The sequence below is a fragment of the Zophobas morio genome, unplaced genomic scaffold, assembly GCF_036711695.1.
Source record: "Zophobas morio isolate AGI-343-1 ecotype UQ-CSIRO unplaced genomic scaffold, CSIRO_AGI_Zmor_V1 ptg000058l, whole genome shotgun sequence".
Classification (NCBI taxonomy): domain Eukaryota; kingdom Metazoa; phylum Arthropoda; class Insecta; order Coleoptera; family Tenebrionidae; genus Zophobas; species Zophobas morio.
In genome coordinates, this window is record NW_026972163.1 from 5,504,846 (window position 1) to 5,649,024 (window position 144,179).

General features: G+C 33.2%; 7 protein-coding genes and 4 long non-coding RNA genes across 16 annotated transcripts; 6 read left to right on the plus strand and 5 right to left on the minus strand.

The window, feature by feature from the left end:
* Positions 1–403: 403 nt before the first annotated feature.
* Positions 404–42,923, minus strand: Sxc (super sex combs). 2 transcript variants are annotated; one of them, XM_064075181.1, is made up of 8 exons: positions 42,537–42,923; positions 41,600–41,679; positions 41,337–41,547; positions 35,026–35,209; positions 33,268–33,336; positions 28,083–28,279; positions 2,061–4,274; positions 404–829 (listed from the first exon to the last, which is right to left on the minus strand). In XM_064075181.1, the coding sequence occupies exons 2-8, from the start codon at positions 41,628–41,630 to the stop codon at positions 664–666; spliced, it is 3,072 nt and encodes a 1,023-aa protein (XP_063931251.1). In that variant the 5' UTR covers positions 41,631–41,679; positions 42,537–42,923; the 3' UTR covers positions 404–663. The 2 variants fall into 2 exon arrangements, with proteins under 2 accessions (XP_063931251.1, XP_063931252.1); XM_064075182.1 differs by lacking the exons at positions 28,083–28,279; positions 33,268–33,336; positions 35,026–35,209; ... (1 more) ...; positions 41,600–41,679; positions 42,537–42,923 and adding an exon at positions 10,955–11,512.
* A 2,820-nt stretch (positions 42,924–45,743) lies between these two features.
* LOC135143159 (uncharacterized) lies at positions 45,744–46,729 on the minus strand. The gene is made up of 2 exons (XR_010282700.1): positions 46,327–46,729; positions 45,744–45,989 (listed from the first exon to the last, which is right to left on the minus strand). It is a non-coding gene; the product is annotated as an uncharacterized LOC135143159 (long non-coding RNA).
* Positions 46,730–48,326: 1,597 nt separating this feature from the next.
* On the plus strand, positions 48,327–49,053 carry LOC135143244 (uncharacterized). Its single transcript, XM_064075123.1, has 2 exons — positions 48,327–48,443; positions 48,493–49,053. Exons 1-2 carry the CDS (start codon positions 48,327–48,329, stop codon positions 49,051–49,053), a joined length of 678 nt encoding a protein of 225 aa, XP_063931193.1.
* A 6,015-nt stretch (positions 49,054–55,068) lies between these two features.
* On the plus strand, positions 55,069–56,795 carry LOC135143091 (YTH domain-containing protein 1). The gene has a single exon (XM_064074940.1). The coding sequence runs from the start codon at positions 55,270–55,272 to the stop codon at positions 56,581–56,583; it is 1,314 nt and encodes a 437-aa protein (XP_063931010.1). The 5' UTR covers positions 55,069–55,269; the 3' UTR covers positions 56,584–56,795.
* A 2,457-nt stretch (positions 56,796–59,252) lies between these two features.
* LOC135143083 (SUMO-activating enzyme subunit 2) lies at positions 59,253–72,132 on the minus strand. 3 transcript variants are annotated; one of them, XR_010282671.1, is made up of 12 exons: positions 71,933–72,131; positions 71,832–71,880; positions 71,395–71,767; positions 70,802–70,958; positions 70,599–70,753; positions 70,259–70,546; positions 61,009–61,217; positions 60,660–60,959; positions 60,245–60,609; positions 60,006–60,189; positions 59,330–59,953; positions 59,253–59,278 (listed from the first exon to the last, which is right to left on the minus strand). XR_010282671.1 is itself a non-coding variant. In XM_064074928.1 (12 exons), exons 5-12 carry the CDS (start codon positions 70,952–70,954, stop codon positions 59,769–59,771), a joined length of 1,839 nt encoding a protein of 612 aa, XP_063930998.1. In that variant the 5' UTR covers positions 70,955–70,958; positions 71,395–71,429; positions 71,484–71,767; positions 71,832–71,880; positions 71,933–72,132; the 3' UTR covers positions 59,253–59,768. The 3 variants fall into 3 exon arrangements, 2 of the variants coding, with proteins under 2 accessions (XP_063930998.1, XP_063930999.1); XM_064074928.1 differs by having other exon boundaries at positions 59,253–59,953; positions 71,395–71,429; positions 71,484–71,767; positions 71,933–72,132; XM_064074929.1 differs by having other exon boundaries at positions 59,253–59,953; positions 71,449–71,767; positions 71,933–72,132.
* A 437-nt stretch (positions 72,133–72,569) lies between these two features.
* LOC135143084 (uncharacterized) lies at positions 72,570–74,009 on the plus strand. The gene is made up of 4 exons (XR_010282672.1): positions 72,570–72,674; positions 72,727–72,883; positions 73,024–73,392; positions 73,451–74,009. It is a non-coding gene; the product is annotated as an uncharacterized LOC135143084 (long non-coding RNA).
* Positions 74,010–74,648: 639 nt separating this feature from the next.
* Positions 74,649–75,011, plus strand: LOC135143085 (uncharacterized). 2 transcript variants are annotated; one of them, XR_010282673.1, is made up of 2 exons: positions 74,649–74,807; positions 74,870–75,011. It is a non-coding gene; the product is annotated as an uncharacterized LOC135143085 (long non-coding RNA). The 2 variants fall into 2 exon arrangements; XR_010282674.1 differs by having other exon boundaries at positions 74,649–74,803.
* Positions 75,012–75,770: 759 nt separating this feature from the next.
* LOC135143441 (probable prefoldin subunit 4) lies at positions 75,771–80,525 on the plus strand. The gene is made up of 4 exons (XM_064075308.1): positions 75,771–76,115; positions 76,203–76,307; positions 76,385–76,501; positions 80,304–80,525. The coding sequence occupies exons 1-4, from the start codon at positions 76,086–76,088 to the stop codon at positions 80,454–80,456; spliced, it is 405 nt and encodes a 134-aa protein (XP_063931378.1). The 5' UTR covers positions 75,771–76,085; the 3' UTR covers positions 80,457–80,525.
* A 1,535-nt stretch (positions 80,526–82,060) lies between these two features.
* On the minus strand, positions 82,061–84,599 carry LOC135143440 (sodium/hydrogen exchanger 8). The gene is made up of 3 exons (XM_064075307.1): positions 84,328–84,599; positions 82,346–84,276; positions 82,061–82,259 (listed from the first exon to the last, which is right to left on the minus strand). The coding sequence occupies exons 2-3, from the start codon at positions 84,188–84,190 to the stop codon at positions 82,122–82,124; spliced, it is 1,983 nt and encodes a 660-aa protein (XP_063931377.1). The 5' UTR covers positions 84,191–84,276; positions 84,328–84,599; the 3' UTR covers positions 82,061–82,121.
* A 22-nt stretch (positions 84,600–84,621) lies between these two features.
* LOC135143442 (uncharacterized) lies at positions 84,622–85,678 on the plus strand. Of its 2 annotated transcripts, XR_010282781.1 has the most exons (3): positions 84,626–85,029; positions 85,242–85,461; positions 85,524–85,678. It is a non-coding gene; the product is annotated as an uncharacterized LOC135143442 (long non-coding RNA). The 2 variants fall into 2 exon arrangements; XR_010282780.1 differs by having other exon boundaries at positions 84,622–85,029; positions 85,242–85,678.
* Positions 85,679–93,190: 7,512 nt separating this feature from the next.
* On the minus strand, positions 93,191–130,987 carry LOC135143115 (knirps-related protein-like). The gene is made up of 3 exons (XM_064074979.1): positions 130,621–130,987; positions 104,111–104,188; positions 93,191–95,380 (listed from the first exon to the last, which is right to left on the minus strand). Exons 2-3 carry the CDS (start codon positions 104,186–104,188, stop codon positions 94,469–94,471), a joined length of 990 nt encoding a protein of 329 aa, XP_063931049.1. The 5' UTR covers positions 130,621–130,987; the 3' UTR covers positions 93,191–94,468.
* Between the last annotated feature and the right edge of the window lie 13,192 nt (positions 130,988–144,179).

The following is a 144,179-nucleotide window of genomic DNA, read 5'->3' on the forward strand; positions in this document are numbered from 1 at the left end:
ATTTTTTTTGTTTGTAAAACTGAATTTGCAATGCAATGATCGTTGCATTTTAAGTTTACCTAATCTACAGTATGGACGGTGGTACATACACGTTAATTTGAAGAAAAACGTGACCCTTTCCTATACCGTGTAGTGAGTCACCGTGAAAGCTGATCACTCCGACGAATAATTCATCAAATGCATCACTACAGTGATGGTTTAGCTGTGTACTCGCATCGATCCGGTCCTTGGTCATCACTTAACACATTTAAAATTCACAAAAATTTTGACCACATTTTCCTTATGAACACTAATTTGTTCAATCGTCTATAGTGGAACAGACATTAGCACTTCTCGGTGCTGCAGGATTTTATTTATATTTCTATACTTATTTCAATATTAATATAGGGTACAAAAATTAAAATTTTAAGAAAAAATACAGAAAAGTATATTCTCTTCTTCTTATTAGATAGTAAAACATCTAGCAACAGAACTTGCTCCAATATAGTACAATTAAGAAATGTCATTTCATAGTCTGCGTCGCATACAAAATCATGGTACATCTAAGTCTCCTAAACTTTCGTCCAACTTCTACTAAAATAAAACTCTACAAATAAGCTAACCGTCAATTTAAAAACCACATGAGCAACGTGTAATAAATCGGTCACAAAAAAATACGAAAGTCTATTTTTTTGCAGTCGTATCAGTGATGTGATCTGGTTTAAGACCTGCTGCAAAACGTTCCCACATTTTTGAATAAAGTAATTCCAAACCCTGTGCATACTGTTTGCAGTCAAATAGTGGAGATGTAGTTCTAGCTGCCCAGACCTTATGTCGCATTCCTTTTAAACTGAAACAAACAATTTTTAATTACTATTTTTCATTTGTTACAAGCATGTCTTTCAAAGACAAAGTAACAAATTATCTCACAATCAAAATAATTTTGGACAATTTTGGTAGCATTAGACTTCATCATATTAATTAATTAATTAGATTGGGAAGATCGTACACGGGCCTGTTGCACAATACTCACAAGTCTAATAATATTAGTCTTGTTAATTGTAATTTGTGTATTTTTATTGCACAAACTACAATTCACAAGACTAATATTATTAGACTTGTAAGTATTGTGCAACAGGTGCTCATTGTACAGTTTGCACTGGCTCATGGAAATCTTCAGCTACTGTATGACATTGCTTCCTGTTGTACCATCAAATATTATAAAAATTGTTTTGTTTTATTTTTTGGTTACTTACGATACGTCACATTAAAATTTCATTATCATTACGCTAGTAGCGTTTGCTACAATTATACAGTTTTAGGTTGACTAAATGTCGGTCACACCAAATGATATTAGCTGAAAGAAAATTTAGAAAAACCAAGACAAGCAATGTGACCCTTAGTTTTTGTTTTTTCTTTAGGATTATTATTATTTTGCATTCACAGTTTAAACTGATTGAATTGAACCGTAAACTAACTTAATTCCAAAAGTTTGTGCAACATGCGTTCTTGTTTCCTCGTAACGAAACATGTTTTTCTAGTTGTTCTCGAGCTTAATTTTTTTTTATTAGAATTTTATTGAACCTAATTGTGTCACTCTCTATACTGTACTGCAACTTAAACTGCAGCTAAAAATAACGAAGTATTCTTATTCTTAAAAACCTCGTAATGTGAATAGAATAAAAGCAAAATACACAAAAAAACCGAAAACGCGTTTTATTTTTATTTTTTGTTTTGTTTTTGCATGGAACACATATATTTTTATATGCTCTGCTTCATTTACTTTATAACCTTAATTTATTTTTGAAGTTGCAATAGAACACTGCCAAGTTATTTAAATTTTCTAGACTTTTTATTAGCAATGCAACTGTTCAAGTGTTCCATTTAGACAACTACGTTGTACGCCATGCCTCAAAAACCGAAGACTCTATAATTGAAAATAATTTTAGTCTATGCTACTCAAAGAACTGTACAACTTGAAGTTTTTATTTTATTTCTAATAATTAATGAGTATTAAGAAGCGGGCGTTTAATGACTCAGCCTATTTATGAATCGGAAATCAATTAAACTAAAATACTTACTATTCCTTGTCTGTTCCTAATTTAATAGCTATTTCTTGATATTCCTGCCTAGTACGAGCTATAAGTTCTGGACACCCCAGTGTAGCTAACTGACTTGCGGCAACACGTGAAGCCAAGGTTTCTCCTGGTAACGTTACAACAGGAGTGCCTGTCCACAGAACATCCATGCTGGTTGTGTGACCATTACACAGAGGAGTATCAAGACATACATCAGCCAACTGTCCTCGTCTGACGTGTTCTTCTTTCGCAGCAACGTTGCTAAATAATATTTTACCTGGAGGAAGCCCTAGTTGTTGAGCTGTAGCCTGTAGATTAGGTTCTCCCACTGCCGGAAATCGTAATAACCAGAGAACAGAATTCGGTACAGCTTTTAATATGTTCACCCACATATGTAATGTCATTGGATCAATTTTATATAACTGATTAAAATTGCAATACACAACAGCATCATCGGGAAGGCCATACTGTTGTCTCGTTGTAATCACGATATTTTGAGGTACTTCTTCGCCTGTCGCTGCTTTATTGTTAGTTTGTGTAGTGGCAAGGCCGTTCTGAACCACCACACCATTCAACGAAGTTTGTACTTGTCCTGAGGCTATCATATTTTCTATTGGGGTTGTAGTTGGGAGTTCAGCCACTTTTAAACTTATTTCAACTAGTTTAGCTGCTTTTACTACTTCTTTAATTTCCTTGACATCTGTACTTTCTACTAACGGAGATAAATCGGTTGCATTAATAATTGCAACATTATCAGGCAAATTTGAATTTATACTACTATTTTTGTCGCTAACAATTAGTCTTTCTTTAAGGTGGGGAAACATCTGTTTATGATCACCAACAAAATATGTATAAGGCATATATGCTAACTTTTCACTATATTGACTAGCCAATTCAACAGGAGATGTAACTACATCTGTTACTAAATAATCCATAAAACTTGCACCGCTGGTTCCTGGATAACCTAGCCACATTACTTGAATTGGCGCTGGTTTTAATGCGAAAATTTCATTTCTCGCCCCTTTGGTATATCCATTCATATTGACTAAGATATGTATTCCGTCAGAATATATTCTATCAGCCGCTTTTCCATTGCAGGGAATTTGTGAAAGATCAATAAAATGCTCTGCTTCACGTGAAATTTTTCCTCTAAAAGTTGTACCATCGTCTTGACTTAATGCATAACAAAATACTTCAACACGATTTCGTTCGTGAAGGCCTGGCACTGACTGCATTAAGTGTGAGGTGGGATGATTTCCAAAGTCGCTACTAACATAACCAATTTTTAAACGCCCTTTCAATTCCATATTAAATTTATAAGGATGTTTATGTAAAACATGAATTTTCTCCAAGCACAAATTAGCATGTCGAGCCGCTATTGCTTTCCGAAATTCATGAGACAGTGGGTAAAGCATAGAATGATGTGGATGAACCGATGGAAGTCGGTTCTTCTCTAATTGATCAGCAACAATATTAACCAATTTCTTCATTCGTGTATCGTAATCAGTCCAATCGCAAACAATTTGTAAACAGTGAGCTAAATTACAATAAGCATCTGGAAAATCGGGTTTCAGTTTTAGAGCTGTTCTATAAGATTGTATAGCTTCAGGAATATTTCCAGAATCTTTATGAATGCTAGCTAAATTGCTATGAGCATCAGCAAATGCTGGATTAATCTGAATAGCCCTCGTATAGCACTGTAAAGCTCCTGATACATCTTGCATTTCCTTTAACGTATTGCCCATGTTGGAGTAAGCATCAGCAAAGGTTGGCTGTATGCGAATTGCTTCCTTATAATGCATAAGTGCTTCATTTAATTTACCCTGTTGTTGCAATACTGAAGCAAGATTACTATGTGCCGCGGCAAATTCTGGAAATACTTCTAAAGCTTTAAGATAAAGACGAGTAGCCTCTTCAATGTAGCCCTGTTCCCTTTTGATATTCGCCAAATTATTAAGGGAGTCAGCATGCGATGGACACAAACGTAAAGCGGTATTGTAACACTCTTCGGCTTCGGCCACTTGTCCCTTTTCTTTAAGAGCATTTGCCAAATTGCAATATGCATCTGGAAAATTTGGTTGTAATTCAATGGCTCTTCTGTATGTATCAATTGCAAGATCAATAAGACCCTGTTCGTAGTAGACGCAAGCCAAATTTCCATGGACAACTGCATTGTTGGGTGATAAATTTAATGCTCGTAGATACGCCGCTACCGCTCTGCAATAAAAAAAAAATCATCAACGACATGCACTAAATATAGCGACAACAGTACTCCACACATTTTATCATCATTTTAACAAAACTAATTTGTGATTAAACGCTAGAATCATAATTTATAGTTTTTAGCTAAACATTTTACCTCACGTATTCTTAACACAAACTGCCGTTTTCCAGTAAACCTTTGGCAAATCAATAGAAGAGAAGCAAAATTCGTCATTATTGTTATCTGATAAGACAAACTATGCAAACAATAATAACGAATAATATATAGTTTATTAACAATTATGTATAAATTTGAAAGCATCTACAATTTATTTTTAATGGAAATAAAAAAAATACTTGGAATACGATACCCCTATTGTACGATATATTATATCAATTATGTAATAACAAAAATACGAGAGGTAAATATTCAGAATACTTTTGGGGTTCTTTCTGTCCAGAGAGCACGCTGCAGTTTTAGCACGAATTACAGTTTAGTACCTTCGTGTTCTGGTACTGGAAACACTAACCGAAACCATAAACTACAGTGAAAGTGCTTTATAAGTTGGAATTTACAAGCAATAAATTATAAAAATAAGAAAACTTTTAGAAACTTGAAAGTTTGAAACCACTTTTTATTCGAATTCACTATAATTTTTAAAAGAAAATCGCATTTTTACTATGAAAACAACTTAAAAGTCTTCAAATAAGATGTATAAAAAGGGGAAAATATTTTTTTTCTTTTTCAAATTTGGAATATGAAATCGTTTATAGACCTTAGGATTTTTATATGTACAAGCGGTGCTTGAATTTTATAGTCTACCCCGCATAAAACGTGAACAGTATTCACGAGGGGAATTTATTCTTCAAAATATACACATTGTCAGCTCTTTATTTTCTTCTTAAAAAACATTTTACCCATGTCTATAAAAACCTCATTAGTTACCTGCAAATTTACTTCTATTTTTATAAATATATATACGTGAAGAGAAGTGCTTTATTGTAGTTTTAAATACACTATCGACCTTTCCTTGTTCTAGTCTCGATCTACCTTTTACGTTTTGTCGAATATCCATCCTTAACAAAGATTGTGTATGAGAAAAAGAAAAAATTAGTCAAAGGTTATTTATTATTATTTTTTCCCCCTCGCCTCTGAAGTACAGACTTCAGAGGCGAGGGAAATTCTGAAGCATACAACTTTTTCGAAAAATTATAAAATTTGATTTTGGGAATTTTATTTTATTTTTTTGAAGATCACTAAAATAAAAATATGTGTGGAATATTAAAGTAAATGTTAACAAACATGTTATGTGTATGTTTTAATTGAGTTTTTCCATTACAAAATTTTGTGAAAACGTGATCAATTTGGATAGGCGCAGTGTAATACTGATTATAACAGTATTGTACTCCCAAATTTTCGAGAAAATGGGGCGATAAATTTCAAATAAATTTTGTCCTTCTGTAATTTAAGTTACCCAGTATAAGCAATTCTAAAAAATTGGTCGAAGTTTATTTCGACTTCCCTCGCCCCTGAAGTTCAGTTCAACAAATCCCGCTTCTTTGAAAAATTATAAAATTTGGTTTTGCAATAACCTCTAGAACGTAAAAACTAGTGGCGTAAGTAACACCACCTCTCGCAGCCCTGCGCCGTCGGTGCGGAAATTGCAAGGATCCGCACGATACACAAAACATATTTAAACCAAACAACCATCGACAAAAATGTACTCATAGTAGTGTTTTTCTGTAAAAGGTATACACCTGCAGTAGCGTTAGAGAACTCAGTGGTGAGCACCTATAATTTTCTTAGTTAGTTGTCGTGTATAATATTATTTTTTTAAGTTTCGGACGCTTTTTTAATGATAAGTGTGTTAAGTACCCACATTTTTCAATAAATAACTTGAAGTTCTCACTGTAAGCCAGCTTTATTGAAAAATAGCACATTTTTGACATTACGCTGGAAAGTTTGTCATTTACCGTCAACAACACGGGTTCTTCAGACGAAGATTGCAACACCAGTGATAATGAAAGTAAAAAAGAAAGTATACGTGCACAAATCTGTATATATCTTTTTCGCATATACTTAGATGATAATTACATTTTTTTATTTCCTTTTTTTAAAATTATTAAAATTATGAATGAAATTAAATTTGACGTTTTCGATTTTTTTTTTGGTTTGTATCCCACAGCTTTCCGTTTCAAAAATGTCTTAAATTTTTGGTACTTTTCAATATTAATACCCGCACGAACATTTAGTTCGTACTTGAGTATTCAATATACAGACTATAGTATTGATGATTTTAACGATTCTGCCTAAAAAGAGTACATATTGTACTTATAATCCACAAAATTTAAACAATGTGGTATCTTCTCCTAAAAACATAACTAATGTAGATATTAAAAAATTAACACTAAACATTAATTTATCAAATCAGATAGTATAATTAAAAGAATTTTATTTGACCAGTGATCCTAGATTGAATATCCAAAAAATACGCCACTGTCTATAATCTATTCCCGCAAAATTCCACACGGAGACCTCGTGACCACGCCCGTGTACCTTTTAGAGAAAAACACTCTAATTAGATGCTTAACTTCGAGTGTTTATGTTCATAGTTCGAAAGAATTCGATTATAATTACATTACATTTGTGTTAAAAGAAAATTACAATTGATTGACTTTGTCTCGTTACAGAGGAAAAGACTGATTAATTAATTAAGCAAAACGGTCCGAATACTATTTTGGGTGTATGATAATTATTATTTTATTATTATTAAATATAGGCGGTTCGACATTGCTTTAATTTTCGAGAAGATGGAGTGAACCGTTCTTGATATGATTTTAAAAAAATATCAACGTGGATGGCAATCGAACTTACTCGTGCAAACCTTGTTCGAACGTCGGGAATCTTAAATTACTTAGTAACACACGCGGCCACAAAGCGTTTGGTTTGCACATGCGCGAGATATCGGTTATATACAACAAGCACGGAATATTGCAGAAACATTTTGGTGAATAAAACTCAATGCGGATTCATTCGTAAACTACACGTAGGACGTTATTTCACAAAATTTTAAAAATGTTTACTAAAAATTTTGAGGGTATGGTATCACGTTGTTGGTGGGAATGATTAGACAAATTTGGGTAACATTTTACCATCTACATTCCTAATATGTACGACCATCGGTGCAAAAAAAAACTGGGACATAATTAACTCGATAATCTTGAAAATGTGTAAGTGGATGCTTATCAACAAAATATTATTTTATGACACGTGGTTGCGAGCTAACACTTTCATTTTGACTGAGTTTTTGAAGAACAATTTACGATACTAAAATTTTCAGTGTTCCAGTTTTTTATTTCCACCGATGGTACATACATAATAAACTATCCAGTAGTTTCGGAGATTATCTGTCTAATAAAAATCCGGACTGACGGCAGAGACAGACGAAAACGGGAGTTCTATTTTTTCGTACTCTAGAGGTCATAAAACGTCAAGAAAATATGAAAGTAGCCAGTCGCCCGATGGACTCGATTACAATACTTCCTTAGCTTACGCAAGGGAAGTAAAAATATGAATGCATTGGTAAACCACAAGTATAAACTCATAACATTTTGCACATTTATTCAGCAAAATTTTGTGACGTCATCAATTTTTTGTGAAGGGATAAACGGATAAATTTTTATTAAATAATAAATTTATTTGCCAAGCTTACGACATATTATTATTTACCTTAAAACATTTCTCAAGACAATATCTATTCAGACTTCACAAAATTCCTTAGTATATATTTATTTTAATTTTCAATTGAACTGACAAGCATGGAGAACAAATCCTTAATAAAATATCCAAAGGTATAATATTTTTTCAAGATTTATGTCGAACGGTATATTTTTCCCTAATACATTCTCATCTTCAGTGTGGTATCTTAGTTTGCGGCATTCGCCCTCGTTTAAAAGAGTATTTAACTACAACGAAGAGCTGTGAGAGGAATAGTCAATACTGGATATACAGATGACTGCCGGCAGTACTTCAGGGAACTACAAATTTTATTACCCTCATTATTCATTTATAAATGTTTGGAGTATATTGCTACTAATGTTACATCCTTCTCATTGCTAAATAAATCAAAGTTTTCAAGTAATACCAAAATGAAGATGGTTACAAACAATAAATTAAGGTTGACTAAAACCAGGAATGGAACACATTATTTAGCTAAAAGCATTATAATACATATTATTCACAGCTTAATTAGAAAACTTCCAATAAAAACTTTTTGTGAAAAATAGAGAATTAGTTAGTTAGTAAATTATTTATGTAATTTATCTATCATATTCCTAGCATATATGAAGGGTACACGGGAATAACGATCAAAGTCCATTTTTTTATCAAATTGAGATAAGACTACCATCTTGTAGGAAATGCTAAATACTACAATAGTATAAATTAAAATTATTCAAAAAACGATCGCAGTCAGCAGAAAGAAGGGCTTAACATATGGTATCCTTAGGAAGATAATACACATAATACACCTTTTCCAGAATTATATATTTATTTTTGTTTAAGTCAATTACTAAGTTTGTTTGTCCACTCTTTGTGTGTTATTATTAATTAATAAGTTTCACATTAAACAATAATACTAAATTGTTGTGTTGTTTTGAATCTATTGGGTTTCAAATTTTAAAATTCATTTTTCTCGATATTTATAAATTGTGACTTTGATCGTTAATCCCGTGTACCCTTCATATATATATAAAATGTGGCAACAATCGATCCCATGGTTTCGGAGATTATTTGTCTAACAAAAAACGATACAAACAGACGAACGACAGACAGACAGACGGAAACGGAAGACATATTTACAAACTGTCAAAGGAATCTTTTTTTATCTTTTTGATCACTCGGTGTTTTCTTTGCTAATTAAACGTAACCTGCCCATACAACGATAGTAATGTTAATAGGACATGACTAGTAGAAAGAAAATCCAAACGTTATCTGAAATAATGTGGCAAACTAACTTGTACATTAACACAGATTAATTTTACACTATAATATAAACGACACAAAATCGGTCAACAAAATTTGCGAAACGAATGAATTGTAGAACCATACGATAATACAAACAACGAAAAGCAATTGCACTTCAGTGTTGAATATCAAAGTGCAGGTTATGGAATAATTCCAAAAAAACAAAGCAATAAAATATGAGACAACCATCTTGTCTTGAGAATAACGGCAACGGTAAACAGAAAAATAAGGATGAAAACAATAAAAAGGAAAGCAATACTGAATTAGTTACTGACATTAAGGGAACATTTTTATTGGACCAGATTTGAATTCGTTATATGGAAAGCTTAGTTTTTACTGCTCTGCATCTGCTGCGATGGGTATATATATGCAAGCAAACCTGGCAAACTCAGAATATTATATCATTCGAAAGAAAAATATTAGGTGTTTTCAAATTGGGACAAGCCGAATTAAAGAGAAGGTGTACATGAGAGGTTTGTGATGCCTATGAGAAATAATTAATGAAGTATTGTCAGACAGTTCTAGATCAAAAAATGTTCAATATACATTTTGGAGTAACAGCGAGAAGATTGTAAAGCGGTTCGGATCATTCATCACGTCTTGACCTTTAAGAAAAAAATACAAACCATGAGCTGTAAAAAGTTTGGAATTCTAGCACTGTAAACTGATGCTAAAACCCTGTCAGTCCTAATGTAATTATTGACAAAGATTGACATTTTTAAGATCAAATATTCCAGACATTTCCACCTCCAAAACCAACAAAATAAATACAGAAGCAGATTATTTTGTACGTTTTAAATACAGTTTACTTAGCAAAATTTTGAGAAAACAATCAAATTTTTTATCTAGATGATCAGACAAATTTTGGTTAGCATTTTACCATCTACACAACATTTTTACCATAATACTCTTACAACGAATTTCAAACTCTTTCCAAAAAAATCGCTACCAGATTAGTCAGATAGAAAGAAGGGACATACTTTTTGATATCCTAGGAGATATGAAACGTCGAGAAAACATGAAATTAACCATTCACTAAATAGACCCTACTACAGCTAGTTTACTCTCGGGAAATAAAAACCAAAGTTATTCACTTATGGTAAAATCATTAAATAATCTCTACTTTCGTTAACCAAACACGAGTCATAGAATCTTCCACGTAAATTAATTAATACAGCTTCTAAAATATTTACTGCAAGGTAGCTTCTCAAAAAAGGTTAAAATACTAACGCATTGATCTTTCAGCTGCAAATGATAAGGAATGGTGTATATATATCGTTAAAATCATATTCTAAACATATCTAAAAATTTAACAGTAACGACTGCTGTTATGATTTACATTTTTTTTTTATAAATATTTTAAGAAATCCTTGGAAATTCTAGTGACCTTCGCTTTTTGGAATCGATCCAAATCTAATCATTAACTGTAAGGTCTTAATTAAGATTCGATGAGAATACATGCTCGGAAAATGTTAAAGACTGGCATAAAAAATATTCATGTCTAATTTCAGTAGCTTATTATAAACAAAATGTGAAACATGGCATACATCAGTGTTCTATTTTACTTTAAGATGAATTTTAACAAGTAAAGTATCAGAACAGCAACAGGTATTATTTTGTTATATAAATTTTGAAATTTTTATAAACATTTATTCAACATATATAACACCTTTTGATTTGTCCTGTAATCCATGCAAGACAACCACCATTTGATGATTCTGAACAAGTCTCCTGTGACGACTTAAATTCCGGAATATCGATGACGGTATACACGACCACGCACTGAAGCTCCATAGCACACACATTGCCGCGAATTCTACAACTATTTCATTCGCGACACGACCACAGTAAACACGTCGCATTTACCAGATTTTACCGCTTTGTAGTTTATTTCCAGTTAGGTTCCCGGCTGGTAGCAGACGGTCGAAACGATGTGCCTGCGATCTGTTTAATATAAAGAATCTTGGAAATCCTAATGACGAAAATACGTAAAACATCATTAACAGAAAGATCAACCAATTTCAAGTACGGGTGACATATGTACACACATTGTGAAATAGGTACCTTCCTTTATAAAAGAAAAACGGAGTATCAATGAGAAGCATTAGCTCAGATCGGAAAAACTACTTTGTTTTAGAAAATCACCGAATATTTATCCTACAAATTGTTTAAAAAAATATAAAAATAGGCATTTATATAGGCACTAAAACAGGAAAATGTAAGCAACAAACTGATACTACCGATTTTCAGTCCGGAAAACTCAAGGATCGGACCGGATGAGATCATGGTTGCTATGCAACTGCGAGACTGCGCCGTGAACGTGAAGTTCCAACCCTCCATGAATCACGTTAATGAATTATTCTTCCTCCTTAATGGCATGCATTAAGTGTGCTGTATAAATTTAAACCCCATTTCATAATAATAATCTTGTCATAGATGCTCGTGTAAAATTTGATGGCTTGTAGTGAACGTTGAAACGAATTACAACACAAATAAAAAAAATCCAAACAAAACTCCAATTAAATATTTGTGTGTCACGCATCCAGAGCAAATTTAATTACATGATCCAGATGCTGTGAAAACGCTTTGCAAAATTAATCATGACATTTTTTTAATTTTCTCTATAAAAGATCGGCAGTCAAATAAAATCTCGCCCTTTGTTTCTTTCCTTGGCCGAGTTTATAATGACAAATTTATGTACACTTCTGTTAATCATATGGCCATGAAAAACGGTCTGCAACAAACAAAACGTGACGCCGTTTTCTTAGTATGTACTGTATTAGAAATACACGCAAAATTGAAATGAAATCTCATTGATCACCCCAGTGAGCTATTTTTGATGCCAGCTCACAAAACGGTTAATTTAAGATGTGGTCACACATATGTACTGGCTTTGTTCACAATGAATATTCTGTGTAATGCAAAAAATGTTCTTATTAAAGATGTATGTGGATCCAATTACACGACGTGGAGGTTGTAGAAATTTAGGATAGGAATCAAAGTCTATCTCCACGTTACTTAAAATTCAATTTTCTATAATTAGGAGGTACATGTTACGAGAACTTCAGTCCTCATGTTCGGCCGTAATAATGATGTTATCTGCTGCTAACGATGTCGAAAGACCCCTGTACGAAGAAATAGGTCTCCCGTTTCTGTCTTTCTGTCTTTCTGTCTTTCTGTCTTTCTGTCTGTCTGTCTGTCCGTCTGCCGTCCTGGATTGTTATTAGACAGATAATCTTCGAAACTACTGGGGCGATTGTTATCAAATTTTGTATTTACATTAGGAATATCATGTAGAATGTAGATGGTAAAACGCTAACCAAAATTTATATAATCATTCCCACCGACGAGGGTAGAATAAGAACGGAGGGATAGTACGGTGGAAAAATGTGGCACCGACCGCTCGAAATCTAGACACGGTTACGACAGTGTTTGGAATACGCGCTCGGTTAAACCACGCCTGTACGTTCGAAAGTATCGCTAAACAGTGGCGAGGCAAAGTTACTCAAGTTATACATTCATTACTTACTTATGAATACCAAGTCTGTCTTTCACCGATTGTTTATTTCCATTCCACGGCTTACAAGTTTACAGCTCACCATGTTGAATTTATTAAAAAAAAAAAGTGGCATTTCGTCCGATGGACTCGATTACTATACTTCCTTAGCTTACGCTCGGAAAGTAAAAAACGGCACAAAGTACAAAGATACTCAGAACGTGGTGAAACAAAATAACTGAGATGTACGCCTATGGAGTAACGCTAAAACGATAGGGTTTTTTCGAGGTTTGCAGCCACCTCGCACATGCGCACAGTCGACAGACTGTGTGTAAGCCGTGTTTGCGGTGGTTGATTCTGGGCCAAAACCGTACCGTTGAAAGCATACGACATGCTCGTTTGTATTCTACCCTCCTCGATCCCCATTAATAATGTGATGACGTCACTTCAAAATTGTACATAGTAAATAGGTTTTAAATTGTAGTATCATAGTCCTACACGTGTAGTTTATGACTCCGGATTGAGTTTTTACCCGAAACGTCCAGATTTTTGGAAAAAAAATCAAAATTATAAAACAACATTTTGCAATTTAATTTTGAATTGGAAAACTGAATGCTTTGAAATCTTGCAAAGGTTTTAAAGTTATGATAAGCATGATAAATTTTTAATCAAAATATATTTACTTATCCCTTCCAAAAAATTGATGACGTCAGCCCAAAATTTTGCCGAATAAATCCTATCTAAAATGTACCTTAAAGTATGATAAATCTGTACTTGTGATTTATCATTCCAGTCATATTTTTTTTATTTCACATATACAGGCTGACTCAAAAAAATGAATGAGTGCATGAATATATTTTATTGATTTAGTCAGGAACTGCAACACCGAATGCTTTGAAATCTTGGAGATGTTTTAAAGTTATCATAACCATGGTAAATTTTTGATCAAAATGTATTTGCTTATCCCTCCTAAACAATTGATGACGTCACCTCAAAATTTTGCTGAATAAATCCTATCTTAAATGTGCAAAATATGATCAGTCTATACTTGTGATTTGTCACTACATTAATATTTTTTAGATTTGCTTATACAGGGTCACTCAAAAAAATTAATGTATAAGCCAATATACTTTATTACATAAATCAAGAATTGCAAAACTACTACATTACTTTGTAATGTTGCAGACATTATCAACGACCCTCTAATGTCAGCTTATGAGAAAAGTTGCCCGCTAAAGAAGGAAAACCTGGGCAAAAATATACCATGGTGGAACCAACGACTCAGCTTACTTCAATCGGAGCTAAGAAAACTGAAGACTGGGAACAGCACCGGAAAGAGTTTAAGAAAGAATTAAGAAAGAGGAAACGGGAAACGTGGAGATCCTTCTGCAGCGACACAACGTCGACTGCTTTGGCCGCAATGCTGAAGAGAGTTCTCTCGAAGGACTACACATGTCAACCAGGTTTCCTAATGAAAGAAGATGGCACCTTTACAGTCACCTTAGAAGAGTGCGGAGAACTTTTGCTGCAGACCATGTTTCCAAGCAGCACAAGGACTACCTCCCATTCCAAAAGGAATGTAACCGGTACTAAACCTTCCCCGAAAGACTGGGCGCTGGCGGCAAAGGTAGTCAGGGAAGCAAGACGAGTGGGTAGTGGGCAGCTTTTCCCCATATAAATCTCCGGGAGTGGACGGTATCTATCCCGCCCTCCTGCAGACGGGAATGAGCAGACTCCGCCCTATCTTGTTGCCAATGCTTCGGGTGTATCTGGCTTTCAGCTACATTTCGAATGCATGGCGAAAAGTAAAGGCTATCTTTATACCTAAGCCAGGACGACAAGATTACACCTTGGCCAAATCCTATAGACCAATTAGCTTAACATCATTCTTGCTGAAAACGCTAGAAAGACTAAGCGAAAGAGATTCGGGAGACTGCTTTCAGCAAGCACCTTTACATCCAAACCAACATGCCTACATCCAAGGAAGATCCACGGATACGGCCTTACACACAGTTGTAAACCGTATAGAGTGGGCAATGGAGAACAAACTCTCCGCCTTAGGAATGTTCTTGGATATTGAAGGAACGTTCGATAAAACGACCTTCAAAAGCAAAGGACTAGCCCTACAAGAGCACGACGTGAACCCCACCCTGAGTAGATGGGTGACCGGTATGTTGAAGAATAGTACTGATGAATGTAGGTGGCACTGAGATCGAGGCTGTTGTAGACAGGGGATGTCCCCCGGGAAGAGTTGTCTCTCCTGTACTGTGGGATACTGTCGTTCACAGCCTGATACGACGCCTCAATGATCTTGGCTACCACACAATTGGATATGCAGATGATCTAGTCATTTTGCTAACAGGAAAAAACGCAGATATATGTATTATACGAAATAATGCAAGTTGCAGCAACAATAGTCGGGGAATGGTGCAGTAGGCATACCCTTTCCGTTAATGGAGAGAAGAAGAAATTAATGCTGTTCACTAGGAAAAGGAAAATTGGCACACTACAGATGCCAAAAATATTTAACACAACGCTTCAACTTTCGGACGAAGTCAAATACCTGGGTGTTGTATAGGACTGGCGACTGAATTGGAAGATGCATATAGATGATAAAGTGGAAAAAACACGCTTGGCTCTTTGGCAATGAGGCAGGGTGGTGGGAAGGTCTTGGGGTTTAAACCCCAAGATCGCCCTCTGGATCTACACGGCAATAGTCAGACCGATGCTGTGCTACGGAGCTTTAGTATGGTGGCCCAGAGCCAGACAAAAAACAACAGCCCTGCAACTTGAACACGTTCAGAGAATGGCGTGTCTCAGTGTTACAGGAGCAATCAGAACCACTCCCACAGCGGCTCCGGAGACACTTCTTTGCTTAGCACCTTTAACCTTTATATAGAGGAAACGGCAATGAGGACGTCTCTAAGACTTCACTCTCTGGGAGTATGAAACAAGCAAGGCCGCATAACGAAGCACACTTGTATCTTGACGGAGGCGTTCAACAGAATCCCTTGTTAAGGATGGGTTGTGACAAAATTTTGTAAAGTAAAAATTCAACTCTAAAATACTGGACATGTTTCATTGTACTTCAGGAGTAAGGGCAGTTCTGTCGAAACAACTTCCGACTAATTTTTTTAATTACCTAATAAACCACCAGTATAGACTTATAATATTTGGCACCTTTTAGACAGGATTTATTCGACAATTTTAAGATGACGTCATCGATTTTTTGGGTGTGATTAATTTTAGTTAACGGTTGACCATACTTTAAAACGTATGCAACATTTCAGATCATTCGGTTTTCAAATTCACAGATAAATTGTAAAATGTTATATAATTGTGATTTATTTCCAGAAGTCTGGACGTCTATAGTAAAAAATTGATCGAAAGTTGTGTCGACAGAACTTCCCTCGCTTCTGAAGTACAATGAAGCAAATACAGCATTTTCGAGTCGAGTTTTTAGTTTACACAATTTTGTTATGACGTCATCAACTTGGATTGGTGCAGTGTAATACTAAAAATAACAGTGTTGTATTCCCAAAATTTTCCGGGAAAACGGAGTCTATACAATAAATTCACGCATTCGTTAATTTTTTTTATTCACCCTGCAAATCTAAAAAATATGAATGCCATGATAAATTACAAGTATAGTCCGATCATATTTTGCACATTTTCGAAGAGATTTATTCGGCAAAATTTTGAGATGACGTAATCATTTTTTTGCGCTGCCATAGTTGTAATTGACATTTTACGTTGACACGTGGCGTGTCGCAATGGCAATGAAAAAGGATCTAGTGCTGCAAAATACAAACGAGGAATTTAAGCTTTGAAAAAATAAATTGATTATCACAAAGCAATTACTACTAATTGATAATCATGTATCTAAAGTTATTATAACAAAAAGTGGCTCGAAATTTTAAAAAAGCGCAATTTAAGTTGTAATCTTAAATAGGGGAATTTGTTGATCAAAATTTGGATCTGTAGTAATTTGACAGTTGACACTATTCGATGGTTTGGTTTATGTTGTTGACAACTATTAGGTTATTACTATTTGTTAGTAGTTCTTGTTAATTAAAAAAACCGTTTAAACTTGACGTTATTCGCAACCTCACGCTGAATCATAATCACAAGATTCTCTCTGATCTGGAGCCGTAAATAAAAATGTTTCCACTGGTAAGTATTTCAGACTTCTTGGGCTTGTGTCATTCTGCCGCTTTAAAAACGCTGTTAATTTATAAAATTTCGAATGATTTATGTTATGTTTGATGCCAAGAGTACTTTTTAGAACTGAATATATTGTCCACAATGTGGAGACTTTCATAATTTCCGACTTAATTTGGAAATAAACCAAGAGCGTCGTTTCAGAAAATTCGCGTATTTTATTTTCTTCGCACCACTTGATGAATTTTTGATATTCTGCTTCATATGGACCTGCGGATTTTGCAGGCAACAAATTTGCAGTTGCTTTATCTGCAATTTTCTGAATACGTGCACGATTTTCCATTTCAACTTTGAAATTCAAAAGCTAGCCCGGACAAATTGACAGATTGGTATTTGACGTATTTGGTAATAAATTCAATACCAACATAATTTCGGTTCAGTAATATTTATTCTTTTAGCGATTGAAAAATGTTATTTTTTCAAAAAGGCAGCGCAAAAAATATTGTATGATACTCGTGTGAAAACTCCATTGCATTACTCACTTACATACAGCGCTCGACTGCGTCTCGCGCCGTATTCCCGTTCGTAATGCAATGGACCGTTTTCAACACTTGTAACATAAATAACTATTTTGGGGCTGATAAACAAATACATTTTGATTAAAAAGTCACCATGCTTACAATAACTTCAAAATGTCTGCAAGATTTCAAAGTATTCAGTTTTGCAATTCTTGGTTTAATCAATAAAATAAATTGACTCAGTCATTAATTTTTTGTGACACCCCGTATAAGCAAAACTAAAAAATATGAATGCAGTGATAAATAGATTTCTGTCGGGCCTGGCAAGGCCAAACTCGGTACGGCTCGTACGGGATGGAAATTCAGTGCAGTTACGGACCTCACTTCGTTTATTTTAGAATAGAATAACGGTGCTTCGTTGTACTTTGCTGTTAATTCCCGTTCTCATTTACTTAGCTGTTTTACGAATTAAATTTTCGTTCATTGTATTTATAGAATAAGTGAACATTAAATGCACTAATTATCACCCGTTACTGATTCGCAGCGATTTACGCGTCTCCACCTATAATCGTGACGTAGCCCGACAGAAATCCGCTGTCTAGTGATAAATCACAGGTATTGACTCATCATCACTGTCCTGACACTTAGCTACCAAATGCAATCCCCCATGTATTGTGTGGCACTCTCCGCGCGCAGTAGTGTCGACCACTCGATGCGGTCAGCTACATCGAGTGCAGTGGCGGGACCCATGATACAAGTAAATATGGTATGGACATCCCATGAACCAAAACTCGTCTTCTTCTGCGCAACGTTATCTGACGTCATGTGGAATGAATGACCTTCCACTTCTGTGTTGACATCTGATGTCAAATATCAATTTTAAGGGTTATGAGGCAGTTATGAGTTTTTGTGGTTATGAGGGTTATTGTTTATTGTTACCAAACTGATGCGTAAAAACAAATTGGTGGTTTGCTAGCGACCTAGCGTTGTTAAAAAAATAGCGGGGATGATAGCAAATAATAAGAAAATATCTGTGTCCTTGTTATGCTCCGTCTTTTCTACAGCAGGTATTTTTTGCTTCCAGTATGGCGATCCTGTTACTGTCATTTGGCCGTCAATTGCCTTGGTGGTAACACGTCTTCCACGACTGTTTGCTGGTTACCGGTGACACTTTCTCGTTGAATAGGGCTGGAGTTACTTTGGGACTGGAATAGTGTTCTTTCCGGTCCGTTAACTCAATAATTCTAGTACAGTCTGTCGTAACCTCAAATCGTAAACACATCAACCTTTCGTTGACAGATAGCGAAAATTACTAGCCTCGCGCTATCTTTGTTTAACACATAGGTTAGGTTCCTCTCTGTCGAATTCCGACCACAGGCAGTTTGCCGTACCATGGCCGACTAGTATAAAGATTATGGCCTGTCCAAAGGAATGCCAAAGGTACCATACGTGCTGCCATCTATTAATAATTCAAAATCGACAAAAGAATTATTAACACCTTTTGAAAGGCACAAAGGCATTCATACCCAAACAAACCACCATTACACGTTTTGAAGTCCCATAATGTCAAGTCAAATTAAAATTTTGCTAAATTATTAAGTGTAATTATTAATAGATGGCAACACGTATCGTACCTCTTTAAAGTCACTAGATCTACTATTACTTTTAGAAAGTACGGCAAACTGCCTGTGGTCGGAATTCGACAGAGAGGAACCTAACCTATGTGTTAAACAAAGATAGCGCGAGGCTAGTAATTTTCGCTATCTGTCAACGAAAGTTTGATGTGTTTACGATTTGAGGTTACGACAGACTGTACTAGAATTATTGAGTTAACGGACCGGAAAGAACATTATTCCAGTCACAAAGTAACTCCAGCCCTATTCAACGAGAAAGTGTCACCGGTAACCAGCAAACAGTCGTGGAAGACGTGTTACCACCAAGGCAATTGACGGCCAAATGACAGTAACAGGATCGCCATACTGGAAGCAAAAAATACCTGCTGTCGAAAAGACGGAGCATAACAAGGACACAGATATATTTCTATTTCATAAAAGTTACTAATTGCCACACATTTCAAGATCGAGTCACATTATACCTCTTGGACAGGCCATAATCTTTATACTAGTCGGCCATGGCCGTACTTTCTAAAAGTAATAGTAGATCTAGTGACTTTAGTTGGGCTCGGTAAATATTTCAATTTCCCGCCTGAATACAGCCAGGTGACGTCAGCAAACCTGCGTATGTCCATACCATATTTACTTGTATCATGGGCGGGACCTGATACTCGCGTGTTTGCAAACTGATGTAACACATAAATATAAAAATAAATAAATAATAAAAAATAATTGAGTAATTACTTATTAGGGATGTGCCGACTAGTGGCCGACCGGTCGGATAAGCCGACTATTCGGCCGTTTTTCATCGTCGGCTGCAGTCGGCGACTGGTCGGCTAAACAGCCGATCGGTCGGCTTTTTTTATTAAAATTAAAATAGTATATAAAACAATTTACCCCGGTTTACAGAACCTCAATTAAATATTTAATTGCGATTTAATGTTTAACCCCGCGTTAAAGCACCATGTGGCCGACTCTTCGCCAATCAGACGTCGCTAATGGCCTTGCTAAATGCGCGATCAACTTAATCTCAGTTAAAAAATTGTATAAACTGGCCCTAAATTGTGTTATTCTTTATTTTTGTAGTGAGTTACTAAAAAAAAATTAAATGTTAAAATTATCCAAACAAATTTAACAAATTTTTTGGAAAACAAAGGAACTTTAGTTATTACTTTTATTAAAATAAAACAAATTTTTAAGGTAGTCAGAGAAATAGAAAAAAACAAACTGTCTGTCGCATTTATAAACCGGTTTTAGCAAAGCCGAACAGTCGGCCGACTAGTCGGTTTTTACTGGCCGAACAATCGGCTAGTCGGTTAGTCGGCCAGACCTACAGTCGGTACATCTCTAGTAATTATACACAAAATAAGGTTATGCGCCAACTTCTGAAGAATTCTTGTTATTTTGAGAGTTTTTAGCTGTATTAAAATGTTGTATCACCACATACTGTTCTAAATGATCTTCTCTAAAATAATTTCTTTTTGCCGTTAATACAGCTTTAAACATGGAAAACGATCTTTGCAGATCGCAACTTGTTACCGATGCATTAGAGAAAATGTTAATCAAATCCGAGTAAACACTGAGGGCTTCATACAAGTAATAAACAGCGACCATCGGGGTATCGGGTAGCAGCTCTCGACCGTCCGACACGTTTACGCCAAGGCATCCTCTCTCTCGCGCGCGCCACTGTTACGTACTTGGTAGATAGTTGTCAGGACTTTACTCATCATACTTTACCATGCTTATGATAACTTTAAAACATCTCCATGATTTCAAAGCATTCGGTTTTGAAGTTCCTGATTAAATCAGCAACATAAATTCACGCATTCATTAATTTTTTTGAGTCACCTGTATATGCAGATCCAAACAATATGAATGGAATGCTAAATCACAAGTACAGACATATTTTGTACATTTTAGATAGGATTTATCAGGCACGCTTTAGAGCTGACGTCATCAATTTTTCGGAGGGGATAAGTAAATATATGTATTTTGATTAAAAATTTATCATTGTTATAAGAACTGTAAACCATCTGCAAGATCTCAAAGCTTGCGGTTTTGCAGATTCAAAATTAAATTGCAAAATGTTTTATAATTTTGAATTTTTTTCCAAAAATCTGGACGTTTCGGGTAAAAATTCAATACGGAGTCGTAAACTACATGTGTAGGACTATGTTATTTTACACAATTGAAAACCCATTTACTATGTGCAATTTTGAAATGACGTCATCACATCATTGGTGGGGATGATTAAGCAAATTTTGGTTAGCGTTTTACCATCTACATGATATTCCTAATATACTTAAGTACAACATTTGACAACAATCGGCCCAGTACTTTCGGAGATTATCTGTCTAATAACATGTATATAAAATTTGACGAGAATTGTCCCAGTATTTTCGAAGATTATCTGTCTAATAAAAGTCGACACAGACAGAAAAAAATTGGTCGACGGTTATTTCGACAGAACTTCCCCTGCTCCTAGAGCACAGTCAAACAAATACAGCTTCGAAAACGAAATTTAACTTTTATTTTTATGATGATGATCCCTGTGAACTAAATTTAATATATGTGTAGATTGTTAAAGTACAGGTAAAGAAACATTGTATGTAAATATTTCTTGTGAATTTTTCCAATAGTATCAATAACAGTACTGTATCCTCAAATTTTCTAGAAAATGGGATGCTCAACCAAACATGTCGCCTCATTCATTAATTTTTGAGTCGACGCCAAATATGTCAAAAGTTAAAAGTTTGGTTATGAATAAATAAAGCCTGTTTTAGAGACTATATCAGCCGAATGACAGTACTGCCCGAAATTTTTTGGAAACAACTGTATGATCCTTTCCGTACGGCATCGAGAGCGGTCCGTCATAAACAGAGGATCAAAAGCAGCGCCGTTGGTTTTAAAATGGGCTCATAGGGAGGAAAAATGTCTTACTATTTGTTTAATTATGGTATAAAAACAAAAATAAATATTTCTAGCAACATAAAAACTAAAGTAAATTTTACAGTTACGCTTTCCAGCACGCCATTGAAACAATCAGTTTCTTGGAGGGATTGGAAGAGCCATTTATGACTGAGGTTGAAAGCGCGTACCAGTGACTTTATATAAATACATTTTGTGAATTGTGGATTTTTACATCCTGACATAAGCTCAGGAAGTATAGTAATCGAATCCATCAGACGAATGGCCACTTTTATATTTTCTCGACGTTTCATGATCCCTACAGTACGAAGAATAGTCTCCCGTTTCCGTCAGTGTGTCTGGTATCTGTATCGATTTTTATCAGATACATAATCTTCGAAACTGCTGGACCAATTGTTGGCAAATTTGTTATGTATATTAGAAATATCATGTAGATGGTGAAACGCTAACCAAAATTTTACTGATCATCCCAACCGACAATTTGATGACCTTATTTCAAAAAATTCTATGTTTATTTGATTTAACTGTTATACAACAATATATGTACTCCCATACGTGTGGTGTACGAATCCGCTTTTAGCTTTTTCCTAACCGCTCAAATTTTCACATAAAAAAAATTGCACAGTATAAAAACAGTTTACCATTAACGTAATGGATCCCCATCGTGGTCTAGCGGATAACAGCTTGCAACGCAGACCGTGATGCTAAACTTTGCATTTAGGTTTTTTTCTCTCGTTTTCTCTCGCTTTGTGTACTATCTATGTTTATGACGTCATAGATTTTTTTTTATTGATCCAATTAAGAAGAAAAAGTGTGGTTTCTCAAAAAGGTGAGAATATGCCCGTCCTTTATTTAATAAAAATTATAATAATAATATTCAGAACATTCTGTTCGACTGTGGCTGAATCAATAATTTTAGTCCCCTGTTTTGAGGCGACAAATTCATTCAAATCGAAACAAATTTCTGCATGACATTCTTCCGATGTATAAACAAGCAATTTCAAGTGCTTGTTTATACATCGGAAAAAAACCTTGCGCCTCCACGGTGCAGGGGCTATGAGGGTGTTATTTATGGCGCCGGTTTTTACTTTATGGAGGTTATCACAAAAAAAAACATAACAAAATCTAATTTTATAATTTGTCGAAGAAGCAAGGGAGTTCTGTCGAAATAAACTTCGACCAATTGTTTTCATTGTATTCAATTTATGTATTAAAAATAATTATTATTTTTCCTATTATTACTGATGTTCTCTCCCTTTTATTGTACAGTTTATATTTTCTGTAGAACTTATATAATTATATATATTGTAAAATCACGTCATCTTTGAAAATACTAATAAATAATAAACTATGAGTGGGACTACAATAAATGTTAAGTGTTCTTCGTTTACAATTTGGCAGTGTTGTAATCGATCAACAAAAAGTCTCAATGAATTATGTCTGATTTTACAATATTAGGTGTTTTTGTGAATTTTCTTCTATTTTTTGTATCAGTAGAAATAAACATGTTGATAATTTCTAAAAGTAGTTTTTTTATTCTGCTTCAAAAAATGTAAAAAAATCTGAGTGTTCCATTAAAAAAAAAAAAAAATGGCGGCTGTGTCTGTCAAAAAAAAAAGGAAATATGTTTTAATCAAGTCGCCATGTTAATTATATCCAAAGCAAATTTCAGAAAAAAAAAACTTTTCACATAACAAAGTTATTCGACCGTTCCAGGACTTTATACTAACCCTGTATTTCGACAACACACAACGAAGTTAAACAAACTGGACTTTTGGTCAACCTTAAATATCCAGGTTTAGGTACATCTCCTGATGAAATAGTGCATGACAAATTGACTAAAACTTATGGGCTCCTTGAAATAAAGTGTCTCTATGTTGTGAAGAATTTCCATCCTCATGAAGTTGAGTTACTTTCATCACGTCAACAACGTGATTCTTGAGTTTATCTTCTTAAGAATAACCTAAATTTAAAACGATATAAACATACTACTATTACCAGATCCAAATGCAAACGGCCATTTATAACAAAAGTGGTATGATTTTGTGAAATACGCTATATGTACAGTAGTGGAAATCTAAAGTCGACATTTTGACGACTTTTTCACCAATTTTGGAAACCCAGGTTTTTATTACCTAGGTTACCTTTTTACAGTCTCCACAGTGATTCTGAATAACATTCAGCCTTTAGATTATTTTTGTGTTCTGGTTATCTTTAGATTTTTTTGGTAAATCCGAATCAGTCAGTAATTTTGAAACATTTAAGGCTGTTATGGCACTGTTACATCCGTGGTATGTTCAAGGTTTTATCGGTTTCAGTTCAATCTGGCCATTTGCTTTAAAAATGTTGTACTGATCGCGTTTGCATAAGATGTTTCCCATCTTAAATTCATTCATTGTGTGAACAATTTAGAAAAATTGGTCGAAAGTTGCTTCGACAGAACTTTCCTCGCTCCTGAAGTACAATGAAACATATCCAGCATTTTCGCAAAATTATAAAATTTGATTTTGCGGATTTTATATTTTTTGAGAACCCCTATAAGTTGAAATAAACATCTGTAAATATGTAATGCTGAAGCAAAAAGAACAATGCTACGCGTATGTTTCAAAAGAGTTTTTACTTTAGAAAATTTTATGATGACCTCAATCATCATCTTTGTAAGAACACGTATTTCAACCTAGGTTGGTGCAGTAATACTAACAATAACGTATTATATCTCCCCCCACTGCCTCTGCCAATCCATTTATTTGCAAGCGTCGCATCATGACAGCCCCTAACGACTTTGTGACAGTAAGGTGGTCCTCCGCCCTCCACAGTTCTTGTCGCAGGTTGAGAAGAACATTTTCTAATAACCCCAGCAAATCATTTCCCAAAAAATTGTCGATACCTGTGCCTTCAAAAAAACTATGGGCCACTTTCGTAATCTCTAATAATACCAGCCCACACGTTTACGGAATAAACATTTTTTAAATGAGCTGTTCTGATCCAACGTAGGTTATTTTGGGAGTAATAGTGATAGTTGTGCCGATTAACAACCCCGTTATTGCCAAATTGTTGGAAACTAATTAATGAAATAAAATAATTAAATGAATCTTGCTTCATCGCTAGACAAAACCTTGAATAAAAAATTGTTGTTCAACAGTAGCTGATTTTGCAAAATTACAATATTGAATTCTTCTGGGACAATCTTCTTCTTTCAGATCTTAAACTAATGTCACTTGTGCTATAAATCTTTGACTGACATGCGGATCATTGCCTACGGCTTCAATTACGCGAATTTTATTTTCTACACCAGTAGCGGTGCAACCTCTATTTCTTGTTTCTAATTTTGTCTCAAAGTTTTCTTTAAACATCTGAAGATTTGGTCGGGTGGATGTGACCTAGCAGGACATCCTTCTGCTTACGTGGAGATTTGTTGCTGCAACAGCATTTCTTCCGCATTCTCCAAAAATTAGGTCATATCAGCCTTTCATCGTTAGTGCATCTAACCCACTCTTATTGCAAAGACTAGAAACTTCTCCGAACTCAAAATTGGCAATAGAATTATTGCAAAAATCAAAATTAACTACTAGGCAACTATGTTTGTACATTTTATAAAAATAAATTTATAAAAAGAGTTGCATATGAGATATGTAATTTGTGTTATACTGAAAGTTGGTCAGGGTCGGTTATTATAATATTCACCCTGTATATGAATTTGTCTCTGTGTTAAACATTAAAAAGATCAGATATATCAATATGAACATCCTTCATCAAGAGGTTAAACGGCATCGATTTTATATGGATTTTTTTTATCAACAGACCTGAATGGTTCTGATAATAGCCATTAGTATGCAAAAAATTAAAAATGTAAGATTGAAACATGGTGCCTGATTCCCTGATTATTATAAATGTTTAAAAATCATTGGTACTCGTATTGATAGACAAATAATCTTAGGTTTTCAGGGTCAATTTTCTGGAATCCTTTTGAGAAATTGAATGTTTTCTTTATTCGCTTATTCCAACTCAGTTTCACTAAACATCACAAACTCCATTTTATCAACATTTATCTTCATATATCTTTTGTAACAATCACATCGATAGTAAACATTCATTAATCAAAATTAACAAACTTCGATTAAATTACGCTTGGTCGTTAAAACAAATTGTTATGTAGTTAATTAGTTTCTTCTGGTAATACATCAGGTCGTCTTTTATTTTCTATCTTAACCCGTAAGCGCGCGCGTCTCCTTTGGTCGCGTATAAGCACTCGCGATGGGTCAAAGCGCTTTCACGGACGTTTCAGTTGTGTCTATTAAAACTAAACTCAATAAAATACTTTTAATGCCTTTGAATATGAAGTATAAATCTATATATATAAAAATGGATGTTGGTATATATATCTGTGATCGATAGACTCCGAAATCGTTTGGCCGATCACCATGAAATTTGGCACATGTAAGTGGTTTTTCATGGAGAAGGTTTTTGTGGTATCCGCTTTGCTGTAACTAGCCACTAGATGGCGCTACAGCACATCAACTTCTACACCGTTCAACCGATTCTCATAAAAATTGGTACACGTTGGCATTTGACTATGGAGAATATTTTCGCCCTATCCATTTTGCTGTAACTCGCCACTAGATGGCGCTGCAACACATCAACTTCTGTACCAATCAACCGATCCTCATGAAAATTGATATACGTTGGTATTTGACCATGGACAATATTTTCGCGCTATCGATTTTGCTGTAACTTGCCACTAGATGGCACTGCAGCACATCAACCTCTCTGTTAAAGTATTATGAACTTAGAGAATCAGCGGCACCCATATATCTAATACTACTATGTTGCTATCAGGCCTCAAAAGAGTCCGAAAACACAACGGCAGAGCAATATATCGGACCTCTTTGTCTCTCTATAGTACCAAACAGTACTGCTCATATACTCGATAACGTGACTAGATGTGTTTTGACATTTCATACGTTCGCTTCTATTTTGTGTACGTGCGCACAGACCCTCGGTACTTTTCTAGACAGAAAACAATATCTTCCGTCTCCCTTTGTCCGTGAACACCGTTTCTATGTTACTTCTGAAGAGTTAGCAAGTATTAGATATATGGCGGCACCAATGACAGCATTGTTTTCGTTGGTATTACAACAAAAATCGTATTGACCGCAAAAGAAAATCATTAGTGATGTTCACTGTCTACAATCCTCAGTAATAACAAAGAGTGAATTACTAGAGATTATTGAAAATGCCACCCAAAAAATCAAACTGATTCCGCGCATTCCAATGATTCCTACTGATTTGCCCTTTACATTCAAACGACTACAGTTTCCTGTGCGTCTTGCTTTCGCGATGGCAATCAACAAAGCCCAAGGGCAGTCTCTGCGCGTTGCCGGATTAAATTTAGGAAATCCATGTTTTTCGCATGGTCAACTGTATGTTGCTTGCTCCAGAGTAGGAATTCCAAAAACTCTGTACGTCTATACACCAAATCGAAAAACCAAAAATATTGTTTACCCACTAGCGTTACGATAGATGTTAGTATTGATTAAAATGTGTTCAAGTTGTTTCAGTTATATAGCGAATACAATAGTCAAAAATTTTGTTCATTCACGTGAATTACTAATACAAAAATGTGTACATTGTGTATGCTAATGAAAATAAATGGAATAGCATCAATATGAGTTATCTTATTATTCAGTTTTCTACAACGCATTCTGCGCTCCAGACCATACATATATACAAAGTAAATATATACACAAGCAGGACAACGTCTGCCGGGTTCCGCTAGTATCATATAAAGTAAAAATTTTGTTTAAAAAAAATTATTGCAAAAAAAATTACATATTTGTCGGCTGGCATAAAATGCAGGTAATTGGTATGGGTCAACGCAGATAAGAATAATTAAGGAATTCATGAAACCGGAAGCCCATAGGAATTAAGCGAAAAAAGATATTTGACAAAATGTACGGCTTGGGACATTTTTACCCACGCGCTTACGGGTTAATTCAGCTCAAATTAAAAAGTTTTTTTTTTTATTTTAGTGGGAGCACATTAATAGTTTATTACGATCAGCTTAAAATAAAGTGAACTTACCTATCAAATATTCTGGCTTCCTTTAATACATTTCCAAGATTGATGTAAGCATCCAAAAAATTTGGATCCAATCCAACCGCTTTTTCAAAATGATGAATTGCAAGCCATATTTCGCCCTGAGCGTTGAAAACGCATCCAAGATTACTCCAAGCCACCGCAAAATCAGGGCGAGTTTCTATAGCTTTCAAATAACATGCCTACATCAGAAATTCAAAATGAGTTTAATTGATCAAACAGTATAGGTTCGCTAGCATCCAACAGTCGAGGCCTCTCCAAAGTAGGAAAAATTATAATCGCATAAAGCAATCAACGCATAAAAAGATCCAAAATGAAATTTACGCTTCCGCCAAACAGAAAAAAAAAGAAAACCAATTAAAACCACGACACACAAATTACGCACGGCTGCGATGAAAGCGCTTGTAAGGTAATGAACAATTTACGCAAGCAACTGGCGCACAGAGAGGCCTCAGTCCAATACCTAAAAACAAAGATATATGTCTGATTGGCTGCGTATATTACCTGATACTAAGCCCAATGTTTACCAGAGCGAATCCATGATGAAGCTTGGATCAGTTGCCACATACCTGTATATTTGTACAGCAACAGTAATACCATTAGTCAGTATTTTCATTGTCAAAAATGACGGCCACACATAAAAAAATCACCAAAATTATTGGAATAATCTCCAACTACAAAATAAGCTGACAAAAATGTAAGTGATTAATTCGTATATTCATTGTAAATCTACTTATAACATTAAAAATTATTATTCAAATAATGGCATGCTATGGACATAAAGAACGTCGAGCAACTGATAAACCAACAGGTAACTTCTAGTAAACGCAGTCCATAAAGTTGTACAATATTGAAATATATCTGAACTAAACAACAACAAAAGTAATAATTATAACAGGACTAGACTGAAGAAGAATTGCGTTCTTTTAGTCGTAACTTTTCATTCGTTTAAATTGTTAAATCCACACTTTGTATGAGCAGTATATATTATCGGAAATTTGTGTAAAACTATTACATTTAATTAAATAATAACTTATCTCGATCATATTTTGTGTTCGAGTGTGTTTTTCAATACATAATGTATTATGTTCATTAGCAAATCTTTATCCAAAACTCTTCAAAAATAAAATCAAATTTCAATGAAATTAAGAATATCAGCCATCATAAGGATGGCATGTACATCATCGTCCTCATGTCGTCAACTAGATGCAGCAATGAATACCATCAATAATATAATATACAATAAACAAAAATAAACAAAAATAGGCTTCCTTTGTAATAGGTTTGTTCGCTTTTAATATGAGAACACATTTTATTCCAACAAATTTCGCGAATATTTTCATATTTTCTTCGACACTTGGTAAAACAAAACGCAAAACTTACTTATAGCACGCATACGAAATTTTACAAAAAAAAAAAAAAAGAAAACAGATCAAATGTGCACACAAAAACAAAGTATATCCCACCTGTGTATATAGTTTTTTAAATGTCAAAGGAACAAGCAAGTGTTCTTAATTTTTTTAATTGAGAAGTGAAATTTAAGCTAAGTGCCCCCATTCTGTGAATTGCTCTAACTGATGTGATAATAATGTAATTAAACCTTCAAAATTCAACATAATATTCACAGAATACAATTGAATTTTATGGTTATAGCTTTCCATATCTTTTTTTAATGAATGCTACAATACATGAACGAACACGTAAAAAGATATGAGAAAAAATTAATAATCATAAAATACAAACATATAGAAACGAGTTAGCACCATTATGAAATTTTAAGTTAGGACGTAAACAACGATAACGGCAAAAACTGAAAACTACAACAAATGAAAGTTGTATCACTTAAAACTGGCAACACGACGACAGTTGATTTACTTCCTTCACGGTACGTCTTGTCTGGTAAGAACCCACCTTTCCTAAAAACTATTTCATGATGAATTGATTTATTGTGTCGATAGTCACGGTAAATACAAAAGTAATGTAACGTCGGCAACCGTATCTAGCACAGTGGATATCCGTTTTCAAGTGCTGTAATCATGTGAACCATTTTATAATACAATGAATAACGTACATCCAGCTATAAGTACTTGTTGATATTTACGCAAATGCTATCTATGTGTTAATTTTTTACTATTCAGTAAAAATTTAACACACTATAATACGCGCAATATTGAAATATTCTACGCCATGCGCCTTCAATAGAAATATTCATGGATAATACATAACTATGGCAAATATATCATAAGTCAAAAATAATCCCTCTTTGTCGCAAATAAGAAAGACAAATAATTTAGAAAACATAAATAAAACTTGACGCATATAAACTACAACGGTAAAAAAAAAAAACTACAGCCAATTTCACCAGCTACTTGCAATCTGAAATTAATTTGGTACATACTTGTATTGATTATGCATTTTGCATGTAGTTTTCACGCAATTTTCAAACCAATTAATAAATAAATTACATATATACAAAAAGTTATCTTGAAAATAATTTCAATTTGAAGTCAACTTTGTACAAGTATGTAAAAGTCTATTTTGCGAGGTTAAGAACCAAAAAGATAAAAAGATTGATTGGACTAATTTTCTTCAAGCTTGCAGCGTGTGATTTTTTATATTTCTGCTCTAGATGGGCATGACACGTACGTCAACACTGCAATTGGTGTAAGCGTCATGGCCAACTAGAGCAGAAATTTAAAAAATCCACAATGTAACATGTTTGTTTTTAAAGATTCATATCGGCGTTGTTTAAATAAGGTTGTAATGACAAGTTATAATTAATTATCTCTAATTAAAAAAACAAGTTGTAACTTATATGTGCTTAACTGCATATACATTTTCTACCTTAGTTGAAAGTTCACATACGAGGGAAATATTTTTGAGAAGAAAAAAAGTATAATCGAGTTGTCCCAACTATTTTGTACACTTGCGATAATTGTTTTACAAACAAGGTCATTTCAAAAAAACATGTGTTACCAACGCAAAAAAGTCTAATGTTTTAAAAGCTTGTTAATCGCATAATTGTCAAAATATTTGTCATGGTCTATCTTAGAGCGACATATTCGATAAAATGCATTCTAAAGCTGACATATCGTCGATCTGATTTTGGACAAAATAGTAGATAATAAACAACAAATGTACCGCATAATTGGGACTACTCGTAATTATACAGTGTTATGAAACCAAGCTAACATTATACAGGCCACAAAAATGCCTCATTAGAGTTGAAATTTTTTATATCAAGACTTCATGGTAATATTTTATCTATTATGAATGTACTACCTAATTCTAACATGTCTTTTTCTAAAATAACAGTTCAAACATACAACATATCGCATATTACTTTCGTCTTCAACCTAATAGCCGAAAACAGTAAGCAAGTATAATGTACACCAACTTCACAGTACTTGTTTTAAAAAGTATATACCGTCCCAACATCTAATTTTAAGGCTACGACACATTAAGTTTGTAACTAATAAGCAGTGTTCATTAACCATTTTCTCAAACTTAAAATTATTTAGATGATAAGGTAAACATTAACAATAAAATGACTTCTTTTTTCTGAAATTGGAAACTAATTTTTAGTATAATACTTTGGTACGGAAGCATATAACAGAAAATATATAGGTATACTATTTTTAAGTTTTTTCAGTAAGCATCTAATCATCATTAACCTATTAAAAACTGAACATCAAATTTTAATGAAAAACCAAAACAATGAGGCCTGATATATTGTTTTAAAATTCTTATTTCAAACGAATTAATTTTCGAATCTAGTGAGCTTGGTTACATACTTCTAGAGTTTTATGTATTTGTGTTTGAATAGATACATACGTTTATATGTATATATTTTATAATAGAATTGTATTTCCAGTGACGTATATATTGAAAATATACAATAAATATTTCATCTTTTATTAATAACTAAAAAGGGTTCGATGGCGCTCATGTTTTTTTAAGAACTCGCTTATGGTTAAAATATATCAACATCTTGGCTAAATAGTAATTTTTCGATAATTAAACTTTATGATGGCATCAATTGATTTGATCAATAAAATAAACTGATTCATAATTTTTTTCAGTCCCCTTGGACGAAGTAATTTTAACAAATATGAATGTTTTGATAAATCACAAGAAGAGACTTATAATATTTTGCATATTTTAGATAAAATTTATCCGACAAAATTTTGAGATGACGTCATACGTTTTTGGAGAGGATAAACAGATAAATTTTGAGTTGCAAGAATGAAATGGACAGTACGTCAGTCCATTGATCCTGAAATGTTAGGGCGCGTGAAATGTTTTTTTATGAACAGAATTGATTTGCTTGTGAGCAAAAACAGGCTGGTCACATCGAGAATGTTGTTGAGGGCATGTTTTACAGAAAAATAATAACCGTGTATTGTCTTTATAGATGCAACAATGGCATTGATGTTTCAAAAAAGAAAAGCAAACTTGGATTCATGGCACTTTAAAAATTAAATTTTTAATCAAAAAGTAAACGGATAATGTATATTGGAGTGCCCATTATAAAGGGGTAAGTGGTTCATTTAACTTGAATCACCTTGTACACAATTACAGGCTTTTTAACGTCAGTCCCCACTAGCATATACATAGAAGTTAGTGGAATTACAAAAACAATAAACAAATTCAGCGATATTAAATTAAATTTGATTATTGTACAAATGAATATCATAATTATGCTGATCTTTTCCATTATTTTCCTTGTTGTTAATCCGCGCCCTTACGCATCGCGTAAGCATATACATGTTTACATTTTAATTTAAAAAGATCCACATCATTTGAAGATTTAAGAGCATAACAGATATCCTTCTCATTTCTATTCAACATTTCAGTCTTGTTGGTGGTACTCCAGCAGTGAGTATTATATTTCAAACCATAAGCAAGATTTTACCAAGATTAAGTGCTTAATATTTATTTATTACAGACATCTATGACCACTGCGTTAAATACAAAACAAGAATGAAAAATATTCACCTCATATCTATTCAAGTCAGTTTGGTTTCAATAAATACATCACTTTCAAAAATAATATTATTACATAAATACAGATAAAAATATTATCAGACTAAAATACTTTCAAATAAACTCTTTTTATCGTACAAATTAGAATTATATATTTAAAATAAAATAGAAAAAAAAAACATACCTTGGCCTCATCTAAACGACCTAACGCTTTTAGAAGATTACCCAAATCACTACGAACGCAGTAGAGATCCTGCAAAATCAACATACATTAATTATTATAAATTATACCGACTGTCTATTAAAGACAAATTTTTGTGTTCTCAATTCTCAATTATTGGTAACGATGCTAACATGTCAAACGTGATTAGAAGATGGCAGCTACAGACTTGGGTAACATTTAGGATTTGACAATCAGGTAGCACCATAAATTTTAAAGGAGGCCACATGCACAGAGTGAAGAGTGTGCAGTTAAAAGTGTGCACGCTTGTCCTAAGTTAAACCCGTACTCTCTAATTGCACACAGAGAGAGAGGGAAGACTGTGGATTCAAAAGTGTGTCGTAAGTTATTATACCCGTACTATCTAAACGGCGCAACTGAATTTAAACTCAAACGTGCAGCGACTTGTGTCCACACACTGAGTTCAGACTTGACTGCACATGCCACATTCTTTCCCACACACTATCAGTTTTAACTGTACCCCGTGGGATGTACTATCACGACCAAAAAAATTCAAACACCGAACCTGCTCATGTCATCGAGTTTTAATTAATTTTTCAATTGTATTTGTTAAATTTATTTTGTGTCTGCTTTAGAATGAACGCCTCTGATTTCCTGACGTCTTTTAACATCAACGTGACAGAGAAATTGCACTTACAATTGAAAAATTAAATAAAACTCGATGACATGAGCAGGTTAGGTGTTTGAATTTTTTTGGCAGTGATGGTACATTCAAGTCTTGACTCTTCCCTCTCTGTGTGTGGCCGCCTTAATACGTTGCCAACCTGACATAAAAACATTAATTAATATATTAACATGAGGTGCACAAGTCCAGTCCGGATGCAGTTAGGTTGGTAATGCCATTCAATGTCTTGCAACATAAATGGTGTTTGCACGAGGTCACTATTGGCAACAATAATTCATAGATGTTGAATGGATGGTGTTGTGTTCTAGCAAAATTAACAGAAGTAGCATAAACATTCATCAATAATTAGTAAATTCATAAGTGACATTGACGACGGCTGCAATGACACTAGTATTAACTATAAAGTTAATGACCCCACAGGTATCATAGTCTCCGAAATACTACAAAGTTATATGGCTGTTGCAAAACTAGGGTATTGTGGACACGACAATGGAATAGTTAATAAGGCAAACCCACAGTTGTTAATCTTTGCGACTGTTTAAGCGGATTACCCAGCAGTAGACATTCAGGTGGCAAAACAAATGCTTGTTTTATGACACCAGGCTTGAGTCGGTAACCAGCCACACAAAAGGAATTATAACATCCCATTATTAAGTTTAGTTAGGCCATATAACCTTGTAGTATTTAGTAAGCCAGAAAACACATTTACGAAGTACAATGAACAAAGGTGGAAACTGGGTGGTATCTTTTTTTTCTTGCTACACTCGCTACACTCACATTCACACTTGGGGATTCTTAAAAGCAGGTTAGAAGATGGACATAATATGCAACCCGTGTCACTGGCATCATGTTATACCGGGTGTATGGAAAATTGCGGAGTAAGTAAGGTTATTCATTAAGTCCCTATTGTAACTACAACATATTCTAAAGACGAATTTAACATTTTAACATTGAAACACAGCACGTGATTAACTGAGCTTAACACAAAGCTTACTCCAATAATATGAGAATGATTAAAATTCTACATTTTGTGAAAAACAAATGTAGAAGATTCACTTTTTTAAAACTATACTTACTGGGTTGTACTGCAAAGCCGTAATGTATGCCTGAACGGCTTGTTCCATGTCACCTGCCGCAACCAGAGCTGCTGCCAAGTTGATATAACCATCAATAAAATCAGGCTTAAGTCGCACCGCATGCCGATAGTTATCAAGAGCTTCTTGTAATTGTCCTCTTTCTTTATAGACATTTCCCAAATTGCTGAAACGTTAACATTTTAAGAAAAAACAATATATGCAATTTTAAATCTTATGATAATTGTGTATAAAATTTTATCTACAACTGTTGAATTTTTTACAAATGGAATGAACCAATTTTGCTGTTCTCAATCATGGACCATCTACTCTCGGATAAAAATTTCGTGCATATTAATTCGAAGTAGCAGCTGAATCTCATTGTTCAAAACGATAGAAACATACTTAGCAACAATATAAACAGTAAACAAATTTTGTCATAACCAATTTTGCTTTTTGTAAAATTTTGTAACATCTTCAGAATGAGTTCGTCAGACAATTTGTCCTCAGATGTAGACGAAGCTGCTGTGAATGTTATTTCTGGTCTTGTTCCTCAGAAACCACGCGAAAAATATCGGCAAACGTTTGGACGATATGAAAAATGCTGCAACGAACGAAAAGTTAAAGACTTAACAAATGAACAGGCCTTGTACGTATATTTTGATGAATTCAGCAAAAGTAAAAAAACATTCTTCATTATGGTGTTAATATTCTATGTTGAAGATAGAATTATCAATTAAGAAAAATGTTAATATAAAGAATTACGCAAACTTGATTGCACTGTTGAAATGAAGTCAAAGGGACATATACCAACAGGTCTAGAGTGTTAACTAAGGAAAATACACTGTTGTACAAAAAAACGCAGGCACCTTTATATTTGTATCTTTAATGATAATAATAAATGAAACTTTAAAATTAATATTAAGAAAGTCAACACTGACTTCAACTTCCTTTTGATTGATGTTTCCTCCTGGAACTTGCAAAATAATTTTTACGAAATTTTATTCATTCCAGAAATTTGTATTAACTTTTGAACTTATTCAGTTTAGTCTGGCTACTGGTTGTTACTGCCGTTATTGTTTATGTCTTTCGTAAAATAATCTGGTCTTGAAACTTTTGCTTGTATAAAATAAGGCTGAAGAAATGGTAAAAGTAGTACAGCACTCCCAGTTTAAGGTGGTTTTTATGACAAGATAATAAACATTATCACTTCATTATTACCCCACGACAGACAATATGAGTTGAATAACGAAGTACGGCCCTGCAAGAAACCGACCACTTTATTTATGGCTAGGGATTTACTCCACTGTCACCATCATCAACTTCGACACAATGGACCTATCATAAAAACCACTTTAAACTGGGAAGACGATAGCTCTTCATGATGATGGTGCTAGCGTGCGATATGTTGCTAATTCCTTAAATTTAGCAAAAAGTACTGTGCATGATAAGCTAAGACAATTTCAGGAAAGTGGTTCTTACAAAAAGAGACAAGATTCTGACCGAAAGAGGTGTACCGCAGAACGGGAAGAACAATTTACGCTCCTTTTCATTTTGAGATGTCGTCGTACAAGATCCATTATTGGCACAACGATTAAGAAACTTGCTTGTATGGCACTACTGTTTCTGCAAGAATAGCCTGCAGAAGACTACGGGAAAACAATTTATCATCTCTAAAGCCTGTCACCGGCCCAAAACTGTTGGCAGAGCATCGACAGCGAAGATTAGAATTTGCGAGAGAACATCTTGATTGGACAATCGACCAGTGGGAAAAGGTTCACTTCTCAGATGAGTCCAAATTTAATTTAAAATCATCAGATGGGCGATAACGGGTTTGGAGAAAATGTAAAGAACGTTATTATGCACAGTGCGTGCCTCTTTGATCTCAGAACACCGTATGAAGGTCGAGGTGTTATGTAAGATTAAGTAATTATGGAAAGAAGAAAAATAACAACTCTGAGGTACATTACCGACTATTTAGTAGACTGTGTTGTACCACACGCACCCTTCGTTTGTCCGGTTTTGATTTTTATGCACGACAACGCCCTTCCACGTATTGCGATTATTTGGATGAGGTTGCTATCAGTATGAATTGGCTAGTGCGTAGTCCAGATCTAAATCCCACAGTATGTCTGGGACGAAATGGGAAAACGCATTAGGAGGCGTGAAAACGTTCCAGAAACAGTTCATGAACTACAACGTACTCTTTGGAAAGAATGGGAACAACTGGTCAAGACATAATAGTCAACCTCATCCGAAGTATGCCACAATGCTTACGTGCTGTAATTGAAACTCAAGGAGGTAATTCCGGGTTTTTTTGTCTAGCAGTGTTCATCAATATTTCTAGAAGTCCAATGCAAATTTTTATGGATGAAGGTAACATTTAAAAAATAATATATCTTTCTCTACAAATGTATTCTTTAAGGTTGTGTTAATCTTTGACCTGGCTAGAGCCTGTAGCATACAGAAGTTAACGTATTTGCTATTGGAAAATATAAAAGACGAAAGAGCATGTTTCCAAGTTTTGATTCCAAATAAAAAAACAAAAATATCAAAATATTTGTTTATAACTTCTGTATTAGTTCGTCGTCACCGACCTGATAGTTATCAACCGAATGTGATGGCATTAATTTGTTTCACTGTAAAAATTGTATTATCAATGTACATAATAATAAACAGCCCATTTCTTTGATTTTTTTTTTTTTAGTCACTGATGCGAGTGCGACTTCAAAATATGAGCGCACGCGTGCGATAATCTAAAAATTATAGCATGCTTGCAATAATTGCAAACAACACGTTATCCCAGTGAGTGCGATTTATAAGATATATCTTACGGTTATACATAAAATTATAAAAGTCGATAGTAAATTTATTTTCTTTATCTCAAACTTGGTTGCGCTACCATGAGAAATGTCGGAAAGCATCTACAACAGTCTCAAATTTGTATTTATTGACACAGAGCAATTATCCCAAAAAAATGTTTTGCATCACTGTATACCGGCCACAAAGATACAGTGCGTTTATGGCTTTGATGTTTACAATATATAAATGTCAGATACGCGAAAGTTCGTACTATTAACGTTTGAAAAACATTTATGGACCACTGCTATTTTGTTGTGAAAACGTCTATATAGATTCGCAACGAATTTAACCCTTCGTTGTACACTAATTTCTAAGTAAATATGTAATTTCCTAATATGTACTGCAGGTAAATATACTGGAAATTGGTTAATATAGGCGAAATTAAATATTCACACTTACAGTATAATCCAAAACTTTTCAAATAAACGGAGACTGTGATGAGAGCAGTAAGCTCGTCCTAGTTCTTTCCAATAAACTTTCGGTGTCTATCATCGCCAACGTGCGCTCATCACAACCTCCCTTTATCTGGAAAGTTTTGTTATCACATGGTATTTTATAACTTAAACGTTAAAAAGTGGAATACTTAAAAACCCCTGACACAAAAACAACATAAAAAGTCTGAAACTAGTTAAGAAGACTGATTCCTTCACTACTGAGTTGAGGGTTAATAAAATGAACTGTCTTAGTTGAAATACCTCTTGCTTGGGCTAACTCACACACCTTCATTCATCCATCAGCCAAAACTCTATTATGAACTTATCAATGATTTCTGGTATGACGGCAGATTATGCCGTCTAGGATGTGGTACGTCGTCGACGGATGTTTTTCGGTGCATGAATTCATTAACTCAAAGGCGAATGGCTTGATTAGAAGAATATAAATCGCCCAGTATAGGAAACATTCTTTCATAGATTTCTTTAGTAATTTTTCCTTCCAAAAATAAGAACTGAGTCACAGTAGGAATTGCAATTTTCTCCTCTTTTAAATAATAGTTATTTTTGTTACAAGTACCTAAAACATAGTTTTTTGGGACGAATTTTGCTGTTTCCGGAATAGCAAATGTGTCCCAAAAAACGTTTTAGGTACGTGTTACAAACAATATTTTTTTGTTCAAGTTCCCAAAACACCTTAAAAACCATTTATAAAAACCACTAATTTTGACAAACGAAGCAAATATTTATTGAAAAGTGGGCTAGTGGGCTGCCACCATAGTAACTACAGTGTTTTGTAAACACTACAGTGTTTTGACACGTCAAGAAATTGACACATTTTTGACAAATGCAGACGATATGAAATATTTATTAATAAAGGTAAGTTTAAAAAATATTCTATGTATCAGATAGATTTATTTTTCATTTTGTAGGTTGCCCTTCTTTTTGGTGTGTGTGGTGCATGTAGGCGTGAGGAGCTACATTCACTAAAAATTCAAGATATTGTCCAAAAAGACGAAGAATGTCTAATTATAACAATTCCTGATACTAAGAGCAACATTAAGAGTCTTTCCAGTGATAGCTAAAGGCAAAGCTGTCAATGGCCTGGAATGGCTAGGAGGATGGAAGTAATTTTTTTGCAATATAATTATTGTTTTCTTCTAAATAGTAACAAACTTTAGGTCGTCTTCTGTCGCAGAATCATATATAGAAGAATCTGTTGAAAGGAAGAAGATATGCAGACAGTTATTGGGAGAAAAGCAAAACGAACCATCGACTAACACACTATTAGTTACTACTGAAGCTACTTCCACGACATCATGAGACATCAGCCTGATACCTTCAAGCTCCTCAGGTATTTCGTTTGGACACAACAGTTTTAAGGGAGTTCAAAACTGTTCATTCCATTTTCATTTTGAGAAATAAATATTGTATTGTTGTATCTACTCCTTTAGAATAAATGTGGTTATTTAATTATTGTTTTTATAGTTTTTACTATTCAGTCCCAAAAAGTTGCCATGGCAACTTTTTCGTACTTGTACGAAAAAGACTCATTTTACGGACACTTTTGAATCCCTAAAATAACCATTTTTGGGAGCGTGTACAAAAAACATCATTATGTATGTACACTAGTATTCAATCAATTCCTAAATGAAGAATTACTGACAAAATGACTTGACATTATAGAAACGTCATTTATGGGAAGCCTACTTGAAGTCTCCATATGCAATTACTGCTTTTTTTCTTTCACTCTCCAAGATGATGCGAATCGAGTTATTCATCAAACAACCCTCATAAAAACCTTCCTGATTGAACCAGCTTTCAAAGAAAAGACACCACATTAAAATTGGTTCACCCGTTTGGAGCTACAGTGCCACAAACAGACCACACAGACAAAGGGGTCAAAGTTATAACACCCCTCTTTTTCAGTGGGCTATTAATAGAAACAGTATTTTTCTTAGCCCAACCTTTGCGTATCTAGCTGTTCCTGGTAAATGTCGATGTTTGCAATAACACTATGCAACAAATTAAAAAAAAATAAAATTCACAGAATGCACAGTATGTAGTTAAAATTTCTTACCTCAAACTCAATTGAGGATCATGCTTGAAAGAATCGTATCACATCAGGTTTCAAAGTGAAAAGTGTTTATTGAATTTTTTGAAATCATACAAAATTAATAAAACAAAACTTCATTTTTCATTGAAAAAGGTCTTTTTTTTTGAACGATTGGCATTCTTAATGTAGCCAGATCTCGCAGTATCCCTCTGCAGACACCAACAGAAGTCTGCAAGCATGGGTGGATACATAAAAGCGATATTTTTACGATTAAATGCAATCAAGTGTCCCAAAAAGTAAGAAAAACAAAACACCCGTTAGCTATGTTTTGTGATGTGATATGAGTATAAAACATTTTTTTCTTTAGTATATGGAGTATAGGTATCCAACATATCACATCAGGTATCACAATGAAAAATGTTTATTGAATTTTTTGAAATCATACAAAATTAATAAAACAATACTTCATTTTTCATTGAAAAAGGTCTTTTTTTTTCGAACGATTGGCATTCCTATTATAGCCAGATCTCGCAGTATCCCTCTGAAGACACCAACAGAAGTCTGCAAGCATGGGTGGATACATAAAAGCGATATTTTTACGATTAAATGCAATCAAGTGTCTCAAAAAGTAAGAAAAACAAAACACCCGTTATCTATGTTTTGTGATGTGATATGAGTATAAAACATTTTTTTCTTTAGTATATGGAGTATACTCAACCTCAAACACTATCTGAACTTCCTGTGAATTTTTTTGTGTTGCATAGTGTAATTATTGTTGAATGTTATCATTATCAAGAGTCCACTACACAAATAAGTAATTTAAACGTCAAAGCCATAAACGCACTACATCTTTCAAATCAGTATACACAACTGTTGTTTTTGTAAAATCATTTCTCAACCAAATTGAGAAAAGAAATATTAGAATATATTGATACTCAACCATATATAACTAAAAATAAAAGTACCTGTATGCTTCTGCCAACAATGGATTCTGCTTAATTGCTAGTGTACTAAAATGTGCAGATTTGTCAAGGCGTCGACACTGAAAATGTATGCTTGATAATAGTAACAACACCCCAGTATTTGTTTGGTCCTGTCTCCATAGTTGCATGCAGTGCCTTTCTGCATTTTCATAATCACCAGCTTGATATTCTCGATGAGCAAGCTCAAGTAAACCTTAAAATTGAAAACTGCATTTTCAAAAAATACAACTAATAAGATTACTTACCGACTGAAGACAGTTGAGGAATATCGTTCATTTTTGCATACAAATGAATTCGACGAATTTCTATGTCAGACAATGGATCCCTGAAACGTCAAAAATAAAACGTTTAAAATGCTGAAACACCAGAAGATATTAAAAAAACAAAGTACTAATTTTATAATCAATTCCTTGAAACTAATTAATGTAACTTTTTGCAATTAACATAGATCAAACTATGAATTAAACCTAATTTGAAGACCTCCGCATTTATAAGCTGATTAAAACAAAATCAATTTAACTCTAACCAACATTTAATATCATTCAAAATTTATCAGATAACAGATTATTGCTATTGTTTAGTCAATTGCTCCCGCATATATAAATTACCATGCAGCTCACTTTTTGTAATTAAATTTTCATTAAGAACACATTGAATCATTTAGGTGTAACTTTTCCTTTGGACTTTTCAAATCTGTTTCCATGACACAAGTTGCACCTGTCTTAAATTTAGTGTTATGATAACAAACATGTGTTGTTATTATTATTACTGTAATAAAAATTTAGACAACTGTGACGCTTACTTAAACTTCAAAATCCAAGGGACCATATCTAGAAAATCACCAAACTTCGTATTGAATGTGTAGTTTTGGATATTTTGCTATTAAGCTGAGCAGATTGGAATATTGTCGACAGAACGTAGATCAATTATAGGTCGGAATGCGTATTTTTAAATCTCTAAAAGAAGTGCCATTCCCGCGCAATACTGTTTTAAGTTTAATTATCCGTGTTTAGGTCAATTATTAACGTTATTTCATGATCCCAAAATAGAATTCCGACACTCATCATTGGCTGCTGTAATACCATTGAGATCAGTGGAAAAAAACGACTCATGTGTGCACCGTGCATACGACAGATTATACCATATTGGCCAATAGCTATGCCACAGATTGAGAAAACTTACTTTTTTTCGTTTGAGCGAATGTACGACACAAAATTCAACGTTTATATTAACTTCAGATTCGGGTATTCACTACAAGCAGTTGTACACCAAAGACGCTTGCATAAATCACAAGCAAAAGTTCCATCTGTGGTGGTGCGTGCTACTCGTATTTCACTTCGATCACAAACTTCGTTTCAGATAACAATGGCGTACCTTACAGCACAGCCGCACATTAAATGTCAACACTTTCCGTCATTTACTTATGCACTTATAGGCGTTCTGAACAAACTTGGAATACTTTTTAAATATAACTACGTTTTTTTTTTGTTGTGCTTTACGATATACTTCTAAAGTATGCCAAAAACGGATCGAATACTTTCACGCATGTACGTCATTTCGTTGTCCATAAAGTAGAATGTCATAATGTCAAAGACTTGGTAATTTTTATAAAAAAAAAAACTCCCCATGTGAAGACGTGACTAGAAACCATGGAGGAAGGAATATAATTATATTCCTTCCTGCATGCTAGAAACTGCTATAGACTAGAAACTGGCGACCATTTTCCACCCTACATGCGGAGTAAGACCGGGAAGTTTAAAAGCAATTTTATTACATAATAAAGGCTAATTATTCATCAAATGCAGAGCACAAATACCACCTACTTTTCACTTAACGACTTATTACTATAATCTCAATTTTAAAAAATCGGTTTAAAGTTACATATTTAGACAGAACTTCCCTCGTCTCTGAAATACAGGGGAACAAATACAGATTTTTCAAATTATAAAATTGAATTTGGAAATTAATTTTTTGACGATAACCTAATAACTTAAAATAAAGATATGTGTGGACTATTAAAGTATAGCTAAACGAGCATACTATGCGAAGTTTCAAGTGAGTTTTTTTATAACAAAATTTTGTGATGACGTCTTCCAACACTTTATATCAAGGACAACATAGGTACATATCAATTTGAATAAGTACAGTGTATTAATACCAAGAATAACAGTATTGTAACTAAGATTTTCTAGAAAACGGGCTAAGCTGTTCTTGATCAATAAATTTGATTGCCACATACAATACTTTCATTGTGATCCTGTATAAGTAATTCTAAAAAGTATGGATGCATTCATAGACCACAAGTACAGATTTATCATATTTTATGGATTTTAGATAGGACTTATTCGGCAAAAATTTTCAGATGACGTCATCAATTATTTGGGTGGGGATAAACAAAAATCTAGATGTCTATTCTATATAATTTAAATAACATTTACTATTCTAAAATTTGGCGATGATGTTATTCCATATTGTATTCCATTTGGGGATGATTAAACAAATTTTGGTAACGTTTTACCATCGACACTATATTCCTAATATACATATAACATTTGATGACAACCGCTCCGATAGTTTCAGAGATAATCTGTCTGATAAAAAACCAGAGAGGACAGATAGACGGAAACGGCAGACCTATTTTTTTGTATTCTAGGGGTTATGAAACGTGGAGAAACCTGAACGTAACCATTCGTCCGATGGACCATATTATGTACAATACTTCCTTAGCTTACGCTTGGGAAGTAAAATTTAGTTTAAAAGTTACTTACACAGAACTCCCTTCACCCCTGAAGTGCAGGAAACAGGTCGACATATACAGCTTTTTCGAAAAATTATAAAATTGATTTTGCTAATTTAATTTTTTTTTGATAACCCTTATAAGGTAAAATAAAAATTTATGCGTAGTGTTAAAATAAAGGTACAGAAGCATGCTATGCGTGTGTTTCAAGTGAATTTTCCATTACAATATTGTGATGATGTTATCATTGCAGTATTACTATTGATACTAATAATAGCAGTACTATATTCCCAAAGTTTCTATAAAATAGGATGAGCCGTTCTTGAATTGATCAATAAAATAATCTGCCTCATTCATATTTGTTTGTCAGTCACCTGTATAAGTAATTCTAAAAAATATGAATGCAGTGATAAACCCCAAGCATAGACTCATAATATTTTATACGTTTTAGATAGGAGCCGCCCTGTATAGACAATTCTAAATTAAGTACGTCTTCAGAATGTACAAACTTTCTATATTAAAATTAAAATTACATCTTTGATCGCTTATAAAGTACGGAGTTGAAAATTCATAACATACGACATTGAGAATTTACGAAGTAGGGTGTACGTCGTTAATAAAATAGGACTTCACGAGTAAAAAAAGTTAATCGGATTCATAAACCACAAAGATTGGACTGTTATTTTATAAAATTTTAATAATATACCAAGCAAAAATTTTAAGATGACGTCATCAAATTCTTGTGGGGATTATCAGACAAATTTTGGTCAGCGTTTATGGTTTTACCATCTACACATTCCGAAAGCATATACAATTTCGTTACAATCTGTCATTATTATGTGTCTAATAAAATCGATACAGCCACACAGAGAGAAATGAGAAACCTATTTTTTCATATTCCGATGGTCAAGAAACGTCTAGAAACATGAAAGTAGCCGTTCATCGGATGGACCCTAGCGCTCGGGAAGTAAAAAACGATCATCTACACAAATAGCTGCGAGGATTTTTTTTTCTAATAAAATTGTCAACAACAAACATATCCGGTTTTTAATATTCTATAACTCTGCAATAGTAAGAAAATAAAATTATATTTTCGTCACACTCGATTTTATTCTAACACCTAGCTGCGACAACCCTGTTCAATGTAGGAATAAAATGATCATTTACAAGTTAAAATCGATTTTACAGAAACTGTGTTCAAAAATCAAAAAGTAAAAATAGACGAGGTGAAGAACAGATATTTCAGAAAAGTTATCACTTCTGCTGAGTTACATTGCACAATTTGGCTCACTGCAGACACTGTGTACATCCATGGATGTAGATTATATGTAGTGTTATTATTATTATTATTATGATAAATTCAGACCACCATTTTTGCAACACACTTATGTGTTGCAAAGAGGAAATTTCCAAGAAACGAATCACAGACAGACAAAGAGCAATGGGGAAACCCCTGTTTTCATACACTAAAACCTTATTTACATTGCACCTCACATTTTCATTAATAACGTACTACTTACAATACTCCCTGTAGCCATCACATGAAAGGTAAAGGAAATAGGTGCTAATCTACTTAAACCCTTGTTAAATATAAATAACCACATTCTCCTACGAACATAAAATTTTAAAAATGACTTCGTCTCTCCAAACTGTTCAAACTTTAAAGCTACTTATATTTATTTCGATACAGTAGATACATTTTAGAGTCATTGTTATACTTATGGATACAATATATACATGTACTATTTTAGGTGTATTACATTAAATGCGTTCAAAATGTGCTTTTTTTCTAGCATATGCCCCTAAACAGGCCAGGATCCCCATGGCACTTAACACCACTCCCAATAACAAAGCCAATGTATCTCCAGCGTCAAACATTTGCCTCAGTAATAACAAACCTGCAACAAAATGAAAACTGTTCAAATAAAACATTACTGTGTTGACAAATAAAATTTGTTAAGTGAGAACTTTAAGGTTAAGGAAGTACATGGTATAGCACCTACTACCTACTTAATAAGTACCTATAACTTATTAACTTCACCCAACATATATCAAATTCTTCATGAATAATTATGGCAAATGTACCAAAATATTACATCTTACCACAGTGGAGAGAAAAAGTTAAGAGGTTGTAATCGTTGGTTATGGGCGCTTATCAAGTCAAATGAGAGATAAAAGACAACCTCCGAGGTCGCTAGCTTCAACCCTTAGATTAAAGAGTTATTAATTACTTACACCTTACACTACTGCTTACTATCAGTTGGAACGACGAGAACAATAATATTAGATTAGGTAGAGCAAAGAGCACTCTCAAAGTTCGATTTAAGGGTTATCTCTCACGTAAAAGCTGCTGACACAATGGAAGACGCACTTTTCCATAATACACACATCTAATTCATGCGAATGTGGGGATGTCACGTGATAAACGCGATATGTTAGGCAGGGAAGTTAGGTATCTTCGTGATACGATTATCACTATTATTCTCAAAGAGAAAACATCATTATTGTATCCCGGTTTAGTTTAGTGAATGTTCTGTATATATCCCTGGTATAAGTGGTATATACTGTAGTTTTGTAATCCCAGTCCGGCATTAATTACAATACCGCGTACCGGGTTTTTCATGAAAAACTACTCGCCTAAAAAATTCAAAACGCAACCAATAATAACTATATAATCACATAGCAGTTTTTGATATTTACCTACTTTCACTATATTTTGAAGCAAGCATTACCGTTTTTTAAATAAGACATACTGTTTGTTTTGATAATTTAAAAATTATTACTAAAATAGGTATATATTTATGCGTTGTGTTGCCCTTTTAACCTTTTTTAAAAAATTGGTCAAAAGTTATTTCGACAGAACTTCCCTCGCCCCTGAAATTAATTATAATGTAACAAATCCGGGTTTTCCGAAAAATTATAAAATTTAATTTTGCGAATTTTATTTTTTTATGAGAACTTTTGTAAGTTAAAATAAAGATATGTATGTAACGCTAAAGTAAATATAAAGGAGTGTGCTGGGCGTACGTTCCAAATGAGTTTTCCCTTCACAATATTTGTGATGACGTCATCAACATTTTTGTAAAGACACGTATATCACTTTGGATAGGTGTCGTGTAATATTAATGACACAGTTAATGATAACAATATTATATTCCCAAATTTTCGGGAAAACGGAGTAAACCGTTCCGTATCTAATCAATAAAATAAATTGACTCATTCATTAATTTTATGATTCAGCCTGTATAACAAATTTAAAAACTTTTAATGCAGTGATAAATCACTCATCATATTTTGCAGCTTGCACGTTTTAGACAGGATTTATTCGGCAAAATTTTGAGATGACGTCATCAATTTTTTAGGTGGGGATAAACGAATAAATTTTGTTTAACGAGTTACCCATGGTACAAGAACGATTTACCATGATTATGTTAACCTTAAAATATTTAAAAGATTTCAGAGCAATCGGTTTTGAAATTTCAAGCTTAAATTGCAAAATATTGTTATTTAGTTTTGAATGTTTTCCAAAAATTCTGAATGTCTACGGTGAACATTCGACACGGATTCACACACCACAAGTATAGGAATATCTTATTTTATGAAATTTAAATGAACTTTTTATTATAAATTTTGGAGCTGACGTCATCCCATTGGTGGTGGGGATGATTAGCGAAATTTTAGTTAGCATTTAACCATCTATTTCCTAATACACATACAAAATGTGAGAACAATCGGTCCAGTAGTTTCGGAGCTCACTTGTTTAATAAAATGGATACAGACACCAGACAGACAGACAGACAGACAGATAGACGGAATTTTGATTCATAGCATTGATTAAATACATACGAGTACATTGTATGTAGTTGTTTAAAGTAGTGTGGCCGCCTGGAAGTATGCAACCAGTTATACACACATAATGCAGCCACCGGATTGGCAGTTACAACACGCAAGCCCAAAGAGGAAACACCACGGTGGAAACGTAAAACAGACTCCTTCTTCTCCGACCACTCACCGGGTGCAGACGTCCTCTTCTTCTCCGACCACTCACCGTGTGCAGACGTCCTCTCCTCTTCAAGACCTCCACGTGGACATACACATACAACCTTGGGCCGTGTTATCATTTTTTGTAGTTGGTATTGTAAATAAACCTGTACTAAAACCGTTTCCGTTAGTAATTCGACGACAACAATTACAATTGGTGACCCCGACGTGATCGAAGAACTACGGGTACGAACATGCCGACTGCCGAAGAACTGCAACAGCAACTCGAAAAACAGCAAGAAGCCATCCGGAAGCTAGAGCACACTCCAGCCAGTCACAGACATCGTAGCGAACCCACCAGACAAAGAGAGGTACGACACAATTAAGAAGAAACTGATAGCCGCCTACACCGACTCACAGGAGAAGCAGCTACGAAAGCTGATAAACGAGATGGAGCTAGGGGACCGACAACCATCCCAGTTATTCCGCGAAATGAAGGCACTCGCGGGGCAACAGATGAATAGCGAAGTCATAAAAACGCTCTGGCTACAGCGACTTCCACCACATGTCCAACTCGTGCTGTCTGCGAGCGAGGGAGTACCGCTGGAAAAGATGGCAGAAATCGCGGACAAATTGGCGGAAATACACAGAAGCAACGCTATGGCTTCCAGTATCAACGCGATAGGCGCCACCAGCGACACGACGCGGCAGAACACCATCGTACCAACGCAGGAAACCAACCTCATTACGGTAATAGCAGACCTCCAGAAACAGATGGCGGCCTTATCGGTAGCCGTAACTCATCTAACCAACACGAGAGGGCGCAGTCCACAAGCACGGCAAAATGACAGCCGAAATCGGTCAAGGACACACAGCAGGCAACGCACGGATCAAAATGGCGTTTGTTATTACCACGCCAAGTTCGGTGTAAACGCCCGAAAGTGTTTCAAACCCTGCACGTTTGTACAGCCGGAAAACTAGAGGCGCCGTCGGGTATCGAGGCGGTACACGACGACGCGCTCCATCATCGTCTCTTCGTCACGGATCCCAAATCCGGTATCAGGTACCTAGTCGATACCGGAGCAGAGGTCTCAGTCCTGCCGAAAACGTTTTCAGGTAAGGCTCAGTCACTGACACAAGATACACCCGCCCTATTTGCAGCGAACAACACACCCATCCGCACGTTCGGCCAGAAACTCATGGTGGTTGACTTGAAGCTACGCAGAACTTTTAAATGGGTTTTCATCCTCGCGGACGTCGAGAAACCAATAATAGGGGCCGATTTTCTCGAGTACTACCACCTCCTACCGGACCTGAGAAACCGGGAGCTGGTAGACCCCTTGACACATCTCTCTTCCCCTGGTTTCGTATTGGCCTGCTCCGTACCACGTATTACGACGGTGGCAAAAACCTCCAGCTACCACAACCTGCTGGCGGAATACCCGGAATTGACGAAAGCACCACGTCCGGGAAGTCAAATATCCAGCTCCGTAGTGCATCACATATACACAACAGGCCCTCCTGTAGCTGAAACACCACGCAGACTACCACCGGAGAAACTCAAGGCTGCCAAAGCTGAGATCCAGTACATGTTGGAGCAAGGGTGGTGTCGCCCCTCCAGCAGTCCATGGGCCAGCCCACTGCACCTCGTACAGAAGAAGAATCCTGGGGAATGGCGTCCTTGTGGGGATTATCGGAGGCTGAACGGGGTAACAATCCCAGACAGATACCCCATACCACACATCCAGGACTTCTCGGCCAGACTAGAGGGAAAAACGGTGTTCTCCACGATAGATTTGGTACGTGCTTACCACCAAATTCGAGTGGCCGACGAGGACATCCCAAAGACTGCAGTGTGTACGCCATTCGGTTTATTTGAGTTCACAGTGATGACTTTTGGCCTACGCAATGCCGCGCAAACTTTTCAAAGACACCTCAATAATGTGCTCAACGATTTAGACTTTTGTTTCGCATATATAGACGATATTTTAGTTTTTTCCGCGAACCCAGAGGAGCACGCGCGACATTTAAAAACGCTGTTTGAAAGACTGAAGCAACACCAAATCGTGGTTAATGCAGCAAAGTGCGTGTTCGGGGCAAGCGAAGTGGAGTACCTAGGACATAGCATTTCGACTCACGGGACCCGTCCAGCAACCGCGAAAGTGACGGCGATAAGTGACTTTCCTAAGCCGCAAACTGTGAAGGACTTACGAAAGTTTCTCGGCATGATCAACTTTTATCGTCGCTTCGTCAAAAATGCCGCATCTATCCAAGCACCTCTACATGTGTATCTGCGAAATTCGAAAAAAAATGACAAGACGCCAATCAGCTGGACCAACGAGGCGGAAGAAGCGTTCAGCCAGTGCAAGAGCGAGTTGTCCAGTGCTGCGCTGCTAGCACACCCTTCCGAGAACGCCTCATTAAGATTGACCACCGATGCTTCGGATACAGCCATGGGGGCTGTGTTGGAGCAGGAGGTTAAAGGCGACTGGCAACCCCTGGGATTTTTCTCAAAAAAGTTGACCAACACCCAACGAAGGTACAGCACGTACGACCGCGAACTGCTCGCGATATACGAAGCCATCAAATTCTTTCGCTACATGGTAGAAGCGAGAGTCTTCACGGTTAGAACGGACCACAAGCCTTTGATTTACGTGTTCAAACAGAACTCAGAGAAAGCTTCCCCGAGGCAGCTACGCCAACTCGACTTCATCAGTCAGTTCACTACTGACATAGAACACATTCCTGGCGAAAACAACATGGTGGCGGACACATTATCCCGAATCAGCGAAGTTCACACGGCAGCAGTAATCGACCCGGACGAACTCGCCTCCGCCCAAGAACAAGACCTGGAGTTGAGAAACCTGCTGAATTCCAGTACCAGTTTGAAACTCCAGAATCTCACACCCATGAATTCGGATACGGCGATCTGGTGCGACACAGCCACGGGGAGAATTCGCCCCTACATACCCCTCCACTTACGAAAAAGGGTATTTGACATGGTACATTCTAAATCACACCCAGGCGGCAAAGCCACATTCAAGGCGGTACATAAAAGTTTCGTGTGGCCATACATGGAACGCAACATAAAAAAATGGGCGCGCGAATGCCTTCCTTGCCAGCGGTCAAAGGTGAGTAGGCACACTAGAACACCCCTAAAACATTTTGAGCTTACAGAATGCCGATTCGAACATGTACACATGGACATCGTTGGGCCATTACCACCATCACAGGGACACCGGTACTGCCTCACGATGACAGACAGGTTCACCCGATGGCCAGAAGTAATTCCCATGACGGACATGACGGCGGAGACGGTGGCGAAAACCTTTTACGCAACCTGGGTTGCGCGGTTCGGTTGCCCCCACCGTATTACAACTGACCAAGGCCGGCAGTTCGAGGCCACACTGATGTCTGCCCTCACAGACCTTTTGGGCACTAAACGTTGCCGAACCACGCCATACCGACCACAGTGCAACGGGATGATCGAGAGGTGGCACAGAACGATCAAAGCCGCCATCATGTGCCACGAGACCAGTGACTGGTACGACATCCTCCCTACGGTGCTGTTAGGTTTAAGGACAACAATCAAGGACGACCTTCAGTGTTCCCTAGCCGAGCTGACTTACGGCACGCAACTACGAATCCCGGGGGAATTTTTCTTCGCAAACGACGAGCCAGAAGTCGACCCCAGCAATTTCGTCGACAAGCTGAGGCTCCACATGCGCAACGTCCGACCAAGACCAGCAACCCACCATGGCCACCACAAGACTTTTGTCCACCCAGAGCTGTCTGACTGTTCCCACATCTTCCTCAGAGATGACTCAGTCAGGAAGCCACTACAACCACCATACACCGGACCACACCACGTATTACGACGTACAGACAAGGTGATAGTGATAAGCATGAATGGAAGAGTAACCACAGTGAGCCTGGACCGAGTAAAACCGGCTTTCATATCGGCAGAGTCCTGCACTCCGCCTCATGTACAGCCCCCAACGCAACAGGTCCCGACAACACCTGCGTCGACGAGCACCACTACAAGGTCAGGAAGAACAGCCAGGCCACCAGTGAAATTCCGCGACTACGAAACGTAGTCACTGGGAGGGGACTACTGTGGCCGCCTGGAAGTATGCAACCAGTTATACACACATAATGCAGCCACCGGATTGGCAGTTACAACACGCAAGCCCAAAGAGGAAACACCACGGTGGAAACGTAAAACAGACTCCTTCTTCTCCGACCACTCACCGGGTGCAGACGTCCTCTTCTTCTCCGACCACTCACCGTGTGCAGACGTCCTCTCCTCTTCAAGACCTCCACGTGGACATACACATACAACCTTGGGCCGTGTTATCATTTTTTGTAGTTGGTATTGTAAATAAACCTGTACTAAAACCGTTTCCGTTAGTAATTCGACGACAACAATTACAGTAGCAATAAAATTTACTTGAGTTTCTGGATTCTTAATTTATGGGAGCTGACCGTAGCCAGTCTTACTTGAGTTTTTATGTTGCTAGAAATATTTTTGTTTTTATACCATAATTATAATTAAGCAATAGTAATTAAGACATTTTTACTCCCGATGAACCAATTTTAAAACTAACAGCAACGCCTCTGATTCTTTGTTGTAGACCGATGTGGTACGGAGTTCCAGTCGTAAAAAAACTAGAACTTTTTAACTCCCAAGAACAAATGGCATGCCACACTAAGACTTGTTTCCCAATCTTTCCTATTTTTATTAAAATTAGAAAATTGGCGTTACTTTAAGTGTGTCCGTTTAATAAAATGAACACACCTTACCATGGAGGTAGCATGAGAGAAGGAAAAATAGTCTGAAAACGTGACAGATACCGCGTTTTCGAATAGGGTCACAAATGGCTCTTGCGTGGAGCTGTTTTGTCGGCGTTTCTTTAACTTTTGTACTTCAACATTTGTCACTGTCAAATATCTCATGCTCCTTCCTTTCGTTCTATCTCCGTTTAACCGGTTGCGTTAAGTTCAGGCCAGTCGCTACGTTTTCTGAGTGGAATTTTCGGTCTATTTTCAGAAAGTAATATCTCCGTTACTAACAGACCTACGGTTTTGAAATGTTAAGTATATGTTGTTCATAACTTTCTTTATATACCGCAAAGGCAATTTTGTTAAAAACAGTTTGCGATCATATTTTCTTTTAATTTTAGTGAAATTTTTGCGTAACGTATTTTTAAAAATCAATATCAGGAAATTTCAGAACACGGTTTTCAACACTGTTTTCAGCTTACAAACTCCAGAAATCATACCAGACATATCGTCGATTTTTTTTGTTAGAAAGGATACGCAGTAAAAAAAGCTTGGGTTATAGAAGTTGCTAACTTTTATTTTTACTATATCTCAGTCCCAACAAATAAAGTCAGAAATAGACTTTATACGATTTCTAAAGTTTTGCAAGCTGAAAACAGTGGTGACAAACCCGTTCCAAAATTTCCATGAATAACTTAAATATTGATTTTTTAAAATACGTGATGCAAAAATTTCAACAAAATTTAAAAAATATATGATAATAATTTGTTTAAAAAAACTGGCCTAGCAGTTATGTAGTGGAAGTTGTGGCCAAGTTACATTTAAAATTTCATAACCATAGGTGTGTTGATAATGGAGATATTACATTCTGAAAATATGTATATAGTGCCTAGATGCTCCGTTTTCAGATGTGATGCAGTTAACATTTAACATTCACAGTGCCACGTCTTCTTGCATCCTGCCCTGTATCATCGGATCCAAATCCACTCATTTTCGGCGGAGGGATGAGGAGGGTCACTAACCGATCGAAAGAGCCCACCTTACCAGATACCCAGTTGATCGAAAAATAATAAAATTTTATTTTGCGAATTTAATTTTTTTTATGACAACCCATCTAAGTTAAAATAAAAATAAAGTGTGTAGCGTTAAAATAAAGAAGCATACTGTGCCCTGCGCCTATGTTTCAAGTGAATGTTGCCATTACAAAATTGGGTGATTAACATTTTAGAAAGGGCAGGTAAAACATATCAATTTGAGTAGGTGCAATGTAGTACTAATAATAACCATGGAAATAATAATTATTCTGCCTCCATGATAATAACAGTACTGTAGTCCCAAATAGTCGGGCAAATAGGGTGAGCGGTGCTTTTGATTTGTTTAATCAAAAAATTTTGAGATATCAATTTTTGGAAGGGATAAACGGATAAATTTTGATTAATGATTTACCATGCTTATGATAACCTTAAAATGTTTGCAGCATTTCAGACCATTCGGTTTCACATTTGCAAAGGTAAATTATACAATGTTACTATAATTTTGAGTTTGTTCCAAACCTCTGGATGTCTAGGGTAAAAAATCAAGACGGATGCATAAACTACAAGTGTGGAAGTAGATATCGTTCGTTCACTGTAAGATCAACACAGCGTTAAACCTGCGCAGAAGCACAAAATCAGTCGGACCAAGTCCACTTTCAAATTTAAGGGGTGGGCGCACCCTCAGAGGCATCTTTCATCGTTTCTCTGTCAAAGTGAACTTTTCTACCTGCGCAAGGGTAGCTGTTCAGATTATTTATATTAGAGAGCCTGATAGATTAATTCGCATTTGTGCTAGCGTGTTGACCAGTTCACTTAAGTTTATGTTTCCCTACGTTATTGTTTGCAAATTTAAAAATGATACTTTAAAAAACCACCCCCTTCTGAAGTAGTACAATACGTCCTTGGCTTATATTCGGGAAGTAACATAAAAGTCGCGAAATTGAAATTAATAATTTTTCGGAAAATCTATATTTGTTCGCCTGTACTTCAAGGGCTAGGGAAGTTCTGTACAAACTACAAAAATAACTTTAGAGCAATTTTTTTCTCTTTATTAGTGCCAACAGTTGTCCTAGTAAAGTCCCTTTGCCAAACATCGTTGTGGAACCGTCGCAGTGACCCTAGCTGCCATTTGAAATATGTCAATAGTTGCAGTGCCAACAGAATAAACTTAAAAGTACACTGTCGCTGTGACCGTCGTAACATTATCACTAAACAAAACCAAATAACATATTAATGTTGATGGTAGTGTTTTCGTTTTTACTTAAATCTCATAAATTTCATTGGTTAAGCTTGTACGCTTGTGTTCCACCGATTCTTTTACTTCGAGCTTAGGAAGCTTTATAAATGTAAATGTAAAAAACAAACCAAAGTCAGTATTGTTATGATAATGGAATCCAAAAACTCCAGTAAGAATGGTAGTGTAGATGCAGAAAACCTAAATTTGGATTTAGATATGGGCGATGATATGAAATTAGACGAAGTAAATTATGAAAGTGACGTGTCTTCCAGTAGTTCAGACAGTTCTAGCGCTCCAAGTATTAGTTCTGTTAGTAGCAAATCATCTGCACAAAGGCATATATCAAAGCATAAAAGAGGTCGTTCGAGAGACAAGAGTAGTTCTCCAAATGTTAAACGGCCCCGACCCAAGGATGTAAAGGGTAAATCGTATGATTACATGACAAAATTGAATTATTTATTTCGTGATGCTCGCTTCTTTGTTATTAAATCAAACAACGCAGAAAACATCACCTTATCAAAGGCTAAAGGTGTATGGTCAACACTTCCACAAAATGAAGCAAATTTGAATAAAGCATACCGAGAGTCTCGAAATGTTTTGCTAATTTTCTCAGTAAAAGAAAGTGGGAAATTTGCAGGCTTCGCTAGACTACACAGTGAGTCTCGTCACGATGTACCTGCAATATCTTGGGTTTTACCACCAGGGCTGTCAGCAAAGGCTTTAGGTGGAGTTTTTAAAGTAGATTGGATATGTCGCAAAGAGTTGCCTTTTTCAAATACAATGCATTTGTATAATCCATGGAATGATGGGAAACCTGTTAAAATCGGACGTGATGGACAAGAAATTGAACCCAGAGTAGCTCAAGAACTTTGTCGTTTATTTCCAGAGGATGATGGTATTGAAGTAACACCCATTCTACGTTTAGCGAAAGAAGCAGCAAAAAAAAATAGTTTGCGAGGACATCGTCACCCAAAAACAAGAATGCCGATAGCTGCCAGGACTTCATTCAGTTATCGCACTCGTGGATCATCTTATTCTAGAAGAAAATATTTTTTATCTAGTCGTGGTCTAACGTCAAGTTCATATCGACGCTCAATGTCACCAACAAGGAGTAGAGATAGGTTTTCATTGTTTTATGATCGAGAATCGCCAAGACCTTATACAGCAGCCGCAGCCGAAGCGTATGTTGCAGATTATATGCGAACTATGCAGCATCAGCTACCACCATTACCATATGCGCCACCACCAGGACTTTATTCCAATTCTCCATATGACAGCTTACCACCACCAAGATATTATGATGGTCTACCATTACCTGATTATACATCAACAAGGATAAACTCTTATTCAGACAAACGATCATATGATAGATCAGTAGATGAATTTTTATGGAGGACTAGTGATCGCTCTAGAGATCGAGAACGAGAAAGTCGCCACCGTTATAGAGACAGACGGTGAATACTTATTTATTATTAAATACAGAAAAATTCCTAAATATCACTTCAATGTACTAGATACTTATTTAGTTTTTCTTTTTTGTTCCAACAGCGTACTTTTTTAAGTGAACATATGTGAATACATTTGTGAATGATTCTGTTAAAATAAGGTGTAGATTTACTTTTAGAAAGTAATTTGTATATTATTTAATAATGATATGGCCAATGTTTCAATCCTTTTGTTTTTATTATCGTACAATTAAAAAAAAAAAAATCACACTGGTGTCCTCTAAGTTTATTTAATAAATGGTCTCTGACTTTTCCCATTATGTGACCATTAAATTCTGAAAGTGGTGTTCAGGTCTCATTCATGAGAAAAAGGTTTTGTGTACCCAGAGACCTGTTTATCGCGGTTCTTCTAGCGTTTTTACTTGCGCGTTTTCACAAAAAATGCCATCGCTCAGCTTTCTTAGCATCCATTACTTAATTTAAGCATTTTTATAACCTCTGTGGGATCTCCCATGAGACTAATAGCATAAATACGATGAGGTACACAACCATTTTTTTCGGTTCCAATTGATTTATCGTTATTATACAAATTTTGTCGATAAATAACTACATTAGAGTGCATAATATAACGATTAATATAGATTTTTTTCAATATTTACCTTAACAATAGGGCAAATGGAATAGGATGTACTTATTTAGTTAAACTAGTTCGTTTTTATTGTCTGCACTGGGAGCTCTATTCAAATTGTAAATGGTTTTACCATAAATCATCTGAAAATGTCCAGAAAATCGAAATGCAGGACCGAGTTTCCATTCATTGACTGAAAGAAATCGGCCTATTGTGGAGGGACATAACTTCTCCACCACAGGATGCAGTTGTAAAAACGAAGTTACTTTGAGACTACTACATCTAATTCTTGGTTCACGAAAGTAGGCTAAGCAAGTATTGTAGAGCTTCCATCGAACGAAACATGGCATTGACGGGGCCTGAGATGCGTGTTTTTGGATTACCATTGACGTAGTGCAGACTTATAGTAAAAATAATATAGAGACGGGATTCTGAATTCTAAATATGGGAGCTGATCGTAGCCAGCCGGCACTAAAGCCTCACCTTTTGGCCCCGCCTTAATATACGTATTAAAAGTTGACAACAATCGGTCCAGTACTTTCGGAGAATATTACCTAACAAAAATCGACATACGCGATAGACAGACGGACACGTGAGACCATACTCTAGGGGTCATGAAACGTCGAGAAAATTAGTCAATCGCCCGATCGACTCTATTACAATACTTCCTAAAAACAATTTGTAAAGAACATGACAAATAAGTTGCAAAATACATATTAGAACCAGATTTCGCAGTCTAAATTTTCTTAGATGGGGTAATAAATACGCGTCAAAATATTTAAGGTTTCAGACTGGTTGGAAGATGATTACGCCATTGTATAAACGAAACATTTTGACTGCAAGATTATGCCTCTACGAACAATGTTGTGTCCTGTGATGATCGCAAGTTAAATTGCGATTTACAAAGTTTGAAGACGACGTGATCAGCTTTTGCAATCAATAAAAATTTGTAGAGCAACTGGTCTATAATAAATTGTCTTCTTTTTCTTCAGATATCAGTCTTGTAGTTGCTAAGACAAATTAAAACCTTTGTTGCACAATTTTTATAATTTAAATTAAGAGGATGTTTAATAAACCATAGGTATAAATCAGTGGCGGCTGGTGGGTCAAAATTTCGGGTCGGCCAAATATTTTGAGTCTACACCTTGGTGTTATACATTTTCGTAATGTATGGCTGCTACTCATTAACCACTGACATTTTACGTGCCAGGATGTACAAAACATCTCAAATGTTTCGACCTGTTAAAATAATTTTTTATAGGAAATTGACAATGTCAGTTTGATTCCAAATACTATTAATCCTTAATTCTACTTGTTCTGCTTTATCATTAATTGAGAACCACCGAAAACATTATTTTTACTGAGTTCCGCGTCGACCGGCGGCTATACGGCTTGCCGACCCCGGACATCCACAATTAAATAATAATAATTAAATAATGACATGCAGTTAAAAAATATAAAAAAAGTGATAATAAAAGTACCAACTGTTAACTATCTTCATTTACATTTATTTTTTTTTAATGTATATGACAAATTGTCAAATAAATTAATTGAATAATTGAAAAATTAAAATGATTTAAAACTTTAAATTCGTTTCTGAAATATCTGAAAACGCTTAGATGCTAAAAATACAGAAAAAGCGCATTTATGTTGTAGCTAAGTTATGTACGAAAAATAAAATTTTAGATAATTTAATGTAATTTTTTTCGTTTATTATTCATACACAGAAAAATGTATTAAATCGACAATTATTATTAAAAAAAAATAGTATGCACTGAAGAACATCGAAGCCGTTATTGTTTTGTAATTTGGTTAGCTATCTTAAATATTAAGCGTTTTAAAAACTAAATTCGCGTTGCTGGGTACGGCGAAGGAGGATTTCGCCGGACCTGGCACAACATACGTTCCGCCAGGTCTTTGTCTACTACAGTGTACTAGACAAAGAGAACGATGAAACCGTAAGCTGCTACGAAGTCGAAACATCGAGTATAATGCATTCCTAGGTACGGCTTGCCGAAATCTCGCCGGCAAAGCGTGTTTATCAGCATTTAAAATTAGCAACAAATGCTTTATTTTGTACCTACAATATAATAAAATATATTTTTAATATATATGATCTATCCTAACGTACATTCAAACTTTATTTCTTTTTTTATTTTCTAATTTCAACGCTTACTAAGTATTTTAAAATGACTGGTACGGCGTGGCCGACCCTGCCGCCCCTGACCAGCCGCCCCTGGTATAAATTAGTGTATTATTTGGCACATTTTAGATAGTATTTATTTTAAAAAATTCTGAACATCATGTAATTTTTAATATTGAAAAAGACCACAAAAATGTATCAATTACACTCATGTACAGTGGAAATTGAATTTAAAATCAAAGAATTATCCAGTTGTTAGAAATGAATTTCACTTCGTAATTTAATAATTCGTTTCTGGTGTTACTTATCTAGATTACAAACATAAAAATCTGTCTCGTGGAAGTGGAAAAAGTTGAAAAAGAACTGGAATAGTTGCCAAAAACGAATGATTGAAAAATCAAATGCACTGGTTACAAAAATAAAAAAATTAATTAATTACATCTTCAACAATAATAAGATCATCTTCATCTTCTGGTGGGTTCATTTTACGCCTTTTGCTTGAGGAAGCTTCATAATCGTAATCTTCGGTAGTACAAGTTACAACATCATCATCATCACTACTTTGTTGTGTTGTATAAGAATCAGTTGAAACATTCACTCCATTGTTCACACCTAAAAAAAACGTCTTTTTACAACCATGGAGTCCCAGTGATTTAAAACAAACCGTTTTCTTGTTTCGTCTTTAAATCAGATGGATTTGCCACAAATTTAAAAGGTGGATCATCCTTTTCTTTAGCCTCATAATGATTAATATTTACTGTTAGTTCGTAATTTTGCAAAAAATCATCAACCTTCAAAATACTACCATCTATAATGCCAACCTCATTTAGTTTCTTGTTATTGTTAATCTGAAGTCAACTTTTACAGTAATATTTTACAAATTCAGTTATGAAAACTCAAAACCTGTGTTTCTCCTTCTTCGGATGAAATAACCACTACTCCTTTTCCATCTAATATTGCATCTGGAGCTACCATGTTAAGGGTATTCTTCAAAATTTCATTTTCAAATTCATTAAGAGTCATTTTGAAAACATTTACAAAAACATCAACCACTGGTTTTGATGAACAAACGTAACAATTGGGGTTCGGAGATTGTAAACTGTTATCTGCCGCAAGAAGAACTTTTGAGTAAACAGACTTTTGACGTAAGTATATGGTTGGACATTTATTCAATTCATTTTTTAAGACCCGGAATGCATATAGAACAACAAGACCAGCAATTAGAGCATTCGCAGTGGCAATTGCTGGTATGATGTTGCCGGCAATTGCTAAAATTATTTTAATATAGAACTGGGATATAGAGGAGTATTTTACTTACACTTCACAGCAAATCTTGATTTTTGTGGAATGGAAAATATATGGGCTCTAATATTTGCGCAGGCTGCAACAAAATCCATTGCAGGTTTGTCATCTTTATCCCAAACCAAAAATTTACGATTCACAAGTTGTTTTTTTAATGTTGTGACCGTGTCTGAGAAAATCTCTGCACATTTTTGTAAAGACAAGATTCTCATATCTATTGAAGTTGAAATATCCTCTTCTGAAATGTTACTGACACAAAGATGCGATTCCTCCCAACTTAAAGGGGTTGGAGCTTTTCGTGTTTTCCAAAGATTTTCTGAAGAAATGTGTTAGACAATTATGTTTTAACTGTAAAGAGCACTTACCCATTGAAAGTAAATAATTAATGTCGTCTTTAAAAAATTTATTAAACAGTTTTTCAGGCTCATAGTTGATCTCCTCGGCCCACTGGCGGGTAGATTTTCTCTGAACATCGCCAGTATGCGTAGTAGAAAACTCCCCATCTTTCTTTAATTCTGGATCTTCTGTATCTGGTGAAACATCCTGATCAGGATCATCTTCACCAAACAATTGACTAAAAACATAAAACGGTCAAGTAGGTACAATTAAACCGTTCGACAAAGCGTCCAATAGTCGAGAAAATTATAACTTATAAGAAGATACTATTGACTATTCACGCAGAATATGCATTATAAATTATTTTTGTACATTTATCATTAAATCATTATTAAAGTACTTCCAATACTGGGTGACTATTAATGATTGAGGCAAATTTTTGAGTTGGCAATTCTGAATTACTGGCAACATTGTTAGCATGTCCGTTCACAATTGTTAATTTTAACATCAGCGTGCCTTAAAGCCAATTTCAAGTTGGTAGCTACTGAAATGGGAATTTCTGTTACAATGAGATCTTTCGTGGTAATACCTAATTTTTTAAGCAAGATTCGATGTTACGTAAGAATAATTCCTTCCGATTTCCTGCTGGCAAAGTAAAAACAATGTTTGCTACATTGAAGAGCGATTACCAAAAGTAAAGTTACATTTCAAACAATGAAAAAAATTATGACAAAATTGCAAAAATTCTGAATATGCGTAAACTAAATTACTCAAAATTAAATGGGGATATTTCACGGAAATTGATTCAGCATGATTAAATATGTATTTTGGAGTGTTGTATATTTGCGCAGGGGCGGCCACGCCGTACCAGTAACTTGAAAATACTTAGTAAGAGTTGAAATTAGAAAATAAAAAAAGAAATGAAGTTTGAATGTACGTTTAGTACAGAACCTAATATATATTAAAAAATATATTTTATTATATTATAGGTACAAAACAAAGCATTTGTTGCTAATTTTAAATGCTGATAAACACGCTTTGCCGGAGAGATTCGGCACGCCGTATCCAGGAATGCATAATGCTCTATGTTTCGACTTACTAGCAGCTTACGGCTTACGGTTTCATCGTTCGCTTTGTCTACTACACTGTTTACGAGCGATGTTCTTCAGTGTTTACTATTTTTTTTATAATAATTGTTGATTTAATGAATCTTCCTGTGCAAGAGTAATAAACGAAAAAAAAAATCTAAAATTTTATTGTTCGTTCATAACTTTGCTAAAACATAAATGCGTTTTTTCTGGATTTTTAGCATCTAAGCGTTTTCAGTAAATCATTTAAATTTTAATTCGATAATTATTCAATTAATTTATTTGACAATTTGCCATACACATTAAAAAAAATAAATGTAAATAAAAATAGTTAACAGTTGGTACTTTTATTATTACTTTTTTTATATATTTTAACTGCATGTCATTATTTAATTATTATTATTATTTAATTGTGGATGTCCGGGGTCGGCAAGCCGTAGCCGCCGGTCGACGCGGAACCCTGTAAAAATAATTTTTTCGGTGGTTTTCAATTAATGATAAGGCAGAATAAGTAGAATTACGGATTAATAGTATTTGGAATCAAACTGACATTGTCAATTTCTTATTAAAAATTATTTTAACAAGTCGAGGTCGAAACATTCGAGATGTTTTTGTACATCCTGGCACGTAAAATGTCGGTGGTTAACGAGTAGAGGCCATACATTACGAAAATATATAACACAAAGTTGTAGACTCAAAATATTTGGCGAAAATTTGACCCACCAGCCGCCACTGTATTTGGGGTACTTTTTTTAGAACAATTTATTTAAAAAAATGTCAGAGTGGGTTGCTGCCACCAATTACTTCTGAGAGCTGCACTGAAACAATTCAAAAGTTCTTTTTTACATCGTGTTAAATTTGAATCGCTGCAATGAACAATGCAAAGAGTTCATATTTGGAACGAAGAAGCTAATTTAGTAGTCAGAATGTATCAAAGAAGCACACGTTAAGTGGAAATTAAAGAATTGTTTAACACTACACAAAGTGCAATTTCAAAAACCATTACGCTTCAGATAAACTGGAGTAGCTTTCAGAAGATGAGGTAGTGGACGACGACGTGCAACTACACTTAGAGAGGATAGATTTTTGGTAATACAAGCGACGAGACAAACTTTTGCGAAACCTCGTCAGCACCATCGAAGCCTTGTGAATGCCACTGGAACAAGGATTTCGAACCAAACTGTGAGGAATCGTTCGCGTGAGGTTGGACTGACCTCTTACAGACCCCTTCGACGTCCAGCCTTAACTATGGAGCCTAAGCGCCAAAGAAGAATTTGGGCGCAGCAAAAGTTACAGGAAGCTACTCCATGGGAAGACATTTTCTTCACCAACGAATCTCCGTATTGTGTTCATAACGAAAGTCGTCGCAAAACGATGCACAGAAAAAGAGGAAATAGTTTCCTACCCCAATACATCAAACTAGTGTGCCATTTAGAGGAGGTGGTGTGATGGTGTGGGCAGGAATACGTTTGAAGCTGCCGTACTGAGTTCCACACCTTTGGTGGTAACTTAAATGCAAGACGTTGCGAAGAAGAGATCATACTGGAGTACGTTGTGCCCAGGGCTAATGCTGTTGGATCCCAAAATTTAATTTTTATGGATGATAATGTACGACTTCAGCGTGCTCGGAACGTGTTCGAATCCCTGAATAACCACGAAATAAACCATCTACGTCTTCCACCTTTACCTATCTTCCGACCTTAATCCCATTGAGCATGTATGGGACTTCCTACAATGCCGCATGGATGCTCATGATCCTTAACCAACGACTGACAGAGAACTGAGAAACATTCTTCCTATTCTTTGGCAGGAAATTCCTCAATAATACATTGATAACTACACTGAAAGTATGCGTAACAGAAGCCCAGTTGTAATTAGTGCGCAAAGTGGCTCTACTGATTATTAAAGCTGCTTAGATTTTAAAAGTATTACAATTCATTTATTGATATCTGAAGAATGCTAAAAACTTTAAGAATTAAACACTAATGTTTTGACTTCTTTATGTAAATGTGCTGCTATGAACTTACTATGTAATAATAATTAAAAGAATAGTCTTCTTAAAGCAAAATTCTACGGAGACGTAATATCCCTATTTAATTTTCAGTAGTTTAAATGGAACGGATTTCAAAGCGGTTGTAGTAAACATTATTCGGAACCCAAGTGGCAAATCCATCTAACTAAAACGCTACTCACGAAATTTGGATGAAACAAACTCTTTGAAGAGTGTCTGACATTTTTGATACAGCACGAAAAACATGTAATACCAAACATTGAATACTGCAGGTGGTCTAGTAAATTAGGCGTTAAAAAAGTGACAATCGTGCATTTTGGGTGGTTAGTGATTTTTTATGAGTGACATAGGATGATAGGGCGTGAGTATAAAACTGAGTTTTCAGGACTGTGGGTGCTGTCATTTACCATCATCCTGAAAAGAAGAAGAAAGTGCAATTGATTTTTTTTTTGAATTTATCTCCGTAACCGTGAGTCTGAGAAAAAAAATTGAAGGGGATTTTAGTAGACATAATTATCTACAGTTTTATTCATAACTTTTTGGCATAATATTAGTCACAATAAAAAAGTTGTGGACAGAAAAATATGACAAAATTAGGGGATGAAAAATTTTAATGCAGTGATCTCAAATCAATTTTTTGCCACCGTAAATCGAAATGTGACGATGTGCAAGCTGGCCTCTCAAAAAGAAAGAGATACAATTCTACGACTGAATATACAAAAACTTTTCATCCCTTAGTCTTTCATACTTTTTTGTTGGTAACTTTTTTAATATAACGTTACGCCGAAATGTATTAACAAAAGTTGTAGATAATTGTATTATCTAAAAATATTCTCTTTTTTTTTGTCAGAATCACTGTTATAGATATATATATATATGTTACAGCTAATATCCGAAATACGTTATTATGCATAATAACCGGAAACATTAGGAATTATGCGTAATCACTGAATTTTTCAGTTATTATGCATAATAACGGAAACGTTTAGGTAATATTGATAATTACTAACAGAGGAACAGGAATTATGCATAATACCTGAAACATTAGTCATTATGCATATTGTCTAACATGTCCAGCTGATTTCACAAAAAACGGGACAAAATGAGCAATTCAGGTTCTCATAGATCAATGAAAACCAATGGCAATATGACGTTTATGTAACTGTAATTTGTCCCTTTTTTTTTAAATCAACTGTTCATGTGATGTGTAGGGGAAAGCGAGGCAGGGTGGGTAGTTTTTTGGAAAATATTATGCATAATTCCTGTTCCTCTGTTAGTTATTATCAATATTACCTAAACGTTTCCGTTATTCAATAAAATTTCAGAAATTACGCATAATTCCTAATGTTTCCGGTTATTATGCATAATAACTGATAAGTTTAGTTATTACGCGTAATTCCTAAAATGTCTAGTTATTATGCATAATAACGGATTTCGGATATCAGCTGTAACATATATATAAAATAATTACATCCTTCTTTTCAAGATGGCGGCTGAATGACAGCAGTCTCAGTCCCGAAAACTCAAGTTTTATCAGACTCATGGCCCAGTAGAGATAACAATCAGTAGAGACAGCTCGTGTCGGCGCCTTTGTTCTTTCTGACCCGAATTTTAAGCCGTCATGGGTGGTCGTTGCCTAAACTATTCCTAGATGTCGCCACCCAATTTAAAAAGTATCACTTCATTTACAATTTCAAAAATTGATTCGTGTACGCAATTTATTGCAAACTGTGTAGTTTGCTCAAATCGTATAATCGTGAATCGCAATAAGAAAAAAGAAAAGTCGATATTTAATTTATAAACACGCTGATTTGTTACAGTTTTTATTTTATTACTTACACAATTTGACAATTCGCACATTCTTTCCCCGAATACTTGAGGTTTAATTATCATTGTAAAAATAATGTAATAAATTCATCTAAAAAGAAAGAGGTTTATTTAAGAAAAAATAAATAAAATAAAAATTAAATTACAAAAAGGAAAAAAGTTAATGCTGTCAAATTATTTTCTTTCTATTAATTTTTTCACCTTTGGCATTTGTAAATTTAAAGCTAGCATTTACAAATTTTAGTGCATAAAATAATCTCATCCTAGCACACAAAGCAAGCAAATAATCGTATGGAAAGTTTTGGCATGGATGAACAAATGTAGCTTGCGTATATAAATTTAAAAATTTCAACAAAGTAGTTGTTTGTAAAATTATATTTTCAAAATTTTCACTAAAAATTTGCTCTAATTCACAAATGTAAAAAAAAGAAATTATCGTTTGGCATATATAATTTACCAAATAACTCGCAATTCTTCGTTTGGTAGGCTCCGAAATGTGAATATATGCTTCTGTTGTCTAAACTTTTATGTTCATTTGCATATTTTTCACATTCACTACAACTGTGTACTAATAAACATTCCGAATTAGGTAGCCACAGATATATCTAATTGCGTTTTGTTCAGCTGTGTGAAAGTGATAATCACAATCTTTTAAGGTGGTCTTCTGCATCGTGGTGACTGATTCTTCTTCATCAAAACGACGACCTACATTTAACTTTAAAATTTCTTCCATATCAGGCTCGCAGTTTTGATTACCTGTGTTCGTTTCATCAAAATAATCTTGTATGATTAATTTTCTAAAAGCCATTTGAAATTGATTAGATGTGGGGTTAATAGAATTTCCATTTTGTTTCCTAATCCATCCAAAACAGTTTTCTAGTGCGTCTGTCTTGGCAAAGGCGTCTTATTAATATATAGTCAAACCCATTTTACCTAACAACTTAACCCGTAAGCGTAATATCATATAAAGTAAAATTTTTATTAAAAAAAAAATTATTACAAAAAAAATGCATATTTGTCGGCTCACATAAAGTGCAGGTAATTGGTATGGGTCGACGCAGGTAAGAATAATTAAGGAATTCATGAAACCGGAAGTCCATAGGGATTAAGCGAAAAAGGATATTTGACAAAATGTACGGCTTGGGTCATTTTTATCCACGCGCGACTGCTTATGGGTTAAGCAACGTTTCAAAATAAAACTCAAGATTGTGTAGGTCAAAAAATATATATATACATGATGAATAAAAAAATTGTTTATTGAGAGAAGGTCTGCTTATATAATTTTTTGTTACGTGTAGTTTGTTTCTTATTATTTTTATATTTAATTTTACCACAACAACGGAATCACATATAATAAATTTTTATTATTTATTTCATAACCACCGTTCTTGTCCGTTTGCGACGACTTTTTAAACAAAAAGTGTGTTATGTTTACTATCTTTTCCAAGAATTCCAAACACGATGGAGAGAATAAGGCGCACAACAGGGTTCCTGTATGAAAATTCATCGGACAAAGATTTTACCTTTTATTGTGAAAATTAGATTTTTACACTATTTGTACAATTCTACCGGAAAAGCAGTCTTAAACAAGCAAAACCGGCAAAAATATTGTAACAAAACTGCCAAATTTCAAATATTTTAGACGTCAGTTGGGCGCCCTCATTCGGTCATAATGCGAACAACCACCCACGAAAACGGGTCACGAAAAACGGCGAGCTGTCTCTACTGATTGTTATCTCTACTGTGCTCATGGTCTCATGGCCAACCCAAAAAATTCGCTGCCTACCCCAGAAAAAGGGAGGATACATGCAACTGCACTGACATGTGATGATTGATGAAATACGAAAAATAATATAAAAATAATTATTTAACGAAAACATTGCAAAAATAAAGGAATTTACAAACTTTGCGTTTTATACGACGCTCAAAAGTTTAGTGAATTTACGACTTTGATTTCATGAACATTCTACACCGAATCTTCATAAAATTCAATCAATGCAAGCAATGGCACATTACACAGACGAGTAAGTGGGCCAAGTATTGAAATAATTTTGAAAAATAATACGATTCTTTACTGTTAGGAAATATACTGTATCCCACTGACGAGTTTGTAAAAATAATAACAATAAAATTAAGTTGTGTAGCAGTTACGCCATAACCACACTAAAGCTTTAGGCAAATTGTATGTTTCAAATTTCTGAGATACAAACTTTGTAGACAGGGTTCCATGTTATATGTATAACAATGAGAATAATAATGATGAAATCCTAATAAAAATGATATGGGTAGAGATTAAAATACGGCATTTCTTATTACTCTAAAACCACACAAACCCAGAAAAAAAAATTAAAATTCGCTTTAATGGAGGTACTTATAGTGTACTTTTTTACGACTGTGGGATGAACAAACAAATTTTGATTTGAATTGTAACACTTTTATAACAATTTAAATTTCAAAATTCAAAACAGCCTGACTCATAAAAAAGTAGTCGTTAGTGTCAGATTTTGCCATTTAATTCTATGTAAAAAAATTGGTCGAATATCCAGCTTTTTTAAAAAAATTACAAAATTTGACTTTTTTATGCGAACCCCTATAAGTTAAAATAAACAGATATGTATGTAATGTTAAAGAAAATATAAAAAAGGGTGCTACGCGTATGTACCGAATAAGTTTTTCCTTTAAAAAGATTGTGATGACGCCATAACATTGTTGCATGTATATCACTTTAAATAGGTGCAGAGTGGGATGTACAGTTGGGGACAGTGAATTTCGTCCACACAATTCACGCAAATTCACAAAAAATCACTGTATTCGGTGATATTGTAAAATTTAATTTAATTCCGATAAATTTTATTGTAACGATTTACGGTGTTTCCGATAACCTTAAAACGCAAGGTTTGTGCGATTTCAAAGTTAAATTGTAAAATGTTGTTAAACAATTTTGATTTTTTTTTACAAAAATCTGGATGTCTAGGGTAAAAACTCAACACAGATTCACAAACTACAAATGGATGAGTATGTTATTTTATAAAATTTAAACAACATTTGTAAATGTTGGAGATGACGTCATATCGTCATCGTTGGTACAGATGATCAGACAAATTTTGGTTATAGTCCAGTCATTTTAGGATAAAAAAGGGATCACCCTCGGAATGAGAGATAATAAGCTGAATTAAAAAAAAAAAAAAAAAATCAAAATTATACAACGTTTTGCAATATAATTTTGAATTTGCAAAACCGAATGCTGTGAAATCTTCCAGATATTTTTAAATTATCATAAGCATGGTAAATTTTTAATCAAAATATACACTCGACCGCAAAATTAACCGGGCACTCATATTGTTCCTTATTAACGTTTTAAAATGTTCTGCAAAGTAATATACAGTATGTGTACATATGTAAACATGTAAAATAAACGATGTAGTGAAGTTTTTAGGCGGTATCATATCATAAGACCCTTTTTTTTAGCAATTTTTTTAGGCACCTTAATTTAATCTGTTTCATGTGGCTCCTTTATTAGTTGTTATTGATCCTTTTTCTTGGTTTGAAAGTTGGCTCAAGCAGAAAATACGCGGTATTAAACCATGATTCTGCCCAGTAATTTTGCAGTTTTGTAGTGTCAGATAATTTTGAGGTCGCGTGTATTTGCTTATTTCCCCCCCACCCCCCAAAATTGATGACGTCATCTCAATTTTTTTTCCGAATAAATTCTACCTAAAATGTGCAAAATATGATGAGTTTTTACTTGTGATTAATGATTGCATTTATATTTTTTAGATTTACGTATAGAGGTGGCTCAAAAAAATTAATTCAATTTTAATTTTATTGATTAAATCAAATTTCCATTTTCCCAAAAAAATTGGGAATACAATACTGTTATTATTATATATATTACACTGCACCAATTCAAGTTGATAAATGTGTCCTTGCAGAAATGTTGATTTCATCACAAAATTTTATAAAGCAAAAACTCATTTGAAACATACGTGTAGAACGCTTCTTTACATTTACTGTAACATTACATACATATGTTTATTTCAACTTATAGGGGTTCCCTTAAAAAAAAAAAAAATCGCAGCACCAAATTTTAGAGTTTTTTCGAAAATTCTGGATGTTTCATTGTACTTCAGGTGCGAGGAAGGTTCTGCCGAAACAACGTAAAATAGCTGGAAAATGATAGTAGCATTCATCAAAATTAATGTGAATCTTATATTTTTCTTATCAGTTGGTAAGTAAAAAAAAGCCAGTTAATAATAACAAACTAATTAAAATGAAATAAAGCACAAAAGGCGTTATGACGAAAATTTAGAAAAAAAAAAAATTAAATCAAAATAAAAGATATCAGATGCTTACTTAAACAGATGCTTTGCCCAAACAATACAATGGACTGGTTCTGATGGTGTATTTCGTATAGTACATCCTGGAAAACTTCGCTGTTGAGGTTTTGGTTGACATTCATAACACTGTGTCAGTCCTTTTTTTATTAATTCTACCTGTCCAGAGTAACCCGCTGTTCCTGATTCAACAAGAGGAACATCAGCTGCTAAACACATACGATTCACATGATTGCGAGCTGATCGATTGTCTAAAGCATTTAATACTAACTTGAACCTTTTAAAAAAATTAATTCCATATTCTTGACTACAAAATGGTGTATAAAACATAGGATTGAATTTGTGATGTTATTACTTACTTAAAAATGCTGTCATGATATGCTTTAATTTTCATGTTGGAAGTAAATGTCATTACACTTTCTCTTGCAACAACAGCTTTGGGTTTTCCAACATGCTCTTTTCTAAATAAGAACTGACGATTCAAATTACTTACGTCAATAGTGTCCAAGTCAATCTAAAACAGCAAGATAGCAAAATTTGAGTTCACTGTAAAGGTACTTACAATCTCCACATCCTGAAAACCAGAAAGACACAAATTTTTTAATATTTCACATCCAATTCCTCCAGCTCCTACTACCAAAATTTTTGACTTGGGAATTAATTGTGCTAATGATGTATTGTTCAGTTCAGCAGCAACTACTTCTTGACAATTCATTTTTCTGAAAATATAGGGTAAAAGTTTAATTCCTTTAAAATCACAATGTTAAATTTCCATTGAATCAAATACGGTTACTCGCTGGGGTTAGTAGGTATCAAAATTGGTTATTTTGATTCAGTTTTCAATTTTGTTAGTATTAAAAGCAAAAACATGTTGAACGACATGTAAACATTAGACACATAAGTATATTCAACAACAAATATTATGCAGTTGGTTTATATTACCTCTTAATATGCATACGAATTTTTACTTTTAAAACTGAATGAATACTACGAAGTATTGATCGTATAAAATACAAAAGATCAAATAGAAACCAGCTCAAATCGGTCAATTAAGTAAATATTTTATTAGTTCAACAAATTTAAAATCAGTTAACTGTTATTTAAACTGCATATTTCCAAGCAAGAGACTACTACACTGATCAACTGTAAACTAACCTTAATAAACAACGCCGCCAGACACACAATCAATTCTGTAAACACAACAATTACCGATGTTTGAGAAGCAACTGAAAGTTTTTGCCCACTTTCAACTTGTGCCAGTTGAAATAACAACCCTAGGTTTTGTCAAACCACACAACATTCAATGTTCTTCTTTTACGGCAGCGAACACTTCCTTGTTCGACAATCACTTTAATTAATTTTTCTTTTTTTATATGAATTTCAATTCAGACGGTGAAAACACAGTATATAGGTGTATACAAAGTGTACCTATTATTTGCAATTTGCCGATCACCGGTCTAGCGATCACCTGCTCAGTTGATAATTAAAATCCCTAAATTGTCAGTACGAGAGTACGACTTGAGCGACACTGCAACATTTGCCATAAAAGCAAACTAATCTAAGCGCGTATTTTAAAATCATAAATCACTTACATTATAAGAATTTATCAGAATCGTTGTGGACGACTTTTCACTTAGATAACTTTAAAAAGTACATCTTAATAAACATATTTCGTTAAAGTCTCTACATTTACCTTTAACTTCTACAGTTTTTTGTTTAACGCCTGTCCAATTACCAATTCACAAACCAGATAACTCCTGCATAAAAATTTACCTAAATCATGGAGGTGCAATAATTCTACCTGTATCAGTAATGTTTGATGACCTGCATGATCCACACGGAAATGCACACCACCCGCACCACTAATGTGATGACATCATTTGTAACGTTTACAATAATTTAATTGTCAAAATTTATTTCAGAATGATTGTTGACACAGGTCACTGAGAATTCTAAATAAAGTTGGCAGTACATAATTACATCAAGTTCAAGTATAGCATATAAAGTATTGTAATTTTTAAATTACGAAATTCTTTGTTTACATTTCAAAAAACAGAAACACGTGTGTCAGTCCATGGTATAAACTTCGTCTTTTTTTTTTAATTTGCTTATTTTACAAATTTGTAACTATAATAAAAAAAGCAATAATAATGTCGCTTTAGTTTGCTGTTGTTATTGTTATTTGTATCATGCTGCCACCATTACGGAATTCTAAAGCACTCTGGCATGACCAAAGACTTCAAATATACAGGGACATTTTTTTAACTCTGAACATACACCAGAAAGTCCCTATGTTCAATCTTAAAAAAAAAACACATCAATGTCAGAGATAACAGAGATATGACAGCTTTTGAATGCTCCATAAGAAATGCATGGGAGCGAAGTGAACACAGAATTTGACGTAAAGGACGGTTGGGGGCACAACATTTGTGGTGGTTAACCTGATATCTTAATATCTATGTTAAATGTTACTAAATATATTACTAGTAAAAGTGACATAACGAACGAAAAACACGAACTCTGAGATAACCTCAATTAAATATGATGCGATGGTTTCAAATTATAAAAGAAAAGTCATGTTAACTGCATATGTATGTATGTATTTATTACAGTTACATACATTTTAACAAACAATATACTATTGGTAAGTACAGGAATAGTTCTATAAAAATAACATCGATAAGTAAACCGATGATTTTCTGCAGCTATAATTAATTATTAATCGATGAAACTGGCAAATGCTCTATAAATGGGACAAAATGATTAATTTACTCTGTTTTTTAGGTTGCTTCTGTAGTTCCCTATTATGGAATTTCAATGTATAAAATATACGTAATCGCACAAATAATGACAAAAGGTAATCAAGGGGGAGATTACTACATGGATGCTATTAAGGCCAGCTGGTTTTTAAGTTGTCTGGGAACTTGAAGCGAAAGTGTATTATCTACTGAAGGCATTTTCTAATTGTTCAATGTAATATGCAAACTGTTCATACGAAACATTAAGATTGCCATAAGATAAAGTTTCAGAATTGTGGGCTTGGAAACGACAATAATGTAGTTCTAGAATTTCTGCCACATGCATTTGTATATTCACAGCATATCTGAGAAGGGTGTTTTAAGCATGCATCCACTGAGTATCCACATATTTATCGTAAGATATTTTGTTCAGCTAAATCAAACTCTTTGTACTCTATCCTATCTATTTTTAGGGCATTATGAGATGGTTGGGAATTATTAATTATGGTGGGGATGTTGTACCTCTCACTTAAATTGGAGATATCTTCATTAGCAGATAAGAATTGTGGTGTGATCAGATGATTAAAAGAGGACTTGCGTTTGTGGTGTATTTATTTTTAATGTTGTCGGTTCAGTAGATAAGGGAAAAGTGAAGAGTGTTGTCTGTGATTTTGAAAATGAAAAGACAGGTCGGTAGAGAGCGGTGAAACGGTTGTGTCGAAAGGGTTCTTAGAAGGTACTCGAAATCTTCGAAGGATAAGAATTATTGGGAAGGGCGAACAAAAGATAGGTTTTACGACATGCAGGTGTACGAAGAGAAAGTTTCAGGATGATAGTGGTTGGAAGTCAATAAATACAGACTATACAAATATTACATGTTGCACAATTTTGTGGGATTTGTTAGCCCCCACAAAATGTTGCTAAATCAAAAGCACAATTACCAGTTGGGTTGTGCTGCATATATTTTATACAGAACAATAGCTTGTATTTGGTTATATTCTAATAAAGTGTGATGTAAATAACTATTAATAATATGAGGATAAAAATAATTTTATTAACACCCGCACAGAACTAAAAGTGACTAAAGTCATCTTCGCAATGAAAAGGTAACATTCAATATTATAACTGTATTTGTACCCCTTAAAGTGTCGTCCTTGAATTTCAACGTTAGGTTGTAATAACAATCTTTGAATGAGCTAGAGGGTACTTTTATTATTATCCTCGCTATAAAATTGTACAGTTTGTGTTGTGTATGCACATTTTAGAGTTTTAAAGGATAAGAAAAGTTAATACAAGCATTTTGAGTAATTTAATGTTTTTTTTTATCCATTTACTATTAATCAGGATGTAAACATTACAAAAGCACCAACAAATGTTAGATATAATACAATCATTTTTCGAATAAACTTAATGATTGTAATTTTTTTAATCTTGTCTTTTTCCATTTATGAGCAACCTAGTATTTTTGGAAGAAAGATTAACCACTTTTGGTATATTCTTACGATTGGAAATATCCCTGGTAATCAAATAGCCGCGCTACGAAAGTTTCACTCAAATTTAAATAGCGCGCCCGAAAGTGACGGTTTGGGGCGCAGTACATAAGGACTATTGTCGCTTAATTTTGCGAGCTGTCATATCTCTATTATCTCTGTCAATGTAATGAAAGTATACAACCAAGATTACATCAAACCTACGTGATTAATAGAAAAAAATTAAACTTGTCAACTTGTCAAAATATAATTTGGAAATTTAAGAAATGAATACAACAGAAGAAAACGTAAAAATATTAAATTGGTACTATCGCCATGTAATCAGTCGAATTGTGGGTAGGTACGTGTTATTTTTTTGGTCAATTGCTCTAAAGATTTCGTGTAAATAATGTGTTATTGCAGTTGGATGTGGGGGAGTTCCATCCATTTGAAACGAAACCAATCATCAAAACTTAAATATTGAATTTCGTGCACTGTGGTAACGTAGCAGTCTTAAAAAGGAATTAGAATTCAAATTTTCTTCAATAAAAAATGGACCAGGTTTAAGGTTTGGTTTATATTTCCTTCCAACATTTTAGCCCTACGGTTATATTGTGCTCTTGTCAAATTTTGCAGACGAGGATTAGCATTTGACTAATAGCTGTAAAGAAAGGAAAAAAATACGAAGGGACAAGGGAGTTAACAGGACTAACCGAAAATTTTGGGAATAGACTTTACCATCTAATGATAATAATGCTTCATGTGTAAATACGATGTTTTGTAAAATGTTTTTATTGTTTTTTAAATTAAATACTGTTTCTCAAAAATCCGTTCTTTTAATTTTACTTCTGGACTGAGTTATTGATGATTTGGTGAGTTAATAACATTTGTATTTAAACTGTTTTAAAACTTTGCGGGGATAACATAAGATGTTTAATTGTATATTAATACTTCCTCAGATAGGACATAAGTTGATCTGTTTCTCTAACGATGCATCCGTGGGTGTTGACACAATTGGTCTATTGGCGTAATTGACTGAAAAAAGATCACGTACAATTCTGTGCCGACGATACCAAGTTAAAATTTGTACTTTCTCTTCCGTTGTATAAAACATTGTTTGTATTCTCAAATTTTCAAATTATATTTTGACAAGTTGACAAGTTTAAATCATTTTTTTTTCTAATTATCACGTAGGTTCCATGTAATATTGGTTGCATACTTCTAATACATTGACGTGTTTTTTTTCAGATTGAACATAGGGATTTTATGGTGTATGTTCAGAGTTAAAAAAATGTCCCTGCTGCTAATGTTTTGTGGGTTACATACACCACTTGACATGTTGCACACTACTCTGTGACCAGCTGTGACACCACCACCCACCACCACCATCACCACACACATTGCAGTCATTGCACTTATATGGGTATAGTGGTAGTTCGAGGTTAGTTTTGTGTCTTTCTCTACAAATTTTGTTAAAATATTAGTAGTTGGAAAACGTAAGAGTCAGTTTTATTATTACTTGATGATTGTACTCTCTTGATTTGCATTGTTTCAAAACTTCCTGCTTCCTGATTTGTGTAAACTCTGATATCAATATATTACCGACTGCACAACTTGTGTTTTCTCCGTTAAATTAGAAATGGCAGGAAGCAAAGGCACCTTTCAACCTGTAAGTTACTTACCCTTAATTGCATGCATTATCGTAATAAAAATCTTGTTGTGAATTTGATTTATCGATAAGTATTTTTCATTGTAGGATTCTGATGTTCATATTTCTTATGAAGATCAACAAAAAATCAACAAATTTGCGCGATTAAATGCAAAACTAGAAGATTTAAAAGAAGAAGTTAAAGTAAAAGAGGTAAGTTTTGTAAAATTATCACTTCTACATATGCACTCGTATTTATGATCATAAATAATTCGCATTACTTGTTTTAGAATGATTTAAAAAGTATTGAAGAGGCCTGTGAAGAAGTAGTTCTGTTTGATGATGAAGAAAAGATACCCTATTTAGTTGGTGAAGTGTTCATACATCAGGATGTAGAAACCACACAGGTAAACAAACCGCAAAGTTACACTATTATTTTTATTTGTAGTTTTTCCAAGGGTTTATTTTATGTTTGAACGACACTGTCAAAAATTGTTTGATTTACTTATTTTGTTATTTTCTTTATTGAAGTACAGTAAATATTTTTGGCAAATAACTTTTGTAGTAAACAAACTGAAAATATGATTACGCTTACGCTCGGGAAGTAAAAATTGGTTGAAGGTTATTTCGACAGAACTTCCCTCGCCCTTGAAGTATAATACAACAAATCCAGGTCTTGAAAATAATTATAAAATTTGATTTTACAATTTTTGTTTTGTGATAACCTCTGTAAAGTAAAAACGAGCGGCATAACGAGTGTGTAATAGCAAAACGCTAATCATCCCCACCAATAATGTGATGACGTCACTTCAAAGTCGTACTTAGTAGGGTTTTAAATTGTATAAAATAACATAGTCGAACAAGTGTAGTTTATAAATTATATACATATGTATTAATTAAGGTTTTACCCGAAACGTCTAGATTTTTGGAAAAAAGTCAAAATTCTATAACTGTACAAAATATGAAAGAGTCTGTAGGTACTTGTGATTTATTATATTGATTAAATCAGGAACTGCAAAACCGAATGTGGTGAAATGTTGCAGACGTTTTAAAGTGATTGTAAGCATGGTAAATTTTTAATCCCTCTCCAAAAAATTGATGACCTCATCTCAAAACTTTGCCGAATAAATTTTATCTAGAATGTGGAAAATATGATGAGTCTATACTTCCGATTTATTGTTCCATTCATATTTTTTATGTTTGCTTATACAGGATGACTCAAAAAAATTAAGCAATCAATTTGTTTTATTGATTAAATCAGAAACTGCAACCGAATGCTTTGTAATCCTGCAGATGCTTTGAAGTTATTGTAAGCGTGGTAAATTTTTGATCAAAATGTATCTGTTTATCCCCCTCCCCCCAAATTTGATGACGTCATCTCAAAAATTTTGCAGAATAAATCCTATCTTAAATATGCAAAATGTGATGCATGCTTATGATTTATCAATTCATTCATATTTTTGAGATTTGCTTATACAGGGTAACTCAAAAAATTAATGTATGAGTCAATTTATATTATTAAATAAATCCAGAACTACAAAACTGAATACTTTGAAATCTTGCAGGCGTTTTAAAGTGATTGTAAGCATGGTAAATTGTTAATCAAAATATATCTGTTAATTCCCTCCAAAAAATTGATGACGTCATCTCAAAATTTTGCCGAATAAATTCTACACAAAATGTGCAAAATATGATAAGTTTTTACTTGTGTTTTATCATTGCATTCATATTTTTAGATTTGCTTAAATAGGTGGTTCAAAAAAACTAATGAAAAAGTCAGTTTATTATTGAGTAAGTCAGGAATGACTCACTCCATTTTCCCAGAAAATTTTGGGAATACAATACTGTTATTAAAAAATGTTGATGACGTGATCACAAAATTGTGTAAAGAAAAAACTCAACTCGAAAATGCTGGACATGTTTCATTGTATGTACTTCAAGAACGAGGGAAGTTCTGTCGACCATTTTTTTTTAAATAAAATAAAATAAAACAATAGAATTGTACGCATTTAGATTGCTTAAAGTTTGTAAAACACGTAGGTAGCCATCTACTTATAGATATAAAAGGCAATGTCCCGATTGACCTATCAATGCCCAGGCCAAACCGCGAATAATAGAAATTTGAAATTTGGAAAAGATGTCCATTTTATACTTCCCTTACGGGATGAAAAGGGGTGGTAAAATTTGTATAGGACCAATATTTCTGCTGTAAATTAAATTTTTTACGTGAAACTTGGTATTAATGCTCTTCACATAAATTTCAGCATTTTTCGAGATTCAGCCCCAAAAGGGGTGTGTATGGGAAAAATATTTTTATGGTAATGTGTACTTAAAACCTGGTATTAATGCTCTTCAGTACAAATAATGAAACACGTATTTAAGCATTTTCGGAGATTCAAACCCTAAGGGGGTGAAAAGTGATGTCTAAATTTGGGTGGCTAAGTTTGTATATTGGAATAATATTTCTGCTAAAAATTAAAATTTTTACGTGAAACTTAGTATTAATGCTCTTCAATACAAATAATGAAACCCGTATTTAAGCATTTTCCAAGATTCAGCCCCTAAGGGGGTGAAATGTGGCGGCTAAGTTTGTTTGGAAAAATATTTCTATTGTAAATTTAAATTTTTACGTGAAACTTTGTATTAATGCTCTTTAACACAAATAATGAAACACGAAGTTAAGCAGTTTCCGAGATTCAACCCCTAAAGAGGTGAAAAGTGATGGCAAAGTTTGTATGGGAAAAATATTTCTACTGTAAATTTTTACATGGAACATGGTATTAATACTCTTCAACACAATAAAATAATGAGATTTTTTCGAGTTTCTACCCATAAGAAGATAAAAGCGAGTGACAAAGTTTGTACGAGGAAAATATTTTGATGTAGATTTTAATTGGAAACTTTGTATTAATGCCCTTCAATACATTTTTTACTTGAAGCTTGGTAATAATGATCTTCAACACAATGAATCGTCTATGCGAGCGAAGCCGCGGGCGAAAAGGTAGTAACGAGTAACTATAAATGAAAAATGTCCATAAATAAATTGACATGTCAAAATGTTTGGCAGGAATTGTACTATATTACTACATTCGCAGTAAGGCCGTTGGAATTTCGCAAAATTGCTCTACTCTTTACAAACATTTAAAAATTATTAAAAAGTCATGTAATTTGTTGTAATTTATTTGTTTGTTATCGTTTATGTTTAGTTTTGTCATTATGATGTGTTCTGTGTTCACTAGCTATTAAAATTGTGAATTATAATTGTTTATTAATTTACTATTCACACATGACTCATACGTGACAGTTTAAAAATAATTTCTTATGTAAAAACCGACAATGACAATAATTTAAAATAATACCCAAACTAAAGGTTGTACTTCTATTATTAATATAAAAAATACACCATTGTGGATAATTAAAACGGAGCAGATATAGCAAAATTTCTTCGTGATGTTCCCTACGTGACATACTTTAATATTGAATTCGTTTTAATATGCAAAATAAAAATCTAAAAACAAATTGATCACGATTGTTCAAAAAAACTAAATTTTTGTAAGATAGCGGCCATTGTGGCAATGTCCGCTTTAGAAAAATAATATGACGTAAGTTTTACACAACGTTATTGTCCCGAACGTGACAGTGGAATGCTCCAGTTCCGGGTTGGTTGCATGTGGATATATGGGATGACAATATTATCGATTTAATACTAGACGCAAACGTTTAGTGCGTTTATGGCTTCACACGAATTCAATTCCCATTATGATTCAGTAGGCCGTCACAATTGTATATCTTCAACCCTCTTACTGATAAGTGATAACCTACCTGAAAAGACGTTTTCTGGTAAGAACACAGGGCAGTACTATCTTGGGTCGTCCCTGTCACGTGGCATGGTTTGTATTTGCTAAGTTTTATGAAGGGTCGTCTGTAAAGTACTTTAAACGCACTAAATATTTGCGTCTAATATAAAACATGAATTTTATACATATGATAAAAAAGGACCGGTATGGTCGGGAATGTTGCATCTGTGAACCATATGTTTGAATAAGATTCGTATCTGCATATTTTTGTATATTGAATATGAATAATAACTATGACTGAATTCTAGCTCCATTGTCGGTTAATTTGTACCGACTCGGTATTTCTATTTCAATATGTATTTTTTAAAGTGATAAAAATTAAAAAGTAATTTTTGTTTCATTATGATTACAGCAATGTTTGGAAGAGGCCAAAAAAAGAATCGAACAAAACATGACAGACCTGAAAAATCAGTGTGATGAAGTAAAGAACCAAATGGGAGATCTAAAATCGTACCTTTATGGAAAATTTGGAAGTCACATAAATCTCGAAGCTGATGATGAATAACGTGAAGTTTTTTTTCATTACTGTAACTTTGTTTTAGTTAATCTCATGATTAAAAAGTCACCAATATAATTTTTTTAATTTAGCGTAAAATTCATGTAATGTATTCTGCTTTTAACGAACATCTACATTTTCCAAGGACTTTATATTAAGAGAACGGAGGATTATGTGAAATAAGTGACTGCTCCGGCCAAACGCTATAAGTAGTGACCAAAGAGACAGGTGGGGCGTGTTTTAAGAGATGGCGTGAACAAGCAGATTGCTGAGTTTAGTGTAAAACGAAAGCGACTATCACATGGTTTGCGCAGTGTCTATTTCGGTCGAGTCCAGTCAGTGTCCGAAAGGGAGAACATCTTTACAGTGACATGCATCCACACTCAAAATATATTATTTCTGCCATATTTAATAAATAATACTAATAGTTTTAAGAATGTGATCATAAAAATTAGATTTTCTTAATCTTTTAAATTCAGAATGATTTTCTTGAAAGTACATAAAATTTACTGTAACTACGATCGTCGCACCACTGTGGCCTAGAAGCCACGCATTATAAGCGCCACCTCTGGTCTCTTTCGTTTCGCATTCGACTTTAGCACATGATCAGTGGCTTATCGAGACCGTTAAATAATGATGGAAATCGGATCGATTTCACCACACAGTGGCCACAACTAAAACAATCGACAAGGAGTTATTACTGGAAAAAAAAGTGCAGCAAAAAATGTTATGAACGGTCGAAACTGCGATAACTAAATATCCCACATTGAATCAACTCGAAACGCCACTAATTTTGTACTTCCTGAATGACAGTGAGTTCATCGTTTTGACTGATAGGCTGTTTAAAATCTATTTTCATAGGTGGTTGTTAACAGCAACTGTGGAGTGCAGGAATGGGTCATTTTCTCAACCCAGCAAAGATATGGCATCCCTTGTCTTCTTAATACAAAGTCCTTGATATTTTCCGTAATTAACTGAGAATGGTTTTAAATTTTTCATGCATTGTCCACATTTTGATAAGCTCCATTTTTAAGTCTAAATTTGTTTTAGATTGTAGTAGGTATTGAGATTATGATATTACAAAACAATTCAATTTTAATATTTTAGTTCTTGTTAAGATACACAAAAACGTTACGAAAAGTTATTGGAATTAAAAAATATCTCCACTGAACGGATTTCCTTACATTATTTTTTATTTTTTTAAAGATCAGGGGTATGCAACGACCAGTTAATACTTGTATGTAAGCAATGAAAATGTATAAAATAAAAGGAAACAAGTATGAAATTAGAAGGGCAAAATTTCTCTGCTACAATCTATGTACGATACTACTAGATTTTAAATAAATGCAGTTTTTTTTCTAGCTTAACCACTGCTTTGTTTTTTGTTTCTACGCTGGCGACCCTACCTAATTTAATCATTGTGATTCAGTTGATATAACATAAAATTTTCTTATGACAAAGTGAGTGTTTTGATGAGTACGATATATCTCGAAAAATTACCAACTTTTTTGACTGAACTTTTAAATAATAGGTACCTACGTTTTGCGGAAAAATTTAGGAATATATACATATGTAGTGTAGGAATAGAAATTGTACAAAAAGAAACCATTACAAACACTAGAATTTTCATAGTATATTCAAAATCAACAATAAATTTCACATAGTTTATAAAGCTTAATGAATAATACTCGATATACTGGACCTTGGGGATATTGTGCCATTTTCATCGTCCGACTGGTCGGGTGATATTCTAATTGCTTGATACCACTGATTCGTTAAATCTGTCATCTGACTCTTGCAATCTTTTAGTTCCTATAAAACCAAACAGATCATTAAGGTAGGTAAGACACATTTTACACGACATATACAATTTACATATAAAGTACTTAAACAGTTACCTGCTGTGTAAACCTCCTTGTAAAGAAAGGTATGAAATATTTCAAGTCGTATTTGGCAAAACCTTTTATTCTATCTGGAGCAAATGTTACTTCCATTTCACCTTCAGTAGTTTCTGATAAATGTTCAGAATCTATGGCTTGGCCCCATTCCCTTGTTTTACTCAATGTCACTTCTCTATCTTTTCTGCGTTTCTTCAATCGTCTGGACGGATTTTTCGTTGCTTGCATAAATTTTAATAAAGGCATAGTTGACCCACCAAAGAACAAGGTTGTTATTAATACAATAATAAGGGTTGTCGTAATGATAACGTGTCTAGTTTCATCGCTAAAATTTAGATGCAGTGATAAAGCATAAGAAATGGCGCCTCGAAGACCGCTAAACCACATTATGAACATCATTTTCTTTGTTATTTGATGTTCACGAAATTTATTTACCAAAATTGCCAGTGGAAAAATATTACACGCGCGACCTATTAAGCAAAGTATTAAGGCCCAAACAATAAGAGCAGGTTCAACTCGATGTTTAAAACTAAATAATGCTAGTCCAAGATATGCAAAAACACAAGTCTCAGCAATAAAGGCTAATGTTCGTAAGGTCTGCTGCATTGTGATCTGCGTTACAGTTGATAAATTAAAATGAGTATAGTGTGACATTACAATTCCACAAAATAATATAGCCATTATACCACTGAGATGAATTCCCTCAGCTAAGACATACGGGGCATATGTGAACACCAACATCATACCAAATTCGAGGGATGGATTCTTTCGAAGATCCACGTACTTCAACAATACTGCACTTACTAAAGCAAACACAACTCCAATACCAGCTGATGCAAAAAACATTAGACAAAATCTCTGTATGCCCATAACAATTGCTTCTCCTGTAGACATTATAGGATTATTTGATTCCAATGCTGCTGTTGTCAAAACAATGGCAATTGCGTCATTTAAAATACTTTCACCAAAAACTAACATATTTAAGACAGGGTCAACATTTAATGCATGAAATATAGCTACAGTTGCAACAGGATCAACTGCCGAAATCAATGATCCAAAAGCAAAGGATTCTACAAAACTCAGTTGGTATACAACATCAGCTAACCCCAAAAAATATATGCCAAAACCAATTATAAATGCTGATATAGTTGTTCCAACAATTGCAAAAACCAATATAGAACCTATATTTTGAAAGAAATTTCCCTTATGTAAATTATATCCTGATTCAAAAATTATGGGTGGTAATAATATTAAGAAGAAAGCTGTTGGCGAGAAAGCTTCTTCCTTGCGCCAGTTACTAATATTTCTGTTAGATAAAGCATTCATTATAAGACCAATTAAAGCTCCCAAAAATACGATAACAACACTCTCAGGTACATACTGAAAACCTGTTTGTAGCATAAAATGAATAAGTAAAATGCCTAGAGCAAGAACACAGAGAACGAAGAATATTGCCATTGAGCTATTGTGTTCATCTTCTGCCGCCTCTTTATTGGGTAAAACTGGATCTACTGGAGTGATATTTTGATTTGTTGTGCTTTTGTTTCGATCCAAGGTAACAGCTTGAGTTGGCTTCATCATTTTTGTGAATACTGGTTCATTTTTAGATGAATTCTGTGTAGTGGATGTTGAAAAAGGTAAAGGTGAAAGTGTGTATGAAGCACTTTCTGTTGACTGTCTATTGATATGACCATTATTATTCACAGGTGTCTGCGAAGTTACTGTGCTGCCATTGAATGTAACTTTTGTGGTACTACTTAATTCTAAACTGCTTTCACTTTGTATACTTTCTGTACTGACGAAGATTAAAAACTGCAAAATTGCAAAAATAATTTTCTTCATCATTGCTGCTAGTTGACAGATAATAATGGTACCAGAAAATACTTTACTAGTTAAATACTGCAGAAATCACATTTTATCAAAATCAAGTACTGAAATAATACAGTCATTAAAATCAAGCTTTACGTTAAAAACCCACATACCAATTATCATGACGTGCTGTCACATAGAATTTAAGACCTTGCCATAACCTTCTTGAGGTGTTCATTCCATTTGTCTTGGTAAATATTAGTGATATAATTTATATGCATAAAATATATGATGGAACAGTTTCACTACACCAACAACTCTTGAGATCTGTGCAGTAATTTACAAATTTAAAACATACACTCGTGATCAATTCTTTTTTCACAGTTCTCCGTTTTTACATTTTGACAGTGAGGTGACAACCATGTTGTGTATTGTTGGTTGCAATTTGGAATGTTGCAATCATAGAAAAATAACTCTCAATGGCCTAAAATATGTCAATTTAAATCTAATAACTTTTGTAAAAATGTCCCTAATCTCTGTGGGACCTTGAGAATCAGATATTCTCTAGTCGACCTTTATCTTCCCAAATTATGTTATATAGCAAATTCAAGCCGCAGGCTAGAGATTAGTATATTAAGTTATATTCTGCTTTTTTTAAGAAGAAACTGTCGTACTGAGCTAGGCTCTATCACGACCTGTTATATTAGTTATTAATCGGCCTGTTCATTTGTATAAATTAGCCAAATACACTGACGTCATCCGAGGTCATCAAGATGGCAGCGTTTGACAACTAGCCGGTTTTCTCATAAGAGTCAATACTAATATTTTCGGAATTCATTTAAATTTGAGAGTGTCAACTGTGTTTTTATAGTTTGGTAAGTTTGTTACAGTTTCTAGACTGTGTAGATATCTGTAAAACGCACCATAACGTTTGATTATGCTTAAAAAATAATGTTTTCCAATGTGATGTACAGGTTAACTTCGCTGCATCTTATATTATTTGTTTTGCAAATTAATTCTTTGTTAATGTACATCAATGTTTTTTATATACACTAGTATCTTAATATTATAATATTTTGTATTTTAGGAGAAAATGCCTAAATTTTGTGCTGTTGTGGGTTGCGTGAATCGAAGCACCAGAAATATGGACAAATTTATTTTCCTTTCGCAGCAATTAGCAACAATAAAGGTAAATATATCCAGGATGGGGAAAAGGGTGGAAGCTTTGGTTAAAAGCCTTGAAACGAGTGGATTTAACGAAGCCAAAGTAAAGTATTCCTATGTTTGTTCGGATCATTTTATTTGAGGTACAGTACCTACTTATTAGATTTACAGTTTCTAACAAATTACTACATTGGTGCTCTTTTAGGTAAACCTGCAGATTTATCAGATGTGGACCATCCTGATTATGTTCCATCACAAAATTTAGGATATCAAAATAAATCCACTCATAATACTTGTAATGTTGAAAGGCACAGTTGTTTAAAAAAGAGAAAACTGAATAAATGTCTCTAGACTTTTGAAGGCACGAGTTTTATTGGGGGTTATTTTACTTACTCTAAAAATAAAAAAGTTTAGAATGGTATTCATTGTTATGGTAGGGACCTCGTCTAAACACAAACTAAAATCACTTGCACTCATTGTATAAGGATCTACGCCGTTTAAATTGTTTAACTTTTTTACATATCTGTTTTTGTCTTCTACGGAAAGACATCGTGCATAATCACTTATTATCCATACTTTAAAAACAAATCACACACCTTCACTTAAACCTGTCACAGTAACCTCAAACGAATTAATTTCCAATTTCCCGCTTAAAACACACGGATGTATTTTGGATGACGAGGAATTCAGATCAAAACAGTGTTCTGTATTTTTATTTTTGTTATGTATTTCTAAACTCAAATCGCCAAAAAAAGCACCCTGACACACAGAAAAGATATGAAAGGAGCTATTCACGTGTTTATTTTCTAAATAAATACCCCCACTTTTAAATAAAATGCGAAACGAAAATGTTAACATTGTCGCTTATGGAGTTTCACGGCGCTTGTCAAACGCTGAGTTCCCGCCACAACATGACGTCACGTGTTATTGGCTAATTTAATTGTTTTTTTGATTCCGGAAAAACACCAGATTTTCCCATTGTGCGCCACTCAACGGTTATACCATAGATTAATATAGATGCGACATAGAGGCTGATTTTGCAACACCACCCTTATTGATATTGGAGTCCTCAACCGCCAAAGGCAAGCGCCAAATTTAAATAGTCGATGCCAATAAAAATTTTGCTTCACTATAATTGTAATTCGTATGACCTGAATGAAAGTAAAGGAAACAGTAAGCAGCTTGTAATATTTTGGTAAATCTAGTGCCAATCTGTCGAAAATAAAACGCGTTGTTAAAAATATTATGACATTTCTCTTCTTGTAGTTCAGAGACTTTAATACATAGACTGGCTGTGTCAGGAAAAACGTGAAGTTTTTCCAAGGTTAGTTAATAGAGAACAAGTTACCACATAAACGAGTATGTGGGCAAAATCGCTTTCGGGGGAGGAGAGGTGTCAGCCCCATGTGACGTCAAAATGAGGTTGGTATTACTTGGGAATTTTTAGTAACTTGTAATTTTGAGTTGGTGTGACCGATCAGCTGATGCCTTTAATCTGTACGATCTCTACCGCTAATTCTGACGTTTGGTGTTAGTACTGTGACTCGTGTAACCCTATTTTGCCTTAAATTAAATTTATTTGTGTTTAAGCTAAAATGAAATGTTTTGATATATTACTAGAAAGGAAAAAGTAAACCAGTAAATGCAGATTTTCAGATTTTTTGCATAAAAAAAAAAATCAGTTAATAGTGTCGTATTTGTTATTTTCAAGTTCTACTGGCAGCAAAACATTTTTCTTGAGATTTATTAAATTGTTCTTTACACAGGATTGAAATTTGCTAAGTAGAAGCGGTCACTTGATTAAAAGTTTCCGTTTTTGGTGCGTTACTCGAGTATTTAAAACGGGCAATTTTCGCGCCATTTGAGAGCCCCTTGTGACGTATCAATATGGCATCCCAATGTGGCAACCCAAGGTCCCTTTATAGTGATTAGGTTAGGGTATATCATGACCTTGAAGAGACATCTTGATGACGTAGAAAGTACCTCTTGCGCGGTTATTTTTAAATCTAGTTACTTTTTTCCATTACATTGTAAGAGCGATTTTGCCGAAACTGGCATTGTGGTTACAAAACCTTTGTAGCCAGGACGTAATGACAGTCAGGGTAGTTCACGACAAGATCCTAAAAACCCTAGCGGGGTTCTTTCTACGTCACAACCGAGTGGTGGCTCCCCTTCCCCCTGTAACAGGTCTGTCTACAAACTCGCTGTATGCACTAACCTAGTCACTATTAAGTAACCTTGGTGGCAACCTTATCTATTAAATGACTTTGAAGTTTTTCGACCACCATATTGCTTATAACCGTAAGTGCGCGAAATTTGAATTTTCAGGTCACAAAATGCAATTTAAAATGTTAAATAAAAAAGACAACAAATTGTAATTATTTATTTAGCATAATAATATCTATATGTATATGTAAATTCATTTAAAAATATTGATGTCCTTGAAACAAAATTAATTTTGTGAATTTTTGTCTTAAAGAGATAACTTTTTCACGCTCAGTACTTACTTAAGCGGCACTCATAACCTATTCCGAGAGTCAAATAATTTCTCAAAATTAATTTAAGCAATAAATTAAAATGAAAATTATTTACGTCCAACTAATCCATACTAAACCAATGTTCATTATGTAGAAAAAAAAATGTATGGTCCTACTTTGCAAAGTTAAGGCAAACATTTTAGTTACCAAATCATTTTTAATGGCCATATTTACAAACAATCTCGTAAGTCCCGACACACAACCACTTTTATTTCGAGGTCTAGAAACGTTCTGTGCTAGAAACTACTGCTGCTAACCACCACAACCTCGCTTGATTTGACATAAAAGTTATAGCAATGGCGTCCATACTACCATGCGCCGTGGCTTCACCAAAATGCATTAGAAATGTTAACAGCCAGTCTATGTATTTAAAGTCTCTGTTGTAGTTACTTTTATTTCTAGTTAGAAACAAACACTGCTACCAACATAAATTGAGAAGTCCTCAACCGTCATTTGATTTAAACTATGACGCTTCTCTATTTATGTGTATGTTCTCTGGTTATACCACGCTATACATACTTAACGCTCCAGACTCAAATTTAAGTTGCCAACTGTGAATCTTTTAAATTAAACACAACATTCAATTGGTGGATTCAAGGCCCCCAATTTAAAATGTGTGAAAATGTGAAAATCAGCCCATTCGATTCATTGTTGCAAACATAAATTTGGGTGCAGATAAATATTACTATTTTTTTCACTTGTTTGGTACCATTGAATCGGCGGCCATCTTAATTGCGTAAATGGCAGCAGGGATTGGCACTATTGGCAGTAAAGGCAGTAAGGTGGCAGGAAGGTTGCCATGGTCATGATTTCGACAACTCGAGTTGAGATACAAACCTTCAGAAGATGGTATAGAACATAGTTTAGCTTTCACGGAAATGTATGTACCTGATAGATTACATAGATGGCGCAAGTGGTAGCGAATCCGTATTTTATGGGAATCTGCATTTTAGTATATATGTATTTCTTTACCGCGTGATCAGAAATGACTGAGTCTGTTGGCATTTCTCGATCTTTAGTTGAAATTGGTATCATGATGTTTAGTATAATTTCCAATTGTCAGCTGTCAAAATTGACAGAATCGATGAGTAGTTAATAGTTATTTATATATCAAGCGCCGAAAATGAGACTTTGTATCCGAGAGTAGTTGTAGCGCGAGAACGAAGCTCGAGCGCCACAAAAGCGCGAGGGATGGAAAGCCGTTTCGCCGTGAGATATATACATTTTTTGTGCTGCTTTTTATTAAAAAAATATTAAACAACATTACTATTTTCATTGATAAAAAAACTATTATAATTTTTTTTTAATCAATTTGAGCACACCATTTGTATAACCATATTGCACCGTATATTAATGAAAATTAACACGGTTTTGTACGTAAAAAATCTACCGTAACAAATCTTTTAGATTTTACACAAAACTTTTATTAGGTAGACGTAGTGTACACTGCTCTCACAAAAGCTTTTGACACTGTTGATCATCAAATTCTTTTGCACAGATTGGCCCAATATGGATTGTGTAATGAACTTTTTAACCTGTTTCGATCAATTTTATACCAAAGATCTCAGAATGTGGAATATGCTAGTTTCCACTTGTATATGTTTTTAACACCCAGTGGAGTTACTCAAGGCTCTAACCTAGGATCTATCTTATTTTTAATTTTTCCAAATAGAATTCTGAATTTATTTCAATGTCAAATTTATACTTAAGCAGATGATGTCAAGATAGCTATTAACATACCTAGGATGTAAAGAGTGCCCTAATCGCCGCAGCCGGCCGTTTGAAAACCGAGCGTTTAGCGCTAAGGCGGTTAGGGCACCGTTTACATCCGTGGTGTGTTCAAGATTTTATCGGTTTCTGCCCATTTTAATTCAATAATCCAAAAATTAATTAAAAAATAAATAAATTTGGTTCATCACATTTGCATGATATAGTTCGGTGTCATAGTTACATTTTGTTGTTTACTCAAAAACATTTTGTGAACAGAATTAGAAAAATGATGGATTTACGCGACGTATTGCCCGAAAATGTTAAAAATGCAGCCCGTCAAGCATTAAACCTAGCTGTCGATGCGACCAAATGTACAAAAAAAAAAAGCATTAAACAGTTTAAATAAAACCGGTAAAGTTACTTACATTATTGCTTTTCACCTTCATTGCTTTTCAATTCTTTTACAAATGTTGACAATTGACAATTCGGTATGTAAAATCGGTATTACCTTACCGATTTTACAGACACGACACAGTTATAGCTTTCCTACCAGCCAACTTTTATTAATGTAAACAGGCATTTAACAGACAGAAACCGGTAAAACCCATAACATCACTAGAATATTGTCGAAATCTACAAAATGATGTTAATAGATTTTATAGTCGTTGTGTAAAGAATAAATTAATTGGAAGGGAATCTAAATGTAAAGTGATAACGTTATTTCGGAAAAAACATAATAATGATAAAGCAATTATTGTTAGAGTCTCTGAAATTAAAGATTTTGGTGTTATAATAGATCAAGCCTTATCGTTTATACCGCATATTGAGTATATCTACACACAAGCTATAAAGATTTCAGGCTTATAAAACGAAATGTTTCTGATTTTAAAAATGTTAACTGTTTGTTTTATCTTTATACTATGCATTGGTAAGGTGTAGCTTTCTTTGAATATGCCAGTATGGTCACCATTTTATTTAGTTCATATACAGTCTGTTGAGCGCATTCAAAGTAAGTTTTGTAAGTACCTATTTGTATTTTATATAAATCGGAGAATATCCTCCGAAATTATTTGACAGACGTGCCCTATACAATTGTTTTAATATCAAATCTTTAGAGGACATAAGGAAAGTTTTTTGCAATGTATGTATTTTTAAGTTAATTCACCACAGTCAATTGTCAATTTTATTTCCATTTTGTCGTACAAATTATCTCTTTTATTCGCCAATATTTAACATGTGTAGGAAATGTAATGAAACCTCTGGCCTTGTCGATATATTTAATTGTAATATAAAAGCGTCCTGTAAAAATAGTAAAAAAGCTATAAGTAATTCCTAGGCATAATATGTATCAACTGCACGCACCAGTGTGCCATTTACTAGGATGTAATTTATATGTTGGTTGTAAAATATTGTTTAATCCCTTGTGGATCATTTGGTCTGTTGGATTTAATTTATTATTATTATTATTATTATCATTTTCTCTTTTACCGACAATTTTTGTGAGGGTAAAGTCTAAAGTGTAATTTTACCCACCCTTATGTAATTTTTACCCACAGTTCAGTCATTTTCTATAACTATGGAAACCGAAGTGGAGGCAGAAATGGATATATTTACTCTAATATCCACTGATTTACTAAATTTTAAATTAATAAAACTATGTGGGAAGTAAACTGGATGTTGCTTACGAAGTTTCCAATGCTACTTCTTGTGGTACAATTACCGTATTCATTCTAAATGAAGACGCGTTTTTATAAAAAGTTTGACGTGGAAATAGTTATTTATGCAACTATTACTCACGAGTTGCTTACAAATTTTTTTTCACGTTCGTAACAAAACTCAGCAACCATCTACTTCAAAAACTTTTTATTTTGGAACATTAATAAAAATGTAGCCGTACTTGTCTTGACCATTTCTTCAGGGTTGCACGAGAAATCTTCATCGCTGTCCGATTCCATTTTGCGAGCACACAAATTATCACAAAACACTGAGAAAACTAATATAAAGGACTTAAATTTTAATTTCTGACAAATGTGTTGATGAATCGTCATATCAACGCAACGGCAGGCTTCTATGTGTTGCGTTGAAGTGTTCTCCGTTAAAAATGATACGCTACGACACATTTTTTCATTTAAATGCGTGAAAAAATGAAATGCTATGACATTTTTTTTCACGCTTCTAGTGTGATGAAATAAACGTATCCTGTATAAACAAAAATTAATAAAAAATGTTACATTTTTTTTAACGAACGTGAAGAAATATTAAATAATGGTTGCTAGGTAAAATCTTCAGCGAAATGCTGCATTGAAATGTTGCGGAATTTTGTTATTTTTAAATATTAAAAAAAAAGCGATAAAAGTATAAAATAAAATTTTGTATTCCACTCGAAAGTAAAGAAAAATTTACCCACTCCACTTACCTTTTTGTAGAATGAATAACTATTTAGTCAACGATAAACAATTTTTATATATTCGTGAAAAATAGTTCACTCGTGACTACTGTTTCTCAGAAACGAACACTTTTCTCTGGTAGATAAAGATTCTCTTTATCGTCTTGTATAATAAATAACTGTTGAGAAAAATATCTACCTCAAGAACATAATTCATACCAGGAACTAAGAAGACTGTTCCCTTTTTCCTAGTGCTTTCTGTAACTTTTAATAAACAATCTGCCTGAAGAATTGTTGATATTTTAAAAATCTCTCAATTGACAACTTTGATTTAACATTGTCTTGAATTTGAAACCCTAAATAATCATAATGAAATTTACATAATATAATATAATGAAACTTATTCAATAACTACAGAAAATGAAGCGCAAACGAAAACGTTTTCCTTTAAAAAAAAAAAACAATCGAAAACCAGCGCTAACTTTAAGAAAAGCTTTTACCAAATTTAATACTACTGTAAAAGGAATAAATTTTGACAATTAGAGTCTTTGTAGCAAATATCTTGTTGCTCAGTATATTATATTTCAGAACTGACGGAATTTTATAGGATATGTTGAATAAATGAGAATATATTTAAAGTACAATAAAAAATAAATTACAAGTGTAGAAAACACAGAAAATTCAAAACTACGACTGTTTTCCTGATAAACATGTAAAAAATATTTTTAATCACATAGTAAATAAAAAAATATTTGTGGCCGCCGTACGATTTTGCCCATTTTGCCTAACTGACCGGCGGATGACAAACACCGGTTTTGAATTACTAAGCCGGCAAAAAGGTTACTAAACCAATTTTTTTTATTACTGACGGAGGACACGACTGCATAAACTGTAATTTCATGTTCTCTCAAATATTTATACTTGATTTTTGTTGCACTTACCCATTTGTTACTTCTTTCAGAACACCTTGAGCATGTTCAGGAACCGCTGAGTGGTTATTGTAGTTTTAATTGAGTTAATTCTAATATCAAAATTTTTCTGCTATCTCGGTATCTTGATTCATTTCTATTAAAATAATTTAATAATAATCTTTTATGATTTAAACAAATTTAAAGTATCCCAAATAAATATTCTATTAATTTAGACAAACACACACTCAGCTAGTCGAATAAAAAGGCATTAGTTCCAAATAATGTTTGCAGGTATTAGAAATGAATGTTCTCTTAATTTTATATTTTATTTTAACTTGATTTACAACGATGATCATACATTCACTCTCATGCATTCATATACATTCAACTGGCCCTAGTCCCTGATAAACAAACAAATTTTCAATCACGAACGAACACAATAAGTCTCAACAACAATGAAATATACAGTAAAATACATATATATTTTTAATGCCCATTTAATAGTGGCTTCTCTAAGTGTGCAATTACACACTCAGAAATATAACAACATGCTAGAAGAATAATTAAAAATAAATGAGAGAAAAAATAACGATCTCAGTATGAATAAATTAAACACAGGTGAAAAATAAAATCTAACATTGCACTGCTTGTATAAGTAATTATTTACAAACGAGCTATAATATAAAATTTATCGTACAAAGCTTACACGAACATAAATATACTGGCCAACTAATTCACATATTGTTTTAAGTAACTAAACAATATATCACTTGTAAAATTGACAAAAATTAAACTGAAAATATCTACAAAATTATTTTCACAAGTATATATCATTTTTGACGAATTATCAAAAACATTATTTATAAACGAATAAATAATTGTTATTCTGGTTTTACGAACCTAAGATATTGTATTTAATGGTAACGTGGTGTTCTGCTTCTTATAAATTAGGCCAAAAACTCTGAATGTAATTACTCGTACTTATTGGTTTACTGTACCATAATTACGAAATTACGAAACAAAAATCGCTAAAAATAGTTCATTATACATTTTACGGGCCACAAGTACTGTTTGTATCTGTATTTATTCTTTATATCGACCTAACTTTTGTTAGGTCAGTCAACAATTTTCTTGTCTGATAACGTAAAATACGTCATGATGCAGTTAGGCGCACACGATCGACGCTAATAGCTGCCATCATCGGTGCAAGATTAATGGTGTACAGTCAGCTTAATAATTACGTTAACGATACGTTTAGATTGGAAGTTGATAGACGATTAGCGAGCTGCAAATAGGAGCGAATATATGCGATATACAGATATAAGGATAGCCCATCAATCAATTGGAGGGGTCAACCCAATTGTGAGGCAGGTCAACACGTTGATTAAGTCTTGCACATTAATGCCGTATTGTTCCTGGTTGAGTTGGAGCATTCGTCAACGTCACATCCTTTCAATAACGTGTTTTCAATATTCCCACGCTTGTTATTAAAATACTTTTCAATTCGGAATTATACGGATAATATCAACAATACGAACTATTAACTAATTAGCAATTTTTTTTGTCAGCTGTTTGACTGGAACACAATGAAAACAGATAAAAGATATCACACTTTTGTAGTTAAATCTAGTGGTGCTGGTCTAACTAGTTTTATCCTCTTGATTCCTTTTTCAGACTCACAGTCACTTTCTTCATCTGCTTCACTGCCAGCACCTCTTTCAGTTAGGACAGAATCTGAACGTTCACTGTGCGTGGGTGACGATCCTCGCTCACTCAAGGGTTTCATACTTAAGTCTATGGGGTCTTCTTGTACTGATGATTCAACGGAATGTGGCGGTTCTACTTCCGGAGTTGGAGATCTTTGTGATTGTAACACAGCATCAAGGAATACTCTTTTATTAAACACTTCTGCACCTGGGTTATGATTTCTAATTAATCTATTGTTGTTGTTAGTCGGTTGTAAAATGTTCGGATAGAGTGGCGTGTAACCCGGAGAAAACAGTAGACCATGCGGAGGCAAAAATGGTGGGATTAAACCATGAAACAGAGGTAGTCTCCTAGCGTCGCTAATTTCAACTGATGAATCTGAATTGTGCGATTCGGGTGAGCTTACAGATGGAGAAGCAGAATTTTTATATTCATCAAGTCCAAGAAGCATCAGTTCTTCTTTGGTTTTATTGATATGCTGTATCAGTGGATGACTAAATGGACTGTTCAAGAGACTTAAACCTAGGGGTTGCGGAGGTGGTGGCGTTTTTTGTGAAGGTTTCATACCACCTTGGATGGGATTTACCGATTGTTGATGTTGTTGCTGCTGTTCTTGAAGCAAACAATGAATTTTGAACCAGTTTGATCTTCTACCATATCTTGAACCACTTTTGGACATACCTACCATGAGACATTTTCTAAGTCTGCACGCTTTACAAGCTGTTCGATTTTTCTTGTTAATAACACATTCGCCGTTATTTTTGCATTCAGAAATAGAACTCAGGTTGTTATATGATCTTCCAAAGAATGACTGTAAAAGAAAAAAAAATTAATTTCAAATCTTAATTGTTAAACTAATCGTTGTTTCCGCACAGCCTATCAACCCGACTAATCGTACTTCCCGCCAAGTATATTGCGTCATGCACATTACAATGCCACAATAAAAGTGAAATTGTGCATGCAGATATTGTTGTTTCAGGGCGGCATTGGCGGGTCGGTCTGGCCTATTGGGCATGTGGATTACTGGGTCGGAAGACAAATGACGTAAGGCTTGCTCGGGTTAGCTCATATACAACTTAGTTAGCACTTTCCCCGCATCTAGCGCTCTATCGCTCAACTGTATAATCGTTGGTTAATTATATACACTCATATTTAAATTGAGATGATCTGCTTGAACGAAGACAAATATAAAATGTGTGATACATGTTAACGTTTTTATATATAATTTCATTATTAAACAAAAAAACTAAATACACCTAAATACATCATTAATTGAACTGTAAGGCTCACATTATGTAGTTATGTAGACATAATATATTGACATTGTATCTGAGTGCGGAAGAATTCTCTCTTATAAATTTGTTTAATTTAAAGACAATATACTACAACCGCTGAAGTGAAAATTCTTTTCTAGTTAGGTAATTTAAAATCTATTTTTTAAAATAACATTCAACTATAGGTATACATGTTTGATAATTTATTTTAACTTCATATGTAAAGCAATCGACAGATAAGTAAGTACTGTAAGCTCAGTTGACGTGTCAAATTGTACAGTGGAAGTACAAAACTGTTTTAATTTCAAATGGAAGTGCACAATGTAATATGGATTTTTTATATAATTTCCCGCAGCTACAGAAATCTAATAGTTCTATTTTCCGACCGAAATATTATCACGGTCAGTGGCGGCTGGTGGGTCAAAATTTCGGGTCGGCCAAATATTTTGAGTCTACACCTTGGTGTTATATATTTTCGTAATGTATGGCTGCTACTCATTAACCACTGACATTTTACGTGCCAGGATGTACAAAACATCTCAAATGTTTCGACCTGTTAAAATAATTTTTTATAGGAAATTGACAATGTCAGTTTGATTCCAAATACTATTAATCCTTAATTCTACTTGTTCTGCTTTATCATTAATTGAGAACCACCGAAAACATTATTTTTACTGAGTTCCGCGTCGACCGGCGGCTATACGGCTTGCCGACCCCGGACATCCACAATTAAATAATAATAATTAAATAATGACATGCAGTTAAAAAATATAAAAAAAAAGTAATAATAAAAGTACCAACTGTTAACTATCTTCATTTACATTAATTTTTTTTTTTAATGTATATGACAAATTGTCAAATAAATTAATTGAATAATTGAAAAATTAAAATGATTTAAAACTTTAAATTCGTTTCTGAAATATCTGAAAACGCTTAGATGCTAAAAATACAGAAAAAGCGCATTTATGTTGTAGCTAAGTTATGTACGAAAAATAAAATTTTAGATAATTTAATGTAATTTTTTTCGTTTATTATTCATACACAGGAAAATGTATTAAATCGACAATTATTATTAAAAAAAAAAATAGTATGCACTGAAGAACATCGAAGCCGTTATTGTTTTGTAATTTGGTTAGCTATCTTAAATATTAAGCGTTTTAAAAACTAAATTCGCGTTGCTGGGTACGGCGAAGGAGGATTTCGCCGGACCTGGCACAACATACGTTCCGCCAGGTCTTTGTCTACTACAGTGTACTAGACAAAGAGAACGATGAAACCGTAAGCTGCTACGAAGTCGAAACATCGAGCATAATACATTCCTGGATACGGCGTGCCGAAATCTCGCCGGCAAAGCGTGTTTATCAGCATTTAAAATTAGCAACAAATGCTTTATTTTGTACCTACAATATAATAAAATATATTTTTAATATATATGATCTATCCTAATGTACATTCAAACTTTATTTCTTTTTTTATTTTCTAATTTCAACGCTTACTAAGTATTTTAAAATGACTGGTACGGCGTGGCCGACCCTGCCGCCCCTGACCAGCCGCCCCTGATCACGGTAATGAATAATAAAAACAGAGCTTTTTCAGAATGTGCCCTTTTCCAAACTTATTATAAAGTTTGTCTAGAATTCTAAGAATTTTATGGACTCCCAAAGTTAATTCTTTTTACAGCCCTGCCGTCAATTTTATTGTACAGCTAAAGAGCCTGTCAGGGGAAAGCCGATGTTTACTGCACCCAAGTTCGCCCCGCGCCGGGCAGTCTGGCAGGCAGGTACTAAAATACAAATTTCTTGGAAAAGCTGCGGTTCAAAAAGGACTGTAAAACGACAGGGCTGTAAAACGAATTAACTCTGGGAGTCCATAAAATTCTTATAATTGTATACAAACTTTAAAAACAACAGTTTTAACCCATCTTTCTTATTGTTAACATATATCGTAACCCGTTGTTTTTAGCTTTCTTTATTAACAATCAAAATTTGGAATGCCTTTTTTAGGTTTAGCTTGTAACACTTTGTTTTTGTAGTCACTGCTATTTAAAGCACTCATTGCTCCAAAAATTTATAATTATAACTTAATACAATAAACACTTCACGCCATCAGCTACTGCAAAATCGGTTTGATAGTTCTACCCACGTTCTACCATCCCTGATAGAACTAGGCTGTGCAGCCCGATTTTCGCAAGACGCATTTTCTTTATACGAAAACTTCAATTTTGTGTAACAGTTCTGTTGGTTAGTTTTCAAATTTTCGCATACGCAATCAGTTGTTTGGACTCCAACGATTTTTTAACGAAGAATACTTATTGAATCAAAAGGCGTAATCGTAATATCTATGCACACAACTTGCAACGCGAGCGATAGTTAACTAATTATCCATTGTACATCCAACAGTGCCTAAGTGTTCTTTGTCTTTCTTTCAAGCAATAAATATTCGGTTTCCGGGACACTTATACTAAGATGTAATGTCTATGTGTCATGTTAAAACTGATATTTTGTCAGAACTGATGCAGAATGTGTTGAAACGACGAAAAGCCGAAAATACTGATACGACTTTGATATATGGTGAGTGTCTTACGCTGAAGAACATTGCCCATACAGGAGATGCATTGACAAGCTCTTTTTGAATTTGTTTGTTTTTTATTTTTATGTTTACGTTTATTTTTAACCTAACAATTGACGTTTGTTTTCAAATTATCAAAGCCAAACAGCTAACTAAAAATAACGTTTCACTTAAAACAGAAATGATGGTAAATATCAAAGATTGCTATGAAATTGTACTGTTTGTTGCTGTGTTTTGAACTTTTCATTCTTCTTGATTTGGTAAATGCTGCTGTTGTGCAGAAGAACCGTTACAGACCCAGATTTGCTAAGACGAAGAAGAAATGAGTTTCGAGTAATTGCTAGTCATTACAGGTAAAGAATGACCCTACTTAGGGCTGGTACCTGATTTTATTATCCGCTGCGGTTTAGCTGCAGTTTACAGGCATACAGATTTACAACATAAGCTGGGAAAGATTAACGGGTTAGTTACATGTGCCTCACTTTCTTATCTTTACAGACTTTTAACTTTTTAACTAATTTTGTTTTTAAAACTAAATTTTCGTTTGAATTGAAAAGGTAACACGAGGTCTAACAACCTCTTATTGACATTTAAAATATTATGAAATTGACTGAATTTGACTGACAGACAAAAATTCTGAAAATTTTGCAAAACATTGGAAGAGAATGAGGTACATCAGTACTGACGTGACTAATAACTTGAATTAATTCTACTTTTAACTCCGCTTTGGGTTTCTTGAATTGTTTTTCAGTTATCTGCTCAATAGCCAAAAAAGAGATCGAAGTGCAGCAAGGATTGAAAACTCAAAGATTTTTAATATTCGAAACGCCCTGGTTACTATCAAAGCATATAATATGAGAGTATTTCTTGATACAAAAAACGCATTTTACTGAGGGTTATCGCAAATGCACATAATAAGCAAGAAACAACCATTATTGTAAATTGATTGAACTCCAAAAATAAATAAATAAATAAGCGGATAAGGAAAAATAAAAAATATTAACCATATCGTATCATTGTTCTAATATTAAATGAGTAAATTTAAAAGATATGGAGACAAATATTTATTTGTTTTAACGTGTATTGTATTTTGACAAGGAATCGCACGAACGTGCACATAGAGTAGCCACAATCTAAGTTCAACACAGTCGCAAACTTACGCAAAAGTACAGAATAGGTCAGGCCAAGTCCACTTTTAAATTTAAGGGATGGGCGCACCCCCAGAGGCGTCCATCATCGTTGCATAGTTATAGTGGACTTTTTTGACATCGGTATTTCCAGTTTAATAGTTTATTCATTTGCATTCGACCTAGCTGATTTTCTTATTGTCGGCAATTTAAAAAAAGGTTTTTTTCAGTTACAAAATAAATAAATAAAACCACTCGTTTTCAAATGCACACGTTACGCTACTGACTGACAGTCATTTGTCAGATTATGATGATGATGATTCACCATGTTGAACTTGCAGCGTGTCGACTCTACAAGAGTTTCCACGGTTAGATATTTTGTCTATAAATAGATTATAGTTCGCAAGCCTAACTGATCTGCACTTCGTATAGTCAGTTATTTAAAGAAGAATTATTTATATAACACATACAAAATTAAGTACAATCAGTTCATGAAAAACACTGTATGTATTAGAACACGGAGGATTTTTTATCTTTTGATTACATACAGGGTGTCTCAGAAATAAGTACATTAATTTTAACCAGTAACAGAACTCGTGAAACGGAACAACTTTTTTATCTACCATTTTTTCGAAAACTCAAGTCGAATTTCGAATTTTCCCACCCATATATTCACGAGCCGTCTATGTTCACCTTAAATAATAATTTAAATAATAACAACACTACAACAATGAAGAAGGTACCCCAGCAACCGTTTTGACACTGACAATCATTTTTATGTCAAGTGTATGTTATTAAACGTTGTCTCTTTAAAGTTTGTTTGGCACAGGTTTCTAATTTATAGACGAAATGTGTTGAAATGGCTTTGTTTTCAAATTTGGAATGCACCGATATCGTTTTAACGTACGGTGAAGCTCGGGGAAACGACACTCGCGCCCAAAGAATTTTTTCAGAAAGCCTCCCAAATCGTCTGCCAAATATGCGCACTTTTAAGAACGTTGCAGCATCTTCGAGAGTGCGGATCTTTTAAAGTTGCACCTCAGGATCAGGGTAAGTTACGTAGTAATATGTAGAATTGCTAATATTGAAGAGGCTGTTTTGAAGAGTGTCGAAGCTCGACCGAGCACTAGCACGCATCACTGTCTAGTGTGATGTATCGGAGAGTATTATTTGGAGGATACTCAGAGAACAAATGTACCCCTTTCAGAACCAGAAAATTCAGTTATTGAAACTAACAGACTTACCACGTAGGCAAAACTTTTGTGAGTAGGTTAATAGAAAAATAAACGAACAAGCAAATTTTGTATCTTTTATACCATCAACTGATGAGGTCCGTTACACGAGGGAATGTGTAATCAACACCCACATTTGGGCCGATGAAATTCCGTACGCCATTAGGGAGCAGGATTTTCAATTTCTCTCTAAATGTTTGTCACATTGACAAGATTAGGAAAATATGTATCCTAGTAACTGTTTTTGACCATAAATTATTAATTATAATAATTATTAGTGTCCATGGGTGACTGAGGATCCATGGGCGGGTAACCTTAATTGGGATAAAACTTGAACAATTTTTAACTTGATAATTAAAAAGTTCTTGACAAAACTCTATTAAAAAAAGTTGTTGAGTTCAATGAGCTCTATAACTGATTAAAATTAATGTACTTATTTCTGAGACACCCTGTATAGGCTGCATTTTGGAAACACAAAAAAGTAATTTTTTAATGATTTCGTTTATTTTTTATTTGAATGGATTTTTTTTTTAAGTCGTTTATATTAGGCAGGGGATCTATGTACTTTTAAATGTAAGCAGCATAAAAATAGTGATAAAGATTCTTTTGTTTCATTGAGAGAATCAGTTAGTGTAAAATTAGTTGTTTTATGCTCTAGTTCTTTTCTGCCATTCAACAGTACGTGTGTACGTCAGACCATCACATGTGACGATGTCCTCGGGAATTACGTCATTCTTTCGATTTCAAATCCGTTGTACCATGAAAACTCGGCCAGATTACTCGGTTCGTAATTTTCTATTAGGTATCGCCGAAATGGTTAGTCTTCATTTCAATTCTATTTAGATATATGCAATCTGCTGCTTTGTTATGTAATGTTTGTGATAACGGAAAAGTAATCGAAATTTTATAGTAGCCATTAATGGATTACTGTCGTTACTCTAATATGTCTGATATGTCTTGCAATAATAAAAACAGGTTAATGTTAGTGATGTGATTTAGTATTATGTTCAGCGAGACATATAATTCACTGCGTCATCAATAACAAATATATTACTCTTTAAGTAATTTGGAAAACATTAAATATATAATCATTAGTGACATTAGTCTCTAAGGGGATTTATTTTATTCGCGTTTATATGTTTTGAGTACCCTCACATAATTCAATTCCAGTTTATTCTATAACAGGTAAAGTTCGAACGTATGTAGCTACATTTGACTATCTATATTTCGTTTTTCATTAATGAATGGAATGTTAGCGCCACATTGTTGTTTGTTTAGTGCGGCTCGTTATAATGATTTCTAAACTTAATTTTGTATATCGTTTTTTTATTTGAATATGTTTATTATTCTACTATTCCTTGAAATACTTAGTTTAAGGGGGACGTTCACTACAGTTTTAGAAATATTGTCTTATATTATTAAATTTTGCTTACTTTTGGTGGAAATAGAATTAAGATTTTTTTAAAATCTGGTGTAGTGTGGTGTTTTTTTTTTAGAAAAATGATATACATTGAGTAAAAATCTAAAACATTGTTTTTCCGAAATTCTGCAGAATCGAATTCAATAATCGTATTAAAAATAAAAAACATTTAAGTGTGGGGAATTTTTATAGAGATTTTAATTTAAGGTTTTTGTGGCTAATGGACTTTTTAGTTTTGTTTCCCCAAATTTTGTGCTTTTTAGGTTTTCAGCATAATTATAGATGCTTTTGTCTATTTAGTGTTTAAATCGGTGGATTTCAATGAAAGAAATCACATAATTACGGGATTTTTTTTAAAGCAAAGAACCTTAGTTTAGAAAGTTTCTTTCAAAATGTATAGGTTAAAAATAAAAAAAAAGAAACAACTAAGATTTCCGTTTGAAAATGCTTAAAAAGTGTTGTAGATAGACTTGTATGATTATCCTATTTATAAAGCAAATTTGTTGAAATTAAATATGGTTTTTTACGATTATACAAAATAATTTGTTTCTTTCATTTTTATAGCACGGTTTTCAAATTTTGATGAATTTGACCATAAAATGCGAATATTTATTTCACTAAGATGTAGTTAAGGTCGCGTTATACAACGTATCGCTTGAAAATAAACTTTTGAAATACATAGTATTTTTGTAATGACTGTACATTTTTGACACATTACAAATAAGTTAAAAAAGTAGCGGTACGGGGCTATAAAAAAATTATTCTGTTTCTTCTTTTGAATAATGAACTTACTTAATTTTTCATGTAGTGATAAAATATATGTATTGCCTACAGCTTTTATGTATGTGCTTTAAAATTTTGTTTTATACGTTATATGATTTCAAAAAGTGCATCTAAAACAAAGAATTTTTGAATTAGTCAAATTAATTTAATAATAAGGTAGTAAGTATATACTGACCATTGTCCGTGTTTCTTACGAGTATAAAAATTTGAGCATGAGTCGATAGCAAGGGATGTCGTTTACAGCTGCTATGTGTGAGAAAATATTTTTCAATTAAATTATGTTTCCTATGATCAATAGGGTCGTGCCGTCCAAATTCTTTAAGTGAAGATGTTAAAATTAATGCAAGGTTGAAGTAAGTTTTTTAGTTTAATTTTTTTTATTCAACGTTTCGGGATACGTTTCGAGAACTGCTTTTCTCATCTTCAGTCTACAGAGGAAAAATTTCTGATTCTATATACATACTATTATAGTTCGCATAATTTTCAAATGACATAGTCAAATTCTCCACTTCTCAACACTGGGAACTAAATTACTCTGTCACTTGACTACATCGACACTACAATTCTACTACTATTCGTGCTCACGTATAGCGAATATGTAGCTATAATTTAACTGTAACTGTAACTTTTGTCTGGTAAAGTTGCCGCATAGGTTGAAGATGAGAACAACGGCTCTCAAAGCATTTCCCGTAACATAGAATAGAAAAATTGGTCTAAAGTTATTTGTACAAAACTTCGTAGGCCACGCTCGGGAAGTAAAAATGATGTAGAATAAAAAAACTGTGGAACCTGACCTCAACCTTTTATTTACTTCGTAACATCGTTTAAAAAGTGTTTATTGCATTTGTGCTGCTAACATACCATCGTAGTAAAAATATTAATCATTCGCAATCATACATAATTTTCTAAAGTCATTGAATGCATATTACATGTAGGCTTTTATGGGGAAAATATTATATGTTTCCAAATTATTCAATAAAAAGATGGAAATGTATGAGGCGATCGCAAAAAGTTTCAGTTCTCATTTGTATGAATTTATTTTATGTTTCACCTGTTTGTTGTAATAATAATAATAGTTCAATCAACACTTTTTGGTTACAATTGTTTTATTTTTAGGGTATTTTTTAAACTACCAACCTTACAACCTTCGCATGTGAAAGCTCCAAAATGAAATCCTGCTGCTGGTTCTCCACAAACCTTGCACGTTTGATTCATCTAGAATACAAAAATAAAAATAATATAAATAACTAAAATAGTAACAAAAACAGAAAAAAAAATTTTTGCTAAACAAAATATGCTCCTTGCAGGTTGTTTTTCTGATGTTCTGTGAATTTTGATCAATCTACTGAACTGAATTACCTACTAAAAACTCTAATGTTACCGTTTGTCTTGTTTAAAAGTACACCACGTGAGCAAGTTTAAACAAAATCACTGTAATAAATTGATGAAAAGTTGCAATCGGTTGGACTATGGTACTTTAGTTCTGGAAGATTGCTTGGAAAATAATGAGTTCACGAAGTTTAAAATATGTCCATAAACTATCGTTATATGTTGTCAGAAATTTAGTTATAGAAGCGAGAAGCCTCGAATACAATCAGTTCCTGATTTTTTATTGCATAGTTTACATTCTAGGCTACTTTCTTATGAAATGAACTCTCCGTTTGACCAGCTTCATATGAAACAGCACTATGATATGCCAATATGTTTTATAAATATGGTAACATCTCAATACATGTAAAATTAAATAATTGCTCTCGTAGTGGAGTATGGATCTTAGAGTATAAAATGTTACTTCTGGGCCAGGGCATTTGGCGTCTTAAAAAACAACGCAGAATCTTACAAATTTAGCTGATTGCCCAAAAGCAAACAACCGAAAAAGGCCTGAAACCCTTCAAAAAGCATTAATTTTTATCCACCCCAAAAGTACCCAAATATCTGTAGACCACCAAAAATTGGGCACACGAAAAAACAAGGTAGAATTCTACAAATTTAATGTTTTCCCAAAAGTAAACAACCGAAAAAAAATTTAAAAAACTTCCCTACAAAACGCATTAATTTTTATGCACCCCAAAAGTACCCAAATATCTGTAGACCACCAAAAATTGGGCACATGAAAAAAACTGTTGAAATCTCCCAAAATAATGCAAAATTATCTCAAGAGCACTCTGAAAAGCTGTCAAAATCCGTTGTTTTTAGACATTCCAAATGGCTTTTCTGGACCAAGGCATTTGGCGCATGTAAAAAAAAAGAAAAACAACACCAAATCAAAAAGGTATATTTGGCGCCTTACAAAACAAGGCAGGATCCTAAAAATGTATGTTTCCCCAAAAGTTAACAACCGAAAAAGATATAAAATCCATCAAAAATCATAATTTTTAAAGCGACCAAAAAATATTCAAAAGTTTCTTTTCTTGTTGTAAATCAATAGCCCATTAGATATTGGGTACATGAGAAAACTGTTGAAAATCATCCAAAATCAATCATAATTACGTTAAAAGCACCCAAAAAACTTTACAGCATACCTTGTTTTCACTCCAAAATGGCTTTTTATTTCTGGACCAAGTATTACAATCTACGATTGTGTATTTTGTTACTATTAGTTTAGTGTTCCCACATTTATAGACTGCAGAAACTATATTAGTTTAAACCTGCCATCTAGCGAAAAATAATACAATTAAAGCATTGCAGCTCTGTAAACATAAGGTCCTTTAAATTTTTTTTGAATTTTTGGATTCGTTATGAAATTTTATTTTACAACTTGAAATTTTTATGTTAGAAAATATTCTATCGCTATGAAAAATGTTTTGCGCTTTATCAGGATTGGAACACGCAGTAAATGAATGCAAATGTTCAGAGCACGACGCTGTAACTTCTGCGCTAATGCGGTTCTGTTTTACCAACACTCCTATAATGAATTTTTTTACGTTCGTTAAAAAAAGTGTAACATTTTTTATTAACTTTTGTTTATAAAGGATACGTTTATTTCATCGTACTAGAAGCGTGAAAAAAAGTGGCATAGTGTTTAATTTTTTCACGCATTTGAGTGAAAAAAAGTGTCGTAGCGTGTCATTTTTTAACGGAATAAGACATAGTAGCCTGCCGTTGCTATGATAATTCATAAACACAAGTGGTTTGTATTAATTTTCTCGGTGTGTTTTGATAATAATTTGTGTGCTCGGACAATGGAATCGGACAGCCATGAAGATTTCTCGTGCACCCCTGAAAAAATTGTCAAGACGGCAAATACGGCTACATTTAATATCTATGTCCCAAAATAAAAAGTTTTTGAAGTTGGTGGGTGGCGGATTTGCGCACTCGCCTTCGGCTCATGCGGCAAATTTTCCTTCTAGTAAAAAAAGATACACTTTACTCACTAGTTGCATAAATAATAACTATATTCGAACCAAAATTTACTTCATTTATCATTACATTGAATTAAAGTGCAATATTTCATCCTTTCTGATTTTGTGAATTCTCGTTAATAGTCAATGGATACATACTTTTATTTAAAAAATTTTAAATAGTAATAACACAAATGTTATCATGACGTGTGACAAGAAATGAAACGTGCAAAGCTAGTATACATCTCATTCCTTATTACATCAATATAATGTTCTTTTGGAAAGTTTGAATAAAATAAAGTAAAACGTGTTGAAGCGCTTAAAGTGCATTTTAGATCAACCAAAGTATTTGTATACTCTGAACTCTACCGTTGAGAGAAAACAAAACGAACAATGTGCGAAGTAAATTTTAAAGCACTGTAAGCAACAATAGTTTAAATTTCTTGGTGTTCACTTACTTGTAATGCTGATACAAATTAATAGAACTGGATTTTTATTAACTTAAACTTTAAAGATTTTCTCGTGATACATTCTTTGGTACGAATGACGTCATCACTTAGCTGAAGTCGTGAGCTAAGTAAATGCTCCAGTTATCTGTTTGCCCTACCGGTCAACAATGTAAAAATTTATAAACATTGCAAATATTTGCAAATTTCTCCAACAATAAGAAAATATCGAGAAAGCAATAAAAACAGGATCAAAGACGGCCATGGATTTATAAAGGTTTGTCTTTGATGTATGTAATGCACCTATACATACATGTCTCTCTTTTTGTCATAGTTAGAACTTTCGAACATCTCATTTTGATATTCAGTGACTTGTTAATCGCCCTTCTCGGTATAAGCTTACTTGTGACGAAAAAATTTGAGAAATATATTTTCGCAATAAAGTTAAAATACTTGAAAACTTTTTTCCATTCCAAAATAAGGTTAAAATTTTCATATGTTAAACAATCTACTAAGCCCTAATAATCTATTTTAATACTACAAATAACTGAACATGAAGAGAATTTTAAGTATTTTTCGCTGAATGTTCCCTTATTTAATTATTTATTCTTATTTCAAGGTTAGGATTGAGTTTGCTATGAAAACTTTTTATATATTAATAACAATTTATAAAACATTAGGATACGTATAGCACCTAGCAAGACTCTTTGTAACGAGAAAATTACCTAAAACTAAAAAATAGCTTCACTTTCTGTTTTTGCTTTATTAGAGTTTATATACATATATCAACATATCAGTACTGTGTTTATTCAAACTAAATAATATTAGCAATAATGAGTAACATCATTAAAGTTAACCGGGTCATGACCTCTTAATGACCCCAATAATGTATAAAAACTGCCGTTTGAAACGTACTCGTTCTACAAGAAACTTCACTCGTGCAAATATGAAACAGTCAGTCAGTCGCAGCTGATCCACAAATATGTATTTTTTAAAAGTATTCTTAATAAATTACTAGTGTAATACATATTTAATGTTTATTACAAAACTTACACTCTAAACTTACAAATAATAAGTTGTAGCATTAATCGTAGACAACCACGGTTCACAACGTCGTTTACAAAAACACTGAGCTACAACGAATTAAGCAAAAGAAAATAGATGTTTTATGTTAAGTCTTCAGTAGTTTTGTATGAAAACTAAATGTAACCACTTTGATATATTATATTGTTTGAATTTTATAAATCTATAAAGATACGTTACATACTTTCATAATAAAAGAATGGTTTTTCTTGATACCACAGTATCAAGTGAATAATATGCCACATGGGGACCAATCCATAATTCGTAAGATAAGAAAAATAATGCATAATACGTACGTATATACCGGGTGTCTGGAAAATGGCGGATTAACTCTACGCTGTTAACAATCAACTGGTGAGTCCGGGAAAAATAGTAAAAAAAAATCCGTAGCCTCTACAATGAAAAGGAACAAGTAGGTAATCCGTAGCCCCTACAATGAAAAGGAACAAGTACTCCAAGAAAAGGAACAAGTAATCCGTAGCTGCCATGAAGAAGAATTAAAAAATGCGGAACTGAAACACCAATTGGTAAGTTGTTTAAAAAAGTAAATTTTGAATAACGCTTTCCTGATTTTACGCTATTCGAAACAACGAATATTTATGCGTTACTAAGTCTCTACATATCAGAAGCGTATGTGAAGGGTTTGAAGCATGTAATCCCATTTTGGGTAATCCCAAGAACACAAGAGAACAAAAGTGGAGGAAAATGCTGCAGTCTGACGACCCCAAAAGTTCGGAATTCAAAAAATGCTTAAAAGAATGTAAGCTAGATCTGGTCACAGTCCCAACACTAGAAAAAATGTTTTTTAATAAAATTAACAGCGCTGTGCATGCAGACTTCAGAGTCAGCAATGACAATTTGCGCATTGTCAAAAGCTGGTTTACGCCAGAAGAGTTTGTTCTTGCTAATTGCATCGTCGAGTGCTATGGCATTGCACGTGTAGATATAGTAGATTAATTTAGCAAAAGATATAGAGAGAGACTTTCAGATAATACAACTTTTTAATGTACATAGTTTGTTTTTGTGAAATGCATTTCTTGAAATATGTTATCATTAATAATAAATCGGACTAAAATTTCACTAGATTTGAATCTTCCTTTGAAACAAAAATTTTTATTATTATTATTAAGTAATAAAGATACAGTGAGGACCTAGGTCCTATAAACTGTATAACTTAACTAAAAAACGGCATTGGAAAATGTATGGATAATTTATACACTTAAGTGTGGTAAGATACAGCAAAAAAATTAAATAAATAAAAATATAAAAATTACAAAACCAGTACTATACTAAGAAAAATAATCGGAGAGATTGTAGGTTATGACTAGACAGCGGATTTCTGTCGGGCTACGTCACGATTATAGGTGGGGACGCGCTGGATCGCCGGGACTCAGTAGGGGGTGATAGATAATCACTGAATTTAATCGGTACTAATTCCATAAATATAATTAACGATTTATTAATATCAAACGGCTAAGTAAATGAGAACGGGAATTAACAGCAGAGTGCAACGAAACAGCGTTATTCTAATCTCAAATAAACGAAGTGCAGTCCGTAACCGCAATGAATTCCCATCCCGTACGAGCCGTACCGAGTTTGGCCTTGCCTAGCCCGACAGAAATCCGCTCTGTAGTTATGACTGATATATATATACAGGTGCCTCCACCTTTCATAGCATTCGCCCTGTCTGATCGAAACAAGGTATAATTACAAATATTAACACAGGAACTTTGGATAGAATTAGTCAGCCATGATTCAGAGATTAACATGAATATTTGTATAGGCGAACTTCCATTCAACTGGGGTTATTAGTTTTTTGAAATTGATGATACAATTCCAGGGATATTACGATATTTAATAGTTAAGTTAGCTTCACCCTGTTGAAGACGTCAAGATAATTCTACACGAAGATCTTTTAATTGTTTTTGCTCATATTTTGTTTTGTCACCACCTAAGGCTATAGTTTTGAAGGAAGAATTATTAGATAGCAAATGTTTGTGCCCAAGGATAAATCTCACGAAAGCAGGATTATCTAAAATCACTCGTAGAAGTTGGGGTTTATTAAGAGTTTTGCTAACAATTCTCTGAGTGTGTACCACATGGTAGGATGGACTACTATGGACGTAACTGCATCGAAAATTTTCGTACACAAACATTCATCGCTAACATCATCATTTTCCTGAAGCCCATATACAATTAAATTATTCATACGAGCCACTCGATCTTTTAACTCTGCGAGATCCAAAACTGGCCGGAGACTGTTAATATTGTTAATTTTATCGAAAGATTTTCAACGGTTGTCTTACAAGTCTCTAAATTTGAACCGAAATTTTGGCTTTGGTCGCTAATTTGGGAAATTTTTTATTCCATCGTCTTAACAGTCTGGGCATGCTCATCAATCACTTTTTGTTGTAAGTCAACGGCTTCAATACAATTACTTAGATTAGATTTAAGTTCCTTAAATTTCACATCCAGATCGATCAACAACCTGAACATCACGAAGGTAAATAATATCCCCTGACAGAGAAGGCTGTGAGGTAGTTATATCATTCAGTTTGGCCATAATTAAGTCGAAGTGGTGAGTGGTAATATAGTCACTTACATCAGATTTATGCATGCGGAATCGGAACGGCAATATTTACAAACCCATTTCTCGTTGTCAATTTCGGTAGTAATATTTGGTAAGCATTTTAGATGAAATTTACAATTACAAATGGAACAGACTATAAATTTGGCATTGGAATTGATTTTTTTGGAACATTCAATGCAAGAGTCGGCCATGTCGTTAATCGCCACCGATCGAATACGCGCGATAACACCAAAGTAAAAACAGCAACAAGAAGGAAAACCTATCAAGGTTTTTAGTTCAAATTGATGGCGTTAGCAAGAAGCTGTTGCAATAAACCGCTGAAATCACGGTTTTCTCAGTGAGAACGCAACCCTTACCGAAAAAAAGAGCTTATGAAAATGACTAGAGCAAAGTATTATGTATTAAAGTAACAGAGATACCTCTAAAATAGGAAGAATTTACCACCAGCACGCCCAAGCAGTACACACACCTTCACCGTCACGAACGAAATTTGAATAGGGTTGAATTTTCATTGGTCCAGGAAATAGAAGTACCTGCTACCTCCTTTTTCTTAGACATGGGATAAATATTAAATACTTAAACAGAAAGAATACCGACAATATTTTAAGCCGGAACTTGTTGAAATTGCAAAAGATGTTTATGTAAAATTCACAGAAAAATGGACAGATATATATAAATAAGCCGTTATTACTATTAAAGATTTGCAATAATTTCCCAATTACGCAAAAAACGAAAAATTAATTGATAATAATTAATGTGATTTGTATACACATATACTGAAAGATTTTCTGATCATATAATAAGATTCATATCAAAACTAAAGAATATGCCAATTTCACATAATTTCGCGCCCTAGTTAAACTATAAATCATCAAGTTGATTTCCCTGTTTTTTTTTGTAGTTTTATACGTTGTGAAATGTGAATGAAAACTCTAAATGTTTTGTTTGAAACAGAAAAAAAAAATAGAATTGAAAAAGCTTCTAGAAATGAGCATTTTGTAAAAAGTTTTCACTAAATCACTAAATTAAAAAAAAAAATTACTAAATCTAGTGAAATTTCACCAAACCTGGCAACACTGAATTCGCCACAGCTGCGTTCTACGTCGTGTTCATGATCATGCGCCGCCAGCGAGGAGCCATTCCAGTACATCCCCGAAAACTGACTCAGCAAAGATCCTGCTTACATAATATTCAAAATAAAATGGAATAAGATAGAACATAAAACGATGTTATATGTTTGAGGTGATTTATCCATTTATTTGATACTTTACTTAGGATGTGAATGAAGTTGTGATAATATTATGTCTAGAATTCAATTAGTGATGCAAACTAAAAAATTAGCTAAAAATTTAAAAGTATTGATTGTTAATCAGAATAAGAACAATTTCTATAGAGGAAAAAATTGTTTTTTTCTTGTATATTCACCTCTACTTGATAAGAATTATATCAACATTTAAATATTTCTGATCAGACTTTTTGTACCTAAGATTTTTTTTGTTCTCTATGCCCATTAATGAAAGAAATATTGATAGTTCAAAACTTGTTCCTGTGTATCCACCTATTATTATTAAATGTGTATCTGTATCTATAACTCTTTTTTATAAGCTGCCATTTTTCTAATTTAAAACAAGGTAACTGTTAATTTTAGATCAACTCTACATTGTTGTGGTCTGGATTATTAAAGCATAATAATAATACTTTGAAATCAATGAGGTATGATTATAACAACAAAAACGGAAACTTAAACTAGGTTATGATAAAAACTATCGTTTTGGAGTTTACTTTAATGTAATCAATAAATATGCCTAGATATTAGATAATTGTTGAAAGCAGTCATAAGACAGATACGATTATTTTATATTTTTTACATATAAAAGGAAGACCTATTTTAACTTACGAATTATTGTTTCTACTACTGTTGCTGGTTCTTTGTGGAAAATGTTGCAATCATATAATATTAAATACGTATAAATTAAAAATCTTATTAAAATATGTCTGTTTTTCCTAGAAGTTGGCAATCGATAGATAAAGATAAATATAACTTAAAAAATAGTGTTACCTTGTCGTGTGCAATTATATGTAACTGCAATAACTAGGTTATATACAATTTTGGAGACGAAAGACAATGATTTGTAATTGCTTCCGACTATTGTACGATTGTTCGATGGAGCCGCACAAAACAGAACTAATAAATTACTAATGATCCGGACCTCAATAAAACGGCATTTGACCGTGATAAGTGTAACACAGAAAGTCTCTGTTGTGTAAATCCTGACACGCTAAAACGACTACGAAATCAAAAGTGGTGCTTTTTTAATAGAACTGTAAAAACTATGTTTTATCAATTGGTGTTGCAAGACAAAAAATAGTTCTTATTTATAGAGGTTCTTGAATTTGTCGTATCAAATTAGGGACATCAGGCTTAGAAAAAATTGGTCTAAGGCTATTTATGCAAAATTTTTGAGGCTTCTGAAGTAAACACCAGCAAATCCAGCTTATACGAAAAATGATAAAATTTTATGATAACTTTTATAAGATAAAAAAGGTATGTAACGATACTATACAGATAATGAAGCATGCAATTTGGATAGGTGCAGACTATTAGGTACTAACAATTGCAGTACTGAAATTCTAAATTTTCAGGGATATTGATTGCCAGTTCTTGATTTGATCAATAAAATAAACACTTAATTGATACATTTTTTTGTGTTAGCGTATACCGGGTGTCCCACATAACACTTTCGGGCGCAATAACTCAGGTACTTTTGAAGAGATGTTTATGAAATTTAAAACAGGTGTAATATAATAGGTAAAGATTAGGCTGATAACAAAAAAAAAATATTTTATCGTACAAAAAATGAATTTTAACACAGCTTCTTGTTGTTAAAAATTATTCAAAATTGCGTTATAACTTTAAGCAACTAAAATAACGCCTATGCGCGAAAAATTATTTAAATCATTGTTTTTGTTTAAAAGAATTACGTTAATAAAAACGCCAAAATTAATTGATTTGTTGTTTTAAATTTAACTAGATTATAGAAACTCTTGTGTATATTAAAATACACATGCAGAAATTATAATTACAAAAATAAATAAAATAATAAAACCAAAATATTTACACCCTAAAGAGTTAGATTCATGTACCTACTCAGTTCATTTTTCCTCTTATTAATTTGTTTATTTGTTTAACGTTCATATTTCTCAAGCCATGATATCATATTATTTTTCAGTAATTTTTTTAACAATAGCTAATAACTCTTGTAATTTGTAGTTAACTCTAATTTCTTTCTTCGTATAACTCTATTTTATCCACACATTAATAAATATACTTACAAATATTGACTGTTTTTTTTTTCATTAGAACAAAATCATTATAAAGAAAAGTCTTTTATCATTTGTTTTTGATGTTATGTAAAAGTACAAGAACTGGTTTTTGCCGGTTACAGTTTTTAATAGGTATACAAAATCTACATACAACCAACAATAATCAAGGTATCAAGTCTGACATTCAAATAACCAGGATATTGCATTTTTATGGTATCAGAACATGAAATTAAACTTACCTTATTTTTTCGATTTTATTAGACCTCAAAGTAATTTTTTTGCACATGTCTTTACCGAATGAATTACTTTTGAAAGCAGACGCGTTTTTGATAATTGTTTATTGGACGTAGACGTACCTAATAAAATTTTAATGTTGCATTTGGTATTCACTCATTTATTTGAAATTTTTGTACACGTGATAGTCTGAAAGATTATGATAAAAATTGTTGAAAATTTGTTTTTTGTGTAAAGACATGTTTTGAATTACAATAATTTTATTAATGAAACTACCCTATAAAGGGTGTCGTTTCAATGTTATGCCCATGGGGATAATTGCCATTTCTAAAATAAATATATTATGTAAAATTTTCAGGACTGTATACAAATGGGTTTTAATACTTTTTGAGGAATGTATATTACGCCTTCTGTTTTTTCAGCAAAGTGTTATTGATTATTTTTTCTTAAATAAGTAGTAAATACTTTTGTAAGTAATTAAGGTGAACATATTGCCCACAAATATATGATAATCCTAGGTTGTTGTAATTTATCATAATTTATGCAGCCCCTTAAAACTCCAATTTCACTTAATAATGCATTGAGTATGCGAACATTAAATTTTAAAAACTGAGAACGTAAGTGAAGAAAAAAAATGTGTCGTACGCGTAAAAAATAATATTTCCATCAATTTGTGTTGTCATTCGACGCTTACCATATGTGACAGCCTCTACACCAATTAAAAACTGTTGTAAAATTTTCAGTAATTACTAATTACATATACTTTTACATTTTTGTAAATTTTTAACAATACTATTACTTTTAAAAGTATTTTAAATGTTACTGAAATTGTCGGGCAGGTATAATTTTTTAATAAAAATGAATTTTATTTAATTAAATAAATAAATAAAATAAATATTTATTTAATTAGGAGCAACTTTTATGATGAATGATTAATTTTTATTGCACAAATTTGTCATCGAATTGGTGTTACATTAGTCTATTTATGGCCAGTTATGCATAATATTTTTTATATCGTTGTGCAGGTATGTGTGCGCTCTCGTTGTCATGTTTATTCTTTGACTAATTTTTTAATTAGAAGCTAAGTTTGATAAAATATGTACATGTATGTAAAACTCTCATAATATCAGTCTTTGTTTTCTGATGATGAAAACGTCTCGTGTTAATAGTAATTTATTGCACTTGTGCAATTATGACCAAATAAGTGACTTTTTTGTTTTGCAATCTAATAGATGTTATTTAAACGATATATAAAATAAACTCAAGGAAAGTGAAAACAATTGTTTACTTAAAATAGTTGGGTTCTCATGACCTACCCATTTGCCGCGGTTAAAAGTTTCATGCATGGTCTACCAAAACGCTATTCTTTTCGTGTCTAATGAGGATATGTGAAACATGTCACAACCTTGCGTCTTCTTTAGAGTTAGTTATTATCACTGGACTGCTTATTTACTTAATAAATCATTTGTAGGCAAAAAGTGGGTTTAGAGTTACAAAATGCATAGTGAGCATTTTTTTTATTAAAATAGAAATAAACTGAATATCTTAATATTTTGTGTTAATATTACGTCTAGTATTAGTTTCTTATCCATTGATTTTATAATAACGCCATTTATTTACCTTTTTCATATTGGTAGATCCAAAGTTATATATTTTTGCATAATAGTTAACGACAAAAATTAAACATTTGTCTCATATAGTCCAAAATACCAACATGATTTGCACAAATTATATAACAGAAAGAATATTACATAACACATAACAACTCTTATAGCAGGGGATTTTCAGTGTCAAATATATTTTAAACTCGTTGCAGCTGGAAGAGTTTTACCATTATTTTTGCCTTAATCCTTTGTGTTTTGATGACCTATATTTACTAGATTGCATTATGAATATTCTTCTTGTTAATTGGGGTTACCGGGAAGTTACTTCATTTCCATAATTCAGAACGAGGCCATCTTACGTTGATCTTTTTATGTTTCTAAAACTATTTTTAGAAAACAAAAATGATTTTAAGATAATAAATTATAAGGATTCATTATGAAATTGTAATAAGGTGAATCTCCCAAATTTCCTCTTCCAACGACGTCATTAAAAATACAATATAGTTAAAAAGTTACTCAAAGGAAAGAAATTATTATTAAATGATAAAATCTACTACTATGGCGGTTTTGCATAAGTTGCGCGAGTTGTTTTCAAATTCGATTACAAATAATTCGATCGTGTGTGTTTGATCATCGTTATAAATATTTTACGCCGAAGCAGTTAAATTTCCTAAATGATACCACATGTTGACAGTATGGTGAAAAACCCATTTAATAATGATTCGACGGGATACGCGACTGAGAACAAGTAAGTGGCTGTCCACAACACGTAGCAAAGATGGGAGTTATAGAATGTTTTTTATGTGTTTATGTATTTGAATTTTTAAGAAATTATTTTTCTGACTAAATGTTGATGGTGTTGTTAATATCTCATTTTAAAAATCAAAAGGGTAATTATTTAAACTCAAAAATAGTTATTAGTATCACATATTTTTGTTATTGATACCTATTAACATACCTAGGATTTCGGTGTCATAGTTACATTTTGTTGTTTAATAAAAAAAGTTGTAAACAGAATTAGAAAAATGATGGATTTAGGCGACATATTGTCCGAAAATGTTAAAAATCCAGCCAGTCAAGCATTAAACAGTTTAAATAAAACCGGTAAAGTTACTTACATTTATTGCTTTTCACATTCATTGCTTTTCAATTCCTCGACAAATGTTGACAATTGACAATTTGGTAAGAATATATATTACCCTACCGATTTTACATACAGGATACAGTTATGCTTTCCTACCAGCCAACTTTTATAAATCTAAACAGGCATTTAATATACAGAAACCGGTAAATTAATAGGTATTGCTGATCCATTATTTGTATGGGGCTATAATAATGGAGCTCAGTTTTTTCACAGATATTAACATTTAATGTTTTTTTTAAATATAAAAATTATTTGCTGTACGTAAATTACACAATAACCAAAATTTGGTTGATCATCCTCATCAACAATTTGAAGACGTCATCTTAGAATAAATTTTGCATAAACGTTACTTAAATTTTATAAAATAATACAAATCCAGATCAAAAAAAATATATATCATCTAAAAATCTTGCTTAATACAACCTATCTAAAATGTGCAAAATATTATGAGGCTATTCTTGTAGTTTCCCAATGCCTTCATATTTTTAGAATTGCTTATATATTTAGGTGACTCAAAAATTAACAAACGAAGCAATTTATTTTATGACCAAATCAAGAACGGTGGACTTCATTTTGCCAAAAAATTTGGAATACTTTACCATAAAAAAACTCACTTGAAACACACGTACAGCACGTTTCCTCATTTGTACTTCAACAGTCTACACATTTTTATTTTAATTTATAGGAATTATCATAACAAAATAAATTTCGCTAAATAAAATTTTATTATTTTTTGAATAAACTGCGCTTTCCGGAAATCGTCATGGAAACAACACTTCCGTGCTCATTTAGGTGCAAGGAAATTGGATTTCCCGGACAAGTCAGGTAAAGACTTTACAATACACTTTTATTTGACTCTGAATTCATCACCTAATAAGCAATTGTAACAAAATAAAAAGAAACATATTTATTCAAAACTATTTAAAAACATTAATATGAATTGTGGAATTTGGAAGTAACTTTTTTAAGGGTACACCGATCTTCAAGATTCTAAATGCCGTTTCATATCGCTCTCTGGATTTGGACGCTAATTCTTCAGTAGCAGCGGCCGCAGTTTCACGAATTACATCGAATGGAACGCCGTGAACACCACAATCGTTTTTGTGTTCTTCAATCACTAATTTATGAATTATTCGTCTCGTGTCAAAGGGCTCTTAGACAAGTTTTTACTCACGTATGCAAAATTACACAACCCTTTAGCCTAAAAGAATTCCTTGAATATATTTTACTTGTCAAAATTTTTTGAATTACTAAGCAAGTACTTTGTTGTTTCTATATGAGAAAATGGATACAGTTACCTTAAGTATTAGCACTTTGATTTCGCAAACAAATTAAAAACAGAAACTGATGAAAATTTTTTCTTTCAATAATTTCAATCACTCATTTTGAGACATAATGCCACAAACAAGGAGTAGAAATTAAACATGGAACACTTGCGAAAAGTTTATGTAATATCAAAGCAAGCAATTCAGTGATCAATGACACATTCGTATTAGTAACATTTCTTTATTGTATAACGTTCTTGAATAATAAGTGATAAAATTAAACGGTATTTTGATACTTACAAATTTAGTAAGATTTCTTACAACAGTTTAAGGTAAATGAAAGATCTGTGATACAATTTTTACTGCTATTAAACATTTTACTATACTATACAACGTGATTCTGGTGTCAAGGGTGGCTCCGGAATGTCTTTTCTGAATTATTTTACCCCTTTTACTACCACACTTAGGGCCGTTTTACACGTTACAGAATTACTCGAAAATCACTATCAAAATCTGTTAGAAATTTCGCAAGAAAAATATTCTATATAGAAAATAGCGCAGACGTTCAAAAGATGAGCAAGTGCTTACGTTTTGAACGTCTGCGCAATTTCTTGCGCACATTACCATCAAAATATAAAATATTTTTCTCGCAAAATTTCTAACATAGATTTTGGCAGTAATTTTCGTTGTAATTTTTGAAGTAATTCTATGATGTGTAAAACGGCTCTTAGGCACATTTTTTGACATTTTAAAAACGCCCTCGATACCGGAATCATTTATGGATAAGGTTTATAACTTTATGGAATGTCTGGTCCAAATTTTGTGAAAGATGGTTTCTGAACTGGAAAAAAAATCCTAAACGACTCTTATCACAAATTGAAAAATACTAATAATTTGATCATAAATTTACGTATGATTTCCCATTTATGAATCCCTTGCGGTATTCCAGCAGTAGGATGATGACTGAATGCTGAATAACTTCATTATTTTTGAGAAAAGCACATCTCCCAACGATTTAATTAACTGAATCGGTTCTTTAAGGAAATTAAATTTAACATACATATATACACTTGGTGATTTAGTTTGGTGTAGTATCCATTTATATATGGAAGCAAGAAAACAAGTATGATTTGTACCACACAGAATTGTTTTGCAAATCGATGTTTACTCAGATGCAAAGAATAATTATAACTATTAAGTGTTTCTGGAAGCCATTATTCTTCTTTAGACGGAAAAGTATATATTTTTACGTTAGTATAACTGGGTTAATGTTTAAAAAAGAAAAAATGTAAGAATATTAAGGTGAGAGAATCAGATATTCTTATAAATTCAAAAATGAATTTAAAATGTATTTTATTACAAAACTTAATTTAAGATTCAAACAGATCTTCACTAGCTTCATAATGGAAATTACGCCTTATTATATCGTTCTTTCATAACTTGCTTGTTCTTAAAAAAATCAGATTGGTTTAAATGTTCGTGAATTGCCAAATGTTAGTATAAAAATTTGAATAACTTCACACAATGTAATAGATTTCTTATGGTATTGAATCGTGTAATTTGATATTAAAAAATCCTTTTTTTAAGTTTCGTGAAAACATAAAACAGAAATAAATACTGACAACATAGATAAATGAGTGTTGTCTAAATATCAAACTGAGGTGTAGGTGAGGTATAGATTATCCATAGATGCACGGATTATAAAAAACTTACACTGCATATACCTGGTCTCAATTTTTATAGAAAATATATAATGATACGAACAAAATTTAAACATCTTTTTGGTTTTTGGTACAGTTTTTCAGCTCTGAAAATTATTGTTTAAGTACTTTGTAATATGCATTTTTTTTTCGCTATCCATTTTTCAAATTTCTCCTTATGGCATTAGTAAATATTTGCTTCTTCGCAAAGATGATAAAAGTCATCACATAAACTTCAAAAGTTTTGATGTACTGTTAATTGTAAAACAGATCATTTAAATAACTTTTAGTTCCCATAATCATCATTTTTGAAATTTAATGTTCCGTAAATATATTTTAGAATGTAAGACACACCTGTACAAGTATTTATTTTTTTTTGTTTTAAAAATTTAAAAAATTCAGTGGAACCAATCTTTAGTCTGTAATACAAATCTTTTTTAACTGTCGATATAACATTTTATTTTTCTTTTTTAATAATTACATATCCGTGGAGCATCTTGCAAGTCTGACTCGTTATTCATGTTAGCGTAACAAACTTTTAGTATAAAAAATGTTACTTTAACTGAACATAAAAAGCTCGTATAAGATCACGATGTTTCCACCTACTACATAATAAGAAGATTAAAATGCATCAGAGTGAAGATCGCGAGTTCAATCAAACGAAGAGGTGTTGAATTGAGGCTTCACGACGAGAAGGAGGAACCGTTTAGTGATGTTCTCCGACCCGCGTCCAGCCCATCAATCATTGCACACCTGATATTCCGATCCAGATCTCTTTGTAGTTTGCCGACATTGTCCAATATATACTTCTAGTGTAGGCAAAAATCTTTGGTTAACTTTTTCTTATATTGTTGTAACCTAGAAACTCAAATTTTAAATCTAATATTTAGTAGGCATCTGGGAAATATAGCAATTTGTAAATACGTGGTAAATTCAGTCACGATCTAGTACTACGCGCTACAGCAAGCATATAGTAGATGTTTATTAGATACTGTTGAATAAATAATAATATTTTGCAGTTCTGTTCTTCTTTGTCAATATCACTCTTTAGAATTTGCAAGTTTCATTTACTTCAGTCGTTCTGTTTTCGTTCTTGTAACGCGGCAATGAATTACTGAAAGACTAATCCTACCTAAGGCCAGTTGCGTGGATAATGAATACTGTTAGTGTTAATAGATTGATAATAAATTAATACAAAACAGCCACAAAAATATTATATACTTCGTTAGGGTGTTATTTTATCCTTCGAAGAGTTATCTCCCATTTTACTTTCCTCCTTTATGAATAAAATAACACTCCTACATAAAGTTTTTGTGTAAACAAATAATGAGAAAACTGTTCTTTAAAATCAAAATGGTTTCATTTTTTTGAAATAAATATTTTTTTCGTGTGTTTAGTAGAAAAATGATATTGTTTTATAAAAGTAATAAAGAAAAGTGCTACTTTTCTCCTTAGCAATAGATTTCTAGTTAGCAACCAACCAGTTAACAACAAACCAACAGGCATCACTGTCTCATCCGCTTTATTTGAATTTTGTCATACTTGTGTTTCGATTTTACAGGTACTAAATTCACAGTTGCTTCTGTAGCTTTACCAAAAATGCCAACATCTTTAGAATTACTCATTTTGGGCATTTTTCTTTTAGCGTGTTTACTTGCGCGTTTTAGCATGTGCGTATGGTAATTGTGCAACTGTACTGAGACATGATTATCTTAAGTCAAAAGTTATTTTTGAAATTCTGTTAATTTAAACTTATAAAAACAGAGTACACGAAAAAAAAATAGGAGTAGTAAGTAAAAGTGTGTTTTCCATGCTTGTGTAAAAGTTAATTAACTTGCTTGGCTTGTTAAATAAACTTTTACATTCACTAGAAAACTACCCTTTTCTATACTTATTAAATCATCGACTAAGTATGTGTGTTCACAGAAACAAACATTTATTAAAACTTGATAAAAAACATTTTCTATTATCCAAACTGAAAGCAGTTTTGGGTGATTTCGTACTTCTGACACGTACCATGCGGCAAACATAGCAAGTAAATAGGCATAATAATAATTATTATTAAATTTTTGTCATCGATAGTAAAGCAATGACTTTAGGTTCCTTGATTTTTCTTCTGTTCAATCTTTTAACCGTTGTATACTGTAGTAAAATTTGTACTGGACACAACTATAAAATTTGTCAAATGAACATTACTGTGGTACTTGCATAGTGGACAGACATGTTAATTCGTTACCAACGTCATTGCATGAAGATTACAAAATTTGGTCTTTAATTGTTCAAAATTTTATAATTGACATTGCCATCGTGAACCCCTTTGACGTTACGAATAGGCTACTATAATATAACGAATAATAAATGTAAATATGGATATCTTTTAATTTTTAGCGGAAAACTGAAATTATAGTCATTTATAGGCATTCTCTATAAGCCACGAGAATTACAAAAATCATGTTTCTATTAACAAAAATTTTGAAAATAACATTATCCCAGCAACCTATTAGACAAAAATATCGGATGTTTAAATAAAAATTTGGTTAAGAGTATTTTGTTTTTCTCGTATGGCGTTTCCGAACTGAATTTGGAAAGCTGTAAACTGCTTGTCACCTCGAGTGTTATGAATTAATGACTTTTAAACTGCTTTAAACTGAGTTTAACATCGAAATGACAATTGTCTCGAACATAATGACAAACACTACGAGATACGCAAAAAACAATAAAATATGACGCAGCCCTCTTGATCGGGTTTTTAATTAGACACCCGATATTGTGATTTATGTTTTAAGACGGCGCGGCGGTTGCTAGATTAAATTGATGGGAAAATGTGAACTGCACTAAAACAGCAATATACATTAGGCTTTGCTCGTTTTGACTACATACTGTGATTTACTGCGATCTATGAATTTACACTGAGTTAACTGTTGTCGATGTCGATTCGACTAACGTTCGACAAGACGCATTGCTAGATAATGTGTATAGGTAACTTTTTTTATATTTCATAGCAAATATAGTGACACCTCATCGGAACCATTTGGTTTAGAATACAAATTTTGTCTGTTAATTTTAAACTGATGTTGAAAATAATGTCTGTTTACCTGTTAGTAACTAACTGAGGCAGAAAATGTGGCCATTCGTGATTCTGAATTTGACAGAGCTTTTGAGTGCAAATACCAAACATATTAAAGGAATTGGTAAAGAATAAATCTGCGTGTCTGATAAAATGATGGAATTGAAAAATCCACTTCTGACAGTTTTTTTACAATCTTTGCACCAAATTTTTCGTATTCATTTGTCTGACTTTACATCTTATTATTTTCATTGTTGTTCACATGTTTCAGTAACATTTCTAGTAGTCACCTCAGAAGTTAAGATTCCAATTCACAATTGTCTCTTGATTATTAGTCTTGCCAAGAAATAAGAAATATTCCAGAAGAAGGAATTGTTTGTTGCTATATAGAATAAGGCAATAAAAATATTGTCTTTCTTCGCAATTACAAAATCAAAATAAATAACAAACGATTCTAACAAATTACCTACTCATTTTTGATCATATCATCTTAAAAAATACTTTACTCGGTTTGATGGTAACGTGTACGTTAAAAAATCTAGAATCATGATTAATTTATTTACACGAAAGTATGTAGGTATTTCAAGTACTTATAATATTTTTATGACTTTCAACACTAATACTGTTTAAGAAAAAAGTGAGACTCATTTGATTTGTTTTACGTGAACATAATTTAGTGTGCCACTCAGTTACTCCCTTGTATGTGAGTCTATACATAATATAATGATTAATTAAACAGAATCTAATACTTAAAGACAATATCCATTTAGTTTACTTGGAAGTTTGAAGTTTAAAATAGGTACCTTATATACAATAAATCAGAAAGAGTTTATCTAAAAGAAATCTAAAAGGTTGCTGTTCTTATCATTCTTAACAATTTATCAACAGGTTAATTTATGATGTAAATTTGCTTTTACGAGTGAGAAAGCAGTACTAATTTGAGAAGTATGTTACACTAGGATTGTTACAGAGTTTTTCTTCAGCCTTTAATTTACAGAACTATCTTAGGAGAAAATAAACAGTTATTGCAGATCCAGTTTGGAATGATTTTCGATTTTAACGCTAAAGAGATGTTAATATGTTAAATACGAGATTAAAGGCCGGTTTATACAAAAGCGAATGGAATATTTATTAATCCTCAACTAATTTAACAGAGGATTAAATGTGGAATATGAGCCTGTGATTGTTTAAAAATTGTTTAAAACATGTACGTTGCCTAGCAACGGACCTTAATTAAAAGTTAGTCGCGCACTGACTTTAATTTCGCTTTCCATAAACCCACTTTTAAAAGTTTTTAGAAAATTATTAATACTAGTTAGGGCATTGATAGAAGACAACAAAATAGCTAAAATTGAATGAATACGTTTGTTCTTTATACATTTAATTTATTTATGCCCAAAAACTAAATTCAGACCATGTTTTTAATATGTGTTTCAGTTCTTTCTATGTGTTTTTAGCGCAATTAACAAGTGTTAGGTATGTTTAATTTATCCTTAGTGGTAGTAGCAGTAGGTAATGGTCGAAATAAATGCTTTGGCTCTCCACCCTTTTTATTATTTATCCATTCGTTACGTTAAGATAAAATAAGTGCAGAGTGGAAGTTTTTTCGACTCTTACCTATTGTACCAAAAAAGTTTATTTACAGTTATCGGAATTGTGAAAAGTATATACCGAAAACGAAAGAGTCAGCAGTACCTACTGATGATTTGGTCAAATAGTTTACATTAACGATAAAATGTGTGAAGCACCTTTCCAAAAACAAAGTATATACAAATTTTCATATCATAAGTATATTAATGGATAATACATATTTGTTTTTCAAGAGAATATTTAATTCCTAGTTGCTAGTATGCAATAGGTGGGTTTGTATCAAGAATTATGGACCCTCTATCTATACGAACTAATTAGATTCATAACCAACTGTACAATATGACTTCGCCTGTTACTTATACGTATTACTACGTCCTATTTGTTTTTGTCGTTTTTTAGCAGTCCAATACTACTCATAGAAAGGTGTATTATCTATTAACAGGTAAAATTAATAAAAAAAATGTTTACTGCTCAAACACACTAACAGATTTTCTGTTTCATTGATAACAAAGAAATATAATGAGTCAGTCATCAATTATACACCAAGCAGCTGCCTTTTTGTTGTATGCGTTATAAGAAAGTTTAGCACATTTTTTTGAAATCTGATCTTCATTATACACGTTATTACACATAGTCAGCAAGTAGCGTTCCTAGATCGTTCATTAATTACAAGAGATAGAAGGCAAGTTGATAATCAGATGTAGGTATACGGTTTTTTGGGCTGCATAACCAAATTACTATGAGTTTTACAGGGTGTTTTGTTTTTGAGGAGCTTGTGTTTTTTTAATGAAACGTTTTTTTTTATTTTTACATGATATCCTGGGCTGCCTCTTAGACTTTATTGAAATTCTGATGCAATATTGAAATTAGAGTCTTTTCTTGAAAGATTTTATTAAGGCAAAAATTCACAAAAAAAAAGAAATAGGACTATTTTTCTCGTTTGTTCAGCATTATTTTATGGATAAATAAACAAAAGTATACGCTCTGCTGTAGTTCAGTAAAATTGAGTCTGGATATCTACATAATAGAAAAAAAAATCTAAAATATGTATGTAATATTTTATTCTTGTTCTTCGTAAGGTTTTTTATATTTAAATTGATACTTTCTTCAATGCATTTGATAGATATGCCAAAGTACAGGCAGAAACATACACTATATACACATATATGTACTATATTTGTATATAAATTAGTTGCACTATTTAAGTAGTAGACTGAGGTAGAACCATTTCGAAAAATAATCGGCGTTAGGTAAGGTGGCTTATGTTATGAGATCTATTAATTAAATAACTGTATAGCAAATAACTTTCTTTGCAAATTATAAACTCACCTCGCTAAAAATTCATTCACACCTATTTTGAAAGTTTCTATTTTTACTTATAATTATAATTAAGTATAATTATAATTCGAAAAACACAATACTCGTTTAATTTAAAAACGAGAACGAATTATTTTTGAAATTAGGAAAATTTGTTAAAATAATCTAAATTAGGGTGTTAGTAAACGTGTTACGATAATTACTTTTAGTAATTAACACTAAAATATTTTATTTGCGGCATTTTAAGTACATATTGCATTAATTTGAGAAATAAAGCAGTTTCAGATTTCAAATTTACTTCAATAAAGAATTAATAAAATAACGTTTATGGATAAATTAGAATATTATTCGAACTGGTTATTAATTGAATAAATAATATGTTTAAGAGACTTTAATTAATATCACACTGATTAGCTATTAAAAATATGATACATAGGTTCCTATTTTGGAATAAACTGTTCTTGGAGTACACACTGTATAATTATCATGAAATTTAATTGTGACATTTCGCATAGAATTCAGATAATTACAATAATAAAAGAAATCTTTTCATTTATTATTTGCTAGAATTAAAAAAAATGTTTTCTGTAAAAAAATTCTTAATTGTGATAGTACACCGTTTAATTTAAGTTAGTGCTTGTCGCTCACACTGTAAACTAAATAAAAAATCGTTTTCATTGTTGAAATAGTCATATGTCCAACTAGTGCGCAAAATAATACTTTAGGTCACGAAATTCAAGTTTTATATAAAAAAGTGCTACTTAAATTGAAACAGCTATAGCTCAATCCCCTATTTTTTAAATTGAATTTTATGAAATACTAGTGGTGCCTTGCTTTCAGTAATATTGAAAGGAGTGTCGATATTATGAGGCATTAAATATTACTAAAATGACTAGAATTTATTTAAATGAACCATAAAAACCCAGATTGTTAAACTGGAAGATGAGCTGTTGCGACGGACGTAACTGAAAAGCCATTGTTAATTAATGTCGTTTTAACATGTAATAGTTATTTATGTATTAAAGGCATAATTATGGAGATTATGGCACTAGGGAATGTTTAAAGCCCGACGAAGGAGGGCTTTTAATTTCCCGAGGGCCACAATCGACAATTATGCCCGTGGTACATACAACGTTTTATTCTATTTAGTTTCTAAAATATTTTTAACGAAGTATTGAGTATTTTCGGCAAGATTGTGTAAATTGTGCCGATGCAAACTTTAATACATATCTGGCTATTATTTTGATGTTGTTCTGGATACCACGTTGTTAATTTGTTAAATAATTCGATTTTCAAAATGCAAACTGAAGAAGCAGAAAACGTTTATTCAAAAAATTTTTTAGAAAAATTTGAAGGCGGCCAGGGAATGATTTGATAAAATATTATTTTCCCAACTTTAATAAAAATGCTGAATAACGCAGCTTGTTTGACTAATTTATTAATGTAAATGAATAATCAATCATTGCTTAGCAATTTTTGACTGATTTGTGCCATAAAGGCCAATTTATGTCCGCATTTGAGTGTTTATAAACAAGATCATGACTCTAAAATAGAATAAAATATGTTTAAAGCATCCAAAAAGTGAAAAATTGAGTGGTGTAAACAATTCTATAGTCTTAATTCTATAACACCATTTTCATAATAAAATAGTGTAAAACTGAAAAAAATACACAAGTAATTAGGAGCATGCCTCTACGATGGATGATAAAGTTTCTTTTATAATAATAATGATTTAGTGGTTCATATAGTAGGCTGTGGTTCACAAAACAATGTCTTCAAGTTGGCGTTGAACAAGCAAGGTTTTTTTCTCATCTGCTAGAGTAAATAGTACGTAAAAAAAACAAGCTGCTTGCCCAAAGTCAGTCTGAATATGTTTTTTGTTGATCACATACTCGTAGTTACTGAGGGACCGACTAAGTCAAAAAAAGGTAAAGTAGATACGTAGAGAAATTTCAAAGTGCAATGTACATACATTGCACTTTGAAATTTGATACATAATACGTTTTCCTGCTTCACTTACTATACTTCACAGCACTATAATATCTAATGGTTGTGTGAGCACTGGAAGTTTATTGAAAGTTTCAATAAGTGATTAATAAACAGTTTTCTGAGTGTAAGCATAATTAATATTTTCGGAGTTAGATCTTGTCTAGTTATAATGTCTTACCTTTTTTTAACGAATGTTACTGATGTGGAAATATACTTATACAACAGTGACAATCATAATTTCATATTTTGAAAAGTAATCTTAGCTGTTGTGTTTCAAGTCCAGTTGTAATATTTTCCGCAAATACTTGTCTACGTATTAAAAATTCTTTGAGGATCGGTAGATATGCCTTAGATCATAATAACATATTATCTTCATTGCATCTTATCATTCATGCATTTAGCCAACGCAGCTAATGGTGCTAATAATGGAGTATCGAACCATGCTCTTTTCCAAATTATCCATGTCGCTTCTTCAGTTTGGTCTCTTGTCAGTTTCAATACTCCAAAATTTGATGTCCACTGTATAAAACAATGGGCCTAATATTGACTACAAGGGAATACTTTTTGGGGCCACTCGTTTTTCAGATTTATGCCATTTCTTAAACACTGGATGATGAATAACTGAAAATACAAAATTACAAAAACGCTTTTGGCCAACTACGTTGGCATTACTAACCTGTTAGGTTAGCGAAACGTGTCGACAATTTTTGTAATTTTATGTTTTCGGTGTTATAGAGGTAATAAACGTTAAAGTGTTATCGTGTACCGAAAAATGGAAGAAGATTCCAAAATACGTACATATATAAAATCCACAGTTTCTGTTGAAACTTATATTAGTGAATTACTTTTTTAAAATTTGTTTAAAACATAACTAAAAATTAGGTATAGGTCTAGATTAGATTAGATAAAAACGCTTAAACGAATCTGATAAAATATTGAGGGTTGTGTCAGAGTTTTAACGCGATCGATATTATTATTCTTTTAAAACAACCTTCATTCGTTAATACATATACCCTAAAATAGAAAAAAAAAATGTGAAAAAACCTTAAGTAATCTGTAAATCACTAGAAATAAAATAAATATAGTTAGTATGAAAAATTGTTGCAAGGGTTTGAGTGTCCCTTGCATTTTATTATTTTATTGTTTTTTCTGTGTGTATGGAATTCTTAAATAAATTGGTCAATACCTTTTTTATACAGACCAATATGCCTGTGACTACCTACCCTTAAAATTTTCATATGGAAAAGATTCCTACGTGAAATAATAAAAGTGACAGGTGGTATTAAAAAGAAGGGACAACAAGAAGTCTTATAATATCCCTTTGAAGAGCACATACATAACCCAATAAATAATGCAAATATAAAACATAAATATAAGTGAACGGTGGTGCTACCCAGTTTCCTTATTATTTTAGGATAGAAACTTTTAAGGTATCTACATATTTATTAGTAAAGTCCTATAAGTGATTCATTTTCCACGTATTAATGCTTATGTGTATTAGACATTGTTCCTATTTATTATATAATAACATCAAATTTAAACTTAGCAGAAACGAACTGGTCATTTTCTTCTGCGAAAATCATGTATGTCACAAATCTAACCGCAGCATATTCGTTACAGGATTTGAACTGTGGGAATCTTCAGTTTTTACCATGTTGATTATGTGCTTACTTACTTCAGATCGCCTGAGGTTGTGTTCCGATAAACTTAATAAAAACATGACTAATTTCTGATGTGTTAATGCTGTAGACAAATAAAATTATATTTTCGTAGCATACTTTCTTTAGTATGTCACACATTTATTTGGAGAAATTCTTACGTTTACCTATTTTTGGTAATTTGAAAACAGAAAATGATTTATTAAAATTAGGGTATAGAAAAAACTATAACTGCATCACAAAATGCTTAACCCACATGACCTATTTATAATTACAAACATAAGCAAAATCTGTAACAAAATTAAAAATAAATACTACTTTTAAATATACTTGTTAATACCACCTTCTAATATAGGTCATTTAGGTAAAGTTCATTCAGAAAAGATTCAAATCGTATATTGTCAACACCGTAGTGACGTGTTGCTTTCTGTACACACAATAACATTTTTGTAATAAACATTTAACTCAAGTATTTTGAAAGATTTTGTCACTGACAATTTTGAAATCTTACGGAATGCGCTTAATTAATAAATATATGTTGTTTGTGTTTGTTTTACAATTATTGTTTTTAAATTATATTAATTCCAATATATGAAAATACGGTATTGATATATAGTTTTAATTGACAATATACCTAATAATACATAAAATACTTTTAGAAATAGGTACACTATTTGTAATAATAATCAGTAAGAAAATTGTCCCGTTTTACCTAAAATATTTCATAATAACAGCATTTATTAAACATATAGTTACAATGGTAGACTAATATATGAAATATAAATATAAATAGTATAATAATGCTTTCGCGCGTAGGCTGCATTATTTACTAACAAACTGGTACTGATATGTTTGTGCCATTATAACAGATTAAGTTCTTAAATATTTTTTGAAATAATTTCATCTTTCATATTTGCATAAATTTTAATTCCGTCGGATGGGTAGTGTGTACTGTGTACCTTACATATTTTATTTTTGGGATGTTTTTAATTAATGACAACAAATGACATACATCAGTGTATAATACCCCTAATTTTGATGTATATTTTGTCAATAAAGGTCACGTTAAATGTTCAGATGAAATGTTTATTACGTTTATGTTAAATTCTAAAGTTTCATAATTAATACACAGTTATTAAATATTGTTTAAAAGATTTTGCTGCTTTTTTAGGTAACAAGAATTTTATCTACTCTGAATGTGCTTCCCGCCTGATCAATCATTACAGTCTCTTTAGGACTTGCGTCTAACTGCGCATTGAAATCACCCAGCAATAAAGTAAATAAATGCAACTTACCTTAGAATAGCAATTGTGACAAAGTCCTTGCAAGGTCCTGCGGTACACGAAGCACTAGCTTGCGGACATCACTTTACACATGATTCGAACTAATGACTGCTCTAGTTTAATAAACGAAGATTTAACACTTGTTAATAACAAAAACAACTACACTTTCACTGGTGTTAATTTTGAAATCCCACAATTTAGGTGATGTTATTTTAATCACTTAACACTCGCTGGATCGAGTTCATTTATTGACTAAGTTCTAATTAGAGGGAATGGTGTAATAAGTGGAAGTGACGGCAATTGTTGTAGTTGGGGTGTCCTCAATCGTTGCCTGCGGGTAAGGTAATGCACCACAACGAAGATCAAACGAAGAATGACTATGGAAACTCCTCCAACTTGAGATACCGCTGCCGGGAGGGGATTCTCTACCTGTTGAAGATAGTCGTTCGCACCGAGTGGGGGCTATAGGAGGGGTAAAATATTGATGTTTGAATTAGTGTCGTACAGACAGGCATCTTCTTTTTTTATGTAATAAGTTTCAAGTCATTGGTGTGATTCTAATGGTGGGGAATGTTGTACGAACCTTATGGTCTATTTTTAAGCTGCTTACTGTTGTTTCAGTTCGACTTTGGATATCTGATATTTAACGTCAGCAGTGTTGATATATTTATTGTTTACATGGCTTTTTTTAATAAGATCGATAATATTTTTTTCTCCATTTTTAAGATTTATTAATTTGTGTGCATTTTGGTTTTAGTTTTATAATAATAATAAGAAATAGAATATTACGGAAGATCTTGTAGGTACAATAAGTCACATTGTTTGTTCAGAAAAAAGCATAATAATATTAATTTATTTATGCTAAAGAAATTTGAGTCACTTCAAAATAAACAAGAAATGTTAGGCACCCATAAAGATAACTTAGCGGTAAAAAATACAACTACATAAATTGATACTTTACAGAAATATAGAAATACTTATATAAACTATTGTTACCTCAGGAATTGTTAAATAGTAATAAAGAACAATTAATTTTAGTGTCTAAAAATTAATTTATTTACTTAATTAAATGATTTTTTAGTCAAATATGTTTTGATATGTTTTAAAAACAGTGTATTGAGGATAGTTTAATAATATAGGAGATAATTTTCGGTATTTTAATACAACATAATTTTGACCATCCCTAAATTTTGAAAGCCGTAATTTTTAAATGGGGCACACTGATGCCGTGAGATGAGATGAGCAGTAATAGTTATAAGAGCGTATTTAAGGATGTGACTCGATATGTAGAAATGAAAATTGAAGTTGATATTATTTTAGTTGATATAGATATTAAATTAAACTCGATGTTAAAATTTTATTCTATGTACTATGGAAATGCTGAGAAGACAGACATTTAGTCGTAAGAAAAAATGTTGCTTTTTTTCTAATTTATTATTTTAGTTATTTAAGGATCTCCTGGGTATCTTACACAGAACAAATTCTGTCCAAAATTTAAATATGTGTGCATCTACAAAAGAGTAATCAATTTTTGCACCAAAAAAGAAAATACTGTAATTTATTGAGAATTATTAATAATAGCTAACCCTAACCTTGCTAATACCAATTATCTGTTATTGTTGACATTCTTGTATTGTTGGGCAATGAATTAGATTATTAAATTATTATATTATTATTACTATTTTTACTGAGATTTGCCATCATTTGTCGTAGATTCCATGTTGATATAGTAGTTTCATTGGATTAATGAAGAACTAAGTAAAAACTGTTTTAATACTGTGATCTGCTTACTCTAATCCAAATTAACTTTAGCACCAATATTTAAAGAATTCATTTGTAATACGCTTTTCAATAATTTGGCAATTTTAGCCGACTAAAGCAACGTTAATAAATGACTATCTCTTTTTTTGAGGTGTCCTTTACAAAAAACTATAGATATTAACAACACATTGCATTATTTTGAATTAACAAAAACTAATAAGATTTTTCATCAACTAGAAAAAAATAAGTAAGCTAAGAAAAGTTTTGTTTAGAATGTGCAGCATTCAAATCTGCTTTATTTTATTAATTTAAATTAATTAACTTAATTAAATTACTTTGATTCATTCCCAATTTACAGCCTCTGCACATGCTGTATAGACAATGTTTTAATTACTAGTACTACTGGTCTAGTTTCCAGCTGCACCTTACTTGACTGAGTTAAAACATTACTTCTTATGGACAACATGAGAAATGAATAAATTATTACTTTAATGTTAACATGTGTTGAGTTTTTTCTGACGATTTTCAGTTGTATGTACACAAAAGTTGTGAACTTTTGGAGGGGTGCAGTATACTTAGTACTTTATTTTTAGAAAAAACAAGTTACTGTCATCAAAAGGATAAATTTTACATACAGCCTATAGTAAAAAAAAAACTGAAATTTTACACAGACTTTTGATTGGTTTACGAACAACTTACTCATTTTTTAAATAAACAGGATTTTATATGGTCTTCCACAAACAATTAATACTTAAGATTAAAAATAAAGTCTTTAGATGACAATTATCTTTTATAATTCATTATCGTGACGCTTATTTGTCAATAAAATCTAAAAATAAGTCCCCTGTAAAATTGATTAACGAATGTACCTATATTTAAATAAAGCATTTCTGGGGTCAGTTAGCGGGTGATTTAAACGTTACATCAGACAAGTTCTACATTATTGTCTATGCATGGCTTTGTTATTTATAAACCTCACTAATACGTGCATTTTGGTGATTTTGAACTGGTCACGCTAATAATAAAATTTATTTAAGTGTTGTAAAATGTTAAGATATAAGAGAGCTTTTGTAATATTAATTTTTTACTTATCTAACAAAGTTAGATTTATACCTATATAATTTCTACCAAGTCTGTTAACTTTTTTTATTATATTTTAAAGTGAACTATATAGTTAATTATTTTTTATTTATTAGTATTTTCTTATTATTTTAAAGTGACTTATTTTTGTTTATAATTTAAGTGAATGTTTAAACCTACAAACGTATTAGATTTCAACGTTAGATCAGACGAGTGTTACATTTTTGTCTTAAGATTACGATAATGGTGTATTATTCATAGCTATTTTCACAGAAATTTAGTTTAATAAAACACTATTGTTGCGATCATCGTGCATTGTTTTCACTTTTAATTGAATTCCCACATTAAAATGAACCTGACATTGAACCAAATAAAATTACGTTATGACGCGTGCGGTTAACTGTGTGGATCAACCGCGACCATGAAGAAATAAAAACCATTGTTACTCATGAACCACGAATTACATGGCTAATTATATAGAGCATGAATATTAAATAATTGGGTGATTACTCACTGACAAGAGGAAATTAAAATTTAACCTTTTAAGAATTGCAAAATGTTGCTTAATTTTTTTACATGCTATAGTTTAAATAGCGGATATTAGCATTAGTACAAAACTAATGTGTTCCACGGATATTTATATTGCGCAACAGCTGTCATGTAAATATATACTTTGATGAGCGCATTTGGACTTTATTCTGCAACAAAAATACGGCTTTATGCGTCATTAAATTTTTCAGATTATGGTCAAATTAAAGGATATATGACATGTACTACACATAAAAGTAATCTGTGCTAATTAACGGATAGTTAAAATCCTATCTGATACGTATTTTGTAACACTGTCTAAGCTATCAGAAAGTACCTATAAGTCAAAAAATGAATCTTCCTAACTACTGATTTATCAGTAAAGTGTACGTTAATATTTCGATACGAAATATACCAAATACAAAGTATCTATGTAGATATCTACGTAAACTATGATAAACATGGCATCACATGTAAACTGCATCGGATAATAAAATGATGTACCAGTTTACCTGTAATGACTGGGAATTATTCGAAATTCATTTCTTCTTCGTCTGAGCAAAACTAGGTGATTGCTCTAACTAACTTTTCAAGCCACCGGGTTACCATAAAAGTATAAACTTCTGTCAAATAATGTTTATTACCCTTTTATTTATGAATAAACACCTGCACAGGAGCAAGATTCAGTTGAGCCAGGCGAAGTAATAAGACCAGGCTAGGTAGAAGAGACCGACGTATTTTCGAAATATCATTGTGTTATTATTTACCTGCGTACATACAAACAGCGCTTTGAATGTCACTTGACCATTAGTGAACTCAGTGAACTCAGCATTGTTGGATATCTGGGCTTGTTCTAATTAAAACAGAAGTGAATATTGGGAAATCTTAATTGTTTTTATAAAAAAACAAATAGTTTCAGTTGTTACCTGTACACAAAATATTAATAAAACCATTCTTTGGTCTTTTCTACCTGTTCTGGTCGGATTTTCAGTGAGCGTTACACTGGTACCTGGAGTGTCTTAATCCCTCACCTTAACTGATAAGAGCACCCATTGTAAACTTTTCATAAATTTTAACTGTCCCGTTTTTAAATTCCAATTTCAAAATCCAGGCAAATAGAAACAAACGTTAAACTAAATAAGTCAGAAGTCAGACCTGTAATAAGTAAAGAAGATAATAGCAGAATTTTGTGTCGCAAAAAATTTTACAATATTATTAAAAATGTATTTCTAGATACAATTATTAAAACAATTTTTTGCACTTGAGCTTTTTTGATGGGTTTCGGGCATTCACCACGGTGCGGGGGTTCGGACTTCCCGCACACGTGCATTTTAACTTTCCGTTGCCATGGTAAAGTGCTGCAACTGTTGGTTCGTTTTTATGACTGCATCCTATTGTGAAGGAGTTAAGTGTTCCACAATAGGCTTCTGTCGCAGGTAATCCAGCTGTTATAAACCATCAAGGGACGAACTGTCTACTGGCACGGCTATTTACAGTTTCAATAGAGTTCCTAATACTTGCGGTAATTGAGATTGCAAAGCCATAAAAACGAAGTCAGAGTTGGACCACCATCATCTTAAAATAGTCGGGTAGTGTCAACATTGTGACGTGTTGACGGCGCTGTCAATGCCGCTGTTTATAAATAACTCACAGTTAATCTCTTCAGTTTAAAGGTTTATTCGTTGCAAAAAATATTGTACACAACAGATCTGTGATGCTGCTTCCCGCCTTCACGCAAATGCGGCACTCCCTTTGGTCGTGTCGCAAACAAGCGTTTATGCGTGAGGAAAACAGGCTATCGCGAATTAGATGTGTAAATTACTATTTAAGGTACTTCGCTTCCAAATTCAAACGAATTGAATATGTTCGCGCACTAAATAAGCGTAATTGGAGTCAGGCATGTTTGCCGGCCGGGAGTTCATGCATGCGAAGATGACCTCGGACCAGAGTTAAGGTGTCAGATTAGTGAATGCACGACCTGGAGCGCAGGTGAGATTCTCTGTTTTCAATGTCGCTTCGTTTAACTTATCTTCATTCCGCTCGTATGCAGGTGTTTCTTCATAAATTATTGAATAACTTTGTTATTTGAAAACTTTTTTTGGAAATTTGGTGTGGATATATAGTTAAATGTGGCGACTTGATTACAATATTTTTCCTTTTTTATTGTTTTTGTTTAACACACAAGGCCGCCTACTTTTTTTTTAATGGAACACTAAGATTTTTTTGACATTTTGTGCTGGAAAATAAAAAACTAATTTCAGAAATTATCAACATGTATTAAATTTGGCAGTAATGTAATCGATCAACAAAATGTCTAAATGAATTATGTACGATTTTACAATAGTAGGTGTTTTTTTTGTGATTTTTTTTCTATTTTTACTTCCCGAGCGCAAGCTAAGGCAGTATTGTAATAGAGTCCATCGGCCGAATTGCTACCTTTATATTTTCTCGAGGTGTCATGACCTCTAGAATAGGAAAAAACTAGTCTCCCGTTTCCGTCTGTCTGTCTGCCTGTCTGTCTGTATCCATTTTTATTAGACAAGTAATCTCCGAACCTACTGTACTGATTGTTATTACATTTTCTATATATAATAGGAATGTAATGTAGATGGTTAAATGCAATCTAAAATTTGGATAATCATTCCGACCACCAAGAGGATGACGTCGTCTCCAAAAGTTATAACAAAAAGTTTTTTTTAAAGTTATAGAATAAGATACTCACTCGTGGATTTGTGATGTGTGAATCCGTGTCGAATTTTGACCCCAGATATCCAAAATTTTTGGAAAAAATTCAAAACTGCATTACAATATTTTGCAATATAACTTTGAAATTGCAAAACCGATTGCTCTGAAATCTTGAAGGTAATTATTTTAAAGTTATCGTAATCACGGTAAATCGTTAAGCAAAATCTATTCGTTTACCCCCTCCCAAAAAAATGATGACGTCATCTCAAAATTTTTCCAAACAAATCCTATCCAAAATGTGCAAATTGTGATTTATCACTGCATTACAAGTATTTAAATTTCTTATACAGGGAGACTCATAAAAATTAATGAATCAGTCAATTTATTTTATTGATTAAATCGGAAACGGCCCATTCCGTTTTCCCGAAAATTTGGAAATACAATACTGTTGTCATTAGTATTACACTGTACCTATCCTAAGTGATATATCTTACGTGTCTTTGCAAAAATGTTGATGACGTCATCACAAAATTTTGTTAAGGGAAACCTCATTTGGAATGTACGCCCAGCACGCTTCTTTATTTCAGGGCCGAGGGAAGTTCTGTCGAAATAACTTTGGACTAATTTTTTTGCGTCAGTAGAAATGAACATGTTGAGAATTTCTGAAAGTAGTTTTTTATTCTGCTTCAGAAAATGTCAAAAAAATCTGGGTGTTCCATTAAAAAAAGTAGGCGGCCCTGTCTGTCAAACCGAGAGCGATAAAAAAAGCAAACTATTGTAATCAAGTCACCATGTTTAACTAGTTTTACTATATATCCAAAGCAAATTTCAGAAAAAAAAAACTTTTCAAATAACAAAGTTATTCGACCGTTCCGGAACTTTACGCTAACCCTGCATATACATATTTGACATAAGGTTATACTTTTTTGGTAATCCTCTGGCGGCTTTAAAAGTTTGCTAGAACTACCCAGGTACTATTTGACCAGAAATATAGGCGGATTCTGCCTCAAGCGTCTATTGACTTCCACTAATTTTGATGACGACTTAACTGGACACCCTTGTAAACCTGTCGTTGTCAAAATGTTTGGGAGAGGGTTTGTCGAGGTGGACCGTAATGAGAATTTTGTTATCATATAATAAGTAATTGCCAAGACAAATGTGTTTACAAGCTTCTGAGTAGATCATTAAGTACCTTTAGTTTCTTTAATTCCTGGAATTTACAGTGAGTGCGTATTCTTTATGTTTTGACAATGATTGTACGTTAATCCTTCACCAGAATTCTAGTGCAGATTCTGTCTCAAGCGTCTGTTGACTTTCACTCATTTTTATGACGGCTTAACCATCCACCGTTGCAAACTTGTCTACATACCACGACTTCTATCTTCAGTAATACAGGTCCGTATTTGAATTTAACAGGAGTGTTAACGTGCAGTACAATCATTGTCGAAACATGAAAAATACACACTTACCTTCTATGAATTTACCAAATTTGTATTATCATTTTGTAACAACTAACGAAAAACAATATTTCAGTATTACATAAACACTCACATCGTTAAAAAATCAAAAGTCACTATCATCACTACTCTCGTCATCCAAATTAATTATTAATTCCGGTACTAGTCGATTTCTATAAAATGTTTCTTCTTCAATCACATGACACACGCAGTTGACCAACTAGCTGGTGTTATTTTGGAAACTTCTTCCTTGATAACATTTATTGTGTTTGCAGTGAACTTCGGTGCAGTATTATTTCGTCTTACGTGAGCTTTAAGTTCCGACCAAACTAACTCAATCGGATTAAAAATGCAATGAAATGGAAGCAGTCGTAATATCTTGTGCCCTTGTTTTTTAGCTATGCAATCAATTTTGAATGGTGTATTATGGTCCTGGGCTCTTAACACTCCAAGTAAGTCTTTTTGTATAAGATTCTTCGTAGTACAAATCATTTTTCACAAGAAAGTTCCTTAATAAGATGTATATGGGATTTTTTGCCTCTGTGTCGAATGCAATGATGCGTGTCCAATACAATTACTGCATCTGGTGACAATTTTGGCAAAAGTTTGTAAAAAACTGTAATTTATTAGATTTAAAATCTACGTTTTATCTGACAGACTTTTTTGCACTATGAATAATATTTTTGTCTTAAAAAAGTCGTTTTTTTTTTATTTTTTCAAAAAGTTAGAGAATAAATGGGCAGACGAAAAACAAACGGTGTAAAACACAAGTGTTTACAGGACGAACGACACGAACAAAATTATTCACGTGCCGAACTTCAGGTACTGCATTATTGTATTATTTACGGCTAATTTTCTAATAAGGACCCTTCCGAGAATTAAAGAAACCAACGGTACCTACCTAATGACGTATTTAGAAGCTCGTAAACACACTTATCGTGGTAGTTGTTATATTGTAGCAAAATTTTCACTACGGTTAACCTCGACGAACCCCGTAGGTAGAGTCTGCACTAGAACTCTGATCGAAGTATAACAATACTGTTAAATTCAAGTACGGTTCTGCATTACAAAGACAAAGGTTGGGGTAAGTAGACAAGTTTATAACGGTGGGTGGTTGAAATGTCATCAAAATTAGTGAAAGTCAATAGACGCTTGAGGTACAATCTGCACTTTATTTCTGGTCAAATAATATACTACATTCATACCGCTGCAGTTCACATAGACCTTCTGCGAAAGGTCTTCTACAATTTACATGTAGGAACTAAAATATTCTCTCCGTCCACTACAGTTTACAATAGCCGTGATAAATATCAACTAGATTTTTTACGAATTTATTGTATTTCTTGAAATCGTTTCGAATGTTCCATAATTTTGTGAAATGTCACATCATTTTCGCAAAATAAATATAGCGCCTCAGCGGACAATTGTCCTCGATTGTCCATTAATGGGGCTGTAGAGTTTTACTTGTATCGTACAAGTTAAGCGAGCTTACTGTACGATACATGCGATATACGAAAATGTATATGTAACATTTTGTTAATAGAACATGCGTGAGTGACCGACTTTTTTTCATAGGTTAATTGTGAATTCGCCACTAGAGCATGTTTTGAATGAAATGCGAATGTATTGGCATGCATACTATGTGGAAAGGTAATTAAAATACGTATTATTATTACAGAAAAATCATTATGTTCAATGCAACTAATAAATTATTATTAGCATGCCAAAGCTATAATTGAAATATATTACAAACGACACTGTGATTTAAGACAGAGACGTATCTAAAAATTTGAATAGTTTTTATAGTTGAAGTACTGCATTTATTTACTGATATAAAGGATTTGCAAAAGCTTTGACTAGAGTAATGAGTACAAGATTATTTATGGCCAAAAATGGAATTAGTTTGCGGGTTAAGATTTTCTGGAAATAAACTCAAGTTATACTAGTCCAAAAGCTATAAGGTTATATGACCATCATAAAAGTAGTTGACCGCAAATAAATACCCCCTTTGTGTGGTTCGCACTAAGCTTACCGGTTGGCAATAAATCGTCTTCTAAACATTTCTTGCTCACATTTAACAGGGCCGGCTTTCAAAGCGAGTGGTTATTTTGGAACCCTCAGCGGCTGCAGGTAGTAAACAAATAATGGAGTGGTGGATTTACATACTTAGTGAAAGCCGCCCCTGAGCGAAACCACAACAGCCGGTCGAGCTGCAGTGGACACGTTATTTACGACCCTAAAACCTTTTCTATTGTAAACAACTTAATTTCTAGACAATGGGATAATTTTATGATGACCATATAACCTTATAGCTTTTGGACTACTATACTTAGCCGGATGTGGCGTTAAAATAATGTTTAATTTTTAAGCAAAATTCTTTATATAGACGTTCGTATAACAAGGTAGCTTGTTGTTAGCATATCATAACTAAAGAAACATATTGCAAATTATGTGTTTTTCAAATACGTATTAGAATTTCTTATGACGTTTGATTTGTATAAATTTACAGATTTATTTTATAAAAAATTATAATCTTTATGCATATGATTTCGGTAAGTTAAGAATTACGCGAACAAAGAAAACACCATGTAACTTAGAATACATTATTTTTTTGAATTAAAAAATAATTGTAAAGAAAAGACCGTTTCTACTATTTCGGTTATTTCGCCCCTAGTAACAAAAATGGCTTTCTTTAATAAATTACAAAGTTGGTCCTATTTTTTTATGATAACGATTCAAATAAAAAAGGTGACTGGATTAATAAACTATTTGTGCGGACGCATACTGTTTTACATATTTTAAGTAGAATTACTAAACAAATTTCGTGGTGAGGCTCTCTAAATTTTACTAGGGATATTCGACGATAACAGAAGACTGTTAAATTTGTGCAACTGGTTTATATTATTGGAAAATTTTGTTGTACTGTTTTGAAATTCTACACATTCGTGATGCATTGGTTAGGTATAAGTATAGGTAGAGATAATAATAATTTCCATATTTTAGATAGAATTTCTTTGGCAAAAATTTTGAGATGACATCGTTTTTTGGAGGGGATCCATTTTAAGTAGCAAATTATATGCATGTTTACAAGATTTTTCGTGATGCAATTTCTTTGTGAAATTAGGGGTTGGAAGTAAACTTGTCTTGATGATGTTGATATAATAATAATTCTTTTTACAAAAATTAAAGAAATCGTTAATTTTTTATTTTGAGGTAGATGTTTAAAAGTAAATGTTTTGTGTTGTTGAGTTAATTGTTTTTGTCAGATTAAGGTTTTGCAGAGTTACATACAAAATGTGAGAAATTGTGCAAAGCAAATTAAGAATGACAATTAGAAATTGTTTTCAACCAAAAAATGTTAAACACTTTAAATTAAATTTTAGAGTAAGCAATTGATGTTAAAGAAAAATTTTAGAGTAAGCAATTGATGTTAAAAAACTTAGTAATAAATTTGAATTTGTTCCTGTGGTTTCAATACTTATAGCTTCCCAATGCCTGTTGTGGATGTCATGGTTTAATATAACTAGATTTGATAAGTTTACGTTCATTGTGATGCAGTTACCGTTCCAATAAAAAAACATTTCCAGAAAAAAATTTGGTACTAAAATTGCCGACATATGTCTTCTAATACTTTATATGTAACATGACTTCCTGGTATATTTGCGGTATCAAATATCTACTGTCTATCTTCAGCATTCTCATTTATACACCATAATCTTGAAGTGTTTTATCGAGCGGTCCATGGATTAAAGGAACACTGTTTTTACTAATTTAAAGTAAATTTCAAGGATGATATCTTTAAATTTAGTCCCTTCATTTAAAGTAGTGTTTTACTTTAATTGTGGAGATTAACATCTTTTACCTGGAAACGACGTTATGAGATTTGTGGTTTGTAATTTTAGAACCTAATTGTACCGTATTTTGTTCATCTTAAACTGTCGGAACCTACACATGTTTGCCAATCAGGAATCAAAAATTAATAATAAATAATATTTTCAAAAAAGTACAACTGAACTGAACTCATTTAAGTTAATAGAGCTTCCCTACCCCTCCAAATACATTTAAATGTACAAATCCAATTTTTTAGATAAATTATCAAAATATTTTATTATCATAAAATTTTATTTTTTTATTATAACCTTGTATGTATGCAAAGTGTTTTATCACACCGAAGGCTAGACAACCCGTTGGGAAGCTGTAGACTGTAGACTGTAGCAGTTTCGATCTTGTTGAATCTGATCAGTACAGCCCATCCCATCGAGTTGCCTAGCATTCATTGTGTTTCGTTTATGTGCTTAGCAACCAGGTGTTAGTGAGATGTTAGTGTGGCGACCTACGTGTTTACCCCCACTTGCCGAAAGATCGTACTTTCGCGCTATTTGGGGAAAACCAACCAGTGGACGGATCCAACAAGATCGAAACTGCAGTCTACAGCTTCCCAACTTTGCAAATTTAGAGGAACCTGGCCGTTATCCGCGAAAGTGGCGACGCCAGTGCAGACAGTTGTAACTCAGCGTCCGGCGGGGCTTTTGTCCGGGAAGTAGCTGTTTCCGACCACTGGTTGGTTCCCCCAAATAGCGCGAAAGTACGATCTTTCGGCAAGTGGGGGTAAACACGTAGGTCGCCACACTAACATCTCACTAACACCTTGTATGTACGTTGCAAGTAAAATTTTATTTAACACACTTTTTCTTGACGACGACCATTTCTAGTAGGGACAGTTAGATACGGCAGTTGGAATAGGTACGGTGCAGCACTAATAATAACAATACATGTTCCCAAAACTTTAGTAAAATTAGATAAAGCATTTTTGATTTACTTAATTAATAAAACCAATCACCAAAATTTTGAGATAAAGTCACGAACAAGAGACAAATTATGGTTAGCGCTTTAAGATCTGCAATAATCAACACGTTTAGTAATTTCAGTGGTTATTTATCTAACAAAATTTCCAAAAGAAAATGCAAAATTAGACATTCATCGATACTATTCGGGAAGTGAAAAATAAATTGACTCCAAGGTGATAGATACTTCAGTACCTACTTAATATACATTTCTGGATTCTTTTTTAAACTTTTAATAAATGCTCCTACCTTTTATGTAACAGATCTGTTTGTAAAATATTCACCTATCCAATTTTTATTACATGTTACACGTACAATAGACGGTTAGCCTTTGCATATTATACAGTAAATATTTTGTTTACTAGATTTACCGGGCGATTTTTAAAATTTCTACTCTAGTTATCCATGACGTCAGCAGTGAAAGTGGAAAAAGTTTCTTTTTTCAGATTCACTGCTGAAGTAAGCATCGTGGGTAACTAGAACAAAAATTTAAAAAATCTGTACAAAGACTGGACGAGTATCAACTTTACTGATGTCCTCAAAAGGAACCTATTAAAATTATTTGAAACTGAGCCAACCCTGAATATAAACTGATAATACACATAAAGTACAATAAAGAACAAGCATATTGTGGTTGGATCAGCTGAGTTGATTTGTATGATACGACAGCAGGCTCAATTTCGATCATTATGTCTACATTAGAAATTTACACATATATATTATCTTTTGTATTAGCTATCTACCCAAAAATTGTATGAATAACTAAAATTTTTGCTTAAGAAAACAGATGTCTTCACTGTGTAAAAATTATTCAAATGTTCAACGAATAGTCCGATATATGTAGAACGATTGAAGTGGTTAGTAAAATCACCCAGTAGAAATTCATGGAACACATCTTGAATTTCTACTGGGTGGTACAACATTATTTTAATGGTGTAAATGAAACGAAATGTGGATATTATGGCTAATCATCCCCACCAACAATTTGATGACCTTATTTCAATGAATGGTATTTTTACATGATTTGAATGTTGGACAAAAATATACTCATATCCTGTACTGTACGAATCCACTTTCAGTTTTTGTTTTTACTTTTGCAAGGTATAACGTTATATTCCCAAAACACGGTTTGTACGTCTCCGTGGCGCATTGGGTGTATCGGAGAGAACGGCGACCCACGGTACTGCGATTGTGGGTTCGATGCCGAACTTGGCCC

Bases quoted from the DNA above. Each gene is read 5' to 3' on its own strand.
- Sxc (XM_064075181.1), bottom strand. From the start codon at position 41,630: ATGAACGATATTCCTCAACTGTCTTCAGTCG. The intron at 28,280-33,267 runs GTATGTTTTTTT...TTTCTGATGTAG, and splicing joins GTCGTTTAGATGAGGCCAAG to GCATGTTATTTGAAAGCTAT. The intron at 4,275-28,082 runs GTAAGTTCACTT...TTTTTATTGCAG, and splicing joins GAAGCCAGAATATTTGATAG to AGCGGTAGCGGCGTATCTAC.
- LOC135143244 (XM_064075123.1), top strand. From the start codon at position 48,327: ATGCCGACTGCCGAAGAACTGCAACAGCAACTCGAAAAACAGCAAGAA. The intron at 48,444-48,492 runs GTACGACACAAT...ACCGACTCACAG, and splicing joins AACCCACCAGACAAAGAGAG to GAGAAGCAGCTACGAAAGCT.
- LOC135143091 (XM_064074940.1), top strand. From the start codon at position 55,270: ATGATAATGGAATCCAAAAACTCCAGTAAGAATGGTAGTGTAGATGCA.
- LOC135143083 (XM_064074928.1), bottom strand. From the start codon at position 70,954: ATGAATTGTCAAGAAGTAGTTGCTGCTGAACTGAACAATACATCATTA. The intron at 70,547-70,598 runs GTAAGTAATAAC...ACCATTTTGTAG, and splicing joins TATCATGACAGCATTTTTAA to TCAAGAATATGGAATTAATT. The intron at 60,610-60,659 runs GTAAGTAAAATA...AAATAATTTTAG, and splicing joins ATCAAGATTTGCTGTGAAGT to CAATTGCCGGCAACATCATA.
- LOC135143441 (XM_064075308.1), top strand. From the start codon at position 76,086: ATGGCAGGAAGCAAAGGCACCTTTCAACCT. The intron at 76,116-76,202 runs GTAAGTTACTTA...TTTTCATTGTAG, and splicing joins GCAAAGGCACCTTTCAACCT to GATTCTGATGTTCATATTTC. The intron at 76,502-80,303 runs GTAAACAAACCG...TTATGATTACAG, and splicing joins AGGATGTAGAAACCACACAG to CAATGTTTGGAAGAGGCCAA.
- LOC135143440 (XM_064075307.1), bottom strand. From the start codon at position 84,190: ATGATGAAGAAAATTATTTTTGCAATTTTGCAGTTTTTAATCTTCGTC. The intron at 82,260-82,345 runs GTAACTGTTTAA...TTGGTTTTATAG, and splicing joins CAAGGAGGTTTACACAGCAG to GAACTAAAAGATTGCAAGAG.
- LOC135143115 (XM_064074979.1), bottom strand. From the start codon at position 104,188: ATGAATCAAACGTGCAAGGTTTGTGGAGAACCAGCAGCAGGATTTCAT. The intron at 95,381-104,110 runs GTTGGTAGTTTA...TTTCTTTTACAG, and splicing joins TCACATGCGAAGGTTGTAAG to TCATTCTTTGGAAGATCATA.